This window comes from Callospermophilus lateralis, chromosome 2, assembly GCF_048772815.1.
Source record: "Callospermophilus lateralis isolate mCalLat2 chromosome 2, mCalLat2.hap1, whole genome shotgun sequence".
Taxonomy (NCBI): Eukaryota; Metazoa; Chordata; class Mammalia; order Rodentia; family Sciuridae; genus Callospermophilus; species Callospermophilus lateralis.
In genome coordinates, this window is record NC_135306.1 from 97466412 (window position 1) to 97590888 (window position 124477).

The 124477-nt window shown below is 38.6% G+C and overlaps 1 protein-coding gene and 1 pseudogene across 4 annotated transcripts; both read right to left on the reverse strand.

Annotated features, from left to right (window-relative positions):
* Positions 1 to 14886: 14886 nt before the first annotated feature.
* On the reverse strand, positions 14887 to 17590 carry LOC143386610 (holocytochrome c-type synthase pseudogene; annotated as a pseudogene).
* A 2245-nt stretch (positions 17591 to 19835) lies between these two features.
* Positions 19836 to 93170, reverse strand: Aplp2 (amyloid beta precursor like protein 2). 4 transcript variants are annotated; one of them, XM_076846167.1, is made up of 18 exons: positions 92974 to 93170; positions 56653 to 56826; positions 55656 to 55779; positions 46027 to 46139; positions 44713 to 44912; positions 44111 to 44310; positions 42879 to 43046; positions 39251 to 39381; positions 38197 to 38271; positions 35974 to 36132; positions 34943 to 35071; positions 31056 to 31155; positions 28896 to 29048; positions 27296 to 27331; positions 24120 to 24205; positions 23195 to 23269; positions 22713 to 22868; positions 19836 to 21282 (listed from the first exon to the last, which is right to left on the reverse strand). In XM_076846167.1, the coding sequence occupies exons 1-18, from the start codon at positions 93076 to 93078 to the stop codon at positions 21181 to 21183; spliced, it is 2286 nt and encodes a 761-aa protein (XP_076702282.1). In that variant the 5' UTR covers positions 93079 to 93170; the 3' UTR covers positions 19836 to 21180. The 4 variants fall into 4 exon arrangements, with proteins under 4 accessions (XP_076702282.1, XP_076702284.1, XP_076702283.1 ...); XM_076846169.1 differs by lacking the exon at positions 42879 to 43046; XM_076846168.1 differs by lacking the exon at positions 27296 to 27331 and having other exon boundaries at positions 92974 to 93168.
* Between the last annotated feature and the right edge of the window lie 31307 nt (positions 93171 to 124477).

A 124477-nucleotide genomic window follows, 5' to 3' on the forward strand; every position in this document is an offset into this window, starting at 1 on the left:
CCCTCCCACCATGATGTTCTGCCTCACCTTGGATCCAGAGCAATGAAATCAGCTGAATATGGAACCATAAGCCAAAACAAAGTTCCCCTCGTCTAAGTTGTCCTTGTCTAGTATTTTGGTCATGGTGAAGGAAAGCTCACTACACAGGACCATTTCTTTTCAGCCACATTTTCTGACCTTTGCACCTTTCCCAAAGCTTCTCATCCAGTAGAAAGCCCCTCTTTACTCCTCTATATCTTGAGTCCAAAGTCACCAATGGGAGTTACTAGCACTGTTCACTAAGTGTTTTTACCCCTCTGCCTTCTGAGCAGAGGCCAGAGCTATACTCCCTCCCTCCCTTTTGATGGTAAGTTTGGCCATATGGATAGCTGTAGCAAAAAAAAAAAAAAAAAGTAAATTAAAAGAGACGGTACCCATCACTTTCACATAGGAACACAGGAGACGGTACGCAGCCCCTAGGCTCTTTTCTGAGACAAAATCTCTGTCATCACCTTAAGGCAATGATAAATGTTCAAGAAGGTAGATATGTTTAACGTGATTTAAGCATTACACAATATATACATGTATCAGTTGGGGGCTAGGGTTGTGGCTCAGTGGAAGAGCACTTGCATGGTATGTGCAAGGCACTGGGTTTGATTCTTAGCACCATAAATAAATAAATAAATAAAAATAAAGGTTCATCCACGACTAAAAAAATTAATTAAAAAAACACCATGTGGTTCCCCATAAATATGTATGATCTTTATGTTTTATGTATTTTAAAAATAAATTTTGAAGTAATTTAAATGAAATATAATTTTAAAATAAAATTACATTTAAAAAACAATACCACCTTTATCAGCCTGTGATCCCAAGTGGTCACAATGTACAGAGATCCTGCCAGGTATACTGGCTATGTGGCATGAGTGATAGTGGCTTTCGGACATTAAACCTGGAGAGTTGATGGTTGTTTGTTATAGCTACAAACATAGCCTATCCTGAGTGATTTACAAACCTCCACCAAGAGATTTCTTTCTTCCTTCTAAACCAGGACTAGGTGTGTTTCTACCTCTATTATGGCATTATCACCTCTTCATTACATTTCTGTTTCTTATTGACCTTTAAGTCCTCAGAGTCTAGCACAATAAATTGTGTCCATTGAATAAATAGGAAAATATATCTGTAAACTTCCATCATATAAAACTCTCCAGAGTCAAATAGAAGATATCAAAAAATAGTTTCCTACTTTGGATTACCAAAGGTACAACACTGACAATTAGTGCATGACTGGAAGAAAGCCATAGATGGAATGGCGCTCATGGCTCTCAGACCTGCTATTCTGCTTTAAAGAGAGTGATTCATATTGTATCCCAGGGTTTCTGGAGCTTCGTGTTTATCTAGAGCTAAACAAATGTCTGGCGCATAGAAGGCATTCATGCATTCATTTGAAAGCAATGCACCTGTGATGTGTTTGCTGCAAATGTAGATGAAGAGAGAGGAGCCCAGAAGACCCTTCCCTAGAATCGTTATGTCATGGCAATTTATGTTATTACATTAAACCCACTTTTTAAAAATTCTCATTATCTTATCTCAGTGCTTTTGTTCCTAAATTTTCCATGAAGGAGCCTAAGAACAGAAAGCCCAAACAATGTGGCCAAGGGGCCTTGGGTTTAATCCCCAGCATTGCCACAAGAAAAAAAAAAAAAAAAGTTCTCACACTCACAGGAATAAATCCAACTCAAATCCAGATTCCCATCATTCTTCTGCTATACAAAGGTGACTCATGACCAAATTAACCAATCTTTGCCACCATGCCTTCTTCACCTATACCACCACCATGCTCCCTTCCAAACTGCCATCTCACCTCCCTGAATTTCCCAGAGTTCTTTGTCTGCTGGGAAAGCCACATCTGTGTCCAGAGGACCCCGGGAGCCTTTCCAACTAGCCCCCATGTCGTTGGAGTCAGAATCATTTAAAGGGTGGGTGTACAGGTGTGGACCTGCCTGTAGGCTGAAAAACCAGGTTTATGCTGGTGGTAAGGGAGAGGGTAAGGATGCATCACATAGACCTCGACTAACAAGTGAGACCAACACAGTGAGACCAGTGGGCCAACACAGCCAGAGAAAATTGTGCCAGGCCAGCAGGCAACTCACATTACTTCTAGGAGGAGGAAAGTTTGCAAATAGCAAGAGCTGTGGGAGAGGTTTAGAATGAACAGAATAAAGTGGAATGAACCAGTCAAGGAACCTCCATCCATGAATGTCTTATATCTCCTGGAAAAGCAAGTTTTATCTAATCAACACCTAGTACTGCCTTTGCCTTTGTGCTCAAGAGGTCCAGTATCTCTCTATGGAAGGTGCTTTTTGGTAAATGCACTATAGTTGTTTAGTATCTTCATGGTTTGATATCTAAGAATCCTTTGTCAATTCCAAAATTATAAAGATTTGCCCCTGGTTTTTAATTTTTTATTATTTTATTAATTGATTTATTGATTGCAGTACTAGGGAATGAAGCCAGGCCCTAACACATGTTGGGCAAATGCTCTACCATGGAGCTGTATCCCAAGTCATTTTTTATTTTGAGACAGGGTCTCACTAAGTTGCCCAGGCTGGCCTTGAATTTGTGATTCTTCTGACTTAGCCTCCAGAGTTGCTGGAATTACAGGCCACCTTGCTCAGCCTTTGCCCCCTTCTCTTGGTGAGAATCCAGTTCAGCTAAAACATAATATTGTCATGCATGGGGGCATACATCTGTAATCCCACCAACTTGGGAGGCTGAGGCAGGATGATCACAAGTTCAAGGCCATCCTCAGCAATTTAGCAAAACCCTGTCTCAAAAAAAAAAAAAAAAAAAAAAGCTAAAAAGGGCTAGTTATGTGGCTCAGTGGTAAAGCACCCCTGGGTTCAATCCCTAGTACCTAAATAAATAAATAAATAAAACATCATATCTGTGATCATATTCCTAGTCATAATCAATCTCTTCTTTCCAAAATTGCTACATATCTTATAAAATAGTGGATTTTTATTTTTCTGCTACACATAAGGGCTTTCAAAATGTCGTTGCACAATAAGTGACAATAATTCATGAAGCTGAGTATGGGAATGTTAAGCCCCTGCGCAGGCTGTGTGCTGTTGGGTTTCTTCACTAATAATATAGAAACAAAAGCATATTGTAATTTTATGAGAATCGAACTAAATGAGTTTCACATATTAACAAATGGCTACACTGCTTTCTCTGTCATGTGCACAGGTACGCTCGGTAAGTTGACATATCACAAGGATGCTAGGGAATGATCTTGGTGGACCTCTCTCTCTCTATTCTCTGGATTTGCTAGTAGAGGCATTGCATGTGCATTGCTTTCAGATGATTGCATGAGCGCCTTCTATGTGCCTGACATTTCTTTAGCCCTAGATAAAACTAAGCTCTAGGAACCTGGGACACAATATGAGTCACTCCTTTTAGAACAGAATAGCAGCTTTGAGATCCTGAAGTGTCATCTCCTTTATATTATTTTGGATTTGGTCATCTCAATAAATGGGCTTCATCACCCATTCAATTAACTAATTCTAGAACACATCACTGGCTCTTTTCCTTATTCCACCCAACCATAAACAACAAACACGCAAACAAATTACCAATCTATCAGTTCTAACTCCACATTATGTTTGAAATCTATCTACTTTTTCTCTTGCCTTACATTCCTCTATTCCAGAACACCATCATCTCCTCCCTGGACCACACATAGCCTCTGGAAGCTCTCATTCACCCAGTTTGCTCCACTCCAATTCATTTGTTTGTTTTGAGGTGCTGGGGATAAAAACCCAGGACCTCTTGGATGCTAGGCAAGCACTCTACCACTGAGCTACACTGCCAGCCCAACTGTAATCTGTTGGGATTACAGTGAATGACCAAGTGTGCCCCGTCACTCTGCTCGCAAAACCACAATTCCCAAAGGCAGGAATTCAAACCTGTTAGTTTCCCCAGAACTCACTTGATAAGTCTTCGCAAAATTATTAAAAACTCAAATGAATAAGTAAAATGTAAGTAAATACTTTCTATTGACAATTATTATTATTAAAAATGTAGCGCAAATATGAAGAAAGCATAAGATAACTATTGTATACAACCTACTGGATTATTATATGGCAATACTCTTCTTATGGCCAACTATAAGAGAAAATATAGGTTGAATTTCCTTTATAGGAAATATTTGAGATCAGAAGTAATTTGAATTTCAGATTTTCTCCTATTTTGGAATGTTTGCATATACATAATGAGAATATTGGAATGGGACTCAAGTCTAAACATCTAATTTATTTTTTGTTTCATGTATACATTATACACAGAGCCAAAGTTAATTTCATACACTATTTTTGTGTGCTTGCATTTTGACTGTGATCTATCACTGGTGTGGAATTTTCCACATGTGGCATCATGTTGGTACTCAAAATGTTTCATATTTTGGAATTTCAAATTAGGGATGTTCAAACTGTAGAACCTTGTCAACCCTCTCTCACCCTAAACCTCCCCATGACTGTCCCCAAAGCAATCATTACCCTCCCCAGTAAGAGAAACCACTATGGTAATTACTTATTTGTTTTTCTTTATACAGTGTTATCATCCAGGTCTGGCTCTCTGCCCACTAAAATTTACCTTTGACCCGTTTTGTTTTCCTGCAGTGCTGGGGATCAAGCACAGGGGCTCATACACATAAGGCAAGTATTCTACCACTGAATTACACTCCCAATCCTGGAATGATTTTTGTTTCTTTCATTCTATCTTAAATGGTTTTTAGTTCTCTTAATCATTTTGACCCTCCCTTTACGGTGTATTTTCTGAACACTCCAGATCATTTGTTCTACAGACTTTGCCATAGTCAGAATTTTGCTGATTGTATTCTCATGGAGGAGTCTATCCGTGGGCTCCCTGGCTCTTTGTTTTCCCTGAAAACTATTGTATCTGGAGTTTTCGTTGGATAAAAGTTTGCTTTCTTTTTGGAGAAAATTTACTTCAAAGTGGGTAATGTCTTCAACAGGAGACACATGTCTAACTATCCCTTAGTTTGTATTGCAAGCTGTCTGCCTGAATTCTAAATTCATTAGGAAATGGGAAGTTTAATGGTTTCTCATTTTCTGTTTATTTACTTGCTGGAATACTTCCAGAAAGTGAGATATCTTATTAACTATTTGGTCACACAATGTTAATATTAGTGAAGGAAAGGAAGGATAAATATCTGAATCTTTCCTTTCATTTAGCTAGTTTATAATAATTAATTCCCTAACATCTTCCAAAGGTATTGGTCAGCTTTCCATTACTGTAACAAGGTACCAGAGATAATCAATTTAAAAAGAAGAAAGATCTATTTTGACTCATAGTTTCAGGGATTTCAGTCCATGGTTAGTTGGTCATGTTGCTTTTGGGCTTGCAGAGAGAGAGCACATCATGAAGAGAAACACACAGTAACCCACGGTAGCGCAAAGCTACTCAACTCATGGTCATAAATGAAAGAGGAAGAGACAGGGATCCCACAATCCCCTTAAAAGGCATGCCTTCAATAACTGGAAGATCTCCCACTAGGCTGACCTCTTAGAGTTTCCACCATGTCCCAATAGCGCCCAGCTAGAGACCACGCCTTCAACATATGGGCCTTTGGGGTCACTTAAGATACCAGCAATAAGAACTCATAAATAAATTCAGCAAAGTAGCAGGACATAAAATTAACACCCCTAAATCAACTGTGCTCCTATACATCAGTAATGAATCAACTGAAAGAGAAATTAGGAAAACTATCCCATTCACAATAGCCTCAAAGAAAATAAAATATTTGGAAATCAATCTAACAAAAGAGGTAAAAGACCTCTACACAGAAAACTACAGAACACTAAACAAAGAAATTGAAGAAAACCTTAGAAGATGGAAAGATCTTCCATGTTCTTGGATAGGTAGAATTAATATTTTCAAAGTGGCCAAACTACCAAAAGAGCTATACAGATTTAATGCAATTCCTATTAAAATTCCAATGACATTCTTCATAGAAATAGAAAAAGCATTCATGAAACTCATTTGAAAAAATAAGAGGTCTAGAATAGCCAAAGCAATCCTCAGCAAGAAAAGTGAAGCAGGAGATATTACAGAACCAGATCTTAAATTATATTATAGAGCTACAGTAACAAAACAGCATGGTATGGGCACCAAAACAGACATGAAAATCAATGGTACAGAATAGAAAACACAGAGACAAACCACATACATATAATTATCTCAGACAAGACAAAGTTGTCATAAACATACATTAGAGAAAACAAATGATGATGGGAAAACTGGAAATCCATATGTAGCAAAATGAAATGAGACACCTATCTGTCACTCTGCACAAAATTCAACTCAAAATGGATCAAGGATCTAGACATTAGATTAGAGACCTGGCACTTACTAGAAGGAAAAAGCAGGCCCAAATATCCATAATGTTGGCTTAGGAACTAAATTCCTCAACAAGACTTCTTACACAGAAGTAAAATCAAGAATCAATAAATGGGATGGTATAAAACTAAAAAGCTTCTTCACAGCAAAGGAAATAATCAAGAACGTGAAGAGAGACCCTACAGAATGGGAGAAAATCTTTGCCACCTTTACCTCAGAGTATTAATCTCTAGGATACAAAGTACTCAAAAAACTTAACACCAAAAAACCAAATAACCCGTCAATAAATGGGCAAAGGAACTGAACAGACACTTCACAGAAGAAGAAATATGATCAGTCAACAAATGTGTGAAAAAACTGTTCAACCTCTTTAGCAATCAGAGAAATACAAATTGAAACTACACTGAGATTTCATATCACTCCAGTCAGAATGGCAATTATCAAGAATACAAGTAACAATAAATGTTGGTGAGAATGTGGGGCAAAGGTACACTCATACGTTGCTGGTGGGACTGCAAATTGGTGCAGCCACTAAGGAAAGCAGTATGAAATTTCCTCAGAAAACTTGAAATGGAACCACCATTTGACCCAGTTATCCCACTCCTCAGCATGTACCAAAGGACTTAAAATCAGTAAAATAGCCAGGTATGGTGGGACACCTATAATCCCAGTGGCTCAGGAGGCTGAGGCAGGAGGATTCAGAGTTCAAAGTCAGCCTCAGCAACTTAGGGAGGCACTTAGCAACTCAGCAAGACCCTGTCTTTATTTTTTTAAATATTTTTTATTTGTCAATAGACCTTTATTTTATTTATTCATATGCAGTGCTGAGAATTGAATCCAGTGCCTCACTTATGCTAGGCAAGCGCTTTGCCACTGAGCCACAACCCCAACCCCAATACCCTCTCTTTAAATAGAATATTTAAAAAGGGATGGGGATGTGGCTCAGTGGCTAAACACCCTGGGCTCAATTCCCGGTACAAAAAAAAAAAAAAAAATCAGCATACTATAGTGACACAGTCATATCAATTTTATAGCTGCTCAATTCACAATGGCTAAACTATGGAACCAACAACAGAGGAGCAATAAAAATAAAATTAAAAAAGAATGTGGTACATATAAACAATGGAATACTTCTCAGCCATAAAGAAGAATGAAATAATGGCATTTGCTGGTAAATGGATGGAACTGGAGACTATCATGCTAATTGAGATAAGCCAATCTCCCCCAAAAAACGAAGGCCGAATATTCTCTCTGATAAATGGATGCTAACTCACAATAAGTGGGGACAGGGGAAGGGAAGGATAGAAGTTCACTGGATTTGACAAAAGGGAATGAAGGGAAGGTGGAGTGGGAATAGGAAAGACAGTACAATGAAAGGGACATAACTTTCCTATGTTTTTATATGAATACAGTGTAACTCCACATCATGTACAATTGCAAAAATCAGATGTTATGCTCCATGTATGTATGATATGTCAAAATACATTCTACTGTCATGTATAACTAAAAAGAATAAGTAAAAGATTTTTAAGAAGATTCAAGCTATAAATAGCAAAGTGGCATGTGCCTGTGTCCCAGATACTCAGGGGATAAGACAGGAGAATCACTGGAGCCCAGAAGTTCAAGGTTAGCCTGGGGAACATAACAAGACCCCATCTCAAAAACTTACAAACAAAAACCCCAAACTATAACAGACCAGCTTTCTGTTTGCTTGCTTTTGGGGTTTAGACTTTAACGCATCCCCTCTTTGTCCAATGGAAGTCTATTTAAGTCAGCTTTGAGCTCTTTGACCCACTCCCAGTCATCTATGATTGTTTTTATTCCCCTTGCATAAGTTCCCAGATTCATTTTCTACATTGCTTACACATACAGTCATTTCTTCAAGACATACTAATGTCATTTTCTTAACAAATGATATTGAAATATTAAATCATAATCTGGGAAGAGGGGATGTTCATTATTATTTGGTCATTGTTTCTGGGGCTTTTGGTGAAGAAAGTTAGGAATATTTATTTATTTGCTAATTTGTTTATTTATTTTAGTGCTGGGAATCGAACCCAGAGTCTCACAAATGCGAGACAAGTGCTGTGCCAGTGAGCGGCACACCCAAGCCCAGAAAGCTAGGAGTTTCTGAAAGAGATAAGGATACCCATCACGTTCATAATGATCCCTCCAATTCTATTTTAGGACCAGTAAAATACTGACTTAACTTATTTTATCTTGTGTCTGTATTTTCTTTTTCCACAAGAGAATCCTGTTCTGGCATTACCTTTTAAAAAGAGAAAAACTCTATCTCCTTTAATTTTTATTAACACTTTATAGTTACACGTTCATCCTGACAAACGCATACATGCATGGAATTCAGTGTCAGTTCAAAGCCGCCCTTCTCCCCCACTATCTCCTTTATTAAATAAAGGCAACAGGTACAATTGTCACAGTAGAGTTCAGTCAATTCATCCTTAATGGAGTTTTGTCAACCTGCCAGCTAACAAACAACCGAATACTCTCATTTGAGGGAGGGGACTGTTGGAAGATGCTTAGAGACTCTGGGAGGGCCAGAGAGGCATGAGGGGAGGAAAGAGAGCCAGCCACAAGCTCCAGTCCCAGGACAAGGCTGCATGGAAAACCCCCTGGTCTTGCCCATGGACAGCACAACCGCTCGTCTCACTGAGACTAGACACCAACCTCGACACCTGTCACACTGGAACTGCTGCCCCCAAACTGACACCTCTTACTTCACCCTGACAGAAAGTGGGTCCCCGAGCGCTGTGTTCTTTGTTTTCTCCTGACTAAGCCTCCTGAGAGTGCATCTCATTAGATCTGAACTTGAGCCCTACCTGCCGGGGAGCTGAGAAGGTGAAGCGTGGCTTCTGCCTTACCTAGCCAGGACTCGTGCTCCAAAGGCACTCAGTGTCCATCAACTTGGTAAATGCAGACACACTAGCACTGTAGTTTGGGTCTGGAGCGTCCTGCCTGTTGAAGACTTGAAGACTTGGTGGTCAGCCTGTGGTGCAGCAGGGAGGGGGGAGAATGTTTAGGAGGTATGGCCTAATAAAGGAAGTGAGGTCTCTGGGGACATGTTCTTGAAGGGGATTTGGGGACCTTGGCCCCTTCCTGTCTTTCTAGACTTCCTCTACCACATGCTCCTGCCATGATACACTGTGGTGCTAACGGTCCAAAGCAACATGGCCTCAAACCTCTAAAGCCATTAACCAGAATCATCTTTCTTCCTTTTAAGTTACTATCTAAGGTATTTGTCACATCAATGGAGATCTAACTAACAAAACCAAAATGCTAGTATAAAAGTGTGTCCTCTGAGCCTTTCTGGAAAATGCTTTTCACCCTGAGCTACTTATTTGATACTCTGTCATTCTCAGACTTCACCTGCTCTGTCCACATCATCAGTGCATCCAAGTTCACCCTTCCTTCCATCTAATATATGTGTAGCTATGGCCCAGCCTACTCCCTGACTCACGGTGCCACACGAGGTCTACATGTTCGTTTGTTTTCCTGGTGCTGGAGACTGAACCCAGGGGTGAATTTATATACTCAGCCCTTTCTGAGACAGGGTCTTGCTAAGTTGCCCAGACTGTACTTGAACTTGGGATCCTCATGAATCCCTGGGATTACAGGTGTGCACCACCACACCAATCTCTGGATTGGTTTTTAATATCAAAGTCCACTGACTCACTTGCTTCATGCTGAGCTCATGCTCAGGTGACAACAGGTATCATCTGATAAGAAGTTGACCAAAAAAAAAAAGTTGAAATTATCAAAACTGTGGATTTATATTTACAGTACAGTTTCACTTTCCAAAGTTTTAATTACTCTTGATTAACCATAGTCCAAAATTAAATGGAAAACTCCAGAAATAAACAATTCTTAAATTGTATGTCATTTGGAATAGCATGATGAAATCTCAAGTCATTCTGTTCCATCACAACCAGGATAAGAATCATCCTTCTATCCAGCGTATCCACATTGTGTATGCTACCTACCCAGTAGTCTCTTAGTAGCTGTCTCAGTTATCAGAACAATTTTCACAGTATCATAGTGCTTATATTCAAGTAACTCCCATACAATATGCTAACATAGCACCATTCACCTCACTTCCTCTTATCACCTAGGCATTATTTCATCTCACATCGTCATGAGAAGGGAAATTACAGTACATATAATACATGAGACCACACTCGTACATTATTATTGTTCTATTTTATTAGTAGTCATTATTGTTAATCTCTTACTATCAGCTTTCCATTATCAGAACAAATAATTGAGATAATCAACCTACAAAGAGTAAAAATTTATTTTGGCTCACAGTTTTGGAGGTTCCAATCTATGATTGTTTGGCCACATTGCTCTTGGGTCTGTGGCAAGGGAACACATCATGGAGGGGAGTGAATTGTAAAGCAAAACTGCTTATCTCACAGTGAGCCATGGAGCAAAAAAGAGAAAGAGAGCTGAGCAAGGTGGTACATGCCTGTAATCCCAGCTACTTGGGAGACTGAGGCAGGAAGATTGGAAGTTTGAGGCCAGCCTGGTCAACTTAATGAGATCCTATTTTGAAATAAAAAATTAAAAGAGCTGGGTTTAACCCAGTGGTAGAGCACCTCAGGTTCAATCCCCAGTGGAAAGAGAGGGAGAGGGAAGAGGGAGGAGGGGACTACAGACCCACAATTCCCTTTGAGGGCAAGCACTCAATGACCTAGCTTTCTTCCAATAGGACCCATCTCTTAAAGGTTCTACTACCTCCCAATAGTGCCAGGCTGGGGACTAAGGCTTTAACACATGGGCATTTGAGGAACATTAGCATCCAAACTACAGCAGTAAGTATGCATGTGTACAAAAACCATAAGATACACAGGGTTTGAAGTTTCAGGCATCCACTGGGTGTCTTGGAACTTGTTCTCCACAAATAAGAGAAGCTACAGTACTATTAACAATGACATTTTTCACTCTAAAGAGTCTGTTAAATCTTAAGGTATTAACAAATATTATGAGGTCAATGTGATTAATGAGATATAAAAATTAAATGACCAGTACACAAAGACAAGCCACTATATTTTTTCAGTGCTTTAAGTCATTCAATATTCAATTAGTAATTTACAAAATTTCATTGAAAATGATAAATGTACAGCTTGAGGTCTCTTAATTAAAAGACAAAGACAAACAGCCATAAACCATCACAGAATCATGTTTTCCTTCCACAGGAAAAAGGACTGAAATTATACACAGAAACAATAGGGCAAGTCAGGTGCGGTGACAGCTTGGGAGTCTGAGACAGGAGAATTGTGAGTTCAAAGCCAGCCTCAGCAACAATGAGGTGCAAGGCAACTTAGTGAGATTTTGTCTCTAAATAAAATACAAAATAGGGGTGAGGATGTGGCTTAGTGGTTGAGTGCCCCTGAGTTCAATCCCCGGTACCCAAAGAAAGAAAGAAAGAAAGAATAGGGCAAAAACTATAATTCATTATTCTGTCAGGAAGCACTGTTGGAAGATGTACAGAATGGAAGAAACAAGAAAAAAAAAAACGAAGGTGTAGAAGATATTAATGAAGGCACAGATGTTTCTACTATAGCTAAGGTTCATGAATATTTGCTAATTATTTGATCATGAAATACAATATACTATTTTTTTAGTGAGCCCTGTGTATTGTAAAATATATGTCCTCAGTCACATGCGCCTATGGTCCCAGCTGTTTATGAGGCTAAGGAAGAAGGATCACTTGAGCCCAGGGGTTTGAGGCCAGCCTAGGCAACATGGCAAAACCTTATCTCAAATAATGATAATAATACCCAGTATTCACTGAGCACCTAATCTGTCCTGGGTACCAGGCTAGGTTTAAGAGCTTTATGTATGATAACTCACTCTTTTTTCTTTTTAATACCCAAGAGCTCTCTATCACTGAGACACATTCCCCGCCCTTTTTTATATTTTATCTAGAGATAGGGTCTTGCTGAGTAGCTTAGGGCTTTGCTAAATTGCCGGGGCTGGCTTTGAACTTGAGATCCTCCTGCCTCAGCCTCCCAAGCCTCTGGGATTACAGGAAGGTGCCACTGTGCCTGGCAGTAACTCACTCTCAAACCAATGAGGTAAGTAGCATCACTAACCCTATTTTTCAGATGGAAAAACTAGGGCACAGAGCAGTTAGATAACTTACTCAAGGTCACTCAGTCAGTAAGGCGACATGTTAGGAAAAGAACAGGCAGTGTAACCTCAGAATTTCAGCTTTTAATATGAACACTCTTAAATTTTACTTATACCCTGTGGGGAAGAATGTATTTTAAAAATCAAGGCCAAGATAATGCTGATGCATGCTACTTTGATTGGAATGTAGAAGGATTCTTAGGTAGGGTTCCGGTGCTATCCTACATTGGAATGTTAAATGCATAATAAGCTACGAAATGTCTCCAGTGTGGTTAACTTTAAAACATAGTAGAATCTGTGTGTGGGGTTTTTTGTTGTTGTTGTTTGGTGTTCTCATTGTGCTGTATTTTTTAATAAGATTGAAAGGGCCCAAGAAAACATTTTAAATTACACAGAGATTTTTCATTTTGTGGAAAAGAGTTTTTGAATTTGAAGATGTCACATGGTTTTGTTTTTCGTTTCTTGCAGTGCTGGAGATGGAACTAAGGTCTCGCAACGTGCTAGTTAGCACTCTCCACTGAGGTTGGAGGAAAAAAACCTCCCAACCTTGTTTTTTTTTTTTTTGACACCCATTCCAACTTGCTGGACTTTTCCCAAGGAAACTCATGCTATAGAGAAATTTCAAAACAGATGTCTGGAAAGTTCCATAACCAAGTAATCTCACTGTCAAAAGTGATGTCTCACCTGGAAGATCTATTTGTACGCTTGGAAATAGAATCAATATGATTAAAAATTTAGTCTGATTCTATCATAAGCACAGCCAATGAATGAAGCATCTTTCTTCTTCCAGTCTATTTTTGCAAGGCACATTTTCTGGATTAAAAATATAGTTTTAATGATATATAATTGGTATGTAATAAAATCTGTTTGTTTTTTAAAAAATATTTTTGTTAGTTGTTAATGAAACTTTATTTAATTTATTTATTTATATGAGGTGCTGAGGATCAAACCCAGTGCCTCACATATACAAGGTAAGCACTCTACCACTGAGATACAACTCCAGCCCTCCAATCTAAGTTTTGACATACATGTACACCTGTGAAACCATCACCACAATCTATTACTCTCAGCTTTGATAACTATCATGTAAAGTATTGCAACCAACTGGCCTTAGAAGCAGACTTTCTAATCACTCTATTTCCAAGTGTCAAAATACAAAAAAAAAAAAAAATAATAATAAGGGGAGGGTAACCTCAGAGTGGATAAACCTGACAAACATGCCTGAGTCAGGGGCTCAAGGTCAACGTTGACATTGGTGAGTCCTGTTGACAATATGTACCCGCCCCAGAATAAATTAAAGGAGTTAATATTATCACACTTTAAAAATAGTCGTTTGTAATATGCTGCTGTAATTAGAACAACCAGTTTGGGGGTTACTGATACAAGGAATTTCAGCAGCAAACTTTGAGCTTCCTTAAAACATAAAAAATGAGATAGTGAATTGATGCAAACCTATACATCTGAGAAAAATAATCTTGTGAACATTAATACTCAGCTAAATATGATCACTGGCATTGTGACTTGAGCCAGGCTTTAAATTTGAATTAGGCCAAGGGTAGGAAGGCTCCCAATGGAGGAAAGAATGGGACTCAAAGTTGGAATAACTTGAAATGCCAGGGACAATGCGGAGACCTGTTTTGGGGGAGCAGAATTACATATCAGAACAACAGGAAAATAATTATGTTTCAAAGCATATTCATCAACACCTTATGGTGAGCTGAATCTTCAACAAAGCCCAGTCTGAAAAAAATGCATCTAAATGAGAATTTAGAGAGCCAAGACGCACCTACGTCTTGCCATACCCTGAGTACAAGGGTATGGCTTTGCACTTCCTTCAGGGTCACTACTAAATTATAGGGACTTCAAAAATAATAGTCTCTTTCTAAAAAGATGTTGTTTATTTATAATAAACTATTTTAGTTAAAATATTTGACCAGGTAAAAGCTCATGAGCATCACGCTGACTTCCAGGTTTTACCTCTCAAATATTCCTGAGAAAACAGCAGGTAAAAGCAGCTTTCCTCCCTTTCTAAAAACTCTTTTCCAGAGGTTGTTCAGACTTTTCTAGGTGAAATACACAGGCAATATTGCAGTTAAAGGACAAACTGAGGAACTGCTTCCCGCTGAACCCAAATGGGGAGAAAACAATCAGAAAACTGCAAGGAAAAATGCAGCTCCAAACTGAATGGAGCAGGGGTCCTTGGCTAAGTGAAGGATGAAGCAAGATGACCCACTCGAAGTCCCTGTTACATCATGAATGCAATTCAGTTTGGGAAAAATAGTTTAAGGTATCTCTCAGAAAAAAAGTCTATACTTTGCATCACAAACAAAACAGTGGTTATGATGTCCAGCACCATCAAGCAACCTTCATTCTGTCCCATACTGCTGAAAGGGAATCTAAGGTGGGCGGATGTCCAGCATGATGAACTGGTAGTCATTGCTGACTTTGCCACCATCAGAGTAATCTATCATGTATTTAACTTCTGTGCCACAGTGGTTGGTGATCCAATCATGCCTGTCGAAAGGCAACTCAGACCTCATCCAAGAATGAATTCTTGCCCTTGGTGAACACTCTTTTGCTTTCCCTTCAATGATGGATCAATGATGGATCACAAGGACATTTCGAAGCATAAAGTGTTTCCCACTTCAAAATCTCCTTCCAAGCCTGTTCACTGTTCTGATTGTGATTATAATGATATTACACATATCTTTCTAATATCCTCATCCTTCCTCCTCCACACTTTAACATCACATTTCAGAACCTCTATTCAGAAGGATAAACACTTTTTCTCTGAATCTGCTCATGGAATGCACAACTCCTCTCTGACAGCTGACAATGCAAAGGCTGATCTGGAGGCTGTTTGGTTAGGTGGTAGCACCATATTTGCAGGCTCTAGGTTCTCCTTATTCTTAGCAGCACTGCCTGTAATGGGAAACTCCGTGTACTCATACGCATGATCTTGGTGGGCAGGCACAGAGTGTTTTGCTCTCACAGGTTGGACCAGAGGGTTCTGCACTCATCAGACAAACTTTCATTTTCCCTTCATGCCAAACAACTTTAAATTTCCTCCTGCTTCCTCCTTGGGCTATTCCAGGTGGCTGGCCTGCCTCTAACCCAAGCCTGGAGGTCAGCAACTTACCAACATCCCACAGTGTTTTTCCATCATTTTATTCTCTCACCATTTCTTTCTTTTTTCTTTCTCTTTCTTTCTTTCTTTTTTTAGTTGTTGATGGACACGTTATCTGTACGTATTTATTTTTACGTGGTGCTGAGGATCGAACCCAGTGCCACACACGTGCGAGGCGGTTGCTCTACCACTGAGCACAGCGCCAGCCCTGTATTCTTAATCTAATATGATGAAGACCTTTGACTCTGTGATCTTCCTCCCCGCAAAATCACAACTCCAGGGTCTTATGAGAAACATCAGACACATCCCAACAGTGGGACATTCTGTAAAACATCTGACAGTACTACTCAAAATTGTTAAGATGATAAAACAAGGAAAGTCTGAGAAATTGCCTCAGTCAAGAGGCTAGAGGCACAAATAAATAAAATGTTATGATTTTGGACAGAAAATGGACATTAGGTAGAAGCAAAGAAATCTGACTCAACTAGAGTGCACGAGTACACCCACCAGCACGAGAGCAAAAGCAAGCCGTTGTTTTGCTCACTCTAAAACTAGGGTTTTTTGAAATCCAAAAGGCTTTGCACCTTTATTAAATAAACTTTGGAAAAATTATTTTAGACTTTCCAACTTTCTATTTAAGATAGTACATGTACATAACTTTGAAATCACCACATAGAAACATGTGGCACATAACTAAAAACGTGTCATTGATGAAAGCCACATTGCTCTAGTCAGAAAGAGGGACTGATTTCCACATTTTTAGTTCAACTGGGCCTGGGTTATCATGGCCACAGCACTTTGGCAGATGCCTCAATAAGTCATGACCCTCCATTCCAAGGTTCTAGGAAAAATTTCTTCTGCCCATCCTCTGAAAACCTAGGGTGTTCCACAATAGGGGTACACTAACAAAGCCTGTGTTAAGGCCTGCTGAAGTGAGTACCCACAGGGGACAGAATAGCCATGACATCCCCTACTTCATAGGTAACAAGGCAAGATGCTGATTTGTTTTTTTATTGGTTCATAATAGTTATACATAACATCAGGATTTGACATAATTATAAATGCATGGAGTATAGTTTGCTCTAATTAAGTCCCTAGTACTTACCCTTTCCCTCCTTCTCTTCCCTCCCCATTTCCTTCCCTCTGCTGACCTATTTACATATTTTTTTTTAAAATTAATGCCTGGTGGTTATACGTAATGATGAGATTCACTATAGTATATTCATTTAAGGACCACTTTGTCCTTTGGTGCAGAAAAAAAGAGCCTGACGCTGACAGTGGCTCTGCCACTAATAACGTGTGAGCTTGTGGTCCCGTTTCATCAGTGACAGGGAGCCCTTCTACTTCCTTCTGTTTTTCTCCATGTCCATGATATCCCATGAGAAATCTTAAAGACAGTGTTATGAGAGTGGACCCCTGGGCCTCTCCAACTCTTAGGGACTCACCATATATCCTAATTTGTCTCTCCTTTTTATTATATGATACTCTTATTTTTAAGTGTATCAGTTGTCACAGCAAATGAAATCAGATCAGATCTCCCAGACACCTGGGCTGGCTCAGACCTTAGCTGCTGAGCGCAGGTAGGCAGGTAGGAGGACTTTGCACCTGAGTCAATTGCCAGCACCTGAGGCTAAGGGCAGGTGGGTAGGGCCACATTCCCCTGAGGTCAAAGCTGAGTCACCAAGGCAGAAACCAGATGAGTCAGTTTCTCTCTGAACAAGAGGGGGCTATGATACCAGGGGAGCAGAGTGGAGCCAGCCTAGGGTGAGGTCTACTCGCAGTTCCTGACTTCTATTTCCTTACAAAATTTAAACTTATTCTCTATATGGCTACCATCTACATCTACCTCAACTGTGTATAACAATTTGATTCAATGAACCCATACCCGGTTGAGTGTAAAGCAAATATGGCCATGGTGAAGGAGACGGGTGGGCTTTACTGCCAAGATGCCTACATTCTTCTTTTTTTAATGTGTTGTAAAGGTCCTAGATGAGAGCATTCCAATTTATGAATTGGGAAAGCGTTTGTTTTATTTGGTCACGTTTTTGCTGTTTTGTACAATCCTACACGGCAGGTCAATCATTTCATTTCAGGAGAATGGCCATATGTTCATGGTGACCACATATTATTTAATTGCAAATTCTATCATTCATTCCAGGTATTCTTTGGCTGTATTCCATCTTCCTTTCTTGACTGCTTAAGAAAGTCCTCTTGGAGATAGGTAGTCTCCCGGGGAGAAAGAAACTCTTAGTAGATGGAGACCTGGATCTATGAGCATGACCAATCATGTTTATCCCTTTAAATGAATAATAAAAACCTCTAGCATGTTTTTAGTGAACCACATAGAGCAAAGCCATAATAGATTTAAATGTTACCAGATTCAAAGACTTACATGTCGACAAATGTTCTATGGCTAGACTGCTTAACTAAAAAGAAATATTCTAAGTCCCAATTATCAAAGGATTGCCATGGAATTTGATTTTCAAAGAAGCTTGCTTCAGAACCTGTGCATGTCTTCCCAGGAAAATCATTTGTGTAGTTAGCTCAGTTCTGGATGCATCACTCATCTCTTTTCTCAGAGGCAAGGGTACCCCCTGCATTCTGCCTTTGGGGTGTGTTTATCTTGGTTGTCCATAAATAGATCTTTGCTCATACCTTGCTTTTCATACATTCTAGAATTTATTTTCAGCAGTGAAAGTCAAGAATCCACTTGGGGCCTCCTACATTCTGATCTATCCCCAGCTGTAGCTGTGCTGACCTGTTTGGATAATGTCTAAGTGGAAACTTTTGCAATTTCACCATCTCTGAAGTTCTCTGAGGTACATGATCAATAGGCATGCTGGTAACGGATAAAAGTCCTTAGTTGACCAGTTGGCTAGTTCCAGTGGACAGAAACCCACTTCTAGGGCAAACTTGAAGACCCATTTTCTAGGACTGACATACAGTGAAGGAGGAACTCCATTAGAGCTGGGTTTGGAAAACCTCAGCTTGCTGTGACACAGGAGTACTATACTCCAAATGTTAAGATGATTAAACTAGACACTGCCCATAAAAAGCTAGCAGATGGTAGACGCTAAAAAAAAAAAAAAAAAAAAAAAAAGCTGGTCGGCTGCATTTGGAATCAGATCAGGAATGCTAGAACCATTTCCTGGCTGAGATTATTAAGTGACAACCTTCTTTAAAGCACACTGGCAGAAATTGGCTTCAAAAATAAAAAGGCCCCTCTCCTCCATGTCTTTCTTGGCAGCACCTAAATGACCAGGCAGAAGGGAGAGACAATGGGGAAGTGAGAGAACCAACGTGTTCAGTGGCTCTACCCAAGGTGCTTTTTGGCAGGAGGCTCATAAAGTGCTCTTTCTATTCCAGTGTTCTAGGAAAGATCCCTCATACATACATATGTCTGTATGTACACTTACATACGGATGTATGCAATATGACCTTGAAAACTGCTCCAGATATTCAAATTATATTAAATGGGGTAGGGATGAATCAGCCCTGAAATTTACTTTCCAGAGTATCACAGCATTAAAAAAGCTTAGTGAAGACAGGCATGGTGGTACATGCCTGAAGTTCCAGTAACTTGGGAGGCTAAGGCAGGAAGTTTGTAAGTCTGAGGCCAACCTCAATAACTTCATTAAAGAGGCCCTAAGAAACTTAGAGAGACCCCCAACTCAAAATAAAATAAAATAAAATAAAAAGAGCTGGGGATGTAACTGGGTTAAATCCCCAGTATGGGGGGCTGGAGGAGCATGAGTCTTAGTGGTAATAACACCTCCTTCAACTAGGTCTCCTAGTGGCAGGTTATTGAAGAAACTCAGAAATGAAGGATGCAAACATTTCTTTGAAAATTTAGTGCCATAAGCCCTATTCATTCTTTCTAGTATCATTAAGACAAAAAGTCTGTCATTAATAAAGTACTGGTAGCCAAACAAACTTTGCCAGACAATGTTCTAGGCAGATTTTCCTTCTTATTTTTTGAATGAAAATGGAATTTATACTCAAGAGTCAAGACTTGCTTGAGTTGGCTTATTTCATTCTCTGTGGAACAGCCCAGTAATCCTTCACAGAAAGAAGACATTCGTCATCTCTGAAGGTAGGAGGGGTAATACCATCATAACAGATCAATACTTTGCACGGTCAATAAAACAAGGAGTCTCAGTGGAAGTTAAAGTATTTATTGATGTGTTTAAACTCTGTACATTCTCCACATATCATATTAAGGAGTCTGTAGGTGAAGTTTAATCTGTGCATAGTGGGAAGAGACATGGATAAGGTCAAAGGGGAGGAAGGAAAACAAAAAAAATCACCAAAAAAACAGGGAAAAAAATACACCACAGGTTACCAGAACCTTCAACTGAAAATGGGAAAAAAGAAAAGCTGTGAGCATCAACATGAACTATACAAGCATTACAGACTCATGTGAAAGAAACAAAAAATCTTCAAAGCTTTCCACAGTGTCTAAAGATCCAGTTTTGTGTACAACCCGGAACATTCTCTTATCACATAAATATTCCCCATGCTCTCTTCTGGACCCTCCCTCATCTACTTATAGTGTCTTCTCTGGATGACAGGAGAGGAGGCAGAAGTGAAAGTACAAAAGGAGGCCAAGGGTCAGTGCCTTAGAGGGAGACATCCAAAGAAGAAGAGACTGCACATCTGCACATAATTTTAAAGGGGAAGTGAAGAATAAAAAGCTACAGTAAGTGAACAAAAAATAGCGAAACAATTTCACAAACTACAGGCTAGTTGCTGTGGAAGAACTGGATTTAGAAGGAAAGCAGCAGTGGACACCCCCATCTGTATGCATTAGGCTTGCCGAAAGACAGGGGAACAAAAATGCCTTGACACCCCACCTTGGTGACATAACTAGTATGAAGACACCAAGGCACCCACCCAGACTGCAAACACTGGGCTTCCAAGAGACTACTGACCCTTCAGAATCATTTAGCAAGGGCATCATGATGTGCTTCATGGTCAACTGCAGTTTCCTATTCCACTAAGTTTCTCAGCAACTTTCTGAAAGTTTAAAAAGGGAATACTGCCTTTTTATCTTTTTTAAATAATAAAAATCAGAACAGTGAATGAGCCTAAAGAGTTGACTTACACAATGTAACTGGAACAAACAGTCTGCATATCTATCATTGAAAATCAACAATTTCCATTTATATAGAGAGCATGTGAGACCATACAATAGAAGTGGGATTTTCGATTAATTTAAAAAAGAAAACTACATCCATCAGATATCTGCAATAGATCTTTTTTTTTTCATTTTACTTAAGGTTTATATATCATATATTGTTATATTAACATTTTTCACCCATTTAAAAGAATGGAAATTGCAATTCTACAGTAGTACTTTATAGTCTTAAACAATCCAGGAGGTCATGATGTAAAATGAGACCTTCTGGCAGCAGCTGGGGGTCAGCAATTGGTCCAAAATGCGGGACCGGTTCTGGCCCACCTGCACCACCCCTTCATCCAGGGTGCCACATGCTTCCTGCTACTTAAATCTGCATCTGCTCTAGGTATTTGTAGGTTGGGTTTTCATAACCATGGTTCTGCATCTTGTTCAGGTGACGCTCTTCTGGGGTGAGCATTGGGTCAACCTAGAAGAAAAAGTTAGAAGTCATTGTAATATATTTGAAGAGGCCTGTGCAGGGTCTCAGGAGACCAGAGTTATTTGCTGCTATTTGTAATACCCTGGGGACCAAAAGCAACTCAGCATCTTGTTTCCACTGAAGAGACAGAGGAGAACTGGTGATAAGGATGCAGGGGGAAGAGAAAGGGGGTCAAAGAGTAATACTAGTTTCTGTAACTAGAGTCCTAAAAACTTAGTTCTTATACCCTACTGAATTTCCATAATGCCAAGCAACTCAGTTCTGCTATTTAACTATGTGGGACAGTGAAGGCAAGTCACGTCACACTCAGCTATAAAATAAGGAGTAGAGCCAGATAGTCTCTAGTCCTTTTGAATTCTAAAACTCCACAGCCAGGCCAGGCTCCATCAGGAGATAATACTATTGAAACTTGCATTTGAACTCATTTTCAGGCAAGGGGTGTAGCTCAGTGGCAGGGTGCTTGCCTAGCATGTACAAAGCCCTAAGCTCAATCCAGCATCTCTGGTGCCACCTCTCCCCTCCAAAAATAAATAAATAAATAAATAAACAAACAAACTCTAGGACACATTATAGTCCTTATTGTATTTATATTCTAGAATCAAGAAACGCTGGACATTTCCCACATCCATTAAAAAATGAGAGGCAAACAAATTACAAATCAGAAGACAGAACAGAAATGGCCTGCTTTGGCTCTCTCTCAATTTTCTGTTTCTTTTTTGGTTTTCCCCCACTAAAAAAAGAGGAGCAGTTCTGAGAGAGTAGTTTCATGGTAAAGCATTCATCTAACATGTGTTAGGCCCTGGGTCCTATTCCCAGGAGCAGCAAAAAAAAAAAAAAAAAAAAAAAAAGTCCTATTTCCCCCAGTCCTTGATCATTAAATATCTAACACATCTCAAAAAAGGAAAAGCTAAGGCTGGGCATGGTGGTACTAGCCTGTAATCCCAGTGATTTGGGAGGCTGAGGCATGAGGATCCCAAGTTCAGAGCCAGCCTCAGCAACTAAGTGAGACCCTGTCTCAAAATAAAAAATAAAAAAGCTGGGATGTAGCTCAATGATTAAGCACCCCTGGGTTCAATCCCTAGATTTTTTTTTTTTTTAAAAAAAAAGGAAGAACAAAGGAAATACTCAGAAAATTATTTTTATTCTCCACAGCACAAAATGTTCTTGTAATTTTCTAACATTCACAATCAGAGCACAAATTAATGCTGAAATCAACATATTTCAGTTATGGCTAACTTCCAAAATGTGTCCTAATAATCCAGTGAGTAATGTAACTGATGACGGCAGTGTGTTCACTACTCAAGAATTTAAGATGTTTGAATTCTACCAACAAGCCCTCTCATGGCACCCCAAGGTGGAGAGCAGAGAGGAAACCTTCATGAACTTGGGCCAAGGCAGAACAAAGTACAGCTCCTCACCTCCACAATCCCATGGCTAATGGTGCCATATTGCCTCTTCCTCAGCATCACTAGGCTGATGACGATGACTGTGGCAATGGCCACTGCAATGACCAGCAAGCCAATAAGAGCACTGCTGCTCAGACTGAAGTCCTCCCGCAGAGGTCCTACAGATTCCTAAAATAAAGAAGATGGGGAACAAAGTCCAGTGACCATCTGCAAACCATGAGACAGGTAATTCAAGGACGGTCACGAGCCTTTAAAGTTGGGTTTCTAAAACCTAAGGGAGCAGAACAAAATCCAACTTCACTGTTAACTATCCAAATGGGAAGAATGCCCTCTTTTCCAATCTCTAGAGATTTTCATTTTAGTTTTCTTACCCAAAAGTATGAGAGCCCTTATTTGCTTAAAACACAAGTCTCCCCTATGTGAACTGAGCAGACTGAAAACAGCCAACACTGACATGAATCTAGCATTGGGTTCTGGAATTAACCACCACATACCGGTTCTTCCTCAAGGCCTCCAACTCTCTCGGCATTGAAAATCATTTCCTTAACATCCAGAGTCTCATCAATGACCTGGAAAAGTAATGAAAACGTCAGCAACTACCAAGTGGGTAGGAGTGGAAATTTACTTTAAATATTATTGCTTCTTTTGTACTCCATTTGGTATAGAAAGCAGACATATATTTAACACATACTAACCAGTCAGTTCTGTCACAACCCCTTAATGCAAATGAGGATACAAAAATTACTGTGTGGGAGCTGGTTTAATAAGGGATTTCACTTGCATTTTTTTGAGGGTGGTGGTGGTGGCGTTTACCTATTGAATCAGGGGTGCTTTAACCACTGGGCCACATTCCTTGCCCTTTTTATTTTGAAACAGAGTTCTTACTAAGTTGCTGAGGCTGGCTTTGAACCTCCAATCTTCCTGCCTTAGCCTCTGGAGCCACTGGGATTACAGGCATGCTCCACCGTGCCTGACCACTTGCATTTTTCTTTAGGGAACTATTGTGAATACATGTCTCAGGAAAGACTACTAAGAAGCCATGTTTAATTATCAAACTTAGTTAAAAATAATCCAGAAACATAAATGACAGAAAACACCAGAAGAATATAAAGGGGTATAAACTCTGCAGTATAAAAACTAAGCCCAACTTTAAGTTATTAAATTGTAAATCACTTGAAAATGGCTTCTAGTATTATTGATATGTTTAGGTGCAAATATTATTTTCCTACTGCATTAAGAGATAAAATACTACAAAGACTTCATTAGTCCTTCTCATCTGCAGATGCTAAGTGACACAGCTAATTTAGGAGGACAACTGGAGCTCCCATCTCCTACTGGATAAGAAGTGCTAACATCAGGCCACTGATTCTAATGAATCTCAAAAGGAAATATTCTGGGCAGAAGAAAGAATGGGCTCACCATATTTTCATCCACTTTATTCTTACTGTTTATCACTTTCTCTTCTGCACCAATCAGTCCCCCGTCCTGCTCTCCTACTCCAGACCCTGTGTGGGGAGAGATCACAGCTGAGTTTCTAGGAGGCCCACTGTGGGCCAATATCACAGAAACAGCAAATTTCTGCCTGAGGGCCAGGAAGCCCCCTCACCAAGTGCCTCCCCCACCTCCGCTGCAATATGCCCTGCGTTCCCATGTTTGAGGATGTGCTGTGCTCTACAAGGATGAATGACAAGAGGTATTTTCCAAGGACCGATGGGTATAATGGAGGAGGACAGAGAGCTTACTTGTCCTCCACTTGGAAAAAAAAAGGAAATATACAGCCTTCAGGGAGAATGTTTATTTTAAAATAGATAAAAGTTGAGTCTGAAGGCATTCTAGCAAGAAAAACATGCAGCACCCTCATATGTGACACTGCTGAGCACCTGCTATCCCAACGACTTGATTCTTCAGCACCCAGGATTTTCCACATGTACAAAGGAGGACAATCACATAGCAATGATCTGCATGTTTGCCTTGTGCATGATAGTTTACTCCACAGGTAGTTCTTTCTGTCTCAAATACCCTTCCAGACACCTCAAGCTCTACTATTTGTCCTTCAAGCTTCAGCTCCTCTTGGCGGATATGCCCAGGTTATAACATTTAAAACCACACACTTTGTAATTATCAGTGTCCTTTTGTCTCTCCCACTGGTTGTATTCCTTCTAGATCCTAGATGATCACATCCTGAATGATATATACAGAATGAACAGGAACAAAGTATTCCATCAACAGGGAGAATTCTAACACCAGGGTGGGAAAATGCCTTTCTCCACAAGGAACAAGAATAGTAACTCTTCTCTTTCCAAGGTCAGACACTGCTGAATCAATGGCACTTGAAATGATAGCATCCAAATACATAGCATGACTGACACAGGGAGGCTGAAAGAGGGGCAAACCTCTTTGTATAGCTCCAAAGCACATGATTTCTAGTTATCGAAAGTTTCTTATTAATTATACCTATAGTTCTATACACATCTGTGACTTATTATAAACAGATCAACCTGACAGCATACTCGACATTCATTGGTAATTCTCTGCAAATGAATAAAATTCCAATGTGAGTTTATGCACCATGCTGCTATTTCTGGGCTTGTTAAAGGCAGGCAAGTCTAGCCAGAAAGCTAAGGGTTTTTGTTTGTTTGTCTTATTTTTAGTTTGTTTGGAACCTGGGAACATTTTACCACTAAGTTACAATCCCAGTTCCCCTCCTCCCACTTTTTTTTTTTTTTTAATTTTGAGAGGCTCTTAAGTTGCCAAAGTTGGCCTTAAAATTGTGATCCTCCTTCAGCCTCCCAAGTAGCTGGGATTACAGATGTGAATCACAGCTCCCAGCAATAAAACAAAGCTTTCTAGCTCACAACTAGAATCATTCTTAACACAGAACAATAGCAGAAATTAACACTACCTAATCTGCTGAACTTGAAGGTTAGTGAATTCATTAACTTATTATATAACATAGCAGCTACAAATGATTATTTTTTTCCTAAACCTTTCACCTGAAAGCTATAATACTGTGCCTCGACTATATGAGAAAGAAGGGAGTTACCTGAGCAAGGACCCAGCCCAGCAAATCTAATTCTGAGCTCATCTATCTTGTTCCCTCTCCTCAGAATCTTGCAAAGGCAGAATCCAATTCAAAAAATGTGGTTCTGAACCAACTCACACAAAGACCTACTACCAATCCACATGTTTTAATACATTTTTTGGGGGCGACAGGGTGCTGGGGTTTGAACTCAGGGCCTCACACATGCTAGGTGAGCGCATTACCACTGAGCCACATGCTCAGCTCCCTGTTATAATATTTTCTTGCTGGTAAGACCCACATTTTGTAAATACTAACCAAAACCACTTTGGTTTTATAAAGTGCATAAACAAGTGACTTCAAGGGACCAAAAGTTAATGGTTAAATTGTTGCAACTCATAACAGTTTAAGTACAAAGGCAAAAGCCAGTTTAGTGTCTAGAAAATTCATCTTTATCTATAAACATGTGCTTTATCTATAAAAGATGTGTTGTTGAGAGGAATGTTACCAGTGATCTCCAAAAAGAGACATACTCCAGTCGAACATAGTAAAGCATTTTCAGAAGATTCAAATCACTTTTATGTTCTAAGAATGAATTGTGGTATAAATCAGAATACCAAATTCTCAGCCAGGGAACACTGTTTGGTCCATCCATAATCAGACTGGCAAAGCCAAAAGAGTGGGCTCATAAAAAACATGAAGTATTCTCAGTGACTTCAAAGAGTGGACTGCCCAACTACCCAGGGAATTCAACAACTGAGAATGGGAACCTAGGCAACAGAAACCACATAGGCTCTGAGCCAAGAGACTGGGTACAGACCTCAGGTCTTCTATTTTTTACATTCATGACTTGCAAGTCATGGCAATCTCAGAGACTTCTTCAAATTGCCTAATCTAGAAAATAGAGCTCAAAATCTGCCCTACAGGGAGGTCTGAACCATCAAACAAGACTGGGGGGTCAAGGCATTCAGCACATTGCTTTCCTGAACTGTCTTCAAAACTATAGATTACTACAGCAAGAGTTTGTTCACCTGTCTCCACTTGTTGCACCTATCAGCTTCTCACATTTGTGAAATGCTACAATTCAGGGATATAAGATGAGTAGAACACAGGGCAGAGACAGTAAAATAGAAGGGAAAAAGATATAGGTGGGAATAGCAAAAAAAGAAAAGAAATGAGGGAAAAACAAAAATCAAAAACCTCTCCACCTGACTGTAAATTATGCAAATTCTTACATATATTAGAACTCAACAACCAACCTGTTTAAACAGAAGCTATTTTTAAAAACCTACCCAGATTAAAATGATTCAGGAAAACATCTGTTTTGGTTACTTTAGAAGGAAAGCTTTAAGATGGCCATTCAGTAACCAATACCACTGACACTAGATTTTCAGTGTAGGAAAGCTGGCCCAGCTCACATGGAAGTAGAGCTACTCTGGCTCCTCTCACAGCCATGGCTGAAGAAATGAGGTGGAAAAGATCAGATGATGGCATGAAACAGAAAATGAAACTTCCAACACGCTGGAGAAATGAAAAGGAATGAAGGTCTTAAAGGGAACATCTTTGACAAACCAACCTTTTTTCATTGGATGGTACAACTCCGGCTGAGTGTCTAGCAGAAAGGAAAACAATAAAAAACAAAACAGCACAAAAGGAGATTAAGAAAGAAAATGGCTTCTTTCAAAATTTCTGTCTTAGAATTTTTCTACAATGTCAACAATAGGCATTTTTTCCTTAAAAACCATTCCAAAATATCCCATAAACGAACAGCAGTAAGATCCACAGCAAATCATTAAAAGGTATCCTTGAAGAGACAACAAGTAGTAATCTGACTTGTGCCTTTTGAGGGAATTTCTGAAATTAGTTTAGTACATAAAATTATTCTTTGAAAACAGCAAAAATTGAAGTTAGTATTGATTGTGGTTTGCTTGTAAGGAGACAAGGTCCCAGCTGAACTAATGTCCAAGATGCCCCAACCCCAAACAAGCATAAAAAAGTTGTTCATATATGACCACCCAATAGCCCCACAGGTTTGCGATTGTAAGATAAGTATTAAAAATGGGGTAACATATCTTTACCCACTATTTTCACAGTTCCTGTTTTGTTATTAAAGGGCTAACTATTGAGTTTGTGTAGTTCAATGTTTGTGTAGAAGGCATTCAATTTGACACCTTCCCCAGACCTCTGTTCCAGCACTATACAGTCATGTGACTGTACCCCAGTGACTACAGGGCATTGTCAGCTGGGATTCAAATCCTGACTCTCCACCTATAAGCTACATGACCCCAGGGACAAGTACTTAACTTTTTAAACCTTGGAATCCTCAAAGGGGGATAATCACAGTACCTACCTTAGAGGATTACTCTGAGGATTGAATGAAAGCATCCAAGCCAAATGCTTAACTAAAGTTGGCATGTAATCACAGTTCCATAGCTGTGGGCCATTTTTATCATTACCATCACCATTAGCAACAACAGTAATCAGAATCTGATTATATTATACTGGTCTCAGTGCACTGGTCTCTGTAGCTTGTTTATTTCTGGTGCAGACTCAAGGCTTTTAGAGATACTTTTAGACACTGAAAACCAGCAAGGGAATAAAGGAAAGCATGCCTGACTAGGAGCCAGATGACATAGCTTCTTACCCTACCACACTGGAGATGTGACCCTGAGTCAGTTCAGGCACCTCCTCAACCCCTCCCCTATCTATCTCCCAAGACCAACAAAAAAACACAGTAAAATATAAAGGTGATATCTCACTTGCCAAATGACTCCCACATGTGAGGGGTATCACATCAGCATGAAGAGCAGTGGACTTGAAGCAATCCAAAAGGAGGTTTTTTTTTTTTTTTTTTTTTTTGGGGGGGGGGGGTGTGTGTGGAGGTGGGGATAAGCCAGGGCCTTGTGCATGCAAGGCAAGCACTCTACCAACTAAGCTCTATATCCCCAGCCCCAACAGAGGAGTATTCTTGACTTCATGGTGATACTGAAGCCAATTAGTTGGCAAGACCTAGAACAGCACCACACACAGCGGGTGGTGGGGGAGTCTCATCTCCCCAACTCTTACCAGTAATACAACCTCCCCAGCTCAACCCAGTTTGAAAACATGGACTCCAGTTTTCTAATTTCTTTCTCCCAGCCCCATGGGTCAAGAAGTGCACTGAGGACCATACGCACCTTCATTCTCAGGTAAGGATGGGAAAGGATGGAAGGGGTGGAACGGTGGGATCTCGTCACTCTCCTCAGAGCTCACCCGGACGTCCATAGTGCTCTCTGAGATGGAGGCAGTGAACTGGTCCATGTCTGCTCGCTGTTCCTGAAGAAGCTCATCTGACAAAGACAGACAAAGCAGGGAATAGAGATGCAGTTTTCACAAAGACCTAGTATCTATGTACAGGACCAGCAGTCTGAAAAAGGCTAATGCTTGTCATTCCAGAGCTCAAGATCCACAGTGTCCCACCAGCTTACAATGCAGCTGACCACTCTCTCCCAGAAAGACCTTCCCCAACTGTGTAACACAGCAGAGCTTCAGCAAGGAATCCAGGGCTCCATCATCAGAGTCATCCTCTGTTTCCAGCTCTGATTATGTGCTCTCCTCCAAAGCTAGTTTTGGGTTTTTAATTGTACAATTTATGATGTTTTAATTGTATAATTTATGATGTACAACATGTTTGATATACATAGTGAAATGATTACTGATTATACAAATTAACACACCCATCATCTTCTGTAATTACTTTTCATTGGTAAGAATGCCTAAAATCTACTTTCCTGGCAAATTTTCAGCATACAATAGTATTAACTACAGTGTTTACACTGTACATGCAGCCACAATTTTATACCCTTTGACCTATTTTGCCAATGCCAGTTTAAAAAAAAAAAATCCATGCATCATGGCTCCCATAGCTATTGCCCAAACTGTCAACTGTCTCATCTACCTTAGATATTCTCTTAACATACAACAGCACTTTCTATTTTAACCTGTACAAAGAGAATTCTAGATTTTCTTCCCCACCTCAGTGAACACTAATACTACAATCTATCCACACAACTACTGTGACACCCGTACGTTATTCTTGATGTTCTTCCTCACCCCATATCTAACTCTTAGCATATCCCTTCACCCTTCCTCTGGAATATCCTAAAAATATTTCCTATCATCTCAGCACACACTACCACCATCTCTCTCCTGGATTTTCATAAACGTTTCCTGTCTGATTTCCAAGTTTAATTAGCTTTCCACATGGCAGTCAAGTGATTTTTTTTAATTCTTATTTTTATTTTTAGTTGTAGATGGACACGATACCTTTATTTTATTTGTTTATTTTTATGTGGTGCTGAGGACCAAACCCAGTGCCTCATGCATGCTAGGCAAGTGTTTTACCACTGAACTACAACCCCAGCCCAATATATATATATTTTTAATTCATGTTCTTTTTAAAAAAAGCATAATCCATATTCAGTTACTCCTTAGGTTAAAGCCCTCTAAAAGTTTCCTATTAAAATCTTAAATAAAATCCAAATGCCTTGATTTTACTCAAATTGTTTCATACTCTGGACCCTCTCTATTTCCCAGGCCTCACTTCCCCTTATTATGATCTAGCCACACTGATCTACTTGAATGCACTGACTTAAATTTTAGGCTTTCATATTCATCATTCCCACTGCAAACAATATGCTTTCCCTTGTGATCTTTGCATAGACAGCTTGTGCTTATTTAGATCTCTAGTTATTTTCCCCCGAAGCAGCAATCCTGACCTAAAGTCATTCCCCACTATTACATCCTGCTTCTAAAGTTCTGCTTAGCATTTATAACCATCTGACACTTGGTTAGTATTTCATTCCATTTTGCTGCCTGTTTCTCTCCTACTGTAATAGAAACTCTACTACTGTACTCTGGAACACACAGTAGACATGATAAAACTTGTTAAATAAATGAACTGAGAGAGAGGAGGTGGGAATCTGTATAAAACAGAGTACCTTGAATTGCTGAATATATCAACAATCAAGGCGATAGGGGCAGTGAGAGGATGGGGTGGATAGTAAAAGGACATTTCTGAGGCCCCTGTAATTTCACACCCTGGATTTTCTTCTTCCGCTAACAAGAGTGAAGATCAATGGAACTCCAGGCTCCCCGCCAGGACATCTGTCCTTGGGGACTCCTTGACCTTACTATGTGAGCTCCAGTCTTCCAGACCCTTGAAGCTACAGTGAGATAATGTCCTACTCCACTGGCCTTGCTGACTCCTATTTCTCTCATCTTGTTCAGCCATGGTGCCTGAGCCTTACTCAGCAAGAAGTCCCAACCTGCCCTTGACACACTCATCAAGTACCCACCAATTTCCTCTTGAATTTCTTGCGCTACATAAGGAACTTTGTAGAGCAGAGAGAGGCTTTGGTTCCTTCTTTCTTCAATCACGTGAAGGTGTGTCATTACCTGGAAGCACAGTTACGATGGAGAGGTCTTATCACTGAAAACAACCAGGCCAGAAAGGAACATGAAGGCAGAAAGACATACACACACACTTACAGAAAGACAAGTTCAAAAGGTACTTTTTTTTTTTTTTTTTTTTTTTTGGTACTAGGGATTGAATTCCAGGGCATTCAACCACTGAGCCACATCCCCAGTCCTTTTTTATATTTTATTTAGAGACAGGGTCTCACGATCCTCCTGCCTCAGCCTCCCAAGCCACTGGGATTACAGGCGTGCACCACCACGCCAAGCAAAAAGTGCATTCTTTATAGAGTCCAACAGGGCAGATGGTCAGAGGAAATGTATTACTCTCCATACCATATTTACCAACTGCTAAAGTGTAAGAATATGTTCAGGCAACATTAAGATACCACTAGATGACATGAGAATATATCTACAGGAAGACTCCAAATTAAAAGAAACTTTAGTTTAAAAATATTTGCTAGCCAGTTACTGGCTTGATTTTCATACAAGGCACTTATCACCAACAACACAGAGTTAAAGAGCCCCACTTTTTACAGTGCTGGATGTTCAAAAAGGTTTAGTTGAATGAAAAAGGGAAAGTGTCAGTTAATTTTTATCATTGATCCACATATCTAAAAAGTAGATATGTGGGAAGACCATTTATGGCTTTTGCTTAGTGAAGCAAATACTTAACATAATTATTATGGTAACCAGGAGAGTTGGTGGCACACACTTCTAATCCCAGTGACTTGGCAGACTAAGGCAGGAGGATACCTCAAGTTTGAGGTCACCCTGAGCAATTTTGCAAGACATTGTCTCAGAAAATAAATAAATAAAAAGGGCTGAGGGAAAGATGATTATGATGGTAAAAAATAGAATTAGTTAATTCTTATTTAACTAAATCACTATTCTTCAAAATAATGCATGCTGATTTTTTTCTAGTACCAGAGATCAAATCTAGGCCCTCATGCTTGCTAGGCAAGGAATCTAGCACTGAACTGCATCCCCATCCCTAAAAAAACTGATGTTAAGGAACTGTTAAAGGAAGTTATTGACCATAGCTCATTTTAGTTCACTATCCTTTCTGAATGTACAAGTTTCAAGATTGTTTATCCAACAACAAAAAAGTCATTCAGGGTGGAGCTGAATGGTGACCTGGGATAAAGTTCACCTCAAGGATACAGTGAGGCATACTCTTGTTGCTCACACAAGCTCCTACTCTAAGCTAAGCCCAGTCAGACTTGCAGTTACTCGCTTTGCCTAAAGAGGGTGCTCAAAGCCAATGCATTAATTACATGAGCTTAAAGCCATTAAGATGAAGGGTCAAAATGAAAAAAAGTTAAATGTAAAGATGCTTTTATTGAAGACTGATGGGTTTCTGACCTTTAAAAGCAAGGATGAAAGCAATTTAATTTTATATTTGCATTCTGTCATTCAAGTAAATTGATGGGAAAGCATAAGAGTGAGTACCTTAGAGAAAAAGGGCAAATGGAACTGAAATGTACCACTTACAGCCTCAGCAAGTGTTGACGCTGTTTATACTTACTCAGATGAACTAAGAAACCATCTGAGAGGAAGTTCATATACCCACAGCAGGACAAGAGCCACAGGGTGGAATACTGGAAATTAGCGCCTTTATAGTAACTCTTGAATTATAGAGCAATAAGGGAGTAAAAGCATCATCTCACTCATATTCAGGCAGAAGTTTCATAGGTTGAGCACCTCTGATTTTAAAAATCCAAAAGCAGAAATGCTCTAAAAACTGAAACATTTTGGGTGCTGACATAATGCCACAAGTGGAAAATTCACAGTTGACTTCACATGAAGGTTGTATTCAAAATACAGGTACACTAAAAATACTGTGTAACATTACTTTCAGGCTATGCATATAAGGTGTACATGAAACAAATGAATTTCAGGTTTACACTTGGGTCCCATTCCAGGATATTAGGACATCCCATATGTACATGAAAAATACTTTAAAGTCCAAAAAAATCCAAAATCAGAAAAGCATTTTAGATCTTGGGTTTTTCTAGCATTCAGATACTTGGCCACACTTTGACAGAATGACAAGTTCAAAGTGGACAGTAAATAGATCCAGGAAAGCTGGATCTTCCCCCACCCACCACCACCACCAAGATGTTCTACAATGGGAGGACTCTACTTCCCACTCTACTTGGTATGGGACTTTGCTCTCACTTGCAAATGTTGTCCAAATATTAATTCAATATATGGATTGAAACACCCCTTTCTATTCTCATCACATAAAATAGGCTATTTTTTATAGAAAATACAGCATAACAATCTAATTTTAAACAAAAAGTTTAGAAAATTACATTCTGTATTAAAAATTCAGTAGGACCCAAGGAGCCTAACCTAGTCCAACAAAATGCATCTAACTCAATCCAACAAAATGCATTTCTCTACCTTTCTTCTCAGAGTACTCCTGGACTACTGTGCCTTTTCTCCTTCTTTTCTACTCCACCTGACATGAAGCAAAGCCTTTAACAAGCCCATATCATATACTAGAGTCCTAGATCCATCTCCTTCCTACATTCCCACTTTTCAAGAGTCTGAGTTCTTCTATTCCCCCAAACACCCAAATTCTAATGTAAACTCTGTATATTTAAAGATGATTATTCACCTTTATAATTAATTTCATACTAGCTGAAAGCCGCTCAAGGGTACTTAGGTGATATAACTTTGTACTGTCAGATGATATGAAAGATTTTGGCATGTAGCTGGTGACACAATTTTTCACCAAGAAGTGGAACAAAACTCAGCTTATATATTCCTAATATCTCTAGGCAAATTATGACCATAACATACAGAAAAAGTTCGGAGGGACCCATGCTGTAATTGTATTCTATGTATAATGGTACCATCAGCACAGCATTATACTTAAAATATGGAAGGAAATAAGATCAGTGATGTTATTACAAGGCCATCTAGGAAAATGAACAGGCTGAGCTGCTGGACTTCCTAGCTTAAAATACACCTGTCTTATAGGCAAAAATCATTTTCTTGGAATATATGAAAGAAGTAAAAACAAGTTAATATATGGATAATACCAAAATGAGAAAGAGAAACCAGAAACAAGTCTCTACAGATAACTGTAAAGTAAAGCTGGACTCACTATGGAACAAAACCCAGGAATGTAAACATGTCTAAAAAAAACCCTTCTTTAGACAGAAGACTCTTTTTAAAATATTTTTGTGGTATTAAGAGATGGAATCTTTGCACATGCTAGGCAAGTACTTTATCAGTGAGCTACACTCCTAGCCCAACTTTTTAAGATCTGCTTAATATATTTGTCTAGAAAGTGGTTTCAAATATTAATTCTGGTTATATCCTAAATCAGAATAAACTGATATAAAAACCAATTTAGAAATTGATTATATTTTCAATACAATCATGCATTTCTAAACCTTCAGAAACTTTAAATACAAAGTACTTAGTATAAGGTATGGAAAAGATTTTTTTAATTTTTTTTTTTTTTTTAGTTGTAGATGGACACAATACCTTTATATATTTTATATGTGGTGCTGAGGATTGAACCCAGTGCCTCACATGTGCAAGGCAAGTGCTCTACCACTGAGCCACAGCCCCTGAAAAAGATATTTTTAAGAGTGCTACTACAACAACCAATGCATGTACTGAATGTCTTTGGAAATCAAAAATCATTTTCTAAGAATAATAAACACAACTAGAGTGCTGTCCTACCATCAGTCAAGGCCTATGTCCCCAAGGAAAATATTCTCAAGGCAGTCATTTGTGTCTGGCATACCTGTGATTTCATCTGGGCTGCCTTTTCTGGATCAACAGCCAACACATGCTGGTAATGACGAATGGTATGCAGGCGATCTTTATTCTCAGCACGGACATAACGCCGCAAAGCCTGGAGAATGCGATGAGGCTACAAGAGAGAATAGTTGTTTTAATATCCAGAGACTCAAGAATTAAAAACAGGTAGGAAACAAAGCGTGAAAAATTCACTTAAGAATGTAAAGCTTATGGGGTTGGGGTTATGGCTCAGTGGTACAGTGCTTTGCCTAGCACATGTGAAGCACTGGGTTCAATCCTCAGCACCACCTAAAAATAAATAAATAGAATACAAGTATTTAAAAAAAAAAAAAAAAAAAGAATGTAAAACTTAGCTATGAACAAGAATGAAAGCTGTAACTCTGAAAGCTTTAGCCTACCAAGCAACAAGAAACTCTTTCTAGGTGAAATACCCAAACTGACTTCCAGCATTATATTAAATCTGTAAAAAATAGTATTTCCCAGAATCTCCAGCCCACAGTCCTCCTCTAATAGTCTTCTTTCTTGGCTAAGCCTCTTGACACCTGAATTATAAGTTAGGAAGTCTCTTATGTCACCCTAAAGAGAAGAGTATACCAACTCACTCAGAAAGGATACAAATATCCTTCCAATACTTCCCATTTCCCAAAAGCAAGGCAGGTTAGAATTAAGAGACTAAAAAAAAAAAAAGGTTGAGATTGCTCACCCAAGAGTTTCAAAAGAGTTTGAAACTGGTCCAAAAGCCTTCATTCATAGAAAGCAAATTTTTATTCTTTGAAAATAAGGCTACTACAGAAAATGCATAAATTGTGTTAATTCTTAAACAATATCCTGAGGTCATGCTTTTCTACATAATACCTTTTCTATCCTGATCTTTTTTCTTTACCATCAGCACTGCCAAAACTTGTCAGAAGTATGTAAATTTTACCAACCTGTATGACATAAACTGGCATCATTTTAGGGTGAATAACACTGAGAAGACAACTCAAGAGTGATTCTGCTCTGACTGCAACTCACCCGAGGGGGGTCAGACTGCAGGGCAGCCAGGTAATTCTCTAGAGCCATCCGTCGACGGTCGTTCAGCATGGCTTCCACACGGGCCAGGTGGGTTTCCACCAGCTGCTGCTTCTCACTGGCTGCTTCCTTCTCTAATGCTTTAACCATAGCTTGGAAGTGCTAACCCGTGAAAGAAGGAATAACATTTAATTTGCAATACTTGGAGGAAGTCTAAGCAAATACCCTTAGGCTCACACGTTTCTCCATGTCCAATTTCTATGCAAGACAGTAAAAGTTCAGACAGTAAAGTGAGGGTAAAATCAAGATATGCTTCTGAGTTCTATCATGATAAATACTTCCTTAACTAAAAAAGTAAGTTAGATCTCAATGTTAGAGGGACTCCTAGCATTTCTGTAACTGAAATTACTAGCATTGCAAACTCAAGCTCAATATCTGTATTTTTTAGTGTACACCGCAATAAAGGAATAACACCAGGCTGATAGGGTATCTAGTGGTGGAGAGCTTTCCCAGCATGCACAAGGCCCTGGGTTTGATTCCCTGCACCACAAAAAATAAATATATAGTGGAACCAACCTAGATGCCCTTCAATAGATGAATGGATAAAAAAATGTGGCATTTATACACAATGGAATATTACTCAGCACTAAAAAACAACAAAATCATGGCATTTGCAGGGAAATGGATGGCATTAGAGCAGATTATGCTAAGTGAAGCTGGCCAATCCCTAAAAAACAAATGCCGAATGTCTTCTTTGATATAAGGAGGGCAACTCAAAACAGAGCAGGGAGGAAGAGCATGAGAAGAAGATTACCATTAAACAGGGACGAGAGGTGGGAGGGAATGGGAGAGAGAAGGGGAATTGCATGGAAATGGAAGGAGACTCTCATTGTTATACAAAATTACATATAAGAGGATGTGAGGGGAAAGGGAAAAAAAACAAGAAAGAGAAATGAATTACAGTAGATGGAGTAGAGAGAGAAGAGGGGAGGGGATAGGAAAGGCAGCAAAATACAACAGACACTAGTATGGCAGTATGTATAAACGTGGATGTGTAACCAATGTGAACCTGCAATCTGTATACGTGGTAAAAATGGGAGTTCATAACCCACTTGAATCAAAAGTATGAAATATGATATGTCAAGAGCATTGTAATGTTTTGAACAACCAATAAAAAAAAAAATAGCTGCACCAATTTGCAGTCCTAAATCAATCAATCAATCAATCAATCAATCAATGGTTTTTCCATGTTAAGCAAGGGACTAACTTCTAAACCCTGAAATTGGCAAGCAGTAGTAAATATACTTTCAAACATAATATAATAATGTGGTAAGTTATGCTGAATCATGCCTTAAAGTTGTGAAGGGCAAGTTATCTATGAGATATCTAGCCAGGTTTAGAGGCACAATTTAAGACTGCTGAATTTAATTTCCTTACATAAGATGCACTGGCTTGTAACTCCTAAGATTTTTCTAAGTCATTGATAAGAAAGCAAAGGTCTTCCAGAAAAGAACTAACATCACAAGAAGAAAAAAGTTAGCTAGAAATAAACTAATTTAAAATGTAATCAGGGTCTAGCATATAGCTCAATGGCAGAGTATGTTTAGCTCAAGTAAGGCCCTAATTTAATGCCTAGCACACTGTGTGCCTGCCCCGCCACCCATGCAGACCAAAAAAAAAAAAAGTGTGTGTGTGTGTGTGTGTGTGTGTGTGTGTGTATATTTGTTTTCCAAAACTAAAGCAGTCCTATAAATTGCTGTCCCTATTCCTAGCAACTTTCTTTTGCTGAAGGGGAATATAGTTAACTACTATGATTTTAAGGTTGTATTTTTACAAAATTAGAGATGAACTTATATCATTGTTTTCTGCCTTTTGACTTTTCAGTCTGCCAATAAATAAATAAATCAGTACTGCTGAAAAACAAGTCATAGCCCAAGAACAAAGATGACAGAGAACTTTTGCCAGGAAAGCAGATTAACAAGTGGCAGCTAAGCTGAGGTTACTTCCTGGCATGAATTAAGTATACTCTGGGAGGGGGTTTGGTTTCCTTCTACTGTAGGTGAGTAATACTAGAGGTGAAAAGAGAAAAATAGGTCACTTACAACTTCCTTGTAACTTAAGCCCCTGAATAAAAAGAGGTGCCAAATTTAAATTTCCTAGGAGTTTGGCTTTGACCATATTTTTAACTGGTAGGTGGATGCTTTATCCTTGGAGAAGGCATCTTACCTGAATAAGGGTCTGTCTCTCTGCCTTGGGGAGGTTCTTGGCTTGAAGCTCTGCCTCTTCCCACTCTTTCTTTACCTACAAAGATTAAAAACACTTCACCAGAGAACAATCCTCTGAAACAACTTCCCCATTTTCTAAAAATACTGCCAGGCACTGAATCCAGTGTCGGAAACTGTGCAAAAGGAAACTGCATCATGTGATCCCTTAAGAATTCAGAGTTGCTGCTGCCTCAGAAGGTTCTAGGCCTCAACTGTCCCCAGATGGAGCCTCAATTCCATGACCACCTTGTTATATAACCTTCGATTAGTTACTTTAAAAGTCTCTGTGCCTTAGTCTACTTGCCTAAAAAATTGAGGTTAGGGCAGGGCTCAGAGGCAGAGCGCTCGCCTGGCATGCATGGGGCGCTGGGTTCGGACCTCAGCACCACATAAAATAAAAAGTTATTTAAAAAAAAAAATTGAGGTTAATACCTATTTCTCAGAACTGCTACGGAGAACATAATGAGCATTTCCTATATGGTAATGCTCAATGCAGGTGAGGTTCAGGTATTGGAGGGAGAGCTCAGGCCAAACAAGATTTTCCTGTGTCAATCTCTTCTCAGTACTAAGTGCATTCAGGAGGAAGCTATACTCTGGGCTCTCACTGCTCTGAACTTAGAATGCTCTTAAGGAAACAAAAGTCCCTGAGACTTCAGAACCTTCCACAGGCAGTGGTATTTAAAGCCAGTGATGGCAAAGAAAAGCAACAAGTGAGTAATAGCTACAGGAAGAGCTCTGCAGTGTCTGCAACATGTCATACAGCAACTGTATCCTTATGGAGATAGGGTAGGCAAGGATTCACCCACCCAGCAGGGAGTTCCCCTGATACTCTGGAACCTCACTATTCCTTACCCATTACACAACATTCTAGAAAGATGGTGTCTCTTTCTTTGACTAAAGTTGGATCCCCAGCTAAAGAAAACAAAACAAGCCCCCCTCCCCCCCAAAAAAACCCAAACCCCCATGCTACTTAGCTACCAAGCACCATGAAGAATAACAGAATTGCCTAAGTTTACCCTGTCCATTCGGTTGCGGTGCCGAATTTCCAACTGTTCCTTAGCCTTCTGGAAGCGAGCATGCTCATTATCATCTGCAGAGGTCTCAAAATATACATCAACATCATTGGTTGGCAGAGGAGTTGGAGGAACTGAAACAAAATTACAGAAGGAGTTTGCTTTGAGGGTCAGGGATCAGTCAGATGCAGTGTTAAAACTGCACAGTGCTTTAGGAAGAAAACCAAGCTCAGGACCTGCAAGATGGACTCAATTTGTGTCATGCCTTACTACAAGTATAGGGTGCTACTGTCTGCCAAGTCTTCACTTTGTTAGATTACAATGGGCAATATTCATCAACCATGTCAGTCCATGCTAATTCACCAATTTATTGGTAGCTCAGTCCCCTGGTATTTTCGTCACTCATGAGGTATCCACTCTGGACTGCAGGGCAGAAAAAGAGAAGCTGCTTTTGTCTTCCCTTCATAATGTGAAACCTGAAAACCATTTAAAAAAAAAAAAAAAAAAAAACAGCTACCTTACTGATCATCAACTAATGGTGTCTGAATAGGGACCAGCATGAAATTAGACCCTGTAGAAGCACTTCCACAAATGTATACATTTCTGAGGAACTTACTTTTACTCTTTTGGCAATCTTTTTTTTTTTTAAAGAGAGAGTGAGAGAGAGGAATAGAGAGAGAGAATTTTAATATTTATTCTTCAGTATTTGGTGGACACAACATCTTTGTTGGTATGTGGTGCTGAGGATCGAACCCGGGCTGCTCGCATGCCAGGCGAGCGTGCTGCCGCTTGAGCCACATCCCCAGCCCTCTTTTGGCAATCTTTAGATCCTAGCTTACTTCGGGAAACTGGCTAAACAGTCTTTAAATATAGACTGGGTAGAGAAAGCCCAACTCACTCTAGATATAATTTTTGAGTTTTCAATATCACTGAAGGACTCTTACACCCATCCCCAATTATTAGGGGATAATGGGGGTAAAAGTAAAACTAAGTTTCTGTAGTTTAGAAGGGCACCTTCCATGGATGTGAAGATACCTTGGTCTTATTGGACTCATGACACTGACCAAAGGGCCTTTCTGGGCATCCCTCCAAACATAAGCCCATTGGAATGGACAATCCCTCACCTCACTGTTGTTCACACATAATCTCTTACTAGCACCAGGCAAGTGAGTATAAGTATAATGGAGTTTAATCTCTAAGAGAAAGAACTGAGAAGGGAGCAAGTTCACTTGGCTAACTTCTTAAGAAACACCTCTGGAATTATGTGTTAGCCCAATTCATTCAAGATTTCCCAAACCAGGGAGGAATAATGTGTAACTTGTTTATCATGACAAATGCCAAAATACAACTAATTTTTACCTTGGAAACAAATTCACCTAATTTCCAGAACTGTGTCATTTTAATCATTCTGACTAGGGCTTGGATTGTGGCTCAGCGGTAGAGTACTTGCCTAGCATGTGTGAGGCCCTGGGTTCAACCCTCACCACCACATAAAAATAAAATAAAGATATTGTGTCCAACTACAACTAAAAAAAAAACACTAAAAAAATAATAATGTGACTAATAAAAATATTACTACAGATTAGTCAGTCACTCCGAAGTTTTTCCATCAGAAGAATCTTCTTTGCTCCCTTTAATAAACCTAGAGTAAAATCATGTGAAGAATATCTGAGTCCCAAATAAGTTTAAAGAACAGACAGATCACATTCTCCAAGAAACTAAAAAAATTCAGTGAAGGAGAATTCAAGTCCTTTGTGCTAAATGCACATCACTATCAGGGACACATGTCTGCAGGCTCATGAGCTAAGGATGGTTTCTATCACTGGGTGAATACACATAATGCAAAACACAGTGTGCCTCCACCCTCCATGGGAACAAAAGGGGAAAAGGACAGCATGTCTAGAGGTTTACTTCTAAAGACACAAAGGGCTCAGAGCAAAATCACTACAATTCATGAAGCTAGCACATCTACTTGCCTCAGACCCTCTGAAGAGGGACACAAACACGACCACTAGAAACCTGATGCTCTAGACTTTCAAAGCCCTCCAGCCAGCAAGCCCTCCCCTTAGCACACAAACAGAATTTCTCCTCCGCAATTTCCCCAAAGCCACACGGATTTCACAGACCTTCCATTCCAAGGTATCTCAGAAGACTATTTATTTGAGTCTTTGGATAGAGGTTGCCACCTCTGTATTCTATGAGATCTTTAAAGGGCTCCAATTACGGAAACTGTATTGATTCTTAGTTTGAGTAGTTTTGCACAGCAATAATTTTTATCACTAAATCTTTCCTTGGTAAAGTTTATGCACCACAGTTCCTAAAGCTCACTCTCTTTCACCTTTTCAACTGATTCAAATAACAGTCTTTTCTAAGTACAGCAACTTTCAGAGTAGAATCTCTGAAAGCATGCTGAATTCAATAAAGATTTTAAAACTCTTTATGAGAAAGAAAAAAGAGGGAGCATGAAGGTATCTGAATGAAATGAAAAACCATCAGAAACTACATCCCCACCAAGACCTCTAGAGCAAATACCAGGAACAGGCAGCAAGTCATCCTGATGAATTCCAGAGTAGGAATGAAAGAAAACTGCCTGGCTTGAGGATTTTCCCAGCACATGGGTAGGTACCACCAGGTTAAGAGGGGCTTGACAAGAAAAACTCTTCCTACCTGTGTCTAACATAAACCCAACTCAATTGAACTACTGCACTGAGTAGTAGTTTCTCTAAGACCAAAAAAACACAAACTAAAATCTCCTCATTTCCTAAAGCCCTGCATGACCCAAGGTTTCCAATATATTAAAGAAATAGTACTCAGCTACAAAGCTCTATCCTTAGAATAAATAATGCAAGGTTATTTTCGGTATTATGGAATCCCTAAAATATTGTTGCTCTTTTCAAAAGTGGGCATTCCATCAGGTGGCATCACATTGTTCAGTAACAGAGTAGTTCAAAGATGAGATTAAGAAGCAAAACTGAGGCAAAACTCAGGCTAGGTGCAGTGGTGCACACCTGAAATCCCAGCAGCTTGAGAGGCTGAAGCAGGAGGCTCTCAAGTTCAAAGCCAGCCTCAGCAACTCAGTGAGGCCCTAATAACTCAATGAGACCCTGTCTCTTAACATATAAAAAAGGGCTGGGGATATGGCTCAGTGATTAAGCACCTCTGGGTTCAATCCCCAGTACCACCCCCCCCAAAAAAAAAAATGAGGCAAAGCTTAGAATACAATCATGGACAGAACTCAGGAATATTCAGTTACCCTTTGGGTGCCTTTCAATCATGAATGCTTCCCAACCAATACCAGAGCACCTTCAGCACTTATAGACTCCAATGAGAAAAAACAAGCCCCTGGCTGTGGCCACCCACTGCGCCAGGGAAGGCACACAACACTACCACCACCACCACTAAACGTCCAGCAGACACAAGGGGAGCACGGGACATGGAAAACAGCTTACTACTGCCAACAGGAAAGCAAAGCCTCAGTCTAGGAAGCACAAAGATGAGGGGAAAACGACTGACAGCAAACACCTGAGTCGGCGGAAACATGTCACAGATGCAGCCACGAGGACGGCCAGGAGAGACAGAACGCTGGACAGGACAGCGCTGCTGCACAGGGCCAGCGCAAGGCGGGACTTACTCATCGCTTTACACACAGCCATACAATAATCCTCAGACTCAAAATTGTTCCTGTTGCCGCCGCAGCCGCCATATATAAAGTGCACGCACTTTCCCTTGGAGAGGTCGAAGTACCAACGAGGCATCACAGCCCGGCAAGGCCCCGTCATCGCCTCCTGGGAGCAGACAGCTGTGTGAAAATGGTCAGAGTATCAGCAGAGCAGAGGCAGTGCTTCAAATGCTTCAAAATGCTATAGGCCGGCCACGATAAAACCAGGTGTTGGTAATGGGGGACCACACAGGAAATTAATGCCCTGGCTGACCTAACTCACCAAAACAGGTCAGGGGTTCTGTGGATGAAGTCACTTTCCATGTGACAAAAACATAGGGGAATGGAGATTTTTTTAAAAATTAAAATTAAAAACAAAACACTTTTTTTGCACAATCTGAGACTAGACTGACACACAGGTTAACAAAGAGGAGTCTCTCATAGCCTCATGAGTCTCTCATTTTTTTTTTTTTTTAATCTGTTCAATGGAAATAGATCCTGGTTTGTCTACTTTAGTGGTTTCAAGGACCCAAAGGAGTCAATGCAGGCAGAAAGGTTATTTTAAGTGGTGATACCCACAGCAAACACTGAAGTGCCTACAAAGGACAAGTGTTCCTATTTTCATATTCTCCAAGATGAATCATAAATTTCTAGACCAATTAATTTTCTCCCAGCTGGGTTTTAAAATTCTTCAGATCCTAACTGGTTTCAAATACACAATGAGCAGAGGCCATGTGCTCTCGGGAACTATCACAACCAAACTTTGTTTTAGTTGACAAGATCATTCCATTTCAACCTACCAGCTACAGATACCTGAACAGATGGAGCAGCCTACAGATTAGAATATACTTAGTGAAAGAAAAACCCAGCAAGCTATTCCATCCTAAAAGTTAAGACTTGAGAGGAGAAGGTTGGATGTGGAATAATCCTGCTGACAAACAGACGATATTGCCCTTTATTCTCTAAACTCTTACAAAGCAAACTCTGTTTCTGAGTCAACCCCGTATCTCTTCCTGGTCATGCATGCCTGCTTACTGCTAACATCACTTCACCACTCTACCTCTACACAGAAAAGCAAGATTCCCCTTCAACGCAGAAACACCACCTTTCCTTCTGAGACTTACCTGATTACTTAGAATCTGTATGCCTTCACCATTAAACAATGATCACATGGATTTTAAAGCCACAGCTTTAAACTGGGTTACCTTTAACATCATGAGCAATTTCTTTGTCTGAAATAGCTCCCTCGCTGCTGGGTTCAGTTGGGTTCTCTTCATTATAGTCATCTCCTTTAAAGGTGTCATAGTAGTAATCACGGTCTTCTACCACTTCCTCCCCTTCCTCATCCTCCTCGTCCACAGCTGCTTCTGTGAAGTCTTCCAAATCTGTTTCAGTGGGAAATTCACTAAAGGCCACAATAAAAATAAAGGAAGGTTAATATCAATTCTACACACAAAGCACAATGATTCCCTTCCCTATTCTCAAACACAAAAAGAGAGACAGGAAATAAGCTCAACTTATATGTAACTATGCCATGAAAGCCCTTCAGCCTAGCTACATGAGCAAAAGGGAAGAGTTAGTGAACATAGACTACATTAACTTTGCAGTAAATAATGTGGCCCACAACAATAAAAAGCCAAAAGTCACAGGTGTGTGTATGATCAGCTTCAATCAGAATGAAATGCAAGTTGAATCAATTCTAGCATTACAAGGGTATGCCCACCTTACCCAAAAGTGAGGAACTAGCAGCCAACAGCCATTATTACAGAAGTGCTAAATTATTTCAGAGGTCAGGACAAGAATTTACCTTTTATAAATATCATAGTCTTCCTCTTCATCTTCTTCCTCTTCTTCCTCTTCTTCTTCTTCTTTTGACACAGTAGAGTCTACAGAGTCAATAACCTTTGTCTGAGGGCAACACACATATTCGGTACCATGGAACTGGTCTACTCCACAGGGAAGCAGCATGCCATAGCTATATAAGGTCATTCCCTGAGTCAGACATGCCTAAAGGAAAACCACAGACCACATCAAAACATATTCCACAAAGACTTCTGATACCTGTCGTTATCCCAAAGAAACCCTTATCCAATCACTAAGTAATGCTTTCTCTTACAGACACAAAACTTACCAGCCAAAAAGTTGTGATGCTATAAGATTTATTAACTGGGCATAAAGCATGCCTATAATCCTAGCTACTTGGAAGACTAAGGCAAAAGGATCACAAATTTGAGGACTCCCTATAAACTTAACAATATCATGTTAAAAATAAAAAGGGCTGGGGATGTAGCTCAGTGGTTAAGCACTTGCTTCGTATGTGTGAGGCCTTTGATTCAATTCCTAGTACCTCCCCCCCCCAAAAAAAATTATACCCAACTTATAGCATCAGATGAGCCAAAACAACTAAAAGTCCAAATATGAAAAAAAAAAAATTTAAGAAAGTGGGAGTTTCCTCTACTGATTATCAACACCCATTAAAGATGACTAATGCTAATGGTATAGATACTACTTCAGAATTTGAATAAAGAAAAGACTACTGACTGAAGAATCAATCAAACTACAGATGACCAGAATAAGTGTTTCTCTCCAGCAGAACAGAAAAATGGCAACCAATTCTGAGGTTTATATTACATATCCAGTTTTTCTAGAATTGGCTATTTCCACACAGTCCTTAGTAAAGAGGGTTAGGATGCCTTCAGAGGAGCCCTGCTGAAAGCATGTACAACCCCTGCCTAACAACCTTTTAATCTCTTCTGTGTGTGTACACTAGGGATCAAACTTCATGCCTACATGCTGTATTAATAAGCTACACCCAGCTCAAATGAAGAGAGAAACTTCACTATTTTCTTTTTTGTGATGCTGGGGATAGAATCCAGGGTATGGTGAATACTCTACAACTAAGCCACATCTCTAGCCCTATAATAGCTTTAATTTTAGAAGTCGGACAATCTAAGCTGTACTTTCTTACAAAGACATCTATTCCTCTCCCATGTATTTTTAATTTAGAAGATAGAAGTAATTAAAAAAAAATAACTGAAAGGCATGGTGAGGTTTTGGACACCAATATTACTTTCTCTTCTAACAGGTACAATGCTTTACTTTTCCCCATCTACTCTCTTACCTCTTTGACTACTGTATGCCAGTGCTGGTGATTCTCACACACCTCCATCCGTTCTTTGTGAAAAAACTGGCACTTTTCTGGAACTAGCAGAACATCACTTACAAATTCACCCACTGGCGGGGGAAAAAATAAAAGAACCTTTGTCAGAGGCAAATCTGATTATGATTCAAGGCAGAAAGGACTTATATGCAGACTAATGACAGTTACATAGTCAGGTGTATACAGGAGCAGTCACTAATGCTCAAAAGCAGGTGTGAGCACAAGAAATCATCAATGCATCAGGGCCACAATGCCAGTAGCTTTCCTCATGTTTCCCTAACCACACTCCCTCGAAGTCCCATTGAAGGCTTTTAGCAAGACATGACAAGGGGACATGAATAGGATCCCCCTTCATGACCATCTCAAATATATATACAGCCACTCCCCCTGACCTCTAGATTCATGGGAACAATATTCCTAGCTTCTTACTTTCCTAATTTGGCCCATATCTCCTCTAATCACAAAATGCCCCGGAAACTAAAACTTGGTGTTCTATTGAAGAATACATGAACCTTATACTAGACAAATTGATTAAGGTAAAAATCATCAATGGATGTTTAATTATAAAGAGGTAAAGGTACCTTTACAATGGGAAATGCTAGCAAAACTACCTTAACAAGGTGACAAACTAAATATCATTAATAACAGACAAGTTGACATGGGTGATATCCTGAGAAGAAAATATCACCTACCAAAACATACCACCTGAATATGTTCACGATAAAATAGTAAGACAAATCCAAATTCTGGAATATTCTGTTAAACAAATGGCTTGGATTCAAAAAATGTCACTGTCATTAAATATTTATAAACATAAAGACTGAGGAGCTGTTCTAGATCAAATGTAATGTGTGATTTTTCTTTTAAAAGATGCTATAAAGGGCTGGGGATATAGCTCCGTTGATAGAGTGCTCACCTCGCATGCACAAAGCCCTGTGTTCAATCCCTAAGACCACACACACAAAAATAAAATAAAATAAAATATAAGAGGCTATAAAGGGCATTATTTGAATACTTACAGAAACTTCCAAAAGTAGTAAATATATTATCATTACAAAGGAGAATGCCCTTGGTCTTAGGAAACACAAAGTAAAGCATTTAGAAGTGAACTTTTAGGATGTCCCAACTTACTTTCAAATGGTTGAGCAACCAAAAAGTACCCCCATACACACACAAATAAATTAGGCAAAATTGGATAATCCAGGTAAAGAGCATAAAGGTATTCACTATCATATTTTTTTTCTTTAATTCTACATTTTTTGGGGGGGGGTGCGGGGGGGTGGTGTTATCACCCAGATAAGCAGGGCTGAGGGGCAAGAGCATAGATAAAGTGATCCTGGCTCCTGAACTGATGACCATTATATAGCTGGGCAATGTGGGTTTACAATACTACTATCTCTGTTTGAATATGTTTGTAATTTTCCATAATAAAATGCTGAGTGGGGTGTGTGTGTCTGTCTGTCTGTCTCACTGCATTACTGCTTAAATTCTGATTCAGTAGTATAAGGGTAAACTCAGTAATTTGCTTCCCAGGTGAATCTGATTCATTAGCCACATGCTCCATAAAGGATCTAAGTAGAGGAAAAGAGACAAAAGGAGGGATATGTGTTTTGCATTTTGTAGGGACATGGGAGAAAAAAGCAGGCAGGCTAACATCTGCAGTAAAGGGGAGAAAAAATTAAAAATGGTACAAAAGTAAAGTCAGTCCTTCTACTATCCTGCTGATTCAAGAAGGGAGTTGCTGCTTTTAAAAGGGGAAGGATGTGGTTCCTTGTGTTTTAACTTGGAACGGGAAATAATTTCCCAGCATGAAAACAGTGTTACACACGTTTTCATAGCACTATCAGTACATGGACTTTTGGAGTCAAATTGCCCCATTTGACATGAAATCAGGAATGCCAAGGTAAGCTAGATAGAGTGCTGCTTCCAAGGACCCTGAAGGCCCTAGAGCAGTCAGTGCCTATATTACACAAGCTTTACCAATCAATTGGACATACAACTTCATTTCGTTTAAAAATGACAAAAAAATGCAGTGGTAAAAAAAGATCTCTTCTATTAGGAAAACCAACTCTGATATTCAATCTAAATGCAATTCAATCTAACTACTTAAATTCTGACATCCAAATCATCAACTAACATTGTTTAATTGACAATTTTGTATCACCTAGGCATTTTTTGTCTTGTTAATTTATGATAAAAAACAACAAAAGCATATACTTAAGGGATAGGGTATACAGGATTAAACACCAGGGTTCAATCTCAGCACTGTTCTTTACTAGTAGAGTGATTTTAGGCAAATTATTTAACCTGCCTGTACCTCAGTTCCCATCTCTTATTCTAAGGATTAATGGCCTCATCTTTCTGACACAAAAGAAATTGAGAACAAAAACCAAACCAATCAGTTACTATTAATTGTAAGTTTTAACTATTGATGTTAATGTTATTTTAAAATCTTGCCCAACTACTTTTACACAAAGTAAACTATACAACCATAATTGTAAAGCAATCTATAGTGAAGCAATAGTTAATGCACTTTATTTTTGTTTTATACAGATAATTACAACACTGAAAAAATTAAAACAGCAATTTCACTACCATATATCTTTAAAAGCATTATATTATCTTTAAAAGCATTAAACAAAAGTAATAAACATACCCCATATATCCCTAAGCTCTCTCACTTAGGGTGGTTAACTTCTAAGACCAGGTTTGTTTCTTACCCAAAGATGCATGTAACACGTAATAGATGTTTATTAAATCTGAACTTAAAAAGAAGCACATATAGAGTATGATCCCACTGAGAAAAAAAACAAATGGGGAGGGGGTGTTGTGTTGTTTTGTTTTGAGATAGGTCTCACTACAGTTGCCCAGGCTGGCCTTGAACTTGTGATTTTCCCATGCAAAATTCTAAAGTATCTGTGATTACAGTTGTGCACCACTGTGCCTGATTTTGGAGTCGGGGGAGGAATCTCAAAGCATACACATTTCTACATGTATCCAAAGAAAACTATTTTCACTTACACACCAAAATGTTAGTCAGGCTGACTGAGTTCAGAAATGGAAATGACTTTTTGCCCCCTCCCCCACACCTCATACTTCATTTGTTGAAAAACAAACTACTAAAAAGTAAACTAAAAGAGGAAACACATTTCAATCCCAGCATCCGTTCTATCAATTTATTACTACTTTCTGCCTTTGTTAAAACCACTTATCAGAAGCTTCTGGGGGGGAAATCTATGGAGAAAGATCAGTATTCAGTCAGTTTTATATAACACTGAAAATGGTTTGGTATCACTTTAAAAGTTTATATGCAAGTTGTGGTAACAATCTTCAGTTTAACCTGCTGGAGCACAATATAACGGCTATTTTTTTCTAAGCCACTACACAAACATAAAGCTATATTGTTTTTGCTGTTCAATGCATAAGGCAATACAGCAAAACCTAACCTACAGCTTCAGTTGTGACTTAATCTCCAACCTCTTTTCACTCTATTCACTCTCTGAGATTCAGTTTTTCTTTCATGCCACCTCACTCCAGCAGGGGCATGGCAGCCTTCCAGGTTTTAAAGCTTTTTCAGAGTTGCTGAAATTCCTTTCAGAAAAACAAAGGCTGTTTATCTACTGGGGAAAGCCCCCAACACTAACATCCACGTGTGTAAACAAACATACAGCAAAAGTACTCTCCAGCTGAAAGGAATACATTTATGGAACTCTTGGAGGATACTGCCCAGGTGGAAGAAAACAGCCTAAAGCAATAAGTAGGAGCCATCTTTGGTAGATATCTCTGAGGTAAAGAGTGCTCCAAGAACTGAAGGATCCAAGCAGAAACATTCACCTAGCACAAGGGTCCACACTGTCAACAGAGATAATGTTTGGGGCCACTGTGAATTCAAAGACTACAGGACTTGCAAAGGAACACCTACAATGAAAAGCAAGTTACTGCAACCTACCTACAACTGCTGAAGACTGCATCTCAAAGCCTGAGACTGGTTTTGATTTAGTTATTAAATGGGAAATTTTCTGGTAGTCTTTCCAGTGCAGTAACATTCCCTGTCCAAATCTCCATCCAAATATAACCCAAAACAAAATCAGTCATGAACTTATAAAACTCTCAGGGGTCAGTATACATACAAATGTCAGAAATGACTAAACTCCCCACCACCACCAGTACCTACAATTTTGCTGCATTTTTTTTTAAACCACCCCCCATTCCCACCCCCAAGTACTGAGGATTGAACTCAGGACCTCATACAAAGTAATCAAGTGCTCTGCCACTGAGTTATATCCCCAGGTGTCAATTTTGCTTCTTCTCACATCACCTACTCTGTTCTACTTGGGTCACTATTATCATGTATGTATGTATGTATATGTATATGTGTACGTGTGTGTGTGTGTATATGTAATCTCAGTGGTAGATTAACTATATATATATATATATAGTGGTAGGTTATCTATATATATTATAGATAACCAGGAGGCAGTAGTAATGTAAGATACAAGGTTCATTTTGAGGAGGGAGAAGATTATTCAACTGTTCCTTCTCACCAAATTTACTATACAACATTTAAAAGAGCCACACTGATAGACATGCAGCATCATAAAACTTCAGACAATCCAACCCTGGACTTATTATGAACACTATCAGTAACTTAATCAACTGTAATAAAGATTCTACCTAGCAGTCAGGCTCAATGGCACACATCTGTAATCCCAGAGGCTTGGGAGGCTGAGGCCTTAAGCAATTCAGTAAGAACCTCTCTCTAAATAAGATATAAAAAAAAAAAAGCTGGTCTGTTAAGCAACGCTGGGTTCAATCCCTGGTACAAAAAAAAAAAAAAAAAAAAAAGAGAGAGAGAGAGAGAGAGAAAAGAAAAAAAGATATATACTACCCAATAAAAACAATAACAAGCAAACAAAAATAGTGCCCAGAAACAGAGGTAAGAACACTGTGATATCCAAATCAATTAATAAAGGCACCCAATCAATACATACATAGCTTGTTTTCCCCAGTTCCCCATTTCTTCACCCTTCCTCTGGCTGGCCTATGCTTTGGATTTGCTAGGCAGCAATATATTAAAGGAGATTTCAGGATTTAAGCCAACCACCCTATTGCAATCACTCTTTCAACATATAGCATTCTTTTTTTTTTTTTTAAACTTGGGGGTGGGGCTGAATCCAGGGACATTTCACCACTGAGCTACATTCACAGAGCCTGGAACTTTCGATCATCCTGTCTCTGCTTCCTGAGTCATGGGATTATAAGTACGTGCAACCATCTCCAGTCAAACTGCATACTTTTAAATGAGTAAATTGTATAGCATGTGAATAATACCTCAACAAACCCAATTTTTAAAAAAGCCAAGATTTGGTTGTGGGAATAGCAGGCAAAGAAGAAAATATACTGAGAATACAGGAATCTGAGCTATCACTTTGAAGCCTTTTTTTTTTTGTTGTTGTTGTTGTTAGTTTGTGTTGTTTTGGGGGACAGGGAGGGGTAGGAGGTGGTTCCCAGGGATTGAACTCAAGGACACTGGACCACTGAGCCACATTCCCAGCCCTTTTTGTATTTTATTTAGAGACTGGGTCTCATTAAGTTACTTAGTGCCTTGCTTTTTTTTTTTGCTGAGGCTGGCTTCAAACTCACAATCCTCTTGTCTCAACCTCCCCAAATGCTGGGATTATAGGCGTGCACCATAGCATCCAGCTCACTGGTTTTAATATGCATTCACAGGTCGATAAGGCAACGTAGATTTTTGTACATCTGGACATGTAATACATACATATATTTCTTAGCTTCGTTTATTGGTGCGCCTAGAAGCAACACCACCCTTGGCAGCAGTAAGCATTCCTAATGCCCAGATCCCCAGGACCCCAAATCCTGAACACTGCTACCAGTCCCATTAAGAAATCAAAGAAGAAATGGCTTACTCCAGGCATGGGCAAGGGAAAATTCAGAATGCACTTAAGAGAATCTTTTGTACCAGGCAAGTAAGCCCTCAAAGAAAGACAGGGATATGTTAAAAGGATACAGGAAAACAGCATAAAATGGTTTCCACAGATCAGATCTGGAAAATGAATACATATAAAACAACTGAAATGGAAAACCATCTGTTTTAGTTAAGCTTTTGCATCCCTATGACCAAAGTACCCTACAAAAAAATAGTTAGAGGGAAAGTTTATTTGGGGCTTACAGTTTCAGAGGTCTCAGTCCAAAGTGAGGCAGCATATCATGGGAAGTGTGTGATGAAGGGAAGCTGCTTCCCTCATGGTAGCCAGGAAACAGATAGAGGAGATAGAAGGGGGCACAAGCCCAGTAACATAGCTCCTTCAGCCATGTCCCACATGCCTATGGTTACCCACCCAGTCAGTCCATTCAAACTAGGACAGACTCTCATAATCCAATCACTTGATTGCATTAACAGATCATCTCTTATCCAAACCAAAACAACATCTTAGCCAGCAGATAAACATGATCAAGGATAACACAACAAATTGACATCACACAACTGCTAATACAATGTCAAAAAATTCTGTGACATTCCTCTCAAAAATGCATACACTAAATGAAGCATGGAACAAGAAGTGGTAGATGACAAGGCAGGGTTAAAGTCAAGGTTCAGCAAGTTATGGAAGGTGATTTTTATTTTTATTTTGTACTAAGAAATGAATCCAGGGCCTCAGGTATGGTTACTCTACCATTGAGCTACACCTCCAGCCCTTTTCCTTTTGAGACAGGTCTCACTAACTTGCTCAAGGTGGTCTTGAACTTATGATCCTCCTCTCTCACCCTCTTAAGTAGCTGGATTTACAGATATACACCACTGTGCCCAACAGATTATGGAGTTTTAAAGCTATACTAAGAAATTTCAAAATTATTTTAGGTAAAGAAGAGATGCTAAAGAGTTTTACATACAGGAGAGACATAACTTTATTTTCACTTTGGATCACCATAAGGGCAACAGACTGGACGACGGAACAGAGAAATATGTGGAGGCTGCTGTCATGATGGAGACAAGAAGTGACCAAAGCCTGAGTTAGAGCAGTGAGAATCTGATAGAGGACATAATCCAGAAATTTACAAATTTCCTCAACTCACAGCACCCCAAGTATCTCAATTTTTTCATAGCACCCCTAGGCCAAAAAAATACTTAAAGAGGGGTTGGGCCTGTAGCTCAGTGGTAGAATGCTTGCCTTGCATGTGTGAGGCACTGGGTTTGAGTCTCAGAACCACATTCAAAAAATAATTAATTAATGAAGGTATCGTGTATCCATCTACAACTAAAAAACACATTAAAGGTAAGCAGTTAGGTCAAAAAACAAACTAAATAAGTATCTGTGTCCAACCATTAAGTGCATTTTGGGCACTGCACAACTCCCTCCACACTGCAATCAGACTGAATATCACGGCCCTTGTTTCTTCTTCTAAAGTGATTTTACTGGTATGCTTGCTTTTTTCCACAGGAACCACTGAAAACACAGCTTCATAAAGATATGAAGTTTTCACAAGATAAATAATGTTGAAATAAAACTACCTCCAGATAACAGTCTGAAGAACATCTGGCATATGTCACGTTTCCCTTGCAAATAAAATATATCCTGCAAATAAAATATGTCCTTTTCAGTTTCTTGCAAATCCTGGAATCATGGATATAAGCCATATATAAGAGGTAAAAATCAAGCTGACTTGAAAACTGAAATGAGACAGGCATGGTGGCTGATAATCCCAGCAGTTCAGGAGGCTGAGGCAAGAGGATCAGTGGTTCAAAACTAGCTTCAGCAACTGAGTAAGGTTGTAAGCAACCTAGTGAGATACTGTCTCAAAAGGCTGGGGATGTGGTTCAGTGGTTAAGTGGCCCTGTATTTAATCCATGGTTTAAAAAAAAAAAAAGAAAACTGAAATGGATATGGGGAGATAAATGATAATAGAAGAATCATAGGTCCCAGGTTCACTTGGAAGTCTACTTGTACAGTAAAGCTGGTAATTAACAAGAACAAATAGGAAGATCAGAATGTAAAATCTTTAGGGGTAAGGATGCAAAAGAAATAATTTTTAAGTACTTTCTATTTATTGTCCACAAATATTCAAACATAACCTCTTAGCCTGGGGATGTAGCTTAGAGGTCAAGAGTGCTTGCCCAGAATGCATAAGGCCCTGGGTACAATATTCAGCATGGCAACACACATATACACACACACATTTATGTTTATCATGTTTCACTTGTAGTTGAAAATGTTACAGATGATGAATGAAACCTCATAGGCAGAGATTTCACAGAGTCAAATGGAAGGAAAGAATATCCTTAAAATGCATCATACAAAAATTTTGACAAGTTTCACACTACTGCAAGATGCTCAGTTTTAAAGTAAATGTCAAAGCATGCACACTGTCCCTCTTTCTCCCTACTGAGTGCTCTTAAAACTAAGTTAATTGCTCAGTATTTTAAATACTGTTCCTTCAAGTGCTGATTCTTCCTATTATTTGCTTGCTCGATGTTAGGCAAAGAAAAATAGCATTCTACTCTGCTGCTGTCTGTAGTTTAAGGAAATGTTTTAAAGAGAGGGAGGGAAATAAGTTTAACTGACAGCTCAAAATAGATATATCTACAGAACTCCTCAGGATGTCACTGTTGATGCCAAATTTATGTTAAGATTATCATGGGGGGCTGGGGATGTGGCTCAAGTGGTAGCGCACTCGCCTGGCATGCGTGCGGCCCGGGTTCTATCCTCAGCACCACATACAAACAAAGTTGTTGTGTCCGCCAAAAACTAAAAAATAAATATTAAAAAATTCTCTCTTTAAAAAAAAAAAAAAAAAAAAAGATTATCATGGATCTGGGCTGGGGATATAGCTCAATCGGTGGAGTGCTTGCCTCCCCTGCACAAGGCCCTGGGTTCAATTCCCAGCAAAATAACACACACACACACACACACACACACACACACACACACACAATTATCGTGAATCATTTAAACCCATTTTTTGTCCCTTTAATCATCTATGACCAAATATGGAATGTGTCAGATGAGGAATGGTTAGGATGACTACTCACTAACACTGTTGCTGAATAATATACTATCACAGCTTTATTTAAGTTGGCTCTAAATGCTAATGCCATCAATGGAGTCATAAACACCTCAGTAAGTCCCAAACCCATCAGAATGGTGGGTTCCAAAGCATCTGGCCCTGACACCTGTTACTTACTATGAGTCACTTTTCCTTCTCCCGAACACTACCTAACAGTACAAATGCGGTTCAAGTAAGGGAAACAAAGACTCTTTTCCTTGGACTACTTTCTACTATCACCCCTCTCTACTATCATTGTAAAACACTAATTTCAAATTGTTAATGTGAGGGAAAAGCTGAACTGCTCTTGGGCAGTACTCTTACTCTAGAGACTGAGAACACCTACAATGGAAAAGGCAGTTAGTAATCACTGAGAAGTCAACCACCAACATAGGAAAGTGCTGCCTATCCAAAAGACAAATTCCCTCGTAAGTTCATCTTAACAGATGCAGATACTTCACTGTTATGTCTAGAAAAAGTTAAATTTAAAGATGAGGGAGATGTCAAAAGTAACTCAAAACACTTACCAAGACACTTGAAAGGTATAACAATGTGATTCTTGCACTGTTTTTTGTCCCTCCGGCACCAATTGTCAATACTGACAGGCTGGTTTGCTTCCATCACATTTGTGATCTTCAGTTCTGGATACATCTGTTAAGGAAAAAAACAAACACAAAAACACAAAAACAAAAACATGCACATACAATAAATTGACCTGCAGCTGGACATGCACTTTCAAGTTAGGATAAGTATTTAAGATTACTCAGGCTCTAATCTTATCCTACATAAATCTGAAGTTTCACTCCACCACCCCTGTGGTTCCAACTAAAGTCACCAAATAAAAAAGACATAAACTATTAGTTTTCCTTTGATAGGTTACATTTCTGACTGCTCCCATGCATTCTCTTTTAAAAAGGAATCTGTATTTAAGGACAAACAAAAGCAGCAGGCTTTCATCCCAAAACAAATCCAACTGGATATCAAGTTCCTCTACAGGGCATGAGTAAATCACTGAGTTCATGAACCTCTTTAGGTAAGGCAAGTCTATGGAAGTATCTGTTAAAATTACAGAACAAAATTTCATTCCTGGCCCTATATGTTGGCCTTGGTAAGTTAAAGCATCTCATTTTCTTTGAAAGACCTTTTCTCTTTGGACCAAAAGGGAAGCTGACTCAGATATGAGATGATCAATTACAATACTGGTGACTTTCTATTAGCAAGTAGAAAACAAGCAGACTTACACATGATATTTTGCTTTCCATCTTCCCAAGACTGGTAGGAAGACAAAAGTAGCAAGCTCTGCTTCTACAGCACTTGCCAAGTTTCTGGAGTATTCCTTCTGGAAAGAACTGAGACCTCACAGCACACACAGGCAAAGCCTTTGAGAGACCTCAGTCATACCAGACATTTAGAAGCAAAAGGCCTGGGCTCCAGTTATTGGCATCATATCTATTTCCAAGGTAAACAAATTCAATCCTGACCCCAGGGGTGGGGTAAGTTTTAGCTGCCTGGCAACAATCTTACCTCCTGACAGTACTGAAGAACTTCTTCTTTTGTTCCAAAGCAGCTCTTGGTGCCTGTTGGGTCAGGTTCCCATTTCCCAGTCTGGATGTTCACATGCATATTTAACTTCCCACAGAACATTGCAATTTGTGGCTCTGCAACAGCAAATCCTGTTCCAGCATTGGCTGCAAGAGCCTACCAAAGAGTGGGGTGGGGGGAAAGTCCAGGTTTACTCCAAAGAGGGTGGCAGCACAGTCATTCAGTGGTTTGTGACAAAACTGATCTTTTGATAAACTTTGTTATTTACTATTTTTATCTTCATATACAAACCCTTTCCACAGGAAGAGATCCAGAATTTTAAAATGACCTCTGGACATCTTTGGCTAAAGAGAAAGGTCAATGAGAAATCCAAACCCCAGTTTCAACCTGGGATACTTGTAACCTAAGAAACCTGACTGTACCTGCCCTACTACAAGCAAATCTATTCACTTCTTCAATATAATAAGTCACAAAAATAGAGAATGGCTCAAGTCCCAGTGATTTTACTTAATTCACACATACAACAATAAAATTTTTATTGAGCAATTATTTTGAAGGCAATGTGCTTAATGCTTAGCACACAAGGATAAGCAAGAAGTCATGGCCCCACTCTCTCAGTTTCTGATGTAATACACGAAGTCAAAATTCACACAAAAATGTGTGATTACATTCCCAGTTCTAAGAAGGAAAAGTGAAGAGTGCTCAGAAAATATACAAAAAGGTCATCTCAATGGCAGAGTGCTAGCCCAGCATGTGTGAGGCACTGGGTTTGATCCTTAGCACGACATAAAAATAAATACAGGCATTCTGTCCATCTACAACTACAAAAATTTTAAAATAATAATAATAGAAAGGTATCTAACCCAATCTTCAGTAGAAAGATGATCAAAGAATCTTCCTGGGAAAAAAAAGTGAGGCTTGAGCAGAGCTTTGAGCATCTCCCATGGAGAAAATGTAGACCATGAGGTAGAGAAAAGGTAGAGTGGAATGCAGAATTAGTTCTAGACAATCTGTAGATGGAAAAAATTTCAGTCTTTTAAAAAAATTTTTTTAGTTACAGATGAACATGATACCCTTATTTAATTATTTTTATATGGTGCTGAGGATAAGACCCAGTGCCTCAAATGTGCTAGACAAGCACTCTACCACTGAGGTACAACCCCAGCCCAAGAATTTGTCTACTTCACTAGAAGTGTGAGAGATTTTAAGCACAAAGTTACTACTTTCAATAGTAACTCGGTTGCTTTTCCTGGTTGCAATATGAAGAATGATTAAAAGGAAAGCAGAGTGTAAACAAAGAAATGCCTCAGAAAGTCAGAGGTGCACAGTACAAAAGGATGATGGTAGCTTGGGCTAAAGTAAGCACAGAGATTCTAGAGAAGGACAAAAGGAAAATAAGTAAGTCCTGAAGATAGATTAAATGTGGAGGAAGAGGAGGATGTAAAATTTGGCTTGTGTCACTATTTAGATCTCCATCGTCCCGTAAAAGGCCTACGTATTAAAAGTTTAGTGACCAGCCTGTAGTGTTACTGCAAAGTGGTGGAACCTTTAGGAGGTGGGGCCTAGTGGGAGGAAGCTAGGTCACTGGGGGCATGCCCTTAAAAAGACACTGGGATCCCACCATGAGGTGAACAATTTCTTCTGCCATGCAGTCCTACCATAATGTTCTGCCATGCCACAGGCCCAAAAGAACAGGGCCCAACTAACCATATTCTGAAACCTCTAAACTGAGCCAAAATAATCCTTTCCTCTTTTTAGTTTGATTATCTCAGATATCTTATTACAGTGATGCAAAACCAACTACCATAGTCTGTATTACTCAATATGTGGTGACATCATTCATGGAAACAATACCAAAAGGGAATTCCTGAGCTGGGAAAAATTTGTGTCTACTGCTCAAGGTACTTGGGAAGTTGAGGCAGAAGGACTGCACAAGCCCAGGAGTTTGAGGCCAGCTTGGGCAACACACAAAGACTTATCTTAGCTGAGTTGACCCAAGCTACCATTCTCCTTCTTTGGACTGTGCACCTCTGACTTCCTGAGGCATTTCCCTGCTTACATTCTTATTTCCTTTTAGTCCATTCTTCATTACATGTCTGTAGATTCCAGCAACTAAAGAGGATGAGGCAGAAGTGTCACAAGATCAAGCCCAACCTTGGCAACTTAACAAGACCTATTTCAAAGGAATTTAAAAAAAAAAAAACAAGGCTGGGGATGTAGCTCAGTGGTAGAGAAGCCTTGGGTTAAATCACTAACACTGCAGGCAGGCAGGTAGGTAGGAAGATCAATTCTTTTAAAACAAAAGGGATTCCATGAACTATTTTTATCCAACAATAATCAAATATTCCATAAAGTCTTTGGTCAGTAGCCTCTTGTTTTGTGACCAGATATTAACTATTAATAATCTCAGAAATTATAGACAGGAAATACCATTTAGGAATTATGGTGGTAAGCCTCCTGCAAAGAAACAGGCACAGGAGTGCATCTATTATTACAGCGGTCCAACTTTATCTGCAGGGATGTGTTCTACTAGCAGATGAATAATATTCTTTGTATGCATACACACACACCTATGATAAAGTTTAATTTATAAATTAGGTATAGTACGAAACAAGCAACAATTGCTAATAAAATAGAACAGAGCTTATTAAAATCAACCTCCTTTCCACTTAGGAGAAGGAAACACAAATATCTGTTAGATCACTCAGAGAAAGCTAATTTGGAATTAAAATGTTGTCAAGATATATCAAGGTTTGAAAACACTGCAATTAAATCCAACAAACAATTAGCACCCTTATTAATTAAACTGATTATAGTCCTGCTGTGATCAACAATCATTTATTAAAAGAGAAGACCCTAAGTTCTATGCCTTCAGTAAAACTGCATATGACGCTTACAGACTGATGTGAATTCCTGCTTCCTTGAAAGAAGGGAAAAAAATTAAAGCTATCTAAAGAAAGTAACACATACTTAATTATAGGGAATACTATAAATTCAAACAATGTGTTTAAGGTAAACAAATCATTAAAAGGTACAGAGGATGCACAAGACAAATGTGTTTAATTCTTAAAATGAAGTTCAAGATGTGAACCAAAAGGAAGGGCTTCTTTTGGGCTTAGCATGAGGGAGGCCCTGCATCTCACCCCCAACAGAATGACAAAAAGGAGAGAAGGCTCTTCTTTTGTGATCCATAGTTAAGAATTGTAGCTAGAAATCTGGATTATGATACAGAAGAATATGGGTACATACAGGGATAAAGGCAAAACCAGTACTCTTCCTAAGTTCTTTTTTTTTGCAATTTCAAAGCATGTTAATATTCATTTTCTTTTTTTTTCCACTTTAGTATATTTTATTTTTTTTTATTGGTTGTTCAAAATATTACAAAGCTCTTGACATCTCATATTACATATATTAGATTCAAGTGGATTATGAACTCCCATTTTTACCCCAAATACAGATTGCAGAATCACATCGGTTACACATCCACATTTTAACATAATGCCCTATTAGTAACTGTTGTATTCTGCTACCTTTCCTATCCTCTACTATCCCCCCTCCCCTTCCCTCCCCACCTAAGTTCTTTATTTCCCTACTTGAAATGCCCAGATAGAAATAAATGAAGAAAATCTAAAACATGATAAATGTTATATGAGAAAGTCAAACGAAAGGTCAGAAGGATATGTTTCCTAAATTTACTACAAATAAACTAGCAAAAGATTCTAAGCAGTGTTTCCTAAATTCTCTCTATGGCTTTGTATACTTTCAACATTAAACAACACAGCTACTGAATAGGATTTGTGGTAGAGTAACAGAGGACCAGGTGTGGTGGCACATACCTGTAATTCCATCAGCTCAGGAGGCTGAGGCAGGAGGATTCTGAGTTCAAAACTAGCTCAGCAAAAGCAAGGCGCTAAGCAACTCTGTGAGACCCTGTCTCTAAATAAAATACAAAATGGGGCTGGAGATGTTGCTCAGTGGTTGAGTGGCTGAGTCTAATCCCCAGTCAATCCCCAAAATAATAGAGGGGAATGCAGAGAACATTTATTCCTTAAATTCTAAAACTGATACAGGTAAGAAACAAGTGTCAATTTGTTATATGAGCTCACCCAAGCCACAGTCCTGAAGTGGTCAAATTTAGTGCAGGCAGCCATTCATCAGCAAAGATTATGTTCCACATGTTACTCATTATGGTTGTTGGCTATAAGACCACAAGAGTTCCAACAGTATAAATGTTCAGTTTATGAGTTAGCCACGGAGGTCAATACATCAGTAGTAAGTGCATTTGATCTCTGCACTGAAATGGTCAGCATTATCATCTCTAAAGAGAATCTAAAATACCAGAGGTTAAAGCAACAGGAAGAAGAGATAAGCAGCAACAGATCCTCACATCAGTTACCACCAAGAAAAAGAGAGTAACTGGAATCAATCCAGACAGCTAATAAGCTATAGTGATTCACTTCTGAGTTCAGAAAGATTAATCCTTGTGGTTATGAGAGACTCAAGAAGGTATCATCTGAAATATAAAAAGACTCTGCGGACCATGTCTAGGAATCAACTAATCAAACACACCCCATCCTTACCTAGTGTATGATAGGGTAACTTTTTCTATAACCTTTAGACTCCTTTGAAAATGCTCTTATTTAATGTGCTTTCCATTTTCTTAGGCACAGACTGTGCCTTGATCCATTACATCAACATATAAATCAATCTGTTTCCTAATCTAACATGTTACAAATGGGATTTCACTGCCAAGTCAGCATTTCTGAGCTCCTGTGAACCTGGAATCCTCCATGAAAGAAAATTAATGCCCCATGTGTTGGCACTTAAGCTAGTCTTTGTGATCTATGCACATTGCAGCACTTTTAAGCTTTGAAAACAAATTGCATCAATTGCTTTCCTAGCCAGTGCTTCCACTTTACTTAATAATTCATTCTTAATAAGAAATTCCATTTTATTAATTTAGCTTGGGGAAAAGAGTTTAGCTATCCAAGGACAAAATTCAACTTGGTAAAAACTGCTTCTAGTAACTTGGTTGAAACCCTGAAATAACTTTAAGCAATAAATATGTAAATATAATAAATCTGAATCTGAACCTATGATAAATCAAGTCCTATAATCACCGCTTCAAAAGACACTACTACTGGGGCCACCTAATCCCTACTTCTCCCTTTATACATACACTCAGGACCTCACTAGCCCTCCCACCCCAAAGCCAGCATACAGGCCGAGTTATTTCTACCCTCACTAAAGCTATTGCCCCAGAATCAAATCAGCTACAGGGTTTGTGAAAATGCCAACTACTGTAAAGAGAACATATTCCAAAGAGCAGGGTTCTATCCTAGTACTTAGGGTAGAACCATGTTTTCCTGGATGGGAAGGCACTGGTTTACAGACATGCTCCACCCTCTGAAGGCAAGTCAACACAGTTCCAGTTCTAATAAACACTAATGAAAAAGGCCTTCACAGGCCTAGGTGCCACTTGAGGTTCATGACTGAAAAAGATGCAACATTCCTACACAAAGGCCTTTCTTTTTTTGTAAAGAAAAAGTCAGTAAAGAGCAATCTATTAAAAGATTTGAAGAACCTATATACTACTTTCATTCCTGTTTATTCAAGTGCTGAAAGACACTTCATGATTCATAAACTACAATGGCTTAATCTGTGCCCACAAACCATCAACAAAGATTTACTTAACTGTATAAAGTGAAATAAATCCTGTTTTTAGCATACTTTAAAAGTATTTTCCCCAAAGTATTTCTTTTTTAAAAATTTAAATTTGCTATATATGACAGCAGAATGCATTACAATTCATATTACACATATAAAGTACAATTTTTCATATCTCTGGTGGAATCACACCATTCGTGTCTTCATACATGTTTAGGGTAATGATGTCCACTCATTCCACCATCTTTCCTACCCCCATACCCTCTCCCTTCCCTTCCCTCCCTCCCCAAGGTATTTCTAAGTTACAAAAGGAAATGCAATTACTTTAGAGTACAGGCACCCATCAGAACACCAATGTTGCCAGGCACAGTAGTACATTACTGTAATCCCAGATACTTGGGAAACTGAGGCAAGAGGATCACAAGCTAGAAGCCAGCCTCAGCAACTTAAAGAGACCCTGTGTCACAAAAAGGGCTGGGGATGTAGCTAAGTGGTAAAGCACCTCTGGGTTCAACCCCCAAGACCACACACACACACACACACACAAAAAAAAAAAAAAAAAAAGGTTAACTTTACCAGCAATAAAACATTCAAGAATACTGATCAAGGGTTGGGGACATAGCTCAATGGTAAAGTGCTTGCCTAGCATGTGTAAGGACCGGGATTACATCTCCAGTTTCAAAACAAAACCAAAAAATAAAACAACAACAACTGATCAGAAAACACTGAGGTTGCAAGTAGAGAAAAGACTAAGCAGAAATGACAAGTAAATGCAGTGTGGGAGCCTGGACACGAACCTGGAATAGGAAAAGAACTTAAGTGGGGAAACTGAAGCAATTATTTGTATAAGCTGTACCAATGGCCAATGTAACTCTCCTAATTTTTTCTTTTCAGGGCGGGGGGGGGGGGGGGAGTGTTGGGGGATACCAAGGATTGAACTCAGAGGTACTCGGCCACTAAGCCACATCCTCAGCCCTATTTTGTATTTTATTTAGAGACAGGGTCTCACTGAGTTGGTTAGCACCTCGCCGTTGCTGAGACTGGCTTTGAACTTGTGATCCTCCTGTCTCAGCCTCCAGATCTGCTGGGATTACAGGCGCAGCACCACCACACCTGGCTGGTTTTTTTGTTTGTTTGTTAGTTTTAAATAATTGCTCTGAATTATTTAAGATGTTATCATTAATGGAAGGCACAAGGAACTCAGTAGTATCTTTGCCATTTTTATTTAAAAGTCTAAAATTAGTTCAAAATAAAATGTCTGGTAGGGACTGATAGAACACATTTTTAGATTAGGCAACTAATAAGCGTAACCAAAGCAGGTTTGATACCTGAAAAGCATGTTGTTTATTCCAAACACAGGCACATATCCTAATACATATAATTAAATTTTGTTTCAGAGGTCTATTACAATTCTGATCCAGGGCTTAACATAAAGAAATTTCACCTTGGTTGCTATAAAAAGAGTGACTACAAACTTTGGAGTATCTTCAGCAGCAAAAAATGGAAACTTTTTAAGCGGGAGGAACCCAGGCTTTCAAGTCAGGCCTGGTGATAAATGCCTGTAAACCCATCTACTATGGAAGCTGAGGCAGGATTCCAAAGTTCAAGGTCAACATGCAACTTAGTGACATCCTATCTCAAAAGAAAATGAAAGGGATAGGGAATAGAGCTTGCCTAGCATGTGCGAGGCCCTGGGTTCAACCAAAAAATAAATAAATAAATAAATAAATAAATAAATAAATTCCAGGCTTCAAACATTTCAATCCACTATCTGACAGAACAGCGTCTTGTTATGCATGTTCAAGTTTAGGCAACAAAAGGAGTTTGAGCCAGGCATGGTGGCACACACCTTTAAATCGCAGCAACCCAGGAAGCTGAGGCAGGAGGATCACAAGTTCAAGGCCAGGCTAAGCAACTGATATCTGTCTCAAAAAATAAAAAGGGGTGGGAATGTGGTTCAGCGGTGAAGCACCTCTGGGTTGAACACCAGTACCAAAAAAAAAAAAAAAAAAGGATAGTTTACATTATACCAACTGAAAATGCTTGGCCTATTTTTTCCATTTGAACTTAATTCTAATTAGAAATTGGTAAATTAAGTGTACAGGAAAAACTCCAAGTATTAAAGGCCATTATTCTTATACAGATGTATACCAGCTGTTGGGCATTATTTTGGAGGCAGTAATTTATACAAATAACCCTGCTTTCATTAGAGCTTTAAATATTGAAGCATAAATGAGGTATCATTTCCAAGATTGAAAATGGCTTAGCCTGTCTCCAAGGCTTTTTATAGGAACACTGTAATTTGTCCATCTGGATTTCACTGGTAAAGATCCAAGAACCATGATTTAATACAGGTCTGCTTTTCACTATGTGTGAGATGAGAGTCAAAAGTCTTTTATAAATAACTTTGAAATATAATTTTTATAAAGTTAATGAAAGTAGACAATATTTTTATTAAAAAAAAAGGATGAAGAACAGTGTTTACTCATATTCTCACAAATGAATTTTTCACTAGTTTCTGTGTTTTTTCCCAACTGTCATTATAAAAAAGGAAGTCTCAGAAACTGATTTCCAGGGGTATAGTCTCCAGGGATTACCTTGGGCTGGCAGTAGTTTTTTTTTTTTTTTTCATTGCACTTTGTGCCTCAGAGGAAGTGCATGAGGGGTTAGCTAAGCACATGGCTTTAAGATACAAACCATGACTGAGTTTCAGCTTCATCACTGACTAGCTATGCCACCTATGGCAATCACCTAATCTCTCTAAGCCTGTTCCTTCTACTAAAATGATGATGAAGTGTTTGAAATAGTGCTTGTCACACAGAAGGAACTTTTCAAGCACTGGTGTCATAATAATGGGCTTTAGATTTCTTCATTTGTAAAATAGGGCTACTAACATACCTATTCCTCTCAGGCCTATTTGTGGAGATTAAATTAAGATAATGCACAGAAGCACTAAACACAATGCGTGTTACAGAGCCAGTATCATCGAACTGGCTCCTGAAGATTTAATTCTCTTGGCCACAATTACACAGAATGGGGCTTAAATTACAGGCACTCAAGTGAAGAGCACATGAAGCCTCCATGAGACTATACATCTCCAAAATCCATGATGACAAGAAATGGGTTTAAAAGACTAGACATTCCTTCTTTACCTATTAAATCTAGACATGCATAAGGTATGAGAATCCATCACCAAATGTTTACATGAACAATTTAACGTGGCCCTACCATTTAAAAGAAAATCACTAGGAGCTGCTGATTTTCTGACTGGCCCACCTTCCCGCTGGCTGGTAACTGCAGTCAAATGAATATGTAGTCACTACTACTGAGACACTTCTGTGATAAAGGAGCTCTATGTAAATTATTTCTCTAAATTTATTTTCTTGAAAGATATTTCCTCTACATACTAGCTAAACAACCTCACGAAAGTTACTGAATTGCTCTTCACTTTAGTGTTTACTTTTGTGCAACACAAAATGGTGCTACCCAAATTTTCATTTATTTCAATCAGTGAGACAATTACAATATTAACTTTGGACTTTGGTTCATCCCACAACAAACAACAGTCTACTTTCCTAAAACTTCTAATGCATGAGAAACATATCTTGCAAATAAAGACTTCTTCCTCACTGAACTACATTTCACTATGACTATGTAGCAAAGCTGTCATTTGTCATACTTTGCAAGGCATGCTAACTGCGGAGATCAGGTTCTCAGGAGATTTTAGTATAAGATGATCTAAATGGTGTGATGTAGGCTTAATCTTTGTACTTACTGGCCACCTAGTAAGTGGGTGTACGTGCTGGCCAGGCATGGTGGCGCACATCTGTAATCCCAGCGGCCAAAGAGGCTGAGACAGGAGGATTGCAAATTCAAAGTCAGACACAGCAAAAGCAAGGCACTAGGCAACGCAGGGAGACCCTGTCTCTAAATAAAAATACAAAATAGGGCTGCGGATGTGGCTTGGTGGTCGAGTGCCCAAGTTCAATCCCCAGTACCTGCCCTCCCCCCAGTCGTTTGCATGTGAAGGACTGGGGAGAATGTACAAAGATGAATTAGCCTAAACCTTAAAAGGGTGAAATGATTTCAAGTAATGCAGGACTACCAATTAAATACTAACAATAAAATATGTTCATTCTAAATCATTCTTATTGCTTCATAGATGACAAACATTTTTATGATGGAGGGTTTTCTACAGAATATTAAGCACAAACCTGGTGTAATGTGCTCAAATTATAAGCACTCTGCTAGCTGGTCTGATGTTGTATGATTTTTAGACAGGGTCTAAGTTGCCCAGGCTGGCCTAAAAGTTATGGACCTCTTGCCTCAGCCTCTTGAGTAGCTGGGATCAGAAGCATTCACCACTGCACCTGGCTGTATCTTTTATTTTGTTATTAAAAATGTTTTTAATAATTTTTTTAAAATGTTTTTCATAAAATGATGGCAATCATAAATAAGCAGTCTGGTTTTTAAAAAAATATTTTATAACATTTAGCATTTAGCAATAACATTCTTCTCTACCTAAAACTTTATTCTATGAAAACCAAATATTGGAAACCACAAACTTAGCTCTTAATTTCTAAGGTTCTGTGATGCAGAAAGGCAAGAAATTCTTAAATGAATAACCTGTAGTTTTGTCTGTAACTAGAAAAGATGAAAATTTGCCAACATAATTTGCACAAAGCACAGAGGGAGGAAACTGATAATCTAAAATACAAATGGCAATTTCTATACAGTAATCCTGCTAAACATTTTAGTAGGTGCAAGCAATACTCAGATACTGACCTCGAGGAAATAAAAACAAATCATTTTAACTAATGTCCATTAAAACTGTGAAAATAACAAAAATATGAAAGTACTCTACCCTCTCCAAGTTCAAAGCAAGTCAAAAGACATTTTTCCTGTGATTTATGTAGCATTTAAATTTAAAAGTAAGTAGACTGCATTATCAGCTCACACCAGATCTGCTTGCAGACAATAATTCTTCCTGTCTTGGACCCATGCCCATGTGCATTATTGTAATTATCAGCAACTTTAAAAAATAAAGTAATAAGGCTAGTGTATGCTGCAAGTCAGTATGTTTACTGCTTACTGCATTAGCCATTAATTAGTCTTGCTGGGTTAAAGCCATCTAATTACTAAATAAATGCATAAAGAACAGAAGGAAAAGCTGCACTCTAATAAAAAGAATGAATAAGGATATAAACATGTATGAACATAGGTAAACACACCTCACACAGTGGCAAGTACAACAGTACTTTTGTTCAGTTTGTCAGGTGGCCACCAGTGAGATGAGCCAGTTCTTGCCTTCCAGGATCCAGTCTCCACCTTAGTACTCTGAATCACCATAAGTCAGAACCCATTCCTCTTCCATTCCATAGGATTCTAAGTCCTTATGCTGAGCACAGTGGTGCACTCCTATAATCCCAGTGATGAGGGAGGATGAGGCAGAGGATGGCAAGTTTGAGGCCAGCCTCAGCAATGCAATTTATCAAGAACCTGTCTCAAAAATGTAGTTCAGTGGTAGGGCACTCCTGAGTTTGACAACCCGTACAAAAAAAAAAAAAGGTTGTTAGCATGGCTTACAAAGGACACTGGCACAGCCCCTGCCTTGCTCTATCACCCCACTCACTTCAATAGCACCCTTAATACTGCAACCAAGGGCTGGGGATGTGGCTCAAGTGGTAGCGTGCTCGCCTGGCATGCGTGCGGCCCGGGTTCGATTCTCAGCACCACGTACAAAGATGTTGTATCCGCCGATAACTAAAAAATAAATATTAAAAAATTCTCTCTCTCTCTCTCTCTCTCTCTCTCTCTCTCTCTCTCTCTCCTCTCACTCTCTCTTTAAAAAAAAAAAAAAAAAATACTGCAACCAAGCCAGGGTGACTCATCTTCAGGCCCTATATCTACAACTTTTTCCTAAGCATGTGTATTCTCACTTTTCAGTACTCAGCTCAAGTGCATATCATTTGAGAGGTTTTCTGATGACTCTATCTTAAGACCCATTTGGTTTATTTCCCTCAATTAACCGGAAACTACCTTGCTCACTGACTTGTAGTATCCATTGCCCACCATTAGAATGCAAGTTCCTGGGCTGGGGTTATAGCTCAGTGGTAAAGCGCTTGCCTACCATTAGTGAAATACTGGGTTCAATCCTCAGCACCACATAAAAATTAAGTAATAAAGGTATTGTGTTCATCTACAACTTTAAAAAATTTTTTTAAAAAGAACACAAGTTCCTATTTTTCTAACCTCTGTATCCAGCAATAGCACCTAAAATATAATACGCAGTCATTTATAATCAAGTAATTGACTGTTACACTCTAAAACCTTGGGATTTACTTAAAGTAATATTGAACAACAGTGATTTCTAAATCATCAACACTGTACTAATCTGCACACTGATCTACAAAGAATAACAAAACAAACTTACACAGGAAGGAAATTTTGGTTTTAAAATTTTAATCTTTGTCAATTGACTCCAGAAAGCCACTTATATAATACAAGACCCGAACAATGTACTAGAAGAACAGCCCTCCAATCCAATATGAGCACACTCCTCAAAGGTAGTTACTTCCATAGCTTCAAGGCCTCCCCTGTCTGTTTACCTCCACATTTCTGAACATGTATTTTTGTACCATTTCAGTCCAGAAATTATCTATCAACCTGCTATTAAGAAGGTTTCAACTCTTTAACTATCACACCTTAAACTCATCCATTCACTTGTTTGTTGGTCAAATCCATTCTCCTTATTTCCCTTATTCTAACATAAACACATAATGCAATTAGAATTCCTTTCTTAGCATCTATTTCCTTAACAATTTCAAGGAGAATTACTAATCAGTACATGTTGTTGATATCTCATGTAGTGATTACTTATTCTCCCCCAAAATTGTTGAAACACACTCACACACCATGAACTCCTTACACTACAGTCAGATGTACTAGGTGATCTACTGAACAGACACACACACACACGTAAGTACTGGGGATGCAACTCTGGGCTTAGTGATTGCTAGGAGAGTGCTCTATCATTGAGCTACATTCTCAGCTCATGGCTTCACTTCATGAAGACAATCCTCCTCCAGGCCTTCAGATCCCTGATTCATCTAGACCCATTATTCTTGAGAGAGAGAGAATTTTTAATATTTATTTTTTAGTTTTCGGCAGACACATCATCTTTGTTTGTATGTGGTGCTGAGGATCGAACCCGGGCCGCACACATGCCAGGCAAGCGCGCTACCTCTTGAGCCACATCCCCAGCCCCTAGACCCATTATTATTGATCTTGATGTCATCTGTCCTGAAAATTCCTTACAATTTTCTCTGGCTTCCTGACTGTTTTTGTCTTTCTTGACTTACTTCCAGTTTTAGTGGCACTGCTGTTGATAAATCTAAAGTCAGTCTGATTCCTAATCTTTTGTGCAGTCCTGTTTCATTCCTCCTTCTCTTCCCAATCTCTGGTATTCTGAAATGACAAATGTGCCATGGTGTGATCTTTGTGTCATTCACTGACCTGAGCTCTCAATGAGCCAAGTCAACCTCAACATATTCAGCCCTATTGATTCCACCCCCTTCCTCAAATTTTTATTTAGTTGCACCTTGGACCTCCTGGATTGTTCTATCCTTCTTATCTTTTTCTTCCTAGTTTCATTTTGTTTGACCCTTTGACTGGATGACTTCTATTAAATAATAGTAGTCATCATTATTTTATTCTCTTTATTTTGGAGACAAGGTCTTGCTAAGTTGCCCAAAATGACCTTAAACTTGCACTCTTCCTGCCTTGGCCTTGAGAATATCTGGGGGTTTATAGGCCTGAACTACCATGCATGGCTCTATTGAATGTGGCATGTTCTAGGCCAAGGGTGAAGAGCTCAGTGGTAGAGAACAGGCCCTGGATTTAATCCTTGATACCATAAAAATCAGACTACCATAGGGATATTTTAATGAAAATTCATTTATCCAGTAGAGACTGGCACTTGATGATTCACAACAGACTTCTATGTCCATATTCTATGATGGGTTCACCTTTCACACACTACATGTTGTATACACATAAAACAACAAGTAATGGCTCTGCTTGGCTAGGAGCTGATCAGGTTTGATTCTGTGCTTTGTATTTTACCTTTTTTTTTTTTTTTTTTTTTTTTTAAAGTTATAGATGAACACACTACCTTTATTTTCTATTTATGTGGTGCTAAGGATCGAACCCAGTACCTCACACATGCCAGGCAAGTGTTCTACCTCTGAGCCACAATCCCAGCCCTGTATTTAATCTTTCAAGAACAATTCTTAAAAAATAAATAAATAAATAAATGAAAATTAATCTGATTTTAATCTGTCCTATATATTATTTATATTGTTTAAAAATAACACTAGCCAGCATCGTTTCAATGACTTGTATTAATTCACAAGATTAATCTTCCAAAGCAATAGTCCAGAAGGACATTTAGTAATATTGATCCTGAGGAAGCTAATAAAGCCTCAAATAATCATTTTTCTAGCAGCTGCTATAAAAAAGAGAGGGGGAAATAGGTTGCCATAAGAAAAAAATGTATGTCAAAACTAATATCCTTAGGGGATAATGGGACAGGGTAGAACCGGAGAGATCAGATGATTCTGTTAGTTCACTAAAAATTTGCTATGGGTTGGGTACAGTTACACACACCCTTCTAATCCCAGCTCCTTGGGAGGCTGAGACAGGAATATTGTAAATTCAAGTCCAGCCTGGCCAAGTTATCAAGACACTGTTTCAACCTAACAGAAAAGTGCTGGAGATATATAGTTCAGTGCCCTGCATTTGATATGCAGTGTGCGCGTGCCCACACACCCACATATATTACCATGGGTAATACAGTGATCCTGCATTATGTGAGCTTTCATTTTACATGGTTTCAGTTACCCACAGTCAAATGTGGTCTAAAAATATTAAAAGGAAACTTCCAGAAAAAAATAATTTATAAATTTTCAATTGGGCACCATTCTGAGTTGTAAGATAAAATCTCATTCTGTCCCTTCTGGGATATGAATTATCCATTTGACCAGTGTATCCATACTGTATACGTTACCTGCCTGTTAGTCACTTAACAGCTGTCTGAGTTATCAAACTGATTGTTGCAGTATCACAACACTTATGTTTAACCCTCATTTTACTTAACAACAGCCACAAAGCACAAGAGTAGTAATATTGGCAATTTGAATATACCAAAGATGTCATAAAATGCTTCAGGTATCTTCTCAATCACAAGGGTAAGTACAGTACAGTAAGATATTCTGAGAGAGAAACCACATTTACGTAACTTTTAATGTAATATATTGTTACAATTGTTCTATTTTTATTTATCATTTATCTCTTAGTAGGTCTAATTTATAAATTAAACTTTATCATTGGTATGTATAAGAAAAAACAAGATAGGGTCTTGAAACATACCCCCCCGTAGATAAGGAGGTTACTACTATAAATATTTATTTCAAGCTATCAACTCAAACCACCTTTATCTCTTCTTTTTCAATAAGGGCTAAAAACTTAACTGGTTACACATAACAAGGTAGATGGAAGTATAAAACAAAAATGGCAAACCACACTTGGTCTCCCCTTCATAAGCCCACAGGGTCTCTTTGCCAACTAAAAGTAACCTGTTGCTACCTGCCCCTGCTGTCAGGTCCTTCAATGTCTTCCAAAAACCAGGAGAAAATTTTACATTAAAATCTATATTATTTGGAAATGAAAATATGTACTTTGAATTTAAAATACAATGAAGCCCAACATGGTGAGGAAAAGATAAAACTTAAGGACAGGACACATTATGTCTGTAGGCTGCAGATTTTCTACCTCAATTTTTGATTATATAGTGGGTATTACAATAAAGAGGTGAGTAAAATTCACCAAATACTAATACTCTAAAGTCATAACATAAACTAAAATTGATTGTATCCTGTCGATTACAATTTTTATAATAAGATATGAAAACAACCTAAATGATGAATAGATAAAAAAACATGACATATACATAAAATGTCATATTATTCAGCCTTAAAAAGGATGGAAATCCTGCCAGCTACAAAACACGAATTAACCTGGAGGACATTATGCTAAGTGAAATAAATTAATCACAAAAGGACAAAAACTGCATGATTCCATTTTTATATATTATCTAAAATAGTCAAATTGATAGAAACAGTAGAATTATAGCTACTACACTGAAGGAAGAAGAGCATAGAGAGTTGTTATTCAACAGATATAAATATGTTTCATTCATATAAGATGAATAAGTTCTAGAGATCTGCTATATAGCACTGTGCCTATAGTTAACAATATTGTATTAAGCACTTAGATTTTTTAAGAGGATAATCTCACATTGTGTTCTTATCTTGAAGAAAAAAAATTTAATGGTTAAAATGATAAATTTTATATTATGTATGTTTACTAAGGAAACAACAACAATGAGCATCTGGATTTTGAGATGTGTAATTCAAAGAACTTTTTTTGTCAGGCTGGGGATCAAACCCCAGGCTTCATGCATGCCTCTCTACCACTGAGCCACATCTCACATCTCCCAGGTTTACAGTATTTTTATTCTTGTAGCTAACAAACTATCTGGAAGTAAAGCATATAAATCAATGAGAAAACAAGTCTGCTAGATTAAAATAATCTATACTAAAGGACTTGAAAAGTGTTATCATTTTTCCAAAAACAAAAAACTTCAAGAATTTATCACCTTAGAAACTCCATGACACCTTCAGTTTTGATGTTATCTGTTCTGTCACAATGCCTTACATACAGCAATTTAATAAATGTTTGCTAATAATGACACTGAAGAACTTTGAATGAACCAATTACCATGGAATGTCTTCAACTTCTAAATAAGTTATATCCAGAGGTTCTTTTAAATGTCAACTTGGGCTTCAGCTAAAAGGAGTAGGAAAACATCCAATGCATGCTTTTCAAAGAAATATTAGAAACTTGGCTGTTCAATTAAGTAAATCACAGAATAGGTAATTCCCTACTTTCACATATAAAGTATTCCTGAAAACATGAGGAAGTTTCAGAGTCATGCATGTTATTTGGAAGTTCTGCTTCTAGAAAACTAATAATTTATCAAATTTCAATTACACCCAGTGTTTCAAGGGGAAAATCCTTAAACATTTTATAAAAATTCATACATAACCGAATCCATTGAGTGTTCACCTAAGTTCAAATATTTTCTACCTGGGAAGCACCAATATGTATCAATTCTATCAAACCGTGCGTCTTTCATCAGTAAAATAAGCACTTTTCTTTTTTTAAAATACATTCTTGGGGCTGAGGATGTGGCTCAAGTGGTAGCGCGCTCGCTTGGCATGCGTGCAGCCCGGGTTCGATCCTCAGCACCACGTACAAACAAAGATGTTGTGTCCGCCAAGTACTAAAAAAAATAAATGTTAAAAAATTCTCTCTCTCCCTCCCTCTCTCTCTCTCACTCTTTCTTTAAAAAAAAAAATTAAAATAAAAAAATAAAATAAAATACATTCTTATAAAAATGAGGGTAAAATGTAGTAAAATATTCAAATACCAGTTCCAAATAAGCAACTACAGGCTGGAAAGCAACACCCCCCATAATGTTTATGTAACAGCCCAAATTCAAAATCAGGGTATGAAAGGCTATTTGGGGGTAGGGAGTGGACTTTTAAAATTTCAGTGATTTCTTGGGGCTGGGGTTATAGCTTAGTGGTAGAGCGCTTGCCTAGCACGTGTGAAGCACTGGGTTCAATCCTTAGCACCACATAAAAGTAAATAAATAAAATACTGTGTCCATCTACAGTTTTTTTCTTTTAATTAATTTTTTATTAATATGACAACAGAATGCATTACAATTCTTATTACACATATAGAGCAAAGCACAATTTTCCATATCTCTGGTTGTATATAAAGTATATTCACACCAATTCATGTCTTCATACATGTACTTTGGATAACCATCTACAACTAAAAAAAAAAAAAAAAAAAAAAAAATCAATGAAAGTCCCAAACCATGAAGGTTGATTCATTTAAAAGCTAATCTGCTTGGTATAGTTCCAATTTCTGTATACGTGCTGCTGAAGCAAGCACTACATACTACTAGATACACAGCAAGAGTCACTATATAATAATTTGTAAAGTGTCTATTTAGAATCTCAAGGTTTTGGGTTCTGTTGTGTGCCATGGATTAAACCCAGGGCCTAAAAGCATATGCCCTACAATGAGCCACACCTCTAAGCCCCTCAAGGTCTTTTGTTTATGCAGGCCTGGGGGAATCAAACCCAGGGCCTAACATGAGCTAGGCAAGCACTATAACCAGTGGTAGGGAACTTGTTTAACATATGCAAAGGCCCAGGGTTCAATCCCTAGTACCACCAATTAAAAAAAAAAAGAAAAAAGAAAAAAAAGAAACAAAGAAGCAGCAGCAAACATATTCCTAAGATACACTGTATACATTTCAAATCATAATGTGCAACTACTAGAAATCTAAATTCCAAGACAGGATAGTAAATTGGTGCTGGGAAAGTACTGAGAAACATAATAGTTTTCCCTTTATTTTTTGATTACTAATAATTACCTATTCCAAATTTCTGCCTAAATATTAATTGTCTGGTCAACCTGCTGATCTATACCCACATGCTGGTGTGAGATGGCCCATACTTCAAGCCATCTATCTGTTCCTCCAGTTGGCACAAACTTCAGAGCAAAACCTCCACTTACTGATTTATGACCTTGGTCAAGTTACTTACCTATACACAACTCAGTTTCTGCTTCTGTAAAACAGGGATAATAATTCCAGTCTCAGAGGATTATTTGAAAGTTTTAATGAATATATGAAGAACACTTAACACAAAATAACCGGACCATAAATAGCTACCATTATTTTTATTACTCCTACCAACTCCAGAATCTTCTAGTCTATTCCTGCTAATCTATTCTTCTTCCCTAAACTACTTGAGTCTCATAAATTCTCTCTAAAGCTACTTTAAAAATATTTATAATTTCTAGGTAATTAATGTGCAGTCATGGTCAATCCTCCCATTGAGGACAACTAAAAAATAATATTAAACATTTAAAAAGCATTTGCTTGCAGATAGTGAGGATATCTAGAAAGAGAGCAAAGAATTACCAAGCCACTATCCAGGATAGGATAGAAGCCCAAGTACAGTTTGTAGGGAAGTTAAAAGATTCTGAAGAAAATATACCTTTTGGCATCATAGAAGGACTAAAGAGAGAAAGGGACTGGAGTCCAGGGCTGAAGGAAGAGTAGGAAGAGAGGATACTTGGAGAATATAAAGGTTTGGAGTTGATATCCCTAAGCAAACTGACCTAGAAAGGTAAGCCAGAAATTGGCAGAATGCCAAAGAGACTGCAGCTCAATTTCCAATCATTCAAATCTAGGAAATTAGAAAGAGATTCTGGATTGCCCCTGTCCTTAAGCTCCAGGTAGAATCAAATGAAAGATGGTCTCTGGAGCATAACACTAGGCCCTCAAATTAATCTATGAGCATCTATATAAATAAAATGTCTGACATACAATCAAAAATAACTTGCTGGAGTTGTGGCTCAGTAGTAGAGTGCTTGCCTAGCATGTATGAGGCACTGGGTTCAATTCTCAGCACCACATATAAATAAATAACAATAAAAGTCCATCAACAACTGAAAAAAAATGTTAAAAAAAATAAAATCACATGAATGAAAACCAGCAGAAAAAATCATAGGAATGGGTTGTGGCTCAGAGGTAGAGAGCTCACCTACCATACGTGAGGCACTGGGTTCGATCCTCAGCATCACATAAAAATATTGTGTCCACCTATAACTAAAAAATAAATATTAAAAAAATCATAGGAAAAGATCTCCACAGGGACCACAGATACAAGAATTATTAGACAGACTATTCCACTATTCTTACCATGTTCAAAGATACAAAAAAGACTGAGACTTTCCCCATTATGATCTAGAAAGAAGAAAAAGAACCAACTTTAAATTATAAAACTGAAAGCTACAACAATGAAAATTAAAAAGTCTGGATGGAGGTTGTGGTTCAGTGGTAGAGTGCTCGCCTGGCACATGCGAGGCCATGGGTTCAATCCTCAGTACCACATAAAAAAGAAGTAAATAAATTGCAACTAAAAAAATATTAACAAACAAACAAACAAACAAACTGGGCTGGGATTATGGCTCAGTGGTAGAGTGCTCACCCAGTACGTGTGGGGCCCTGGTTCGATCCTCAGCACCACGTAAAAAATAAATGAATTTAAAAAAAAAACCTCTGGATGGACTTAATGGTAAATAGGCTATAGCTAAAGAAATTGTCAATATGCAGAATGAGTCAAAATGAAATCATTAAATGAGGGAAGACAAATGAGGAATACAGTGATAATGTCTTAAGATTCCCCCGTGTCTCTCTCTCTCTCTCTCTCTCACACACACACACACACACACACACACACACCCCCCACACACTTTTTTCCCCCTTTCCATGGTCTTTACTGGTGCACAGAGATGAGATCTGTTGTTATATATCCATACATGCACACAATATATTTTGGCCAATATCACTCCCAAGGACTTCCCTGCTCCCTCTCCCCTCTTCCCACCTCCTGGTCCCTTTCCTCTACTATCTTCCTTCAATTTTCATGAGATTCCTGACCCCACCTTTCTTTTCCTTTTTCCTCTCTAGGTTCCACATATCGGAGAGAACGTATAACCCCCAAGACCTTCGCTGAGATTGGTTTATTTAGCTTATCATGATGGTCTCAAGCTCCATCCATTTCCTACAAATATTTCATTTTTCTCTGTGGTTGAATAAAACTCCACTGTGTAAATATGCCACATTTTCTTTATCCATTCATCCACTAAAACACCTAGGCTGGTTCCAAATTGGAAGTGTGAATTGTGTGACTATGTACATGAGTATTCATGTATCACTGTAATGTAATGACTTTAATTCTTTAGGATAAATACAAAAGAGGGTTATAACTGGGTCATGTCCAATATCAAGTGAGGAAATAGAAGAAGCTATCAAAAGACTACCAACCAAGAAAAGCCCAGGACCAGATGGATATACAGCAGAGTTTTACAAGAACTTTAAAGAAGAACTAATACCAATACTCCATAATCTATTTCAGGAGATAGAAAAAGAGGGAGAACTTCCAAATTCATTCTATGAGGCCAATATCACCCTGATTCCCAAACCAGATAAGGACACCTCAAAGAAAGAAAACTACAGACCAATATCTCTAATGAATTTAGATGCAAAAATCCTCAATAAAATTCTGGCAAATCGTATACAAAAACATATCAAAAAGATCGTGCACCACGATCAAGTAGGATTCATCCCTGGAATGCAAGGCTGGTTCAATATACGGAAATCAATAAACGTTATTCACCACATCAACAGACTTAAAGATAAGAACCACATGATCATCTCGATAGACGCAGAAAAAGCATTCGACAAAGTACAGCATCCCTTTATGTTCAAAACATTAGAAAAACTAGAGATAAGAGGAACTTACCTCAAAATTGCAAAAGCTATATATGCAAAGCCTCAGGCTAGCATCATTCTAAATGGAAAAAAACTGAAGGCATTCCCTCTAAATTCTGGAACAAGACAGGGATGCCCTCTCTCACCACTTCTATTCAATATAGTTCTCGAAATACTGGCCAGAGCAATTAGACAGACAAAAGAAATTAAAGGCATTAAGATAGGAAAAGAAGAACTTAAATTATCACTATTTGCGGATGATATGATCCTATACCTAGAAGACACAAAAGGGTCTACAAAGAAACTACTAGAGCTAATAAATGAATTCAGCAAAGTGGCAGGATATAAAATCAACACACATAAATCAAAGGCATTCCTGTACATCAGCGACAAATCTTCTGAACTGGAAATGAGGAAAACCACCCCATTCACAATATCCTCAAAAAAAATAAAATACTTGGGAATCAATCTAACAAAAGAGGTGAAAGATTTATACAATGAAAACTACAGAACCCTAAAGAGAGAAATAGAAGAAGATCTTAGAAGATGGAAAAATATACCCTGTTCATGGATAGGCAGAACTAACATCATCAAAATGGCAATATTACCAAAAGTTCTCTATAGGTTCAATGCAATGCCAATCAAAATCCCAACGGCATTTCTTGTAGAAATAGAGAAAGCAATCATGAAATTCATATGGAAAAATAAAAGACCCAGAATAGCAAAAGCAATTCTAAGCAGGAAGTGTGAATCAGGAGGTGTAGCGATACCAGATTTCAAACTGTACTACAAAGCAATAGTAACAAAAACAGCATGGTACTGGTACCAAAACAGGAGGATGGACCAATGGTATAGAATAGAGGACACAGAAACCAATCCACAAAATTACAACTATCTTATATTCGATAAAGGGGCTAAAAGCATGCAATGGAGGAAGGATAGCATCTTCAACAAATGGTGCTGGGAAAACTGGAAATCCATATGCAACAAAATGAAACTGAATCCCCTCCTCTCGCCATGCACAAAAGTTAACTCAAAATGGATCAAGGACCTTGATATCAAATCAGAGACTATGCGTTTGATAGAAGAAAACAAATAACCCAATCAACAAATGGGCCAAAGACCTGAACAGACACTTCTCAGAGGAGGACATACAATCAATCAACAAGTACATGAAAAAATGCTCACCATCTCTAGCAGTCAGAGAAATGCAAATCAGAACCACCCTAAGATACCATCTCACTCCAGTAAGATTGGCAGCCATTATGAAGTCGAACAACAACAAGTGCTGGCGAGGATGTGGGGAAAAGAGTACTCTTGTACATTGCTGGTGGGACTGCAAAATGGTGAGGCCAATATGGAAAGCAGTATGGAGATTCCTGGGAAAGCTGGGAATGGAACCACCATTTGACCCAGCTATTGCCCTTCTCGGACTATTCCCTGAAGACCTTAAAAGAGCATACTACAGGGATACTGCCACATTGATGTTCATAGCAGCACAATTCACAATAGCTAGACTGTGGAACCAACCCCAATGCCCCTTAATAGATGAATGGATAAAAAAAATGTGGCATTTATACACAATGGAGTACTACGCAGCACTAAAAAATGACAAAATCATGGAATTTGCAGGGAAATGGATGGCATTAGAGCAGATTATGCTAAGTGAAGCTAGCCAATCCCTAAAAAACAAATGCCAAATGTCTTCTTTGATATAATGAGAGCAACCAAGAACAGAGCAGGGAGGAAGAGCAGGAGGAAAAGATTAACATTAAACAGAGACATGAAGTGGGAGGGAAAGGGAGAGAAAAGGGAAATTGCATGGAAATGGAAGGAGACACTCATTGTTATACAAAATTACATATAAGAGGTTGTGAGGGGAATGGGGAAAAAATAAGGAAAGAAATGAATTACAGTAGATGGGGTAGAGAGAGAAGATGGGAGGGGAGGGGAGGGGGGATAGTAGAGGATAGGAAAGGTAGCAGAATACAACAGTTACTATTATGGCATTATGTAAAAATGTGGATGTGTAACCGGTGTGATTCTGCAATCTTTGTAATGTTTTGAATAACCAATAAAAAATAAAAAATAAAATAACTGGGTCATGTGATGGTTCCATGCCTAGTTTTCTGAGGAAGCTCCATACTGATTTCCATAACGGTTGTACTAATTTACAATCACAATAGCACTGTAAAAGTATTCCTTTTTCTCTATATCCTCTCCAGCACTTATTGTTTGGATTCTTGATGACTGCCAATCTGACTAGAGTGAAATGAAATCTCAGTGTAATTCTGATTTGTATTTCCCTATTTGCTAAAGATATAGAACATGTTTTCATATATTTGTTGACCTTTTTTTTTTGAACCCAGGGGCACTTAAACACTCAGTCACATTCCCAACCCTATTTATTTTTTATTTTGAGACAGAGAGGTCTCACTAAGTTGGGGCCTTGCTAAGTTGCAGAGAGTGCCTTTGAACTTGTGAGCCTCCTGTCTCAGCCTCCTAAATCACTGGGATTACAGGTGTGCACCACCATGCCTGGCTTGTTGGCCTTTCATATTTCTTCTTTTGAGAAGTGTCTGTTTAACTCATTTGCCCATTTATTAAGTAGGTTATTTGTTTGGGGGGTATCAAGTTCTTTATATATTCCAGATATTAACCCTCTATTAGAAGAGCAGCTAGCTCTTCTAGCTGGCTTACTTCACTTAGCATTGTCTCCAACGCCATCCATTTACCTGCAAATGCCATAATTTTATTCTCTTTTATTGCTGAGTAAAATTCCATTCTGTATACATGCCACATTTCTTTTATCCATTCATCCACTGAAGAGCATCTAGTTTGGCTCCACAGTTTAGTTATTATGAATTGTGCTGCTATAAACATTGATGTGGCTATAATCTCAGCCCCTCAGGAAGATCATAAGTTCAAAGCCAGACTCAGCAACTCAACAAAGACCCTGTCTCTAAATAAAATATTTTTTTAAAAGGCTGGTGGTAGGCTGGAGATAGAGCTCAGTTGGTAGAGTGCTTGCCTTGCATGCACAAGGCCCTGGGTTCAATCCCCAGCATCACCAAAAGAAAAAAAAAAAAAAGGCTGACTTGGCTCACTGGTTAAACACCACTGAGTTCAATCCCTGGTACCACAAAAAAAAAAAAAAAGGAAATATACTTCTGGAGATGAAGCTCAGGGGTAGAGTGTGTGCTGGCCACACATGAGGGCCCTGAGTTTAATCCCCAACACCCAAAAAATGACAGAGTGAAAGATGCACTTTTTAAGTAATACCTGAATCAAAAAAAAAAAATCACAAAGGAAAACCAACTTTTTAACTAAATGATCATTTTTAAAAAAACTCATGAACTAAAACTAAAGATCTGTTTGGAGGGGAATTTATAACTTTAATATTAAATAAAAGAAAGTCTAAAAAAACTGAGTTAGGCAACCATATCAAATTGTTAGAACAAACTTGATTGGTTATATAGTTTGGTGTTAAAGCACTTGCCTACCATGTACAAAGGCCCTGGGTTCAATCCCCAGCATTACAAAATAAAATTTAAAAAAAGAAAAAGAACAAATTAAACTTGTGGAAGGTATAAAGAAAGAAATAATAATGAGCAGGAATAAAGTTGAAAAAAAAAATGTAGTATGGGCTGGGGATGTGGCTCAAGTGGTAGCGCGCTCACCTGGCATGCATGTGGCCCGGGTTCAATTCTCAGCACCACATATAAACAAAGATGTTGTGTCTGCCGAAAACTAAAAAAAAATAAATATTAAAATTCTCTCTCTCTCTAAAAAAAAAAAATATATATATATATATATATATATATATATATATATATATGTATGTATATAGTAAGATCAACAAAGCCCCAAGTTGATCATTTGAAAAGTCTAGTATTGCTAACACCTGGCAAGACTAGCTAAAAGGAGGGGTGAAGCTAGGCAGGGTAGTTTATGCCTGACATTCCATTTACCTGGGAGGCTGAGGCAGGAGGATTGCTTTGAGCCCAGGAGCAACATAGTGACAACCCATTTCAAAAAAAAGGTGGGCCACATAACTGCAGATTCTGACATTTCAGAGACCATAAGAATATTTATAAAAAACTTCAATCAGATAGGGGCTGAAGTTATAGCTCAGTGGTAGAGGATGATGTGCACAGCACATGCAAGGCCCTCGGTTCCATCCCCCAGGACTACAAAATTAAATTAAAAGTCAGATCAAATAACAACTAGACACACCAAAACTGACAAAAGATCTGACTTCATAACTATAAACCTTAACACAAAGAAAATTCCAATGACTTCACTGGTAAATATCTCCCAAACTTTTAAGGAAATGATAATGCTGCTCTTAAATAAAATATTCTAGATATTTTTTTTAAAAAGGCAAGCTCTCTCTGCCAAAGCTTTTTTGGAGCCAGCAACTCTGAAACTAGAACTTTACAAGTATATTATGAACAAGAGAAAAATTATAGGTCAAACCCACTTTGGGGCACAGAGGCAAAATTCCTGAACAAAATTTTGGCAAATCAAATCCAGAAAATTTTTAGCAAACAAAATTTGGTTAATTTCAGGAATGAAAAATTGCTTACAATATTGCACTATCAAAATTAAAGAGCAGGTTGTGGGTGTGGCTCAGTGGTAGAACACTTGTCTAGCATGTGCACAGGCCCCAGTTTGATCTCTAGCACCAGGGATTGGGGAAGATCTTTGGCAATCTTAGAATGAAAGAGTTCTTTCTCTTTTGATAAAAGGTGGTAGGTATCTGGGCCTGGGGCTCAGCAGTAGAGCACTCGCCTAGCACATGTGAGGCCCTGGGTTCGATCCTCAGCAGCACATAAAAATAAAATAAAGGTATTATGTCCAACAACAACTAAAAAATAAATATTTTTTAAAAGGTAGTATCTGTTAGTATCATATAAATGATAGAGTTTCCTCTGAGACCAGGAGTTAGACAAAGATGTTATATAACAGCTTAATCTATATCATCTAATACAGAAAACATGTTACTAGAGTCCTAGTCAATATAATAAAGTGAGAAAAAGAAAAGCTACAAGGATTAAATGCAAAGAAAACTCACAGAATATATTCAAAAAATTTCAAAGCTACAGATAAAAGGGCTGGGGATGTGGGTCACTGGTTAGGTGTCCCTAGGTTCAATCCCTGATACCAAAAAAATAAATACATCAAGCTGGGCATGGTGGCACATGTCTATAATCCCAGCTACTTGAGAGTTAGGAGGATTTGAAGTTCAAGGCCAGTGTAAGCAATATAACAAGATAGTCTCAGAAAAAAAAAACTATTAATAAACCTAACAAAACTGTTTAAGATCTCTATGCAAAAAAAGTGTAAAACATTGAGTATAGAGAGGACCTAAATGAAAGCATATGATATTTTCCTGGATTGAAAGACTCAAGGTTAGGGTCAGGTTTTTTTTCTAATTGAACCCCAGACTTCATGCAATACCAATAAAAATTCCAGTGGGCAATTGGTGTACTTAGGTACATTCCTATGATCCCAGCTACTCAGGAGGCTGAGCAGGAGGGATGACAAGCTCCAGGCTAGTCTGGGCCACTTAATGTCACCATGTCTTTTTTTTTTTTTTTTTAGTTATACATGGGCATAATGTCTTTATTTTGTTTATTTTTTTATGTGATGCTGAGGATCGAACCCAGGGTCTCACACGTGCGAGGCAAGCGCTCTACCGCTGAGCCACAACCCCAGCCCTCACCCTGTCTTAAAATGAAATAAAAAAAGACTGGGACTGTTAGCTTAGTGGTAGAACCCCTGGGTTCAATCCCCAGTATTGTGCAGGGAGGGTCCTAACAGGTAGTTGTTTCTGGTGGAATCTGGCAAATTTACATAGAAAGAAATGTGTTAAGGAATAGCCAAGACACCATCAAAGACAATCAAGGTTTAAAAAAAAGCTTGTTCTATTAGATATAGAACCATACACAGTACCTGGTGCAAGGATAGACAAAGAGAACAATGTACTGTAAGAGAGAAAACCAGATTCAGAGATACCCGATTTACAATAAAGGTGGCAGAGAAGAGCAGAAGGGAAAGGACAACCTTGACTATAAATGGAGCAGGCTGGATATCCATATGGAGCAACTAGGAAAAAAAAGACCTTCACTATATACCTACCTAAATAAATAAATCAGTTCAAGTAGATGATAGCTCCAAATGTAAAAGGCAAAAAAAAAAAAAAGTCCTAAAGACAGTAAAAGACAGTATAATGAATTAGATATACCTTTCTTCTGTTCACATATGCATACATGACCACTGTAATCCCAGATCATATAAAAACCACAAGAATGGGAAGTTTTACTCCACCTATGTATGTCAAAATATGCTCTACTGTCATGTGAATTTAAAAAGAACAAATTAAAAAAGAAGTTTAGAAAAAACAATTCTAATAAAAGGTATATATAGTCATAAGATTGGGAAAATACAGTTTTAAAAAATATTTTTAGGTCTTCAGGATAGTAAAAGAAGAACAGGACACAAATAGCACCTAGGACACAAAAAGCACCTACTATACTTTTTTTAACATAAAGTTGGAGGAAGCAACCTGTGAAATGTGTGAGGACCTTTTCAGCGTTGAAGGCAGTGAGGGGGTAGATCTGTTGTTTGGGAACTTGCAGTGGCATTCCTGTTATTAAGATTGCCCAATTACAAGTGAACTCCCCCTCCACTCTGCCCAGAAAGGTCCCAAGCAACACTGGAATGGGTGTGACTGAGTAGCCTACCTGCCCCCACCTCTATCCTGTTTTGGTGAAGAACTTTCTATCAAATGTCTTTGATGTGTTCCGATATAAATAAACCAGGCACAGACTCTGTTCTTTGTCAGAAGCCACCATTCTGAAACCGTATTTCTGTGTCCTGTGGTTATTTCCTAGTACTATTTTTCCTAGCTTTTATTTCTCAGCCAGCCCATCTCTCTGGAGGAGAGTCCTTTCCTTCGCCCATGCAGAACAAGAGCGAAATAAAATAAAAACTGAAAAATTAGACATTAAAATTAAGACCTTCTTCAAAAGACATCAAGACAGTGAACGGATATGGATGTAGTTCAGTGGTAGAATACATAGTGACCCTAGGTTCAGTCCCCAGTACCCACCCCCACCCCCCCAAAAAAAAAGCGCAAAGGAAAGCCACAGAGAGAACAGCATTAAACTAGAAATAAATGGCAAATAGGCAAAACAAATTGTGTTTCATTCATACAACAGAATACTACACAGCAATGGAAACAAACCAATTACAGCTGCATTCAATACAAACTACTCTCAAAAATAGGTTTGTTGAGGGGTTGGGGTTGTGGCTCAGTGGTTGCAGGCTTGCCTAGCATGTGTGATGCACTGAGTTTGATTCTCTGCACCACATACAAATAAATAAAATAAAGATCCATCAACAACTAAAAAATATTTTTTTAAAAAATAGGTTTGCTGAAAGAGACCAAATACTTGCAAATACATACTGAATCATTTCATTTACATGAAGCTTTAAAAAAAAGGAAAAATTAGGGTGGTGTGAGGAAGTTTGGGTGGAAAAACTATAAAGAAAAGCAAGAAATGATTACCATAAAAGGGTAATAGTTACTTTTGGAGACAGAAAAGAAATTTTGGCCATGTTCTTTTTCTTGACTTTGGTGGTGACCACACAAGTGTTTGGTGAAAATACAAGGAGGTATATTCTTTTTGTATGCTTTTAAGTTTTAAAAATCTCAAAAATACCCAAGGGCTTACTTAACACTAAACAAATTATTTACTACAGCTGTAATCAAACCTGAGCAAGCTTCATGAAAACATGACTAAGAACACTACACTCCTCACTCAAGGTAAAACTTGCTTCTGGAAAGTTCAAATATGATCTTTATTTCTGTTTTATTTCTGTATCTATATCTGTACTGTTTTGTTTTTTAAGGCAAAGTGTTAAATTTATCAAAACTGGATGTTTGCTATGTATTTTAAATATATTTATGTTACAGTTATTCATAATTAAAGAGGGTAAAATAAAAGAGATCCTATCAATTCATCTCTCTAGGTAAAAATCCTGCATTTGTTAGCCTTACAGAGAAAAAGATGAAATATTTGAAAATATTTATGTTTTTACCACCACCAAAAAAATCTCCCCATTTTCTTCTATTCCAGATTATCTCCTTTTTATAGTTCATGCAAGTCAAAATATTCACTTTTCCAGCCACTGGGTTCTAGATGACAAAATGAAGTGCATAGGTAACACATATGCCTAAGACAGGTCTCAATTTTACCAGTAACTTTTAACCCATGGGTAATTTAGAGTAAAAAAAAAATTACTTCTCTTTCCCCAGCTCAGCTGGATAACTTCCCAAATGGAGAATGTCCACGTAGCAGACACTGTTAACTGATGATAACATTGGGTTATTAACAATATTCAAAGTTCTCTTTTCAAACCACACACAATTTGATTCAAGGCTGCATCTCCTGCTCCTGGCCACCTGCTTCATCAAAAAGCGGGTTTTGAGAATCTACGACTATTGAAGTAGCACCATCTCTCCTGCAAAGGCTTGATTTGGCTAGAAGCTCATAATCTGGCCAGTGACATTTTAGGAGTCTTGTGAAGGTGGACTTTGAGAAAGGTTTCTTCACTCTTTAAAGGAGATATATGAGAAGAGACGGTTTCCTGCTCTTCCTCTGGACATGTTCTTTTCTTTTTTGGGGGGGGCAGGGGAGTGGAGGTGGGGTACCAGAAACTAAACCCAGGGACACTTAACCACTGAGCCGCATCCCCAGCCACTTTTATTTTTTATTTTGAGACAGGCCTTGATAAATTGCTGACCTGGATCTTGCAATCCTCCTCGGACTCCTGAGCTGCTAGATTACAGGAGTGCACCACTACTCCCAGCTCCTCCAGATATTTTCTCCACAGCATGCAGTAACCACTCTTCAACCACTGGGGGAGTTAGTTTCAGGAAGATGGAGTAGAAAAGATGATGGCAAACTGCTAAATAGAGACCTTTACACATGTCTCACTCCAAAAACTGTCACAGTCACATTGGCCATTGATCAGTAGTTATAAATCTGGTGCTGTTAGCCTTTTCTCTTCCAAATAATGCTATGGATTGTGATAAAACTCCCCATATGGGGTCATAATTTCTTTTAAAACTATTGTCAGAATATAAAGATGAAAAAAGAGAACTTCCACACTATACAAAAAAAATTCAAAAGTTTTTTTAATCAGTGTAAAATGTAAAATGTCAAAGAAGTCAATTATATCCTCCAGAGTCATTGTTAAATCTCATATTGATTCATTTGATATATATATGTATACGCGGGACTGAAACCAGTGGGGTTTAACCACTGAGCCTCATCCCCAAACCTTTTTATTTTTTATTTTGAGATAGGGTCTTATTAAGTTGCCCAGGGCCTTACCAAGCTGCTGAGGCTGGTTTTGAACTCAAAATCTCCCCGAGTTAGCCTCCAGAGCCACTGTGAGCCACTGGGATTACAGGCATTTTAAAGACATAGTCATGTCAAGATTTTTAGTAGTGTGAAAGACAAGTAAACATTAAAAACAAAAAAAAAAATCCAAACAAACAATAATCATTATGAAACAAAAACAGAAAAAAAGGAAAAAGCAGTGGACTTAGGATGGACAGATTTATGCCCTGGCCAAACCTTGGTCTCTAATAACTACCTTATTAGGTGAGGATAACAACCAGACTGCTGTTTTCTTGGGGTTTCTTATTGGCTGGAGCTGTTTTCTCTACTTGCATTTTAGAATCACCTGGAGAGCTTTTGAAACTGAGCAGCCCAAATGTCTACAATGAGTATTTGGGGGTGGGGCCTCAAAATCACATGCAAGGGCATTTCTTAAGAGTAAAAACAAACCTTATTGTTACTTCTATATTGTTACAGCACCTAGCACAAAACCCCCAAAAGGAGTTTAATACTACTTGAATGAATAACAAAAGAAAAGCTGGCTAGTTTTCTAACCTTCCTATTTTAAAAAAGATTACAGTTATGTTTACAAAGAATTTTAAAAAATCAAAGATTTGGGCTGGGGTGTAGTTCAGGAGTAGGGTGTTTGCCTAGTATGTTCAAGGCCCTGGAGTTCAATCCTCAGCACCACAAAAAATAAACAAAACCAAAAAAAAATTTAAAAACTAAAATTAAATAATAATTTATGATGCTTATATAAAGAAAAATTCCCTTAAAAGCAATTATTAGTTGCACTTAATACAAAGAACTGAAACCCATTTCTATATGAATAACTACATGATCCACTTTCCATTTCAGGTCATGAATCAAGGTATGATATACTAAATTTAATTAAGCTTAAAAGTAATCTAGTTTATCTCACTAAAAAACAAGTCATGAAAATTGAATTATAGGCAATTTAGAATTCTCTCTCTACTGGTTCCTCCACAACAACTACAATTATTATACAAAGATTTACCCCTATCTTTTTTTTTTTTTTTTTTTTTTTTTGTGGTGCTAGGATTGAACCCAGGGCCTTGTGCATTCAAGGCAAGCACTCTACCACTGAGCTATATCCCCAGCCCCTACCCTACTTTTTGACAAAACAAGATTCTTTTCTTTCAGGAGTTAATTATTATAAGATAATTCAAACTAATCATTATAGTGTCATTTTTATAAAATTTCTGTACAAGATAAATAGAGAAGAACATACACCACCAAAATGTTTACAGTGCAATATTCCTGGATGAGATTTCAGATTAGTTTTCATTCCTTATTATCTATATATTTTTAAGTTTTTTAATTTTTTAGTTATAGGTGGACACTTGTCTTTATTTTACTTTATGTGGTGCTGAGGATTGAACCCAGTGCCCATGCGTACTAGGCGAGTGCTCTACCTCTGAGCCACAACTCCAGCCCTTTAATATGTTTTTACAAATGAGTATACATTACCTACACAAATTTTCTTCTGTTATTTTAAAAATAAAACATGAAAGCCTGAAAAATCAGTAAGGGTAAATAATATGAGAATCTTAAAAAGTTATGTCTTTATTTTTCCAAGTCAAAAGAACATAAGTTAAAAATCTGATTTTTGTATTTTGAAAAAATAAATAACCTTCCACACATTACTGCTAAGAATTCAAGAGTTCTTCAGCTTTAAAAATAACCATGTTTTCAAATGCAAGGACACTTTTGGGTCAACTAACAAATGGATCTATAGACATTTGTTACTGGATTCAGGTATTGTTGAACTTCCTTAGGTTGATAACCATACTAAGGTTATGTAAGAGGAGAATGTCCTTGGTTCTTAGAAAATACACACTAAAGTTCTAAAGGACAAAGGGAAAAGTGAATACAACTTACTTTCAAAAAACTCAGCAAAAAATATAGTAAATAGAATAAATGTTAAAGTAAACCTTTTTTTTGGCTGTGCTGGAGATCGAGAGCCTAGCACATGCTAAGCATGCTCTCTACCACCGAGCTAAACCTGGCAGCCAGTGAAAGCAAATTCTGAATATTAATGGTAAATGTGGGTAAAGTAGTATGAAAGTTGTTTGTACAAGTTTTGAATTTTTTTAAATGTAAAGTTACTTCTAAATAAAAAAAAAAATTGGGAGCTGGCACTGTGGCTCAACAGTAGTACACTTGCTTTGGCATGTGTGAGGCACTGTGTTCGATTCTCAGCACCACATATACAAATAATAAAGGTCATTAACAACTAAAAAAAAATTCTTTTAATTTAACTGAAAAAAAGTAATAGGAAAAAAGGTATATTGGAAACTGTCCTAACAACAACAACAAAACACTTTTAAGATCATGCAGAACCCCAACTACAAGCAAGAAAACATAGCAACACATTGGGCCAACAGTAGACTTTAAGTCAGCACTATCCAAGAAAATTAAATTTTTAGTATTAAATTTTCTAGAGGCTAGGGTTGTGGCTCAGAGATAGAGCACTCACCTAGCACATGTGAGGCCCTGGGTTCCATCCTCAGCACCAAATAAAAATAAATAAAATAAAGGTATTGTGTCCAACTACAAAAATAAAGAAATATTTTTTTTAAAAAATTCTAATAGCCATATTAGAGTTAAAAGAAACTGGTGAAATTAATTTTCATACACTTAGTCAAATGTCTAAAACATTATCATTTCAATGTAATCAATATAAAATGTGAGATGCTTTACAACTTTCACACTAAATCTTCAAAACCAGATATTTTACACTTAACAGTGTATCTCAATTCAGAAGCTAAGTTTGTTATACCATATAGGAAATATTCCACCTGCATTTAGATTTCATAAATGTACAGTTAAACTAGATTTACAACACAAAATTGTTTCAAAGTTAACAAGTTTTCCAATCCGTTTTTTATATGTAAACTTCTTAAAATTAAGAAAAAAGAAAAATTCATTTCTCAGCCACACTAGCCACAATTATCTCAATAGGTAATGGCTACAATATAGGAAAGCCTAACTTTAGATGAGAATAAAACAAATTCCCTCTACAAAAGGAGTTCATAAAACAGCTTCTATTATCAACAGATTTTTAACACAGTCATAACAGAAACACTACCAACGTACCTCTCCCAAACACAATTAGATATTCCCTATTCCACCTTTCAGAAATAGTAACACAAAGCCTTCTCTCCTGTGCCTCAGTTGTCATACTGTCATTTGGGCTTAATTTGAGTTTCCTGAAAATTGTCAATCAAGTGGCCCTCTTATTTTAAGATGTGCCAGAACAAGTTCCAGCTCTAGTAAGTCTAAAATGTCCGTTGTATTTAGCATACAGGGTTTCAACGCAAAAACTGTCTCTTTATTTCCAAACAGGAGCAGGCACACAGGAGAAGGTCTTGGATTTAACAGAGGAAGTGACCCTGAGTACAGGGGGTGGGGAGGTTTCTTTTTAAACAGGTGTAAGAGATTAATTTAGTCAACACCAAGCAACACGAAAAGATTCGCCAATCAATAATTCTGTGCCAAGCAACTTGATCAGGGATTTGGCCAGAATCCCTTTGGCTAATCTCAATACGGGCCTCCCCAAAGACATCCTGATTTAGGCCATTCTCATATAAATTGAGGTTTAAGCAATCCTGACAGCAAATAAAATCAAATTATATACATGTGAATAAAATTCTGCCAGTCTGACAAAAGAATAAAGATAACTTATTAAGTGGGCAAAAACAGTTCCATAAGATAAAAGTTACCATAAACTAGCGTTTACAAAGCATTTTGCAGAAGTTGATATCTTATTTTGTTTAGTCAGACTTTTCAATTGAACACAGTGTGGCTAGCAAATTTAATCCACAACAACCAATTCTATTATTGTTTTTTCGTTCTCCATAGGCATGTTAATATTTTTTAAAGTATTTTTATATTTTTATGTGGTGCTGAGAATCCAACCCAGCACTAGGCAAGCACCCTACCACAGAGCTACAATGCCAGCTCCAATATTTTTAAGTTGATAAATCCTCTCTTATGAATTCATTAGTGCCTGGAGTCTTTCATACCACTGGAAAGTGAGGTAAGAGTATGAACAATGGTTTCTGACATCCTACCTCACTAGTTAAGTTCCATCTTGCACACAAAATCCCTTTTTTCCCTTTTCCTTCCAGTTCTACTTATGTAGTTGCTTTTCATGAGACATTTTATGGGGATCCACTTTGTGGAGACTAAAATAAAAGCCTGTGTATCAACATTGACTATTTCTACTTAAAACTCCCCCCCCCCCAGTCAAAAAGCTTAAGCAAGACGAATATAAACGTTTTTAAGCCATTCCTTAACGGATTTTTTCTTATTAGATTTCTTTTGCCGTGGAAATATTTACACATTCTATAGAAGTGAATAATACATTCTAAATTGGGGTTTTTATTAACAAGTTCGCAGGCAGTGCCTAGTTATCAACTCCAGTCTCACGTTTTCTGAAATTAGCGCAACACGCAGAAACCAACAGTAATCTTAACTATAGCGAACAGGCACAAGGAATAAACTACATAGAAACACACATTCCAGTGCAACAGTTCAAGCACTATTTTGAGAAAAAAATAAATAAGGTCCCACGTCTACTTCAGCAACAGAGGATGATCCTCTAAGGAGGCTCAAGGCAGACCTCGCTGCAGAACGCCAATCCACACCGATTCTGGCCACCCTGCCTTTTCCAGTGGCCTGAACTCCCGCCAACCACCAGGGAGCCTGGCCACTTCACCACCCAGCAGCGGAAAAAAAAAAAAAAAAAAAAAAAAATTTTTTTTACAGGGTTACCTCCGATGCGAAACATCCACTGACATTCTGACACTAAAAAAGTAGCATTTAAATAGAGTTTTTATAACGCCTTCAGAGGATACTTTTCCTCTCTGGTTAAGACCCCACCCTTTCCCCCCTACTTAAAAGAGGAAACACCAAATCCAGAGGCAGGTTTTCCATAGTTCATTAAACTTGAGCAACCGGCTGTATTGGAAGGCTCCGGTTGCCGGCCCGCAGCCCGTGCGCTGGCACCGGCTCCCGCGGTGGCCGGGAAAGCAAAGGCACCCCGCAGCCGGTGCGGGCGCCTCTCGGGACGCGCCGGGCAAAGCAGCCGCTAGCCAGGAGCCGAGGCTGCGGAGCCGCATCCCACAACAAAGTCCACCTGGCCAACAAAGGCTTAGCCTGCCGTCTGCAGGTGGGAGCCCGGTGACCAGAGGCCCTGCCGCCGTGGGAGAGAGTGAACCGGGTGTGTGCAGGACCGCCTCCGAGGGGACCCAGACCCCGAGGTGCGAGATGCGAAGAGGCGGTGGCAAGTGCCCCACGAACGCCGGCGGGGCCGCAGGGCACTCGCAGAGACAAGCATTTTCCCGAGGGAGGGTGGGGCGAGCGCCCGGGCGGCTCTGGGTCCCCGGAGAACGTACCGGTGCCGCGGGCAGGTTGGGGGCTGGGGCGGTCGGGGCGGCCGAGGCGGCCTGCCGCCCCCAGCGCCCCGCAGCCCCGACGCCTTTCATTTGGCCTCTGCGGCGGCGGAGGCGGTCCGACCTCAGCGCTTAGCACTGCGCCAAGCAGGGGCGGGCGGGGGAGGGCGCGCCAGACCCGCCGCAGCGCGGGACCACCCCTACCACCCCGCGCTGCGCCCCCTGTTCCGGCCCGCCGCGGACCCCACTGCCCGCCCACAGGCCTCGCTCCCCGCAGCTCGCGGAGACGGTGCTCGGGCACTCGCCTAGTCCTCACCTCGATGTAGCCGGCCAGCGCCGCAGCGGGTGCCGTAAGCACGAGCAGCAGCAGGACCAGGAGTTTGCCCGTGGCCGCGGCGGCCGCCGTCCTGATGGCCGCCATCCCTCACCGGGTCGTTCTAGCCTGGGCTCTCAAGCTCACACACACAGGTTAGAACGCTTTCCCCACCGCGACCCAGAAGCATCTGAAGCCGGTTCGCCGCCGCCCCGGGGGTTTTACACCAACCGGAACTGACTTCACAAGACCACGCCCTCCTTCTGCAGCACCCAATGCTGGCCCGCAGGACTGCCCCCAAGACACCGCCCCTTGTTCGTTCCAGACCAAATCAGTGCATGGCATAGCCTGCTCCCCCCGCAGTCCCAGACGCGCGCCCCCGCCCGGCCCCGCCCCCAACCGCGGACAGCCCCGCCCCCGCTTCGGACCCCGAGGGCGTGAGGCGCGGGGGTGTGCGGTGGGTGGACCGCGGGCCTCTGCTCCGCTGGGGCCGAGGTGCGCTCCGGATCCTAGCACCCGCGCGGTGATTTGTGTTCCCGACGCTGGTCTATCTGCCTGCAGCCTCCGGATTCAAGCACATTCCGCTTCCCCGCCCCTGCGGAATATTTTTCAGATTCCTTTGGGTACCGCCCTCTTTTTGGTTCTGAAAATGGTTTTGTTAAAAACAGGATGGATCGTTAAGGGTCCAGGACTATTTACCAAAGGTGAACCCCCGAGGCAGAGGGTAGACTAAAGCAGGGAGCCTTCCTGCTCCCTCAATCCCCCAAGTGGAACGCGCCCGCCTCCCGCGCTCTCCTACCTACCTACCTACCTACCCACCCACCCCCAGTCTTCTTCGCCTTTTCCTTGCCCCTGAACCGACGGAGTTTCCACACCGTAGACCTGTGGTCTTTGGGCCTCATCCTTACCCGCCCAAACCAGGGATAGCTGCTTTGCATGAAGACCCCTGGTGCAAGGACCACGCTGAGTAGAAAGACCAGGCCCCCTTCCTCCTCGTGTTTTAGGAAAAGATCCTGGTTTCTTATTCTGTTTAAGATCACTAGCAAGAAAATTGCCTTCTGTTTTCTTCCTCCACTGCATTTCTTCTCACTGGGAAAAGGTTCTGCTGCCCCATTTCACATTGGCACCATGGCCTTGCCATCACGAGGGCTGTGCTAGCTTTGTATCCTTTCAGTAACCTGTAATTTATGTACCACTTTCTGCAGAAATCTGGACTAGTTCTTTAGGTTCAACTAAATAAGTAGTCTCTACGCTCAGCAACTGACAGTAAACAGAAGAGGCAACGTTCACAGAATGAACAGAGTGGAGCAATGAGAAGAACCCTGGATTATTTTGAACTACTCACCTACATTGAGTAGTTCCTGTGGTTAAACTGGCTCTTCCTCATTCCCCAAAGACTTTAAGTACCTTTCCATTACAGAGCCCTTCCTAACACTGCTCCTGCTGTGTCCTCCATATTTACCTATTGGGAACATTTTCGCTCTTCCTATGCTCAAGTAGATGTGATATCATTCATAACTGAATGCTCGGAGGATTATTTCCTACTATGGCGCTTGCTCCCCTAGTTATTTCCTTGCCTCCTATGCCGCTGAAGATACTTGGCTATATCGTACTGCAATGCCCCTCACAGTGGAAGCCTCGACAGATGTGTGTTCAGTGGTTTTGAAGCCAATTATCTGGGTGCTAGTCCTGGTTCTGGAACTGACTTGAGTTTAGGTCTGAGTTTTGGCCCTCCCCCAAAATTATATGTTGAGGCCCTAACCCCCAATGTGATGATATTTGTAAGTGGGTTCTTAGGGATATTAGAGGGAGGAAGCCCTCATAATAGGATGAGAAAGAAGAGACAACCATACTAGAGTTTGCCCCACCCCACCCCTCCTTTTAATTCTCTTGTCTCTGAGACCATCATAAAAATGTAGCCATCTGCAAGCCAGGAAGAGCGCCATCGCTGAGGAACCAAATTGGCACCTTAATTTCAGACTTCTCAGCCTTCAGATCTGGGAGAAATAAATTCCTGGTATTTAAGCCTATCTCATTTCACCAGATAGGTGATTCAAAGAAAAATGAGAGCTAAGCACAGTGGCACATGCTTGTAATACCAGCGACTCTGGAGGCTGAGGCAGGAGAATCATGAGCTCAAAGCCAACCTTAGCAACAGAAAAGTACTAACCAACTCAGTGAGACCCTGTCTCTAAACAAAATACAAAATTGGGCTGGGGTTGTGGCTCAGTGGTTGAGTGCCCCTGAGTTCAATCCTTAGCACCAAAAAAAGAAAACTGAGGGCTGGGAATATGGTAGAGAACTTGCCTGTTATGCACCAGGCCCTGAATTCAATGGGGGGAGGGAGGGGATGAATGTACAAAAGTGAAAGCATGAAGAGACTTAAATATAAATGGTGGAAGATGGTAAAGCAATCGATAATCTTTTTTTTTTTTTTTTGTACCAAGGATTGATCCCAGGGACACTTAACCACTGAGCCACATCCCCAGCCCTTTTTAAATTTTTTTTAATATTTATTTTTTATAGGTGGACACAATATCTTTATTTTATTTTCATGTAATGCTGAGGATTGAACCCAGTGCGTCATGCATGCTAGGTGAGCACTCTACCTCTGAGCCACAACCCCAGCCCTGCCTTTTAATTTTTATTTTGAGACAGGGGCTCACTAAGTTGCTTAGGGCCTTGCTAAGTTACTGAGGCTGCCTTTGAACTCATGATCCTCCTGCCTCAGTGTCTCCAGAGGGCAAAATTGAGATGTATGCAGTCAAGAGGAGAAATAAAGAATGTCCACATACTTCTGCCCCTTTCAATGCTTTATTCACTCAAATTACTCAGTACAATTTTCACTCTATAGGTTCTTAATCAAGCAAACGACAATCCTTAGTGCTAGGCACTGTAATAGACAATCAATTCACAGCAAACAATTCTAGATTAATTAATCACAGCAAACAATTCTAGATTAATTCTAAGCACTACAAAACACACTTAATCATGACAGGCTAATGACAGACATTCCCTCTGCATGCTAAGTTCAAATGTCAGATCAAAAGTCTTAAGCCTTAGGCTTTATGTCCAGCAGATGCACACTCACTCAAACCGCAGTGATCAGGTCCAGAACCAAGGCAGGCTTCCCTGGCGTGTAATGGGGTGTAGTTTAGGAGAGGGTCCTAGGGAGAAGTTGCAGCTCTCACCAAGGTCCAGACCAGGAGGTAGGGTTCGAGATCCGTGAGGATTATGCTGGGAATCAGGAAACAATGACAAGTGATGGGATGTCAGGTCCTCATCAAGCTCTCCAGCTCAAGTGCCTCCTTATTTCAGCTAGCTGAATCCCTGTTCTTCAGCTCTATTATTTATACTAAATATTGGGACTTTTGATCCCCCTTTTCAATCCTTATCAATCCCTATTCATCAGCTCTATCATTTATACTAAATTTTGGGACTTTTGATCCCCTTTTCAATCCTTATCAGCTACCACCAGATTTCTCCATAACATCATTTACCCTGGGGTCAGAAACTTCTGGTCTGGTGGTCTCCACCCTGATCTTCTTGACTTTCCCCCATATCAGGAGAGGACAGCCTGCCAGAGACTTCACTGTGTTTATCAGGGTGAGGGGAAGTAACTCATTTGAGGCCACACTGGAGGGCTCTGTGGGTGTGCCTGATGAGACTGCAGGTTTCAAAGTGGAGTTTTTAAAATGGAGTTGCTTACACTCAGGCCTAAGGCCATCCTCACATTCAGCTTGCTGAGCCATTGGGATTACAGGCATATGCCACTGCACCTGGCCCAAAGATTCTTAGTAAAGTGTTGATTGTCCTGTTCATCAAAGTTCAAAGCTTGAAAATGTTACTCTATTTTATTAAATGACACTATTGGGTGCAAACCTAGTTTTCCAATTCTCAAATAACAGTTTTTCATCCCAAATACATTCTTGTCTGTGACCAAGGTTTTTTTTTTTTTTTTTATTGGTTATTCAAAACATTACAAAGATTGCAGAATCACATCGGTTACACATCCACATTTTTACATAATGCCATAATAGTAACTGTTGTATTCTGCTACCTTTCCTATCCTCTACTATCCCCCCTCCCCTCCCCTCCCATCTTCTCTCTCTACCCCATCTACTGTAATTCATTTCTCTCCTTATTTTTTTCCCATTCCCCTCACAACCTCTTATATGTAATTTTGTATAACAATGAGGGTCTCCTTCCATTTCCATGCAATTTCCCTTTTCTCTCCCTTTCCCTCCCACTTCATGACTCTGCTTAATGTTAATCTTTTCCTCCTGATCTTCCTCCCTGCTCTGTTCTTGGTTGCTCTCATTATATCAAAGAAGACATTTGGCATTTGTTTTTTAGGGATTGGCTAGCTTCACTTAGCATAATCTGCTCTAATGCCATCCATTTCCCTGCAAATTCCATGATTTTGTCATTTCTTAGTGCTGCGTAGTACTCCATTGTGTATAAATGCCATATTTTTTTTTATCCATTCATCTATTGAGGGGTATCGGGGTTGGTTCCACAGTCTAGCTATTGTGAATTGTGCTGCTATGAACATCGATGTGGCAGTATCCCTGTAGTACGCTCTTTTGAGGTCTTCAGGGAATAGTCCGAGAAGGGCAATAGCTGGGTCAAATGGTGGTTCCATTCCCAGCTTTCCCAGGAATCTCCATACTGCTTTCCATATTGGCCTCACCATTTTGCAGTCCCACCAGCAATGTACAAGAGTACCCTTTTCCCCACATCCTCGCCAGCACTTGTTATTGTTCGACTTCATAATGGCTGCCAATCTTACTGGAGTGAGATGGTATCTTAGGGTGGTTTTGATTTGCATTTCTCTGACTGCTAGAGATGGTGAGCATTTTTTCATGTACTTGTTGATTGATTGTATGTCCTCCTCTGAGAAGTGTCTGTTCAGGTCTTTGGCCCATTTGTTGATTGGGTTATTTGTTTTCTTATTGTTTAATTTTTTGAGTTCTTTGTATATTCTGGATATTAGGGCTCTATCTGAAGTGTGAGGAGTAAAAATTTGTTCCCATGATGTAGGCTCCCTATTTACCTCTCTTATTGTTTCTCTTGCCGAGAAAAAAACTTTTTAGTTTAAGTAAGTCCCATTTGTTGATTCTTGTTATTAACTCTTGTGCAATGGGTGTCCTATTAAGGAATTTGGAGCCCGACCCCACAATATGTAGATCGGAGCCAACCTTTTCATCTATCAGACGCATAGTCTCTGATTTGATATCAAGGTCCTTGATCCATTTTGAGTTAACTTTTGTGCATGGCGAGAGGAGGGGATTCAGTTTCATTTTGTTGCATATGGATTTCCAGTTTTCCCAGCACCATTTGTTGAAGATGCTATCCTTCCTCCATTGCATGCTTTTAGCCCCTTTATCGAATATAAGATAGTTGTAATTTTGTGGATTGGTTTCTGTGTCCTCTATTCTATACCATTGGTCCATCCTCCTGTTTTGGTACCAGTACCATGCTGTTTTTGTTATTATTGCTTTCTAGTACAGTTTGAAATCTGGTATCGCTACACCTCTTGATTCACACTTCCTGCTTAGAATTGCTTTTGCTATTCTGGGTCTTTTATTTTTCCATATGAATTTCATGATTGCTTTATCTATTTCCATAAGAAATGCTGTTGGGATTTTGATTGGCATTGCATTGAACCTATAGAGAACTTTTGGTAATATTGCCATTTTGATGATGTTAGTTCTGCCTATCCATGAACAGGGTATATTTTTCCATCTTCTAAGATCTTCTTCTATTTCTCTCTTTAGGGTTCTGTAGTTTTCATTGTGTAAATCTTTCACCTCTTTTGTTAGGTTGATTCCCAAGTATTTTATTTTTTTTGAGGATATTGTGAATGGGGTAGATTTCCTCATTTCCAGTTCAGGTTTAAGAGTGATATGTTTTGGGCTGGGGATGTGGCTCAAGCGGTAGCACGCTCGCATGGCATGCGTGCAGTCCGGGTTTGATCCTCAGCACCACATACAAATAAAGATGTTGTGTCCTCCAAAAACTAAAAAATATTAAAATTATAAAAAAATATAAAAAAAGAGTGATATGTTTTCATTTTAGTAACTTTTGTGCATAAAAGTAAAAGGCCATAATTTGTTCTTTCCATCTTCTTAAAAATCAGACTTTCTTCTAAAACAGTGTCTTCCATGTACACCTAAGACAAGTGCATTTCTTTGTTGTAAAAAATCAAAGTTCATGTCCCTGTCTGTATAATTACATTAGCAGCATCCTCTTGTTCATTTATCCAGCACATATGGGGCATGGAGATGGGGGTGCATAAATAGGGCTATGATAGTTGTTCCCAAATCAGGATGTTTTTCAGAATCAACAAGGAGTTTTATTTTTTTTAATATTTATTTTTTAGTTGTAGATGGACACAACACCTTTATTTTATTTTATTATTATTATTTTTTTTTAATGTGGTGCTGAGGATAGAACCCAGGACCTTGCATGTGCTATGCAAGCGCTCTACCACTGAGCCACAATCTCAGCCTCAACAAGGAGTTTTATTTTAAGTCCCAGTCTCAAGCTGGGGTTGTAGCCCAATGGTAGAGCACTTGCTTAGCATGTGTGAGGCACTGGGTTTGATTCTCAGCACCATGTGTGAATAAATAAATAAATAAAGGTTCCTAAACAACTAAAAAAAAAAATTTTTTTAAAGTCTCAGAAATCCTAAATCTCTAAGGCTGGGATATCCAAGGGAATCAGTATATGCATATATGTTCAAAGCTCTTCCCAATAGTTGTGTTGTTGTTGGTTTGCTTTTTGTTAGTGCTGGGGCTTGAACACAGGGATCTAAGCATACTAGGCAAGTACTCTACCACTCAGCTACATCGCCAGCCCACTAATAGTTTTCAGAACACCTGCTCTAAAGTAGTGGTTGCTTGATTCTTGGATATCATGGAAAAGGAAAAACATTTTTAATTGGAAGAACTAACTTAAAATTAAGAGTATTTTTAGTTTTTTTTTAAATAAAAGCACTAAGACACATAAGGGAGACATGGTGGTGTGCATCTCAGCTACTCAGGAGGCTAAGATAGATTTGCAAGAGCCCAGGAGTTCAAGCACAGCCTGGGCAACATAAGAGACCCATCTGCTCTTTTTTTAGTGCTGGTAACTGAACCCAAAACCTTGTGCCTACTACACAAACATTCTACACTGAGTTACATCCCCAGCTGGAGACACCACCTCTTAAAATATTTTATTCCATGAAGACACGACTTATTATCACCACCATTTCATTAAAGAAAGAGGATTTAACAACAAATAGTAAGAATAATTATGGGAGCTGGGGATGTAGCTCAGTGCGTAGAGTGCTTGTCTCACATGAACAAGGCCCTGGGTTCAATCCCCGACACCACATATACGAAAAAGAAAAAAGTTAAGGAGTGTTCTCTAAACAAAGGAAATACTAATAGGAGGCTGTGATCTTGAGAAAGATTTAAAAGGGGGAGTATACAAAAACAGTTAAAAATAAAGTAATAGACAAATTCTTAAAAAAAGAATAGTTATGATTTTTAAATTAAGATGTATTATTATTCTCATTAAAGATTAGAATGGTTAAGACTTTATAATGCAACAATCCTGGTTTAACACAGGTATAACCTGTGAAGGAAGGGAAATAAGTGTGAATCAGTTATATACCTTGGCCTACCACTGGTAACCTTGAAATATCTGCCTCCCACTACCCAAATTGTCCTTTTCCCACTCAGCCTTGGCTGCCTTGACTTGGTTTGGCATCACCTTTTTATGGGAATTTTCTTCTCTTCTCCTTCCCCTTCCAGCATGAGTTTGCAATGTGTTCCCCAAAACATTGTGTACACATCTCTATCACGATATTATTAAGTAAACTAAGTATGAATCATTTGTTTTTATCATGAGTTCCTTGAAGGGAGGAACCATGTTTTATTATCTCCACATTGTAGCATTCTATTTGTACTTAGTGGACATTTAAAAAATATTGCTGCAATGGGAATGTAACACAGTGGTAGAACATATGATTAGCATGTTTGAGACCCTGGGTTCAATCCCCAGCACCAAAAAAAAATAAAAAATTACTGAATGAAATATATAATCAAATGAGCTTTGCAATCTACTGGGGAGGAGGAAACTTGTACGTTCATAAGATAGTACCAGATGGAAAGTCATAAATGCATATGGGGAGAACTGAAGGCTTTGGGGGAATGAAGAGGAGAAGGAAGTTGGTTACACCTAGGTAAGGACCTCAGACCAAGGTCATAGAGGAGACATGCAAAATTTCCTGGGAATATATACAGGATGTACATAAGTAGTGTCAGGGGAGAACATGAAGTATGAAGAAACAGTGCAAGCAAAGCATGAGACTGGAAAAATGTGAAATAGGTAAGCTAAGACATGAACATTTCACTTAATTAGAACACAAAGTTCATGATACATGATTAAGGTAGTACAGTCCAATGGGTTTACCAAAAGAAGTCATAGAATCCTTTGGATAAGAACATAATTCTTGGCTTTTAGGCAAGAATGAAAGTGATAACTAGATGAGGAATGAACTAGAAGCTGGAGGTAAGGAGGCAGCTAGGTATATATCTTGGGGGAAAATCAGTAGGGCAGATCTGAGAGAGTTGCAGTAGGATTAGAAAGGAGACAGGTGAAAAGGTAAAAATGTGTAGTTTTAGCCAGTCACTGACCCAGGAAATCAGTGAAGTAGAGTGAAGAAAAGGGAGGAGGAATGAAAAGAAACTTGAGTGCCCCAAAGTGGCACCTAGGAGAACACGATAATGAAAATGCCATTGACAGAAATAGGGAAAAAATGATTATTGGGATGAGAAGAATATGGAGATGTGAAATTCCAGCAACATCTCTAGCATGAGATGCTTAGGAATTACTCGGGGAGTGTGTGTGTGCGGGGGAAGCACAAAGAGAGGATAGAGTCAGAATTAAAATATGAAGAGTTACCAACCCAAAGTTTATTAATTAAATCCATAAGATAGCCAATGCAGACTGCAACAAGAAAGGCAGAGAGAAACTAAAAGGATGTGTTATTTTTCATTTAATTAATATTTATAATCACAGAATAGAGTCAAAAATTAGAAAAGCCACCAGACATAGTGGCACACATTGTCATCGTAGATGCTTCAGAGGCTGAAGAAAGAGGATCTCAAGTTTAAGATCAGCCTGGATAACTCAGCAAGACTCTGCCTCAAAATAAAAAATACAAAGGGCTGGGGGTGTAACTCAATGGTAGAGCTCCCCTGGACTCAATCCCAAATAACTTTAAAAAGTTAGAAAAGTAATATGAGGACTGAGAGAGAACCACTAACCTTGGAGGCCACTGAAGAAAACAAAAATTTAAATGGCTCCTCAGTGAGGAGAGCTAATAATTTACAGTCATCTCTTCCAAGATGCTCCCTGTTGAAAGAGGGAACAAAAACTGTCTCCTGTGGAGTATGGAGTTTTGCTGTTTGCTCTTGATAAGAAAGTGCTGGTAAAAAGAACACATTTGAAAAATCAGCTCTGGAAAAAAAAAAAAAGGAATGAGCTTGTAGAAGGAGAGAAACTGAAAAGGCCAGAGAGATGTTAAAATGTGTAAGGTTAGTATCATTCCCATTTTACAGATGAGGAAACTAAGGCTCAGAGAGGTTAAATAATTTATCAATAGCTCAAACCAGTTCTAGCAGAGAAGGAAATTGAATCCTGTCTTTTCTGGCTCAGAAATGGATGATCTTCTAACTACATCTCTACTAGCCATCTCCTCATGACATATCAAAAAATATTAGATAAATCCCTCAACCGACACATGAAAAATATTTCAATGCCTTGCCATTCGGTTTACTTGCATTTTGTTTTATCTTTTAAATATTTATTTATTTATTTATTTTGTAATACTGGGGATTGAACCCAGGGACACTCTACCACTGAGCTACATCCCCAACCCTTATTTTTTTTTTTTTTTTTTTTTTTTTTTAATTTCTGAGACAGGGTCTTGCTAAGTTGCTGAGACTAGCCTTGAACTTGTGATCCTCTTGCTTCAGCATCCCACTTAACTGGGAATTATAAGCATGCGCTACCGCATCCAGCTTTTTACTTGTATTTTATTTTGTCTTTGTGATATTCTGAAAAATCACACTTTGGGAGGGGGGGTACTGCAGATTTAACCCAGGGGTGCTTTACAACTGAGCTACATCCCCAGCCCCCTTTCTTTTAAATTTTGAGACAGGGTCTCACTCAGTTTCTTAGAGCCTTGCTAAATTGCTGAGGCTGGTCTTGAACTTATGATCCTCCTGTCTCAGCCTCCCCAGACACTGGGATTACAGGCTTGCACCACTGTGCTCAGCAAAATCACGCTTTTAATAATAAATAAGCCACCATAAAAATGTGACTCATGGGCTGGGGTTGTGGCTCAGTGGCACAGCACTTGCCTCAAATGTGTGAGGCACTGCGTTTGATCAGCAACACCACATAAACAAATAAATAAAATAAAGTTATTGTGTCCATCTACAACTAAAAATTTTAAAAAATATTTTTAAAATGTGACTCATTGTCAGGTGCAGTAGTGAAAGCCTATAATCCCAGTGACTCTGGAGGCTAACACAGGAGGATAGAAAGTTTGAGGCCAGTCTAATTAATTTACCAAGGCCCTGTCTCAAATAAAAAATAAAAAGGACTGGGGATATAGCTCAGTGGTAGAGCACCCCTCGGTTCAATACTCAGTATCAAACAAAATAAAACAAAGCAAAAATGTGACTCATAGCTTTGCATAGTGTCAGTATTGTAGCCAATGAGGTCTCTCTGAAGCGTGATTATTGATAATTAAAAATGTGACTCAAGAGGAGTTTGAACGTTATCTAGCTGTCCCATCTTTTTCTCCTGCTTAGAATGCTTCTGTGTTCTGTCTGCACCTATGCTGAGCATCTCTTCTCAGAGGGAAGTAGTTTCTTTGAGCAGAACAGGTTTAACTTGAGGTGAGTCACATCTTTACCACATAAATACATCATTAAGATTTAACGAGTTTAATTTAAGGTCTTTTTTTCCCCCTACCTCCTGCTGATGTAGAGGAAAGGACTTATCAAATAAGACAAGTAGACAAAAATATCAAATCCTAGTCAGATGTGGTGGCACACATCTGTAATCCCAGCAACTCTGGAGGCTGAGGCAGGAGGCTTGCCAACCTCAACAATTTAGCAAGGCTATGAACAATTTAGTAAGACCCTGTCTCAAAAAAAAAAAAAAGCCCGCTGGCAATATATGTGATTCAGTGGTCAAGTGTTCCTGTCAATCCATGGTACCAAAAAAAAAAAAAAAAAAAAAAAAAGAAAGAAAGAAAGAAAGAAAAGAAAAGAAATAAACTAATATTGCTTGAACTGATTATAATCTACATATGGAAACATGTTTAAAATCACATGCTTGGGGGCTGGGGATGTGGCTCAAGCGGTAACACACTCATCTGGCATGCGCGGGGCACAGGGTTCGATCCTCAGCACCATATAAAAATAAAGATGTTGTGTCCACCTTAAACTGAAAAATAAATATTAAAAAATTCACTCTCTCTCTCTCTCTCTCTCTGTCTCTCTAAAAAAAAAAGAAAAGAAAAGAAATCACATGCTTGGGGAAAAAAAAACTTTTAAACACCCTATGCACATACCAAGTTTTGTTTTGCTGGTAAACTGGTTTATAGGCTTGAGGCAAGCAGGTTTTGTAAGGACAATCTAGGGAGCCTTCTTAAAGAAAGAGACAGTGTAAGATTATGAGGGTTCCTACCAGAGTCTTGAAAAAGACTGGGGCAACCGAGTGGCCCTGAAACTTACTGTTCATTAACTTTGCAGAAGAACTGCTTCTGGTTGCAAATCATGTTTGCATGTTTGAAGGAGTTGTCATTCTATGCGAGCTGCCTGTTGAGCTTCTTTCATTTACTGTTGTTCCTAATTCTTATTTGAAAGAAGTCAACCCATTCCTTGCACTTTAATTGGTTTATTCTAGCTGGTCTTTCTTGGAATAATCATTTTTTCTACCTTCAGTACAGGAAATATAAGTAAAAACTTCAGTTCCAGGAACTGCACACATTAAAAGTTCTTATTGTTGGTGATTTCTTTTTAAAATATTTTTTCAGCTGTAGAGGGACACAATATCTTTATTTATTTTTATGTAGTACCGAGGATCAAACCCAGTGCCCCACATGTGCAAGGCGCACGCTCGACCACTGAGCCACAACTCCAAGCTCTTACTGTTGGTGATTTCTGCATGGTACTTGCTTTTCAGAAAAGCTGATGTGGGGGCTGGGGATGTGGCTGAAGCGGTAGTCCGCTCGCCTGGCATGCATGCTGCCCGGGTTCGATCCTCAGCACCACATACAAAGATGTTGTGTCCGCTGAAAACTAAAAAATAAATAAATATTAAAATTTAAAAAAATCCAAACCTTCAGAAAAATCTTGGCATATCTGAGATACCTAATAAACTTAAAAAAAAAAAAAAAAAGAAAAGAAAAGCTGATGTGGATTTAGTCTGAGATACCATAAGTCTAAGAGTTTGAGGGTAGATCATCTTTCTACTCTGTGCAGGGTCTTTCTACAACATATTTTATAGAACCATGTGAGGTTCTATAAACCTATAGTCCCAACTTACCCAGGAGGCTCAGTGAGGAGAATCACTTGATTCCCCAAATTCAAGACCTCCCTGGGCAATATAGTGAGAACTGCACTAAAAACAAAACAAAACAACAACAACAAAAAAAAAAAACCACGAAGCTACATTATCTATAATGGTAAGATACAGAAACTCACAAGTCCATTGGCTAGAAATGTTGTCTTTTAGTCAAGCTAATTTTGCATATTTTTTGTTGTTTGTTTTGTTTTGTTCTTGAGACATAGTCTTGCTATGTTACCCAGTCTCATCTGGAACTGGTGAGCTCAAATGATCCTCCCACCTTAGTATCTCAAGTTGGTGAGGGGAAGAATACAGGAGTCTGCCATTCATGCCTATCGCTCCATCACATATTTGAAGATGTCTGCCTTCTTCATTCAGCCCCCTCACTCTCAAAATTATTTCTTTTTTTTTTTTTTATTTTATTTCTTTTTTTTTTTTTTTTTAAAGAGAGAATTTTAATATTTATTTTTTTAGTTTTCGGCGGACACAACATCTTTGTTTGTATGTGGTGCTGAGGATCGAACCCGGTTCGCATGCATGGCAGGCGAGCGCGCTACCACTTGAGCCACATCCCCAGCCCCTTTATTTTATTTCTTAGTTTTTGGCAGACACAACATCTTTGTTTGTATGTGGTGCTGAGGATCCAACCCGGGCCGCACACATGCCAGACGGGCGCGCTACCACTTGAGCCACATCCCCAGCCCCTCAAAATTATTTCTTTACTGTAAAGTTACTTCTTTTTTAAACAATTTTACATGTGACATTGTTTTCAGATATTCTGATCAGTTTTATAATCAAGAATGTACATAGGACTGGGGTTGTAGCTCAGTGTTAGAGCACTTGCCTAGCATGTGTAAGGCACTGAGTTCAATCCTCAGCACCACATAAAAGTAAATAAATAAAATAAAGGTATTGTCCATCTATAATTTAAAAATATTTTTTTTTAAAAAATAAAGAATGTATATAAAGCCGGGCACAGTAGTACACAGCAGCTCAGGAGGCAGGAGGATTGTGAATTCAAAGCCAGCCTCAGCAACTCAGCAAGGCCCTAGGAAACTCAGTGAGACCCTGTTGCTAAATAAAACATATTTTTTTTAAAAAGGCTGGGGATGTTTGCTCAGTGGTTAGCGCCCCTGGGTTCAATTCCCAGTAACCCCCCATCAAAAAAAAAAAAAAAAAAAAAAAAGATCGTATATAGAGACATACTTTTCAATCAGTCAGCCCCTAAAAGTGGGGAATCCAAAACTGAGCACAATATTTTTCATGCTAAGTACACACTGTCCAGAAAAGACATCTATGTGGGAAGAGAAATCCTGAGAGACAAAGATTTTGTCCTTTATTTACTTTTTGTTGATGCTGGGGAAACAAGCCCAGGGCCTCGCATATGCTAGGCAAGCATCAACCACTAAGCTGCAAACTTAGCCCTGCTCTTTATTTTGATAGCTATAGGAGACTACTAAGTGATGGTTACATTTGCATTTTAGAAAGATTACTCTGTTGACTAGAGGATAGATTAGGGATGAGCCAAACCAGGAGAAGACTGCAATAATCTAGGGGCAACACAGTAAGAGGGCTGAATCAGGCAAGAGAAGTAGTCATGTGAACCTCACCTCATGACTTGAGGAATAAGGAAAAAAACACAAGGGTCTAGGGTATAGCACAATGGTGGAGGATGGTTGAAGGTAGGGTGGAATAGCAGATAACACCATGAATTTCGATTCAGGGAAGTTCAATGTTTAGATCCCTGCTTTATTATTTCTGGCTGTGTGCCCTTAGCTACTCTAATTTCATCAAAGCTCCATATTCTCTTTGTAAAATGGGATAATACCACCTTTTTAGCAGGGGTCTTATAAAGACTAAATAGAATAATGGGTAAAGTGCTTTTGTGTTAGCTCAGCACACAGCACATAATAAGTACTTAGTACAGGATAGTATGTAGTCATAGTTGTTTGGGGTGGTGCAGCAAGTTTGGGGGAAGAAAAGATAATATTACTATAATAGCTCATGTTTGTATAGTGCTTTTCAATTTTCAAATTTCTTTTGTATCCATTACCTCATTTCATATTCAAAAGAACCTATAAGTCTTATTTATTTTGTTTCTAGGACTCCATTCTAGGAAAATAATCCAAATGAAAAACACATTTGAGGTATGATAAATTTTTAAAAAGCATAATGCAAATTGCATATATAAAATAATTTTAATTATACATTTAAAGTAAACAAGAAGAAAATAAGTCAACATATTAATTTTTCTGCATGGAGGGATTTTCAATAATTGTTTCACACTTGTTAACATATTTCTGTGTTTTCTAAATTTTCTATAATAGATATGTATTACTTTTAAAATGGAGAGAGTAAGATCCACTTCTCTTTTGTTTCTCTTTTTTTTTTTTTAACAATACCATATTAGGTAGACAGGGTAGTCATCATAATCTCCATTTTATAATACACTCTGTTGATAATAATAACTACAACTATCTGTTATCAGTACTCACTACATGCTGGACATTGTTCTAAGCATTTTTTTTTTTTTGGTACCAGAAATTGAACCCAAGGATGCTTAACCACTGAGCCACATCCCCAGCCCTTTTTTGAGACAGGATCTCACTAATTGCTTAGGGCCTCTCTCAATTGCTGAGGCTGGCTTTAAATTCTCCATCCTCCTTTGAACTTGCCTACCTCAGCCTCCTGAACCGCTGGGATTGCAGGCATGTGTCACCACACCCTAGTTTAGACTTTTTAATAGTTATTAACTCGGAATGCATTCAAAGGCTAGAGATGAGGCTTGTTGGTGGCCTGGTATTCATGAAATTCACGAAGTCCTAGATTTGATCCCCAGCACTAAAAAAAAAAAAAAAAGAAAGAAAGAAAGAAAGAAAGAATTAGAATCATAGATAGCCCATATATCATTAGGATGTTTTTGGCTGTAAATAATATAAATGTCCAAACCAACTTAGACAATAGTATTTATTGGCTTATCTGGATTGGATAAGTCTAAAGATAAAGGGGTAGAGATCCGGCATGGTTCTAATCAGGTCTTTAGTTCATGTGTCTATGATCCTCTTGTTCTTGCTGGTGTGGCTGCTTCATCAGCAGGCTAAGGCAGTCCTTTGCTACAGTTTCAGATCCTGTTCTACATCTGCACAGGAAATTGTCCAGAAGAAAATACAACTTCTGCCAGCCTTTCAAACAATAGTTCTGAGATTCTCTGGTTGAACATGTTATATCACATGCCCACCCTTGAATCAATAATTAGGCAATGGGGGTGGGAAGACAGGGTGAAAATAGAAATGTGCTGAGTATCTCAAGCAACCAGGACTCTCAATTGGAGATGGGAATGGTGTTGGGCAATAGGTGAATAACTGAATGAAAATCAAACCGGAAGGGGAAATGGGGGATAGGATGCTAACTAGGCAACAGACCAGTTATGTTTGTTAATGTTTGTTAGTTACCGTTTTTCTCAACCTTCAGTTTAGTTTGGAGCTTACTGCCAGGTTAGCCACAAATTTCATCTTTCCCCTTTCCCATATATTCTTCCTAGCTCTCTTATTTTTTAAGTCTGTTTTTGTTATTCTGTGTATCATTGAATATATACTGATTTAGTAGAGTTTATGAAACCTCTCAACTTTAAATTACTTTGAAATTTGAAATTAAACTAGAAAATCTCCAAGTCAAAGTAAGATGCAGAAGGGGTTCATCACTCATATTTTTATTTGGCTTCTATTGACAGTCTTATTTATTTGATATTTTTATTTTAAAATGCCAGAGAGTAAGCCCAGCTAGCATCTCAGGCAGACCTAAGTAAGAGAATTGAGGGGACCCCAAGGTATATTTCTAATTTATTGTTTGTTATTGTTCTGTTTTTGTTTTACTTTTTATGTAGCAGTTTTATTGATACACAGTTCACATATCATTACAATTAACCCACTAAAGTATACAATTAAATGAAGTTTAGTATATACATAGAAGTGTGCAGCCATCACCACAACTAATTTGACAAACTTTTCTTTTTTTTCTTTTCTTTTCTTTTCCTTTCTTTCTTCCCTCCTTCCTTCCTTCTTTCTTTTTCAAACCAGAGATTTAACCCAGGGGTCTTTACCACTGAGCCACATCCCCAAACATTTCTTTTTATTTTTTAGACAGGATCTCACTAAGTTGCTTACAGCCTCCATAAGTTACTGAGGCTGGCCTTGGATTTGCAATCTCCTCCCTATTCCTCCCATGTTTTAGGGGTTACAGGTGTGCACCACCACATCTGATTTAGAATCTGTTTTCATTACCCCCAAAGGAGGCACTGTGTCCACAGGCAGTCACTCCAATTTCTCTCCAATCCTCACCCAACCACTAATTTACTCTTCATATTTATAGATTTGCCTTTTCTATACGTTTTATATAAATAAAATCATAAAATATGTGATCTTTGGTTTTTTTTTTTTTTTTTTCATTTGGCATGTTCTCAAGATTCAACCATATTGTACCATGTATCAGTATTTCTTACTTTTTTTTTTTTTTTTTTTTGGTGAGGGGCGACTGGGGATTGAACCCGGGGATGCTTTCCCACTGAGTTCCATCCCAAGTTCTTTTTATTTTTTATTTTGAGACAGGGTCTTGCTAAATTGCTGAGGCTGTTCTCAAACTTGTGATCCTCCTGCCTCAGCCTCCCAGGTCACTGAGATTACAGGCATGCACCACAGCAATTGGCTTGTATTTCCTACTTCTTTTAAGGCTGGGATTAAACCCAGAACCTTCTGCATGATAGGCAAGCACTCTACCACTGAGCTATATTCTCCACATCTTTGTCGCCAAATAACATTCCATTATATGGATAGACTGTATTTATCTCTTCAGCAGTTGATGGACATTTGTTTGGGGGAGGTTTTAAAAATATTTTTATTAGTTGTTAATGGACCTTTATTTTATTTATTTATTTAATGTGGTGCTGAGGATCAAACCCAGTGCCTTACGCATGGTAGGCAAGTGCTCTACCACTGAGCCACAACCCCAGCCCAGACATTTGTTTTTTTTTTCCACTTTTTGACTATTAAGAATAAATTTCTGGGGATGGAGTATAGCTCAATGGTAGAGCATTTGCCTAGTACGGGCCAGGCCGAGGCTCCATTCCCAGTGCTGCTGAAAAAAAAAAAAGCACTATCTCAAGAAAGAGATTGCCAAGGAAGAGATTGCCATGTAGAACGAAAAGATATACATTAATTAATGACATCTGTTCAGATTTCAGTAGACCAAAATACTCATACTAGCTATTTGGTGAACGTCCTTTTCAATATTAACGTATATGAGAAATGTAATATTAACTTTTAATTTCATACAGTAATTCTCTGAGGCTTAGGGGAGACTACTGTGTTCCACATTACATAGACAATAGGTAGAAGCAACAGAATTTGAACCCAGGTCTGCTTCTTTCTAGAACACACTCTCTCTCTCTCTCTCTCTCTCTCTCTCTCTCTCGTACTAGGCTAGACACATAATGCTCAACACCAAATATTTTACTGTCCATTTGTCAGAAATGGGTGTTTTCCACATTTTTACCATGACACCATTATTTATATAGATGACACCTTGAAAAAGGAGTATACACCAAATCAGTAATTTTACTTGCAGATAGTTCTCCTGGTCTCCAATCTCTGGAGGGTCTTTCATGTGGCTCTCTCTCCTGACTTCTTAAGAGAACTGGTTCCTGATCACATTTTTTGGCACGCCTCTTTGAAAGCACCGTCAGCAGCATTCAAAGAAGCCCCTGGATGCCTGCCCTACAGGGACTTTTGATGATGTCTGTACTATTTTGAGATAAAAAGAGTTCTGCATCCAGCAGTCCAGAAACACATTCAAAAGTCGGCTTTAAATCCCTTGTTACATTTTACATGATGAAGGCTGGGAAAGACTTGAGCTATTTCCTGACCTACTACAATAAGCTGTGTTTCACTGTTTGGGGTGAGTTGCAGATTAGACTAAGCACATGTTACCATGTGGTGACTAATACCACTGTCGTGCCTTCAGATATTACTAATCTTGGACTGTTCACATTTGCTCCAGATCTGTTCAGAAAACCAAAGTGTTTTCAGAAAATCAAACCTGTGCTTTGCTGGTATTTACACAGTAGATTACATAGATATGGTAAAATATTATGGAATCAAGACTCATCTTAACAGTTTTGTCCAATTTGTTAAATATAACAATGCATTCTGGTTATATGATAAAAATATAATTTTTGCCTTTGAATGAATACTAAAAAGTATTTAAGGGTAACACTGAAAAGTAAGAGGTTGCCTCTATAGGAGACTGCAAGGAGAGAAGTGAATAGTTAATATGTGCATACTCATATTAAATGATAAATAAAAATGCATACCTGTATACCTGTTTCTTTTCTTTTCTTCTTTCTTTCTTTCTTTTTTGGTACTGGGGATTGGACCCAGAGATGCTTAACACTGAGCAACATCCCAGGCTCTTTCTATTTTTTTAAAATTTTGAGACAGGGTCTCACGGAGTTGCTGAGGGCTTCGCTAAATTGCTGAGGCTGGCTTTGAACATGCAATCTTTTCTGCCTCAGCCTCTGGAGTTGCTAAGTTACAGGCATGCGACATGATGCCCAACTATGCATACCAGTTTCTCAAATCAATGTGTGACCTTTCACACAGAAATAAATTATTTGCATGAAAGTTGCAGTAAAGACAAACTATAAGGCACACAGATCAAGAGCTGACATGTTAGGTGAGAATAGCGATACTCAAATATCACAAGATCAAGTTAACAGTCATCAAATAAAAAGATTGTAACCATTTCAAGTCATGAAGACTGATCTATAGGGCAATAACCCATCCTTGCAAGGAGAAGTTTTTCTTGTAGTGGTTGTTTAATCTTTTGCTCTTGGCAGCTGCCCTAAATAGATTAAAGGTAAAGCTTTCTGGATTTATGAGGTTGAATTTAGAGTGACTGAGGGTACAGTAGCAGCAGATCTAAGAATTTCTGACTTCAAGAATAGGTAAAGAATGATTTTCCATCTAATTCCTCATCTACATGGCCAATTTGCTTAGTTCTTCAGAAAAATATTTTTGGTATTCAATCCTGAATTTTCTCGTTTCCTATCACTCAGTTTACATTATGTGTCAACTCCAATTTAAGTACAGAGTTGTCTGATGAAAACCAAAGTCAGTTTTCAACCACACATCTATTTTATGTGTTGTCTAAGACCTCTGTCTTAGTTTCTCTAACTGTTAACCCTCCTTTTAGTCATTCCCTTGAGGAAATGCAAGGACAGACTTTCATTTTTTAAGTCTATTTTACCCCTGATTAAGCAATTCTGGCAAAAGGGCATTTGGGAATGAGGAAAGGAAGAAAAGAACAGCTAAAACATAGAGAAAATCATAGCAGGATAGTTACTTAAATTGAACTTTGGGTGTAATTTGTAGCTTTCCATTTGAGTTCTACATCTTATCAAAAATAAATCCAGTGCCTATTGGTTTTATGTATATTCAATAAATACTTCAAATTCTCCCTGCCACTAAGTGGCATTGAAACGTTGTGTATTAATCAACATTAAAAACTTGGGATTGAACTCAGGGGTGCTCTACCACTGAACAACAATCCCAGCCCTTTTTATTTTTATTTTTTGTTTTGAAACAAGGTCTCTCTAAATTGCCCAGACTGGCCTTGAACTTGTGATCCACTTGCCTCAGCCTCCTGAGTTGCTGGGATCATAGGTGTACACCATGGTACCTCACAAGATGAAATTTAAAATCAGATCATTAGCCATCAAAAATTCTGAATGTGTGCTGTAATATTTTCACACTCTATTCCCTGTTTGTAACTGCTTTCTTTGCTTTGTACTGGGCAGCTTTGGCCTTAATCAAATCTTCCATTAAGGTAGGAACCAAAACAATGAATATGTGTGTTAAAGATAAAAAGAAGTCTAAAACTAAGTAGCAACAAAACAACTGGAAATCATGGTGCTCAGATGTTTAATATTCTTTTTTTATTTTTAAAATATTTTTCTTTAGTTGTAGATAGACATAATCAATGACTTTATTCTATTTATTTATTTTTATGTGGTGCTGAGGATCAAACCCAGAGCTTCACACATGCTAAGTGAATGCTCTACCAATGAGCTATAACCCCAGTCCTAATATTCTTCAGAAATGTTAGGTCATTATCTTTAATTAACTTTATTTTTTGGAACAGTTGTTGGGCCATTTTAAAAAATCCTTTATTGTTCTGGCAGATCTGATTTGCAAAAACAAAAAGGGAGAAATGTGATCCTGATATATTCAGCACTGGGAAGATCATTCTTAGATATTGTGTATAATTTTGGCTTCCCTAATTGAAAAAAGATATGCACAACTTGGGAATCATCCCCCAAAATCAATCAAAATATTCAGAGGCTAAAAAATAAGCTACATAGAATTTATGCTACAGATGTACTCCCACAAATGGGAAATAATGATTGTTCCAGTTTATTTGTCATAATATTATTTATAAGAGCAAAAGATTGAAATCCATCTAAAAGATGAACATGAGATTGGTTGAATGAAGGATGGATGGCACGTCTATACAATGGAATTTACTGTGTCTGTCAAAAAAAACTGAGGAAACTTTATGTTCTATTATGGAAAACAATCTCCAACTTTCTTTGTTAAGTAAAGCAAGCAAGGTGCAGAACTGTGTATTTAGTATGCTAAAAAGTAAAACAAGGGTCTGCAGATGTAGCTAAGTGGTAGAACATTTATGTGGCATGCGAGAGGCCTTAAGTTTCATCCCAGCAACATAAAAATAAATAAATAAATAAATAAACAAATAGGAATGATATATATATATTTATATACTTGCATATAAATAAAAATAAATTTTAAAGTATACACATGAAGTCAATGATAGTGATTGCCTGTAAAGGGTAGGTGGGAAATAGATGTATGGAATGGGTAGTAGTGGGAGAAAGAAATGTTTTATTTTATAGCTTTGTGTATTTGTATGTATGTGAGTGTTTGGCAGTACTGGCGAAAGAACCTAGAGACACTCTACTGAGCACATCTCTAGCTCTTTCTATTTTTATTTTGAGACAGGGGCTCATTAAGTTGCTGAGATTGGCTTTGAATTTCCATCATCCTGCCTCAGCCTCCTGAGACGCTGGAATTACAGGCAAGCACCACCGTGCCCAGCTGTTTTTTTATTTTTTTCAAATGCATTATTTACTTTAAAAAAACCAAGTCAGTAATAAAAGTGAAACAAACAACAAAAAGAAGATAAACAATATGAAGAATAAAGGTGAGAGGGATGAGGATTTCAATTGTGTTTGCAGTTAAGAAGAACCCTTAGGGCGGGGGCTGTAACTCAGTGGTAGAGCACTTGCCTGGTACATGTGAAGCACGGGGTTTGATCCTCAGCACCACATTAAAATAAATAAATAAATAAATAAAATGAAGGTATCGTGTCCATCTACAACTAAAACAAAGAACCCTAAACTACACATCTTAGCCGAGTAGCTCCATAATCATAAATTACCACATGGGTAACTCAATTTGCAAAGACAAACAATGAGTGGATTCATTGTGCCACAATATAGCTCACTCATGATTCAAAGACATGGCCCTAATTCACAAATGAAAATATTGAATTAGTAGTTGATTCTTTTCAAAATGACATAGAATTAGTCGATGAAACAATAATACAATTCACTATTCCCTGGATTTAATAATGGTTGTAAAGCACTCTATCGTTTGCAAATTGCTTCCATACATCTTATCTCATTTGATCCGTGTTTATCAAAACATTACGCATGGGCTGGATATATAGCTCAGTTGGTAGAGTGCTTGCCTCCCATGTACAAGGCCCTGGGTTTGATCCCCAGCACCACAAAAACAAACAAACAATCAACAACAACAAAACAAAACAAAAAACCATTATGTAGGGCTGGGTATGTGGCTCAGTGGTAGAGTGCTTGCCTAACACGTATGAGGCACTGGGTTTCGCACTCAGCACCACATAATAAACAAATAAATAAAATAAAAGTATTGTGTCTATCTATAATAAAATTTTTTAAAAATAAAAGATTATGTAGTTTATGGAATAGAAAATTCTATTTTTCAAATGAGAAATGAAAATAAAGAGGAGATAAACACTTGCTGATGGTTTTGACAACTAATGCCCAAGTTTTTTCAAGGCTGGGAATAAACCCAGGGCCTCGTACATACTAGACAAATGCTCTATCACTGAGCTACACCCCAGCACCTACAACACAATATTTGAAATTAAGACTAGCTTGAAAAATGAGAGGCCTATATCATCACTGTATGCTAAGTCATAGGACTCCTTAGAAGTAAACTACAAAATTCTCCTACTTCTGCTTTTGACTTTGAGTTATTTCACAATTATTAATTTTTATTTATTTAAGCCCAGAGATTTAGCCCAGTTTCTGAATTGTCTTGTTTCTTCATGGTAAAAGGTATATAAAACCTTTTTTTCTCTTTCATCCATTCAATTTTTTTTTCTTTCTTCCTCTCTTTTTTGTACTATTAGAGATTGAACTTGGGGCACCTTACCATTGAGCTGTATCATTAGCCTTTTTATTTTTTTATTTTGAGACAGGGTCTCTCTAAATAGTCAAGCCTGGTCTTGAACTTGCAAATCTCCTGCTTCAGTCTCCAAAGTCACTGGGATTACAAGTGTGTGCCACTGCACAGGCTTATCCACTCAATCTTATTTATTTTTTTTTTTAGATGGATGAAATACCTTTATTTTATTTATTTATTATTATGTGGTGCTGAGGATCGAACCCAGGGCACGTGTTAGGCAAGCAGCTCTATTGCTGAGCCACAACCCCAGTCCTCAATCTTTAATTTTAATGTGCCTAAGAATCACAAAGAAAGCTTATTAAAATGCAGATTCCTAGCACTTCTCTCCAAAGATGGTGATGCATTGGAAGTGGAGCTCAGGGATATGCTTTTTTCATAAGCATGTAACTATTCTTATTCAGGGAATCTGAGCATTGCCCTAAATAACATATTCAACAACAAGTGAGATTGTTTGTAACAAGTAAGTCTGTGAGGCTGATTAAAATCAAAGAACCTTCTCAGATCCTCTTTCCGAGCTCATTATTGCTAATACAAAGAGGCAAAGATGAGTAGCTGGAAGAGATGATTAGCCCCTAGTGAGGTGAGGAGGAGCCAATGGTGGCGGCGTACCTTGCTAATATTTGCCCAGCATTCAGAGGAAGATACAAGATTAAATAAAGATGAATCAGATTTATTTCCTTTACCTCCAAAACTCTGAAAGTAGGAGATTAATATGTCTTGAGGGACCTAGACAAGCTGCCTATTTGCTTCAAAGGAGAATTGGTAAGTGTTGACCATGTCTATTAAAGACTTAAGTGGTCTGGGATTTGGTTACCCAGAGACTGTCTTTTCCCTCTGCAGTGCTACAGCCATTTGAGATCTGGCCGGCCACATGTACTTGCAGTTCCCAACTTCCATTTACAGAAGAGGAGATGAACTGCACAGGCCTCTCCATGAACAACCCTTATTTACATAAGTTCCTCCCCACTCACTGAAATCCTGGTAAAGCCTCCAACTTGGCTTCTTTCAGAGTTTGGGCCAACATTTTTCTTTCCTCAGCTGGCCTCTCCACTCAAGAGTATTTTGTGAAAGCAGCTTTAAAATTACTTGAAATGGCTTAATGCCTAAAGCACACATTTGTCATCTGCTGAGGACTTTTATAGATTTACATGACTTACTGAGTGTTTTTCAACTTTGTGCTTATGGCCGAAGGCAATTATTGCAAAGGACATATTTTTATTAATTGAAATAATAAATGCTTTGTAGGTAATCTAATAAAATGTGGTGATTTCAGGTTTGAATGGTATATTGAGTCATTCTAGAATAGCAGTAGAACTTATCTCTGGAAAAGCAAAATGAAAAAATCAAGAGAGAGAATGAAACCAATGAAAGATTAAATATAGTCCACTAGGTGAGATCTCAGAAACAGTGGAAAGAATTGTAAGAGAATCTCATGTTTTTTGGGGGGAGTGGGGGGATAGTGCAGGTGCTGGGTGTTAAATTGAATTCATGCATGTTAAGCACATGCCCTGTCACTGAGCTACATCCTCAGCCCCTCCTAAGTTTTGAAAGATATTTTCATCAGAAATTTCATTTGCTAATTGTTTTTCCTTGATGCAATGATTAGGAGGTGTTAACTTATCTCTTTGCCCTATCTTTTAAAAGCAGAGTGTGTTCTTTATAAAAGTAGGAGTTACTCTTAGCTGTGACCACTTGTTGGCCTTTTGGACTCATCTCATACCTATTTGCCAATTTTCTGCTTTCCATACCCCACTTTTACAAATTACTATTAGTTTTTTTTTTTTTTCTTTTCTAGAAGGACGTATAGATACTCCTCAGAGTCAAGGCTGGGGGTTTAGCTCAGTCAGTGGTAGAGCACTGGTCTAGCATAATTGAGACCTTCAGTTCCATCCTTAGCACCTGAAAAAATAAATAAATAAATATGCATTCAATACACCTAACCTACAGAACATCCTAGCTTAGCAACACAGTAAGCTACAGAGTATTGGTGGTTTTCCCTCCTGACCTCGGGGATTACTGGGAGTTGTGGCTCACAGCCACTATCGAGAATTACAAGAGAGGATCATACCATGTATTGCTAGCCTAAGGGGGAAAAATCAAAATACTAAATTCAAAATATAGAACTGGGGATGTAACTCAGTATAGAGAGCTTGCCTAGTGTGTTTGAGGCCACATGTTCAATCCTCAGCACTGCAAATAAATAAAAGTATGATTTCTACTAAATGTTTATCATTTTTATCATTTTGCACCATTATAAAATTTTAAAAATCATAAGTCACACCATCAATAAGTCAGAGATAGTCTATGGATAGATCCAAAAATTGGACTTTTTCTGAAGATGAAATTGAATTCTCTGATATGTTTGCTTCAAATTATTAAACTCTATCACAAGTAAACATAACAAGGAGGCTTAAATGGATGAATCTACTTCTGTCTCTTGGTAAGATCTTTATCCGAAAAGGTGTGGGCTGGGACAGAGCCTGAGAGGCTTACCAGAAATAGCAGTCTCAGTGGGCTGAGTGGTAAAGCTACTGACTAGTATGCTAAAGACCCTGGGTTCAATCCCCAGCATTAAAAAAAAAAACAAAAACAAAAACAGAGTAGCAGTCTCTAGGGAAGGGCAGAGTTGCCTCTGATAAGCTCTGTCTTTATCATTCATGTATCCCTGCAGTTTGCTTATTCACAATTGCACCTACAGAAGTTTCCAAAGCTAAGAAAATGAAAGTGGAAAATTTGGAAAGTGCAGGAAATGACCATAGTTGCCTGCTGCCACCTAATTCCAGATCAGCACTACTCAATAGAGATGAGGACATGTTCTCTATCTGTGCAACCAGTACCATAGCTGCTAGGCACATGTGACTATTGAGACCTTGAATGTGCCTAGTGTGAGCTGAAGGTGTAGAAACCTCATATCTAGTGTGCAAGAAACCCTGGAGTGAATCCCCAAAATGAAAAAAAGGAGAGATGTACCTAGCATAACTAAGTAGATTAATTTCAATTTTTACTTAGTTTTAATGAATTTAAACTAAAATAGCCATAAGTAACTAGTGGCTACCATTTTGGACAGTGCAGTTCTAGACTCTCAGGGGCTTTTCCATGTTTTTAGACATCAAATCCAGATTTCTTGACTAGTTTACAATTGAAAACTTAACCTTAGTCAGTTCTTTAGTTTATACTCAAAGTCAAGGAAAAAAGTATTTAAGAAGTGAAAGGATAAGGACAAAAAAAAAAAAAAATGTTAACATTATTAAGGTAGAAGGAAGACACATATATAATTCCAAACCAAGTAGCTAAAAAAGAAAAAATGTAATTGATCACCTGGACATTTGGTATCTACAAAAAACTGGCAAACAATTTTGGTTTGGTTTTCTTTTCTTTTTAATAAATGGAATGGAGTGAATTGGCAGATGAATTTGGTATTATGCAATACAGTGAAATATAAATGAAAAACAAACATCAGGCAGGCCTAAGTGGATGTGGATCATATTAAATATTTACATGCTACACAACAGATCTTTTGTAAAAGGCAAGTTTATAAACCAGAAGCTTTAATAATAAAAGGGGGTGGGAATAGTCTTGTTTATGTAAGACCTGCCATTTGACACCTAGGCCAAAGGCAATCCAATTCAGCTGCCAGCAGGCGACTTAAGTATACCAAAATAAATTATCCAGTCATTTTTAAGTTTTGTACATATAAATGAATGAAAAAGATGAGAGGTACATATGCCAAAATATGTTGATAGTGGTTAAATCTGTGAAAGTTATCATTGTTATTATTTTCTTTATTCTTTTATGTTTTCTCTAGATTTCAGCATTAAACTGAAACATTTTTAAGAAGATTTTAAAAGATTTTTTTAATAGTTGTAGGTGGACAGTATGCCATTATTTAATTAATTTATTTTTTTATGTGGTGTTAAGGAGCGAACCCAGTGCCTCACACATGCTACGCAAGCACTCTACTACTAAGCTATAGCCCCAGCCCCATTTTTTTTTTTTTTTTTTTTTTAAGGAGAAGAGCACAGGGAATAATAAACACTAATACCCAGACTGGAAAGTTGTTCATAATTTGTTATGTTTGCTTTGCATATTTCTTCTCCTCCTCCTTCTTTTTTAAGAAATAAAAGGTTGGAAGTATAGCTCGGTGGTAGAGCACTTGTCTAGCATACACGAGGTCCTGGGTTTGATTCCAAGCACTACAAAAACAAAAAATCCACTACAGCAGCACCAACATTCCCTGTGTATCCTTCCCAGTCTCCTGGCTCCTTCCTCCTCATAAGTAACCATAAGCATGAATTTAGTCTTTTTCCAACCAATTTAAGTACTTTTTTTATATATGCATATATTCATGAACCATATGTAAAACACATGTTTTAGTTTTAAAATTCACAATGAATCATATTGCATGTGATTTTACAAACTGCTCTTTTCTTTTAATTTTATGTTTCTGAGAAAAGTTGAAACAGATACACATATATGGTCCAGGATACACAAATAAGAAAAACGATTTCTAAAAAGTACTCTATCAAAAACCACCACCACAATAATAAAAGGAAACATTTTTACGGAACCCTATGGTGGGGCTAGGGATGTAGCTCAGCGGTAGAATATTTGCCAAAAATATTCACTCTCTAGCATCATCATCATCATCATCATCATCAAAAAAATAACTTTTTGTTATGTATTTTCATTTTAGATAAGAAAACGTTCAAGTTCAGGGCCTTGGCTGGGAACAGAGGTGTATACCTGTAGTCCCAGTCACTTGGAAACTGAGGCAAGAGCAGGAGGATCACTTGAGGACAGTTTGGGAAACAGAGCAAGACCCCTTTCTCAAAAACAAAACAAAACAACAACAACAACAAAAAGAAAACAGCAGAGCATGGTATTGCCTACTGTAATCCTAAAGACTGCAGGGAGAGGGGCTGGGGATGTGGCTCAAGCAGTAGCGCGCTCGCCTGGCATGCGTGCGGCCCGGGTTCGATCCTCAGCACCACATACAAACAAAGATGTTGTGTCCGCCGAAAACTAAAAAATAAATATTAAAATTCTCTCTCTCTGTCTCAAAAAATGAAAGAGCTGGGGATGTGGCATTGATAGAGCATATCTAGATTCAATCCCCGGTACCATAAAAAATAAAAAAGGAGGGGGCATTGAAGTAGCTCAGTGGTAGAACACTTGCTTATCATGCATGGGGCCCTGGGTTCGGATCCCCAACACCACACACACACACAACAACAACAATAAAAACAAAGTTCAGGAATTGCTTTGTACTCCCAAGTCAAAGGGTAGAATTTCTGGGTTGTATGGTACATTTATGTTTGACTTTTTAAGAAATTGCCAAATTGTTTTCCAAAGTGGCTGCCCCATTTTACATTCCTACTAGTAAAGTTCAAGGGTATAAGGTACTGCATGTCTATTATTTTAAATTGGTATATGGTATGTGTGGTTGCATAGTTTTTGAAGTAAGAAAACTGTGGCTGCTAGAGAGGTAAACTAACTCACAGCAAGTCATTCTCCATTGAGAAGACCCATTTTCAACTCTATCTGCTTCCAAATTCATCCTTTTTTTATTAAGGGATGATCTCTTTCTGGGTATTTCTTTAACAGGTATATTATGGTAGCTTAGCTGAGCCTACGAATCCACACAAGATAAAGGTGCATAATGATGCCCCAGGCCAGGGAAGAAGGATGGAATGACTAGTCTTTTTGTCACATGGTCCAGGATACCAAGCCCTGGAAATCATTTACATGACTCATTTATTTCTTTAAGTTTAGAACAGAATTCCAGTCCAGACTAACTAGTGACACAATACATGAATAAGCAAGCCACTATCAAAAAGGTTTTCACTACTGTGGATTTCGACACTCCTGTAATCTCTTGGCCAGCCATGGGGCTGGGAGAGATTTTTGACTTTCTTTTTGTCTCTGAATCAGCAAGTAGTTACTGAAATCACATCTGCTAACAAGTCCAGGCAACAGCTGACTACATTGTTCCCATTGCTTTGTTATGTATTGTTGGTCAAAACACCAACAGCAGAGTAAATAGACTGATTATATAATACACAGGAAATGCTTAGTCAAATTGAAAGGATGGAGCAAAAATCATTGCTTTCTATAATCTTTCTCTTCAGCAAGATTTTCTAAAAACTATATCTTTTCTTATTTGTGTCTTTCTACATGACTGCCTCCAGGGACATTATGTTAGGGTAAACAAGCATAGAGTTTGGCCTTCTCATTCATTTATCCTTGACAGAAGGAGCCATGTCTTGTTCAGCTTAGTCTTCCCTGCAGTGCATGGCATGATGTCTTGTAACATCAGACCTTCATCATGTCTCACCTGGACTGTGGCAATCAATCAGTCTCCCAAAAGCCGCTCTCTATCCCTATCTCCTTGATCCGGGACCATTTCTTACACTGCCTCTTGCATTATCTTTGTAATACACATTTGTTTTTAATTCAAGGGAAAACAGAATTTCATTATTTAAGTAGATTTATGGTATTGCAATAGGTCCAGGTAGTTCCAAATGGGTTTCTGTATTTGATGTATTTATTTATTTTTGCACGGCTAGAAATAAGACCCAGGGACTTGAGCATGAGAGACAAATCACACACACACAAACGTATCCCAAGCCTTGTCTATGTATTTTTTTTTTTAAAGAGAGAGGTGAGAGAGAGAGAGAGAGAGAGAGAGAGAGAGAGAGAGAGACACGGACAGACAGAGAGAATTTTTAATATTTATTTTTCAGTTTTTGGCGGACACAACATCTTTGTTTGTATGTGGTGCTGAGGATCGAACCTGGGCCACACACATGCCAGGCGAGCGCACTACCGCTTGAGCCACATCCCCAGCCCCTTGTCTATGTATTTTAAAGATGCCTACTGAGCCCAGAATTGTGGTTCACACGTGTAATTCCAACGACTTAGGAGATGGAGGCAGGAGAATCAGAAGTTTGAGGACAGATTCAACACCTTAGCTAGATCCTATCTCAAACTTTAAAAAAAGAAAGGAAAGAAAAAACAGTCTGGGGATGTAGCTCAGTGGTAAAGTGGCCTAGGGTTCAACTCCAGTAAATAAGTAAGTAAACAAATAAGTAAATTTTAAATTATATATAAATTTAAATTATAAATAAATTTTAAAAACTGAAGATGCCTGCTGACTTATGGGATGAGCAAAATAAGTGAACATATTTCAATGTTGTCAATTGCTAGAGAATGAAATCCATATTTCTTTAGCAAATCATAAGAGACCATCTACAATCTGATCTGGCAATGTAATTTCTTACTATTCCTGTTTTCTCTATTTGAAAAGGCTATTTATTTACTCTATATTTTTTAGCATTTGCTCAGACTTGAACATAAAGCAATTGTTCAGTAATGCTGTTTTGACCTGTCAAGAGCTATATTAATTCTGTAAGTCTTCAAAGGAAGCTTCTATTAATTTCTATGTCTTTCTTCATAACACAAGAGGTATAAGAATTGGAAATAGGGGCTGGGGTTGTGGCTCAGGGGTAGAGTGCTCGCCTAGCATGTGTGAGGCACTGAGTTAGATCCTCAGTACCACATAAAAATAAATAAATAAAATAAAGGTATTGTATCCATCTACAACTAAAAAAATATTTAAAAAAAGAATTGGAAATAATTACTGTAAATTTTTACTTTTCTCCTTAGAGTGCAATCATTGATAACTGATTAGTTCAACCTATGTCTTAAATTTTTTTGAAGGCCAAAACTTTTTTCCCCTCAACTGCTAGGCATGGAATCCAGGACCTAACATATACTAGACTAGTGCTCTACTACTGAGTTATACTCTGAGTCCTAATCTTCATTTTAAAATCATAGCAGAGTTCACCTTTAAAAGTAGTATAAATCATAAAGAAATAGCAAATAAAAATAAAGATATATAAATAGCCAATTTCCCAATATTAGCTAATCTAATGAAATGTAATTTAAAAATGTTTAATGATAATCTAAACCTGAACTGCTAGTTATTTTCTTAAGAAAACATAAAAATAAAGGAGGGATCTAGGAAGGTAACTCAATGGTAAACCAAATGCCCAGATTGCATGAGGAAAGTGTTATGGTTTTGATATATATCAAAACCTTCAAAGGTTCATGTGCTGGAGACTTGGTCCCCAATGTAAAAGTACTGAGATCTTTAAAAGGTGAGGGTTAGTGAGAGGTAATTAGGTCATTGGGGTGTGCTCTCGGAAGGGATTCATGCTTATCTCTGGGGAGTAGGTTAGATCTTGAGAGAATGGTTACTATGAGAGAGGGTTGTTATAAAAGAA

Excerpts from the sequence above, each read along its gene's own strand:
- Aplp2 (XM_076846167.1), bottom strand. The coding sequence starts at position 93,078 with ATGGCGGCCATCAGGACGGCGGCCGCCGCGGCCACGGGCAAACTCCTG. Across the intron at positions 27,332-28,895 it reads ATCCTTACCTGAGAATGAAG|ACACTCAGCCGGAGTTGTAC; the intron begins GTGCGTATGGTC and ends CCTTTCTGCTAG. Across the intron at positions 24,206-27,295 it reads GTACCATCCAATGAAAAAAG|GGTCTGGAGTAGGAGAGCAG; the intron begins GTTGGTTTGTCA and ends CTCCCCACACAG.